The sequence below is a fragment of the Tursiops truncatus genome, chromosome 1, assembly GCF_011762595.2.
Source record: "Tursiops truncatus isolate mTurTru1 chromosome 1, mTurTru1.mat.Y, whole genome shotgun sequence".
Lineage (NCBI taxonomy): Eukaryota > Metazoa > Chordata > Mammalia > Artiodactyla > Delphinidae > Tursiops > Tursiops truncatus.
Window position 1 is genome coordinate 87,492,787 of NC_047034.1, and position 142,463 is coordinate 87,635,249.

General features: G+C 46.0%; 5 protein-coding genes across 17 annotated transcripts in view; 2 read left to right on the forward strand and 3 right to left on the reverse strand.

Moving 5' to 3' along the window:
- The first annotated feature begins 10,409 nt into the window (after window positions 1–10,409).
- Window positions 10,410–20,760, forward strand: ALX3 (ALX homeobox 3). The gene is made up of 4 exons (XM_019919743.3): window positions 10,410–10,725; window positions 15,874–16,190; window positions 19,041–19,169; window positions 19,583–20,760. Exons 1-4 carry the CDS (start codon window positions 10,449–10,451, stop codon window positions 19,889–19,891), a joined length of 1,032 nt encoding a protein of 343 aa, XP_019775302.1. The 5' UTR covers window positions 10,410–10,448; the 3' UTR covers window positions 19,892–20,760.
- A 3,996-nt stretch (window positions 20,761–24,756) lies between these two features.
- Window positions 24,757–42,923, reverse strand: STRIP1 (striatin interacting protein 1). 9 transcript variants are annotated; one of them, XM_073809857.1, is made up of 22 exons: window positions 42,709–42,923; window positions 40,191–40,263; window positions 39,371–39,484; window positions 38,805–38,939; window positions 38,586–38,706; window positions 37,737–37,805; window positions 36,635–36,741; window positions 36,399–36,526; window positions 34,956–35,138; window positions 34,349–34,566; window positions 33,092–33,157; window positions 32,923–32,986; window positions 32,343–32,411; window positions 31,758–31,829; window positions 31,207–31,281; window positions 30,912–31,009; window positions 29,484–29,610; window positions 29,173–29,273; window positions 28,345–28,411; window positions 27,727–27,831; window positions 26,894–27,115; window positions 24,757–25,724 (listed from the first exon to the last, which is right to left on the reverse strand). In XM_073809857.1, the coding sequence occupies exons 1-22, from the start codon at window positions 42,886–42,888 to the stop codon at window positions 25,545–25,547; spliced, it is 2,574 nt and encodes an 857-aa protein (XP_073665958.1). In that variant the 5' UTR covers window positions 42,889–42,923; the 3' UTR covers window positions 24,757–25,544. The 9 variants fall into 9 exon arrangements, with proteins under 9 accessions (XP_073665958.1, XP_073665946.1, XP_073665947.1 ...); XM_073809845.1 differs by having other exon boundaries at window positions 26,911–27,115; window positions 40,191–40,260; window positions 42,709–42,922; XM_073809846.1 differs by having other exon boundaries at window positions 26,911–27,115; window positions 39,371–39,445; window positions 42,709–42,922.
- A 9,449-nt stretch (window positions 42,924–52,372) lies between these two features.
- Window positions 52,373–52,981, forward strand: LOC109547326 (thymosin beta-4-like). The gene has a single exon (XM_033863582.2). It carries the CDS (start codon window positions 52,414–52,416, stop codon window positions 52,546–52,548), a length of 135 nt encoding a protein of 44 aa, XP_033719473.2. The 5' UTR covers window positions 52,373–52,413; the 3' UTR covers window positions 52,549–52,981.
- Window positions 52,873–100,490, reverse strand: AHCYL1 (adenosylhomocysteinase like 1). 2 transcript variants are annotated; one of them, XM_019919839.3, is made up of 17 exons: window positions 100,097–100,490; window positions 74,218–74,329; window positions 71,559–71,702; window positions 70,294–70,394; window positions 69,756–69,858; window positions 68,498–68,592; window positions 67,812–67,918; window positions 66,852–66,968; window positions 66,533–66,596; window positions 65,639–65,727; window positions 65,205–65,275; window positions 64,734–64,828; window positions 64,550–64,648; window positions 64,087–64,155; window positions 63,552–63,630; window positions 62,291–62,411; window positions 52,873–61,769 (listed from the first exon to the last, which is right to left on the reverse strand). In XM_019919839.3, the coding sequence occupies exons 1-17, from the start codon at window positions 100,214–100,216 to the stop codon at window positions 61,763–61,765; spliced, it is 1,593 nt and encodes a 530-aa protein (XP_019775398.1). In that variant the 5' UTR covers window positions 100,217–100,490; the 3' UTR covers window positions 52,873–61,762. The 2 variants fall into 2 exon arrangements, with proteins under 2 accessions (XP_019775398.1, XP_019775399.1); XM_019919840.3 differs by lacking the exon at window positions 52,873–61,769 and having other exon boundaries at window positions 62,287–62,411; window positions 100,097–100,345.
- Window positions 100,491–140,303: 39,813 nt separating this feature from the next.
- CSF1 (colony stimulating factor 1) overlaps window positions 140,304–142,463 on the reverse strand; it is a 20,298-nt gene continuing 18,138 nt past the window's right edge. For all 4 annotated transcript variants that reach the window (XM_033862264.2, XM_033862241.2, XM_033862254.2 and 1 more), the window contains exon 9: window positions 140,304–142,450. The gene's annotated coding sequence lies outside the window, so the exon portion shown is untranslated. The remainder of the gene's footprint in view (window positions 142,451–142,463) is intronic.

Below are 142,463 nucleotides of genomic sequence, written 5' to 3' on the forward strand. Positions count from 1 at the left end.
CTAAGAAAAAACTTATTAAAATCCCCCCGTGTTATTTTCAAGATAAACAGCTGAGACCATGTGGGTGAGGGGGAAGGTGGCTGTGTCCTAATTAGCTCTCTGTTCCTGGCAAAAGTTCCCTCTTTAGGCCTCAGTTCCCTCATTTCTAAGTGAAGATGACAACCTAGATCAGTGATTCTCAAGCTCTAGTCTGCATCTGTATCACCCGGAAAAAAAATGTTAAAACAGAAATTGCTGGCTCCACCCCAAGAGTTTCTGACTTAGTAGGTCTCACGGAGCACCAACAATCTGCCTTTCTCACAAGTTCCTAGATGCCACTGCTGCTGGCCTGATAATCTTTGGGCTAGATGCTGTTTAAACTCGCATCCAGATCTAACACTCTGTTCTATCTCCACGCCCCTGTATCTTCCCCTCATCCCTTGAGGTCTTTGGAGCCACATAAGAGAGGGCTGATGTTTTCACACTCAAGCTTGTATCCCCTGTCATCAGTGCAGGATAAATCTTTCGCTGGCCAACAGGGACTGGTCACCCTGCCCACTGAGGAATCCCTGCCCTCTCAGTACACATATTCCAGTTTGAATTAACCCCAGCTGGCTGACTGCAGGGCCTGAATCTCCAATAGTGGCTCTAATGCTTCTTTCCCTTTGTACCAAGCAGGGCTGGGCCTAATCCTAGCTAAATCTCAAGCAGGCCTTCAGAGGGGTTGGCAAGAGCCCAGGGTACATCTTCAGGCCCCTCGATGTAGCCTAGTATCTGCCAAACACTTGGCCCGACACACACATGCGCACACTCCGTCACACAGAGAACCCCGGTCGTCAGGAGAACTAGTTTTACTTTGATGTACCTCTCGCCGCACATTTGTTTCAGCTCCTCTCCTGGAGCCACGGCCTTATTTATCTTCTTGGCATGGGTTCTTAGAATACTTCCATTCAGGCAGCAGCAAAATCACTCAGCTCCACTGTTTTACGAAGTTTATCAAACAGCAAAATATCCGGTCTCTTTGTCCGATGGATCTGGTGTGAATGTGCCTACAGAGCTGCCTTTCCCCAGATGCCCTGGGGTCTGTGTGTGCTTACAGATACTCTCCCCTCTGAGGACCCCAAGAAATCCAGGGCTTGCCTACTTATGCTGCAAGGGGCCCCCAGAGCAAACGCAGGGCTTCGCGGCATCTTCCCGAATAGGGAGACCCAGCCACCGTACTCCACACGTGCACGCACACTCCACCAGCAGAGCCTCAGGCGCCCACAGCGGACTAACAACCCGGCACCTCACCCCCGTGGCCCCTCTCCAGGCCTGGCAGAGCGCCCCCAGCCCCAAAGGACGGAGCTGCTTCTAAAATCATCACTGTCATCTCAGTCCTGAAGTTTGGGAGCTCGGTGGAGGGAACCACCTCTCCCGCAGCTGAGGGCTCGGGCCCTCTCCACCCACTTAAAGGGACCAAGGTTTCGACTCAGAACAAGGTCTCCTCCGCTGCTCTCCCCCCACCTCAAGCATCCTGCTTGCTTCCCAGGAATCATCCTCAGGGCTGGGCTCCCTGCCTCCGACAGCCCCTGCAGCCTCACAGCCAGGGCTCTTTGAAGAGCAAGAGAGTCAGTAGCCAGGCCCACTCTCACTCAGCACCTGGGATGCCCCGTGCTGTCACCAGGATGGCACTGATCACAGGGTTCCAGAGCCCAGAAAGTCCACTCGGTGCCCTCCTCCCTCTGCCCCTTAAGGAGATCCCCAGTGTCCAGCGGGTAGCCTGGGGCTTTGGAGATGCACTGGCTTTACAGTTGACAACGTGCACTGACTGAGTGAAGGACCCCTTTCAGGATGGAAATCTGGCTCAGAGGTTCAAAATGTCCCCTGAAGCCATGTCTCTGTGCCCTGTCTCTGCAGCCCCCGTTCTCTGGGCTGCGGGTCATCCATACACCCCACCACCCATGTGACAATAAGTCTGGTCGCTCCTTCCCACTAACTACCTCTTCCTTTCAGCCGTCCCTCTTCATTTCCTCGGCCACACCTCAGTCAGGCCTTAGTCACCCCATGCCTGGACGACTTTCCTATATGCTGACTATGTCCCTTTCTCGTCTGTCCCCTGGCAACTCTGGGCAAGTTACTTACGCTCTGTGTGCCCTAGTTTTCTCATCTGGAGAAATGATGGTACCTGCCTCATAAGGAATTACATAAGACAATGTACTTAAAAGACCTGGCTCACAGTAAGTGTTCAATAAATGTCAGGTACCATCATTACTATTATGATTCTGCTCAAGCTACCAAAATCATATTCCCAAAGCACAGCTCTCATTCTCCTGCTGAATAACAACAACAACGATGACAACGGTAATAATACTAACACTTATTATGGGCCAGGCCCTGTTCCAAGTGCCTCTCAATACCCTCCCCACTGCCCAAAAGAAAGTAGGCGCCATATTCTGCATGTGCCACCTTCTGGTGCTGCCCAGCCTATGTGTCATCATGTCTGCTACTCCTTCACAAAACCCCCTGCAGGAGGCAGTCGAGCTCCCTGTGCCCAGACGCGTCCTGCCCACTCGACCCACGCTCAGCAGCTACCCTCCTCTCCATCGGCCCACATTTTCCTGACCCTTCACATTTTCCTGGGCTGCTCAGAGATCTCCCAGGATTCCCTGAGAGGGGGAATGATCCTTTGCCTTGGTCCTCAGGGTGTGCAGCTGGGAGTCCAGGGCTCAGTGCTAATGTGCTCATGACCACCGAGTGGTATCCTTCTGCACCTGGAAGTGACCTGGGAGTGCAGCAGCCCCTCCCTGCTCACATCTGTTCCTCAGCAAGGGCAGCCTGTCTCACCCTTAGCAGTTATCTTAGAGGACTACTGTTCACCTGTCCAAATCTCATCTCCCCAGGAGAAAAAATCTTAGAAGAAGGACCCACTCCGGCTTTGGAGTCGGGGTGCATCCCCCCGGTCCGCAATTCTGCCCAGCACGGTCTCTGCCTCACCGAATGCTCAGATCCACTGAATGGCTGGGGCAGGTGCAGCCCTTGTCTGTCTTTGAAGACTCAGGCAGTGTGCCTGCTGGAGATGGTGCAAGCTGACCGGGCCACCTGCCTGGGGGCCTCCTGGTTCTGTCATTTAGGAAGTATGTGACATCTTGGGCCACTTACTTCATTTCTCTGAGTTCTATATTGTCATCTGTAAAGTAGAAGTAATAATAGCTACCTCCAGAGCAGATGATATGAAATTTTAAAATGTAGAGTGCCGAGTTCAGACCGACCTCACGATGGGCTCTCAACACTATTTCCCCTCCCCATCGCTCAGCTCAAGCTCTAAGGCCAGGGTTCCCTCTGCTAAGCTGACAGCGAGGCAAACAGGGAATCTGAATACCCTTCTCAGATGAAAGGTGAGTCTGCTTCCTTCCTCCACCCATGTGAACAAAGGGCCCCCCGTGGAGCCCTGATATCAGCTCACTGTACTGAGGGAGCCCCCTGGGAGTTTGCCTGCTGTGACAGCTGAACACCCAGAGTGCACAAAACGTGTATGGTCCCATTTGGGGATCTCCCCAGTCTCCCTCAGGACAGGCAACGTGGCTCTCACTGCCCAGTGGGCTTTGCCACTTGCCTGCCAGGCACCCCATCATGCCCCGTGAAGTCCCCTTCTTAACCCATCAATGCAGCCACTCCTCCCGACCCAACATCTGACATTAGAGCCTTGCCTTCGGGGTCAGGCAACTTGGGTTGGGATCCGAGCAGCACTCAGCAATGGTGGGATACACGGTGGCGCCCAAGGAGCCGCAGTGTGGGATCCTCTCCTACGCAAAATCAGGACTGATTTGTGTGGCCAGTAGAATATGGCAGCAGTAACGGTGTGTGAGTTCCGAGGCTGGGCCATAAACGGCATCTCAGCTTCTACCTTGGTCTCTTGGTTCATTCTCTGTGGGGCAAGCCAGATGCCAGGTTATGAGGCAGCCGCGTGGAAAGGCCCACATGGGGCTGAACTGAGGCCTCCCGTCAACAGTCAACACTAACCAGCCATCCATGTGAGCGGGCCACCTTGGAAGCAAATCCTCCGTAGCCTGGCCAATGTCTGACCTGGGGTCACGAGGCACCTCAAGACAGACCACTCGGCCAAGATGCTCCTGAATCCCTGACCCGCAGTCACTGACTATTGCTGTTTTAAGCCACTAAGTTTTGGAGTGATTTGTTATGCAGCATTAGATAACGAATACACAGACCAGTCTCAGCTTCTTCATTCTGTCAAATGGGAATATTACTACCGACTCTGTAACACAGTTAGAGAGGACAGGAGACGGCGTGTGCCTGGCACACTGTAGCTGCTCTGTGAGTGGTGGATACTATTATTGTTACCAATCCTGCTCCCTCTCCTTCCCAGGAGACTCCAGAAGAGGCTGGGCAGAGGCCCTTCCACCCTCTTCACTTGCTTTTCTCCCAGTCCCTTGTAAGGTGCAGGCCCGGCCTTCATATTCTCTTCCTCCAGCGCAGGAGCAGACCCTGGGCTGGAGTGGATGTATGTGTGACATGGTGGTGAGCTCCATCCAGAACCGTGGGGTGGGTTCCGCTCACATTTCTAAGGGTGTTCAGTGGTGTGTGTTTGCATTTCCTTTGAAGGGCCCCAAATGTGATAATTACATACTTGTTAGCCCTGTAAAATAACAAATCTGGAATCTACACTCTGGAACCAATGGATTTCCTGCTGAAATGAGTTCAAGGGGTGCCCTGACCAGCATTCCCGGTAAGAGCCCTGCCCCACGAGGCCTTGCAGACCACCTGTCCGCCCACATCCCTCAGCTCCTCTGCCCCTCCACTCAGCTCTCCACCTCATGGCTCCCGGGAGCAGGTGTGCTTTTCTGTTGCTGTTGTTTTCCTGTTTTCTTAATATGCGCCCTCTGGGTGTGGCTCCTGCATTCCCGCCTTAGCTTAGGGAGGCCTTTAGGGACTGGGGCTTCCTCCTCTACGCCTCCCACTAGCGAGTCCAGCACTTGCAGCTGGGCTTGGCAGATGGTAGGGACTGACACCTGAGGTGCCAGCCTGCCCTCCCCCAAGACCTTCCCTTGATTCCTGTGGACTTCCTCCCACCCCCCCTCCCCAAACTCTCTGCCCGCCCAGGCCCCAGAAATATTCAACAAATCCAAGTTCCCCAAACTTGGCTTCCTCTTTCTCGCCTCTGGGCTGTTCTCTCTGGAATGCCCCCTCTCCCTGCCGTCTCCATACACCTTCCCCTGGTTGACCCTCACTCAACTTTCAGGGTTCAACCTGGAAGTGTTCCATGGCCAGCTGCCCCCAGCCCAAGGCTGGGAAAGTGCCCGTCTCATGGCCCCCATAGCCCCCTGTGCCCTCCTGCCTCAGCACAACATACCCTGCTATATACGTGTCTGTCGCTCTGTGTCTCTCCTTGCTGGTGTGGAAAAGCCCTGAGAAAAAGTGGTCTGTCTCTGAGTCTATCCCGACCGCACAGCCCCACTGTCTGGCACATGGCAGGCGTTCAACAAATGCTTGATGACTAAACGAATACATAAAACCGATTGATCAAAGTGCGAAAATTGCCAAGAAGTCTAAACCTGCCCCCCTCTGTTTCACACCAAGAAAGAGTTTATCAAAAACACCCTCACAAAATGACTTCCCCTGGTCCATGCCGCCACTTGCCTCAGAACCCAGTCACCTCCACTCAAAGGCAGCAAGGCACACATCAGGGCAAACCAGACCCTTGGGACACCGCCACATCCCAGACATAGCTCCACCTCTCCGGCCCCTGCCCCCATTCCAACCCGACCCGAGGGAGGTGGGTGGAGAAAATGAGCAGACAAATACAGGTTCGGGGGGACTCGGGCTCAAGAAACATCTCTATGCATACTGTTTCATTCATTCCAGAAAAGCTGAACTACAGAAGCATCCCTCTCAATTCTCCAGGGGAGAAACTGAGGTACAGACAGGTTAACTGGCTCTCTCAATGAACAAGATCAAATCAACAGAAGAGAAAAAATAGCTCCCTAACTGTCCAGAAATTTTACTCCGAAGCACAGACTTCAGCCTGGATTGTCCGAATGAAAGCCAAGGATTCTGGGTACCCACAGCACAAAGCTACTGCTTTCTTCCCCCCCGCCCCGCCCTTCCTTTCTTTCTTTTAAATATCATGGATGAGGAGGAAGTACCGGATCTGAAGGTTTATTTACCATTCCTTAGCCTGACCTTCCAGGAAGAATGTCACTAATGAGAAACAATCTACTTGGGCTCCCCGACCCAGAATTTTCATAGGGATCAATTTAGGATTTCAAAGTCTAAACAGGACAAGGGTAATACTGACTGTCTTGCCTTCAAAGAAAAAAAAAAAAAAAAGCAACTGAGTTTTTCCTGTCTGGAAGGAAGTTTTGTATATGTCAAACAAATGTCAGATCTGAGGTTCCATCTTTCCCGTTGTTCTGACCGCGTTTGGACATCCACTGGGAGAGAAAGGAGCACATTCGCCTTCGTGTGGTGTAGGCTGAGAGAAGTCGAAAAGGAAAGGAAAGCTGAAGTTGGGACTGATGTTTCCCTAATTCAAGAACTGACCTTACAGTCGAGCCTAGAAGCCAGGAACTCTGCTCTGGAGACCAGATTCCATTCTCATTCACATCCAAATGACGATTTTTTTTTTCACTGTGGAGGAGACATTTCCATTCCAGCAAAGTTTACACTCCACGAAAGCAGGGGTCATGTCTGTCTTGCTCTCTGCTGTATCCCACTGCCAGCAGATGCCTGTCACATAATAGGTCCTCCTATTAAATGAATGAATGAATGAAACAATCAGTCACTGTAAAACAGTTGCCTAGAAACAGCCAATAAGTATCATTTCCTTTTTTTTTTTTTTAATTTATTTTTTGGCTGCGTTGGGTCTTTGTTGCTGTACGTGGGCTTCTCACTGCGGTGACTTCTCTTGTTGTGGAGCACGGGCTTTAGGCATGCGGGCTTCAGTAGTTGTGGCACACAGGCTCAGTAGTTGTGGCTCGTGGGCCCTAGAGCACAGGCTCAGTAGTTGTGCAGGGGCTTAGTCGCTCCGCGGCATGTGGGATCTTCCCGGGCCAGGGCTCAAACCCGTATCCCCTGCATTGGCAGGTGGATTCTTAACCACTGTACCACCAGGATAGTCCTTCATTCCCATTTTAAAAGTAGGTTTTCCTCAGCAGGTGGAGACATTTTTTTTTACATGATAGGACCCAGAATTGTCTGGATCATCCTATCAGCTCATCTCACTGAGTCTTTGGACACTACATCAGTGACAAAATGCTATTGTAATTCAGCTGGTTATTAAATAGCACGAACGGTGAACTCACAGATTCTCTTAAAACTCTGCCCCACGTCTGGCTGTGTTGGTGGGTCGTAAAACCTCTCAGGTGTTAGATGCCCTGTTTCATTTGGTCTCAGCTTAGCAGAAACCACTCTCCACCTACTGTCCTGGCCACCACAGCTGGGTATGGCGAGTCTCAATAAACTGTCACTTGGTGATCAGAAAGGCAGCAGTACGGCTCCATCTTGGACCAACTGTCCCCATCCACTCTGGCCTCAAATTCCCTCTCAGGAAGAAGTTCTGACCTTCCTCTGGGAGAAGGAGGGTGTGCATCGAATGATTCCAGCTTTGTTACGTTAGCTGACGAACGACTGAGAGACAGCTGGTGTCAGGTGGGAAACCATGGATCTGAGCGTAAATTTAGGTTCTGCTACTAAGTGGCTGTATCCACGCTAGACAGATGGCTCCCTTCTGTGGCCTCAGTCTCTCTCTGTAAAATGGGGATAATAACTGTGCCTCCTTCCTGGGGTTGTTGTGAGGGTTAAGTAAATCAGTATAGAGAGAATACATTAGACAGTGCTGGCACACTCTACATACTATGGGTTAGCTGTTGTTTTTATCTGTAAAATGAGGGCCCTATACTTCATGATCCCTCAGCCCTCCTAAGAAGGGAAAACTTAATAACTCTGAGGTTGCATTTTTGTTTTTCCTATGCACCTGCCCAGACCATATACGGATAAAGGTAAGAGTTTGCACTAGTGGTTTAAAAGGAGAGAAGGAAAGGCTCCTCTCAGTGCTCTGTTTTGCAGGGTCCTGGAAGAAAACCCTCCCAGAGGGGCAACCCCATCTACCTAACACAACTTAAATGTAATCTGTAATTTCCTGCTACCTCAGTGCAATTGGCAACACCATCTCAGCATGGAAATTGGTTCTGTTCAAACAGCGGGAGAATGGCAGGAGGAACTTCTGGGCTCGGGAAGGGGTGCAGGTCCCTAGGGCTCTCTGTTCAGCCCCAGATTCTGGCCCCTTCCACCTGGGGTCAGGAGCCTTCCACCAATTCAGTGATGTAACCCAGAAATCTGGGCTGCAGTTTCTGTATCTCTTAATGATAATGATAATCTCTTAAATGAACACAGTTCATCACAGCCATCAAAATAAGTGCTTCTCAAATATCCCTCATCCATGTGTGTGGCCCATTTTTATGATGAGTAAACTGAGCCTCAGAACGGTTATCACCGGAGGCAAAACACTTGGCATTTAAGCTAAGCTGCCTTGTTTAGACTGTTGATGATGTTTTTCCTGTGTCATACTTCCATCTTCCACAGTAAACTGCCTGATTACTTTGTTAAACAGAAGAGGTGTCCTGAATTGATATTAACGTGCTCCTAAAAAAGTCAACAATATCTACAGCCTTACCCCAATATCTGTTATTTTTTAAATTGAGGTATAGTTGACTTACTGACCCAATAACTATTGAAAAACCCTTATTAATGGGCAAAAGTGATCGATACAAGTTGGTTGCCCAGAGCTGGGATCCACTGGATCCTGGAGAATGGATCTCCCTGGGGAGGCCAGAGAGGAAGCTTAATTCCAAGCTAAGCCTCCCTCTTGGCTGGAAATAGCAGCCCCAGGTGCTCCCATCTCACTACCCCAGTCTGCAGTCTGTGATTAGGGGCCCTAATGGCCATAATGCCTCCAATGTGGTGTTTAAACCAATAAGGCTTCAGAGAAGTTACGGTATGTTTAATAATGGCTTAATGACTACTCGTGAGATGCAAGGCTTCTGGTTCCTGTTTGGCCTTGATTTACAGCCCAACTCTGGCTGAGGACAGCCAAGAAACCCCCTCTAAGCCCCCAGCGGAAGAGGGAGGTGTTCACACCAGGGCCCTTGGATTCCTTTAAAAATTGAGAATTCAAATGAAATACAAATGATGTTTGACTCCCCATCCCTCTTGCTAGCCTCTGGAGGCACTGAAAATAAAAATCGGTGTAACCAGACCTAGGGACTCCTCAATCCACTGAAGTAAGCAGGGTCCTAGGGCCCTTGGGTGTTTCTTCCCAGATCTTGGGTAGGGTGGAGGTTGTTTCACTTTTTGGAAATTCTAAGCTACTGCTTTAGTCCTCTGCTTCCTCTTGGCTAGGGAGACCCAGCTCTCAGGAGATGGAGCTCCCACCTTGGCCTCCTTCCAAGGTGGCAGGCCTGGGGCAGCAGAGCCCCGAGGTCTGAGCTGCAGACAGCCTCTCTCCAGTGGTTCCCCAGGCACTTCCAGATCATTTGCCCACTAAAAGGCATTCACTCCCTGCCTGCTGTTCAAACACAAAACCCTCTAGGTATTCCTCCACCTGCTCCTAAGGTAACCTCTGCTGGACTCTGTTCAGTCCTGAGCTGCCTCTGGGAGAGCCCCTGTCTGCTCTGGCCCTGCCTCTGCTTCTGAAACCCACCAGGAATATACAGAAAGACTATGAGGATTGACTCTGTCCAACCTCCACAGTCAGATGAGGACACTAAGTGGCTAGTTCAAGGCTCCACAGCTAAATAATGATCGTGCCCAGCTCCCAGCCCCCATTGCCAGATAAGAGCTGTTTCCACACAACACTCCCAGTGACTCCTCTCCCCTCCTCTCCCCGAAACAAGAGCTCTCTAACGGAGGTGTTTTTGCTGGAGGCAAGTTTTTCCAACTCCCAGTAAAGAGAGTTAGATAAAGTCCCAGCCCAGCTCCTACCTGCTGCCTGGCCATTATCCCAGGCTAATGTCAGGAGACCAGGCCTAAAAGTATTTGTTGTGGGTGGAGGTGGTCTCTACCCCTGAACTGCCTCACCCCTCCAGGGTCAAGAGCCTCCAGGCCAGATATCAGGGCCAAGGGTGCTGCTCTAAACAAGGGACTCACCAAGATGGGCAGACAAAAAGGACCCTGCCCTCGAGAGGGGGTGGTTTCCTCCCCCTCTCCAACTGCTTTGATACCGCGACTGGAGTGAATCAGGGGGCTCCCGGGCTCCGAGGGGTTAACCCGCGCGGGGCCGCACGTGACGTGGATGGTTCCAGCATTAAGTCAGAGTGCGGCCCCCTCCCCTGTCCCCCGCCCCCCGCGGCGCGCGCCGCTCCCGGGGGCTCCGCGCCCCCGCGCCCAGGTCCCTCCCCCTTGGCGGGCGCTCACAGGCCGCGCGGGCAGCGCGAGCCCCGGAGCCCCCGGCGGCCTGTGTGCCCCGAGCCGGCATGGACCCGGAGAGCTGCGCGCCTTTCGGCGTGGGGCCCGGGCCTCGCCCCTACGCGGCCGCCGGGGATGAGCCTCCGGGCCCCCAGGGGACCCCGGCCGCCGCGCCTCACCTGCACCCTGCGCCACCCCGCGGCCCGCGGCTGACCCGCTTTCCGGCCTGCGGGCCCCTGGAGCCCTACCTCCCGGAGCCGGCCAAGCCGCCCGCCAAGTACCTGCAGGACCTCGGCCCCAGCCCGGCGCTCAACGGCGGCCACTTCTACGAGGGCCCCGCGGAAGGTAAAGCGCGGCGCGGGGCGTAGCGCGCAGCCCCTACCAGCTCTCCGTCTTCCATCCCCGGGCCCGCAGGGGCCTCCCCGCTTCCCTCTCCCGCTCACCTACTCTTAACTTTTTACCTCTCTCGCCCTTCGCCGCGGCTCCCTCTGAAGCCGGACCGGTGCTGGTCCCGGCCGGGCGAATGCCAGCGCGGTGCGGGAGGCAGAGCCACGCGTGCCTCTGGTGGCGGGAATGGGAGGCGGGAGGTCGAGAGAGGGTGGAGTGGCGACGGCCCGGGGCCCACTCGGGCCCGAAGGAGGCCGGAACCGGGAAAGAGAGATCGTGCTTGGCCGGAACTGACACCGACCCAGAAGCCCGGACCGGGCCCAGGACCCGGGCGCCACACTTAACTCTTGGCCCGCATACGGGGAGAGAAGCGCGGCTTTTGTGTCTGGCGCCCGCTGAGGGCCCTGAGGCTGGCCCCGACCTACAGTGGCCAAGCCGGGACTCAGCCGAGGGCTACGGCCTGGCCTCCCCGGGAAAGGCTCTGCTGCCTGCGCCTTAGGCGCTCGGCGCAGTGGCCGCGGCTAGTGCCGCAGTGCCGGGGCCGTTCTCAATACGGAATAACTGTGTTCTTATTTCCCAGACTAACCTGGCCTCCCCGTCGTTATGCACGGCGATGGCCGCCCTTCTCGCAGTCTTGGCTTCCTCGCACTGGATCGTCACCGCGGGGCCGTCGGGAGCGGGCCTAACCCCTCGGTGCCTCCGGCTCCTGGGCCAGTGCCCTATTCACTAAGGCCAGTTGGACCGCGCAGTCTCCCAAGAACGCGCCTGAACTCCGGGGCCTGGCGGGCGGGTTCGCAACCCCGCCGCCGCCCGCTGCACCGGCTGACCTGTGGAAATGTCGGTGCCCGCGCCCGCCTCATCTTTGCTGCTGCATCCCGCAGCTTAGGCCCAGAGCTGGATCCTCCGAGATCGGCAGCAACCCGCCTCCGCCCCGCTGGCGCCTCGCGGGCCTCCTCGGAGAGGCCAGGCAGCTCGGGCCTTCGCCCAGTCGGGGCGGTGGGAATGTGTAGGGGAGGGCTGGGAGGTGTGTGGGGGTCAGCGGAGGAAATGAGCGAGTCCGCGGAGCTTCGTGTCTGTGCCCTTTGAAAGAGGCTCTCCTGATAAAAACCACAGTTGGGATTTAATGAGAAGCAGTTGGCCTGGCTCCTCTGATCCCAGACAGACGGCGGCGGCCGCGCAGCGCCGTGAGCACCGCCGGGGACAGGTACCCGGCCTGGCTTGGTGCGCCACGTCCGGCAGGACCCACCCTGCAGGTCCGAGTCCCTGCTGGGCGCGACGGATCCCGCACTGACCGCCAGGATCGCGACCGGCCCCGGCCCCAGCGCCGAGCAAACTACGGAGAGCGCTGGAGCAGAACGAGCGGGCGGGGAGGAATCTAGCGACGGCGAGGGTGTTCACAACGAAATGCGTGGAAAGAAAACCAAAAAGTGTAAACAACCACCAAAAAGAGGGAAAAGGAAATTGGACAAAACAACAGAGGAGAGAGGAAAGAAGGAGAGCTAAAAGGCGGTCGGCGAACTGGGCAGAACGGAAAGGAATGAACGAATGAAAAAAAGAAAGCAAGGGGAGGATCGAACGAAGCGGGTAAATGGAGAAGGAGGGAACGGAGGAAGAGAGAAGCAGCAGACAATACGAAAGAAAAAAAGGACATCCTAAAAGAGTAGAAAATAGCAAAATGGGAACAAGTGGGAGAAGGAAATTAACGATTCCAGCTGAGCAGAGGACAGACCAAACGAAAAGGAGGTGCGGCGGGTGCGAGCCGAGTCTGGGTAGAGACCCCGGCCGCCACTGGATTCCTCAGTGCCCTGGCCTGAACTCGGCAGGCGGGCGGGTGGCCTGCGTCCCTGTGGCAGAGCTGGGCTGCTAGGGAGGGACAGCCTCGGGGACTGGGGCCCGCGGTCTGCTTGGTGGGAAATATTGGTCAAAGGGAGAGCCCGCTTAGTTTCTTGGCTTTTAAAATAACGAGCTCCGAGCGTTTCCAGTTCAGACCAGTGAGCGCGCAGCTGCGCCCATCTGCTGCGCGATCCTTGCGAGGCCGGGCAACTGCGCGCTCGAGAGCCTGGTACGGCGCTCCTCTCCAGCCCTTGGCCGCCCTGTGCGGAGAGCGCCCAGCCCTGGTCTGCACCGCGGTCGCGTCCTGGCGGCGCCAGCCATCTTCGCGCCCTCAGCGCGTGGCTGCTCAGAGGGACGGAGAAGTGCCTGGCTGTTCCTTCCTGCTCTGCCGGGGTCTGTCCCCTAGCTTGGCTTCTTGATCTCGGAACGCGCCCGCCGCCGCTGAGGCCCTGAGCCGGATAACCAGGCTGACCGCGGTCTCCGGGCCGGCCGCGGACTTCGAGAAGAGTCCTCAGCCGTTGGCCCCCGCTGAGGCCTCTAGGGCAAGGCTGGGAACCTCGAGGGAGAGCACCAAGGCCCCACTGGGGGTTTACAAACGGCGTGTAGGTCCACACCAGCTTCGGATATTCAGCCGGAGCAGCGGAAGCGCAGGCTTCAGAGCGCTCTGCGGGTCGCTTGGGGAAGGGCGCGCGCGGAGCAAGGCTGCCGCGAAAGCTGAAAGCCGGATGGCTGGTCCTGCGGCGTCGATGGACGCCATCCATGGGGCCAGTGGGGCTCCCGGTAGGCAGCCCGAGCCGTGCGGCTCCCGAGCTGCCAAGGCTTCGAGGCAGCCGCTAGTAGGGGCTCTGGCAACCCCCCGCGTGGGGGAGTGCCCGGGGTGTGAGAGCCCAGTCAGGGACAGAGCTCTGCTGGTTCTTGTCTTTCAGGCCCAACAGACTGCTGCTGTGGTTCTGCGGTTGTGCAGGCCACGGACACCCCAGTGCTGAGCTCCAAGGCTTCTTGTCTCCAACGGGAGCACTACCCTCTTAATCACCCAGTGTCCCCACCAGGTGCAAGTGACTCCTGTACAGAGCCTGTGCACATCTTAAACATGCACCGGGCTTACAGTGCACCTTTCCCCTGATAAGCTTAGATTCAAGCTGCTGGCTTCTGTTCCTGCTCTGCCTTTCTTTGATCGCTGCCCTTCGCTTAGCCCACCTCCATCTCTTTTCTCTTCCGGGCCTTGCTCCTCGGGAGGCCGCTTGGTGTTCTATGAGGCGTGCCCCTGTCTCCAAAGTGGGGGACTGCTGCCCTTACACTGGAGTCCTCCAGGCGGATGGAGGTTCCAGGACAATGGCAGTGAAAAGGGAAGAAGTTCTGTGGGCGTCTGAGAGGGCTGCAGAATGGGCAGTCCTGGGAGGCCACGTCCCAGGAGGCCAGCAGGCTTGGCTCTGTTTTTGGATAGCTATTCCGAGACGGGACCTGCTGCATTTTCATCCTTTATCCTGGTAGCTAGGTGGCTTAAGGTCAAGAGGGCAAGTCCCAGAGCTCCAGGTCTGATCACTTCCAATCTGGGCAGATCCTATTGAGATAGTCACTGAGGGCCCAAGAGGCAGATGAGCCAGCCCCAGAGCTTTGGGGAGCCCTCTGCAGTGACATCAGTGCTCCTCTGACCCCGTCCCTGAGCCACCCTCGCCCTTTTCTGCCTGGAGTCCAGCTGTCCCTCCCTCTGAATCCAAGATACCGAGAGCCCTCCCTCTCAGGCCTGCTGTGTGTACAGTGCCCCCTCCCAGTCTCCCTGGTCTTCCCGACCATTTAAAATTATTTGGTTTAACTTCCATTGAGTCCTCCTTCCTCAGGTCCTACCAGGTGGAACTACCCCAGAACCAAAATGTGTTGCCCAGGAATAGAAGTCAGGGACTGAAGCATTTTCCCCACCTATGCTCCACCTGAATTACGAAAGAAGCCTGGTGTCTGGGCTGTCACTAGGCACTGGCCTGAGAGCGGGCCCTACCTGACTCTCCCCGGCCTCCAGGACACACTCACGAAGCGTAGCTTATTTCACGGCCTGGGTGGTCCTGGGAGGTCACCCACCACCTTCCAGCTGGGGGGGACCTTGCCCAACTTGTCCTCCACAGGCAGACAGGGACTCGTCAGACCCAGAACCCCAGAGCCCCGTCTCTCCAGTTCTATCCCCACCCCCGCCCCCACCCCCCAAGCTGTAAGTCCTGGGAAAGAAACTGCCTCTTGGTGCCGGGTCACTGGGCCTCCTGGGGGCCAGGCCCCCCCTGGGGATGGGCCTGGGGCCAGGGAAGAGGCTGTGTGAATCAGAGGGGCATCTTTGTGGCGCTGTTTCTGCCATCCCAGAGGACTGTTAAGAAGAGATTTCATGGCGACGCTGCTGGGGGTCCTTGCCAGAGGGAGAGGGCGGGGTGATCAGGGTGACCTATTTTTCACCATGCCCCAGTTGTGGCAGAGCTCCATCAAGTTTCCTGAGTGAGGGCTAGCACGTCAGAGTGGGGCTGCTTGTTAATCGTGGGCAGTGGGGGAGCCATCAGAAACTCCTGGGGAGGGGAGGGGCAGACGATGACAAGAACGATGGGCTATGGAACTGTGCCCTGTTTCCACTGTCCCCTACCTCTCCTTTTCCGAGCATAGCCTGTCTCTATCTCCTGCTCTCTACTGCTGGAGCTTAAGTCCTTGCCCAAACATCAGTATTTTCAGAGGAATTTGACAATCCTCTTGAAGCTTCTTTGCCCCATCTTGCCTTTCATACCCCAGGGCAGGGGGACTTGACATTGTCCTGAGACTCGGGGTTCAGAGAATAAGGCCCAGCCAGACCGGCCAAAGGTGGTCTGAGCATCCCTGTCCCTATCCAGTCCTGGAGCAGAGGCACGGGCATGGGAGCCAAGGCCTGCAGAGTCAGGGTCAAGGAGGCCACCCCCACTTCCCGCCCCTGTGCTAGGCCCTGCCGTGGCATCCATCCTGGTACCTCCACACCCTGTGGGACGCGCCACCACAGAATACTTCCCCGAAATGAACCCCCCTCCGTCCCCAGCAGATCCACCCAGACCACAGAGCACATGGCTCCCCAGGGCCCCCTCCCCAGCTGGAGGCTCAGCAGGCAGGCCTCCGAATGCCAGGCTCCCTTGAAGGGTGGCTGCCAGGAGGACGGGAGGAAAAAGGAAGGGGGAGGCGGGGACTGAAGCGTCAACGTTCTTCCCCCTCCCTCTATTCCACCCACAAAACCCCCCGGTTCGGTTTCCATCCTCCTTTTTGTGTTTTCCATTGCAGCTGAGGAGAAGGCCTCCAAAGCTGCCAGCTTCCCCCAGCTGCCCTTGGACTGCCGAGGGGGCCCCCGAGACGGGCCCTCTAACTTGCCAGGCTCCCCAGGCCCCTGCTTGGCCGGCCTGCGTGTCCCTCTGTCCCCGGGACTCCCTGACTCCATGGAGTTGGCCAAGAACAAGAGCAAGAAGCGCCGTAACCGCACGACCTTCAGCACGTTCCAGCTGGAGGAGCTGGAGAAAGTCTTCCAGAAAACCCACTACCCTGATGTGTATGCCCGGGAGCAGCTGGCTCTGCGCACGGACCTCACCGAGGCCCGGGTACAGGTGAGGGCACCCCGGCCACAGGGCTCTCTGGCTGCCTCAACCATCCAGACCATAAGCCGGGCCCGGAGGGGCTGGGAGAGGTGGACGCTGGTTCCACACAGAGTCGGCCTGCCCCCGTCGGCCCTCCTGGGCTCCCCTCCACGCCCTGCTCTGCTGCAGCCACAGGCTTGCGGCCCAAGTTGAGGCTCCTGCATGGGATGGGGGTGACAGGCTCCTGGAGTCAAAAGACCTGTATGGGAGTCCTAACTCTGCCACTTCTAGCTGACCAGGTGACTTGAGGCATGTCACTGAATCTCTGTCTTGGTTTCCCAATTTAAGAAAAGGGAATGATAGTACTACCTACATAAGGAGTATCTTTGAGGATCACAGATGTGTGCATTTTGGAAGACGTGAAATGCTAAAACACGAATCCGGGCTTCTCCCAAGGTAGCTGCCCAGAGTGGGGAGGGTCCCTGCCGGGGGGGTCTCAGGATCGGTGATGCTTAAAGCCATCCTGAACCAGTGACCTCAGTCCTGCCCACTCCCAGACTGTGGTTGGGAGAGCCTGTCCGGGAGCCCCTGCCCACAACAAACTCTTCCCCAACAGAAATCAGGCCCCGGGGCAGGATGGGGCTGTTGCCAGCTTCACTAGGGTGGAGCCCAGCCTGTGTGGATGGGGTGGGAGGATGGAGGAATGCTGGGAAAGGACAAAGGGAAGGGAATCCATGTCCAAGGCATGCTGGAAGCGAGCAAGAACATGAAGGTGGCAGACAGGAGGTGGGGATGGAAAAGGAGGCTTCAGTAAGCGTCTGGCCCAAGATGAAGATGGTCACTGCTGCCTTGCTCTGAACCTGCTTCATATGCAGCAGGTTCCCTGATGCCAAATAAGAGGCACCGGGAGAAGGCTTGGGTCTGGGCCTCTTGGGAAAGGTGAGGAGGTGACCTCTAAGCAGAGGACAGTCCCTCTCCCGGCAGAGGAGACTCACAATCTGGGTGGGGCCCCTCCAGAGGCTCCGAGGGCACTGGGGCAGGGGCCAGCTCTGGCAGAATATGGGAACCAGCAGTCAGTCTATAAAGAGGCCAGCTGCGGCCTAGCAGAGAAGGCCCTACAGCTGGATTCAACATAGGATCAGAGGGAGTTGGGCTGTTTCCCCTTCTCTGCTGGGTCTTCCTGCTTCCGTGTTCCTACCAGGTGGAACCCAAACCAGACTTCCAGAACTGTTCCTCAGGGCTCCTCAGGGCCTGGGGCCATCAGGGTAAGAGGCCCAGCATTCAAGGTAACCCCAGACCACATAAGCCGTAGAAGTCCAAATGTCACCTATCCAGACACCCCAGCAGGCCTTAGTGAGGGTGGGGAGACTCTGAATAGCTGCCCCGGTGCAGCTGCTTTGGGGAAGCGAAGCACACTTCCCCCACTGCTCTTCTAGGCCTTTGCAACCCTAAAAGCGTGGAGGCGTGGCCACAAGGCCCCCCAGACCTAGTCTAGAAGCTTCAGTGATGATTGAAGCCCAAGAGTAGGGATGCTTGGCAGATGCATGACACCACCCATAGACCTCACCCCGTTGGGAGGAATAAGGGGACCACACACGGGACAGTGCAGGGGGCAGGTTCAGAGCGAGGAGGGGAGAGCGGGGTGGTGACAGGGAAGAATTCCCAGAAAAGTGATCAGCAACTCCAGGCTCTTTCATCTCCTGCAGGGAAGGGAGAGTAGGGAAAGGAGAGCCGGTTGTGGGTCCTTCCTCAGCCTTGCCCCAGACCTGCTCTGGGATCCTGCCTGCATGAGAGGCGGTGTGGGGAGTGAGGGACTCAGGTAGGGTTACTTTTACACACTCGCAGCTTCTTTTGTTGTGGCTCCCAGCTAAATCCCTGGAAAGCAGGAGGATTTGGGGGGTTTGGTTTGGTTTTGATATTGCCAATGTCTAGCCTAGAGCCTGACACATAAAAGTTTATTAAATGATAGAAATACACAATACGTGCACCAACACACATAGGGCACACACCAGATGACAAATCCACCCCAGATATGCGCACAGCACACAGGTATGCCACCCCACCCGCCAAGAGCTCACAGATGAATGGGAAAGGCGGATTCCAAACCAGATAATGGTAGTGGGATGTGGTAAGTATAATGAGAGCAATGCTGGCGTATTTAGGAAGTCCAGTGGAGGATGCCCAGCTCAGATGTATGTGTGTGGTGGGGATGGGTAGCGCAGGCAGGGAAAACGTGGGCAAAGGCAGGAGGAGTGAGAGAGCAGTGTTTTAAAGGCGAGCTGGGGTGAGAGGCAGCTAAGAAGAATTGAGAAGAACTGAGTGTTGTTGCCTGACAGGAGATGAGGCTGTGGGGAGGGGCAGGGTCAGTGCCAAGGGGCCTTGTGAAGGAGCTGGGCTCTCGGCCGAGGTCTCCAGGTAGCCTCTGAGAGTTTAAGCAGAAGCAGGACCCAAACAGAAGTATCTTTAAGATTTCTCAGATGCGGTAAGGTGGGAACACTGGGAAAGAGATGAGGCAGGGGGGCTAGACACCCAGCATATGTGTACTGGTCCAGGGCCTCTGAGGCCACGGACCCCAACGATACCCTTACCAGACACAGCCAGGCTGGAGAACCAGAGAGTGACTCAGCCCGGGAGCGGGGGAGGGCCTATGGGGCCAATAAACCCGCTCTGGGCTTGGGCCTCTCTTAGGCCCCATCCCAGCTCCCTCGCTGGCCCTGAGGATGATGTGAATTTATAAGCTCCTGCAACTCGAGATCCTCCAGCCTGGAGCCAGCTCCCCACCGCCCCACAAGAGGATGCAACCATCAACGGTCTCCCCGGTGGGCTCCACGCCTCAGGGCTGCTTTATCACCCCCTCAACCTCTCCCAACCTGCCCCCAGGTCTGGTTTCAGAACCGCAGAGCCAAGTGGCGGAAGCGTGAGCGTTATGGGAAGATCCAGGAGGGGCGGAACCCCTTCACGTCTGCCTATGACATCTCCATGCTGCCCCGAACCGACAGCCATCCCCAGGTGAGACCCCTCCCCCCCCAGACTCGGGGCCTGGCAATTCCGTGGGGAAGCCAGCAAGAGTGTGAACTGTGGTCCCAGGGAGACCTGGAGCAGCATTAGAGCTCCAAGTGATTGTGGGTAAATCACTTCTTCCCCTGCAAAATGGGCTCTTACCAGTCTCGTGAATGGTGTATGCAGAGCAGCTGGTACAAAGGAATCACCAGAGGAAATCTCATTTTGAGATGTAATGGCAGGGGCCTTCTGAGATGCCACTGCAAGTGTTGGGGGCAGGAGGGAGCAGATTCTAGACCTGGACCAAGTGGAGTTTTCTTGTAAAGTTTCTGGAGCCGTAAGGGCAAAGAGAGAGTCCCTAGGTAAGGAGGGCCCCTCAGGCTCCTGATTCATGGGTTTTCTTTTTCTTTCTCTCTTTTCAGCTGCAGAACTCCCTGTGGCCCAGTCCAGGGTCTGGGAGCCCCAGGGGGCCCTGCCTCATGTCTCCAGAGGGCATCCCCTCCCCATGCATGTCTCCATACTCCCACTCTCATGGGAATGTGGCTGGCTTCATGGGGGTACCAGCCTCTCCTGGAGCCCACCCTGGCATCTACTCCATCCATGGCTTTTCCCCTGCCCTAGGGGGCCCCAGCTTTGAGCCCTCCCCGGATGGCGACTATAAGTCTCCAAGCCTCATCTCACTCAGGGTGAAGTCCAAGGAGCCACCCAGCCTGCTGAACTGGACCACATGATCTGTCACGTGGACATGCAGACTGAGCTGCCCAACCCCGTTTCTGTTTCCAGCTGCTCCCACCCCACCCCGGCCTGGATGCCAGAGAGGACACACCTCTGCCTCCAAGGCCCAGATGGTTCCTGGAGGCCCCGGCAGAGCAGCTGGGACCCTCAGGCTTCCGCAGGGAACAAGCTACAGAATCTTTTCTGTTAGAATAAGGTGAGGCTGCCCAGGAGAAAAGGGGCTTCAAAGCAGGTAGGACTCTTCCTACCACACACTGGGTCCCCTCCCCCAAACCCTGGGCCAGAGGGAAAAAGATACTGCCCTGCTTCCTTCAGACTTTGTCTGAGTTTAACTGTCATCCCTCCAGCTGAAACAACTTAACTGGCGCTTCATTCAGGGAATGCAGGAAAATGGGAGGACGAAACAGGTTGAACTGGGCGGCGCTCTCTGCCTCTTAGGGGAAACAGTCTTGTATGACAACCTAGGGCCGGCCTCACTTCCCCCTCCCACCACAAGGGGGCGTGCACCCAGCATCTGGCGCTGACAAGGGCCTGTAAACTGGAGGTCAGTGTAAAAGGTACCCCTTCTCCCCTGCTCAGCCGTCTCTACTCTTGACCTGCAACATGTGCCCCCTCCTGCAACATGCTATGGAGTCCTCTTACCCCTCCAAGGGGCAGAAACTCCACCAGAAATCACCAAATATTTGGATTCTCTTCCATGAGATCAGGCCAGAGCAATGCCATAGAAACCTTAGGCTCCCTTGGTTTACTCATTGGCTGTTGGTAAGAATAAAACAGATTTCCACAGACTCGACCCCTGAGATTCCAAACCCCACTTTTGTAAAGGTACTTTTGTAAAAAATGTGCTGCCCAGCATAATAATAAAGGTGGCAGTATTTTTTATACCAGGTGATTGTGTATCCTCAGGGTTTGGCACTTGGTTGCTCTAAGGCTGGTCTGTGCCCGGGGTCCAAGCAGGGATCCTAGAGGCTAGGGGAAGATGGGCCTGCGGCCAGCCCTCAATGTGTGCCACGCCTGGCTCTGTCACCTGCTCGGGGTCCCTGTGGCTTCGGCTGGTACAAGGAGGAAGGGGGAGAAGCCCGGCTCTAGGGTTGCTGGGCTCATCTGGAAGGGAAAATGTGGCATGGGAAGGGGAGTGAGAGAGCTGAAATAAGATTGTGGCTGAACGGACACTGGAGGGGAGATGGAACGGAAGTCCGGGGAGCCCACCGAGGGTTCTGAGCTCCCCTAGGCTGGGACCCCAGAGTAGTGGGGGTGTGGCCATTCCCTGCTCCCAGACGCCCAGGAGCATGTCTGAGCTGTAGGGCAGAGACGAAAGCCAGGACTCTTTCTTGTGGTTTGAGAGTATTACCCATTCTATCCTTCATCCCCGCTTTCTGCCTTATCTTCCTGGAAGGCAGGAAAAAAGCAGGCCTGGCCCTCCCACCCTCCCAGTAAACACAACCACATTGCTCAGAGCAGCTCAGCCTCAGCTAGCAGCCCAGCTCCCCCGACCCCGGGCCTCCTCTCCTCCAGGCCCAGAGAAACCCAAGCACACAAAGATTCCAGTGGCCAAGGCCGTGCTTCTTCCCAAGGAGAGTGCAAATCCATCAGATCGGATTTGCCGGCCAAGACAGTTACTGTGACAAGGCCCAAGCAGCACCCAGAGGAAACCAGTGTCCTCCTTCTCTTCCCTTCCCTTCATCTGAGGGCCTGGCTTCTGAGGTCCAGGTGCGAGCCCCATGTGCATCAGGAGGGGAAGAGTCTGGGCAGTAAGGAGAGGCAGCCCCAGCTACTGCTGATGAACAGAACCACCTTCGCCCAGCTGGGCAATAATGAACTGGGGTACAAACCCACCCTTCTAATTCCAGGGCTAAGAGAACTGCACTAGAAGTTTCTTCACCCAAGGAGTGGCCAGCAAAATTTTGGACTTTTTGTCTCACAAAAGTTAAGAGAGATGCAGAGAGAAAGATTAGTTTGTTCTACAAATACTGAGTGCCCACTCGTGCTAGGTATTGTGCTGGGTGCCAGAGACAGAGTGATGGTCAAGAAAAACCATGATTCCCTCTCTCACGGCTTATAAAGAGGGAAGAGGAAAGAATCTGTGAAAGCAAAGGAAGCAGAAGTGGGGAAGAGACAGGCAAGAGAAGAAACTAAAGTTGAGTCAGAGATCAATGCAGCAACGGCAGGAGAGGCAGGCAGAGGCCAGAGCGGGCCCTGTGCGGGAGGGAGGCCCTGGTGGGGGAGGGCACAGGGAGGCCAGAGACCAGCTACTGGCTCCCATCCAGGGGCATCTGCCCACAGCTCATATTTTTCTGTCTAGTGACAGCTAAATGAAGAGAAAGCTAACTTTACAACCGCCCACTTCACACATAATGAATATGAATGGGCATCCCGGAGCCTGTTCCCTAGGATTATCTGTGAGTTGACGGGTTCTCCCACTGACTGGGCCATCCCAGCCAGCCTGTCCCCTGGCTGGGACTCAGGCAGCCCTTCCACCTGCTTCCCATTAGCCGTCCTTCCATCTTCCCCTCCTCCTCCACACCCTAGGCGTCTCACCCCTAAGACAGCCCCCAGGTCTCCAGACGCCCCTGCCCCCATGGCTTCACTCCAGAGGCAACCTCAGCCCTCAGCCTAGGCCCGATGTTTTCCCAAGGCCGGGCTGGGGCTCTGGTCGGCCCCTCTGAAAAAGAAAAGGGAAGTGGCCCCACTTGGAATCTCAACCTAAGAGAGGTGCTAGGCTCGGTCTCCCTTTGCTAAGGTTCCTCTCTGCTCCTGTGAGGCCCACCCAGAGAAGCCCTAAATCTTGGTCCTGGCAGGGGCCCGGACACCAGGCCCGGAGAGGAGGGCCCTAGCCAGATCGCCCTTCAGTCCCAGCTTCTAGCCTCAGTCCAGCATCAGGAAATGCTTCTCATTAGAGGCATTCAGTTTTCATGCCCGGCCTCCCCCAGTCCTTTACACATCAACCTGAATTACAACCCCTAAGTGCAGACCCTCTGCAGTCACAGACAGGAACAGAGTCCAGTATCCCCAGGAACTGGGCATTTCCTGTATCCGGCAGAGGGAGAACATACCTCACCCCTGCTCCAGCCTTGGCCACGGGCTCATCCCAGCATGAGCACAAAGCGTCCGCTCTTGGAGCCCTTGTTCCTGATGCTGGAGCCCCCTTGCCTTGCCCTCAACAACTGCAGCCTCCCCTCGCCTTGTCCCTTCTCCAGTAGGTGGGCACCAGCTGGGAGCAAAGGGTCCTGTGGAGCCCTGAAGATGTCTGTCTCAGTACCTAGCACACTACTGCTCTTACTTGCTTTTATGGCCAGCTCTCCATCAACTGTGAGCTTGTCAAGGAAAGTAAGAGTGTGGTGTCCTATTCACCTGGACACTTAGGGCACCCAGAACGGGGACCGCCAGAACAGGCCTCCAAGGTATGACGGCAGGGCTGATGCTCCAGAGGTACTTCTGTACAAAGACCAGGCTTCAAACAGCCAATCTGCCCAGAGCACACTCTGTGGCGATGGTAAGGCAGCTCCCCTCCTGGGCCAGCCCCTGGGCCCACAGATGCGGGATCCACCTGCCCAACCTTTACAGCCCTTGCAGCTTTGATATTCTGTGTTCTTTCTGCACAGAGTTATATAGAGATATTTACAGACATTTGCAAACCGAGAGAGAAAATGGCACCTCTAGTTAAGGTGAAGCTTCAGAGAAGCTTCAGAGGAGAGATTTGGGGAAATCAAAAAATGGGAAGGAGGTCAAAGCCTCAGCCAGACGGCTTCAGTAAACCAGGCTGCGTGGTCAAGCGAGAATGTGAAAATCCAACTTACTCAAATTGCCACCTCAAGATGCGTACTTCCTATTGACCCTAGTAAGAAACAGCAGAGGATCCACTGTGCACACACAAATTGTGTCAAAGTCCCTTGTCCTGTGCAAGTTACTTTGTGGCAAAGGCCAATCACAGGGACTTCCCATCTCCTAGGCCGTGTGACTTACATACGGACGCACTGCTGGCTCCTACCCGGCTGCTCATAATCACACTGGCGCATAAAGGCCTGTCCTAGAAGCCCAGCTCAGGGCCTGGACTGAGGCTCAGTGGACACGTACTGAACGGAGGAGCCAACAAAGGGGAGATTTCCCCCAGAATACGTTTCTTTTATTAGTCAAGACCCCTTGGAGACTTAAAACCCCCTACAGGTGGCCTACAGGTAAGATAAGGGAACTTGAAGCAATTCCTAAAAGGGAACACTCCTTTTCTCAGCATCAGAATGGTAAGATCCTCAGAAGCAGAGCGTCAAGATCGAGCAAGGCGGAGGCAGACACGTCCAGGGATCTGAAGGCCAGATGCAGGCTCCAGAAGCCTCAGACTGACACCGACCACAAAGGTGTTTGCTTCTCCCTCAGCCACGCGGGCCCCTGGGCCTCCCGACACTCCCTTTCCCGGGACTCCTGACGGTCTGCTTCCCCAGGCTCTGGGCACTTAAGCTTCCTCTCAGTTCCCATCTACCCCAGTGAGGGTCCAGCAGTCGACCCCCTCTCTGACCGGGCCCCTCCCTCCCTAATACTGAAATTGGTTCGGCTGAGTCCAGCTCAGGGGTGTGATGCAGAGAAACCTGGGGCGCCTACTGTAATACCTCTAACCCAGGGGTGCAGACAACTTACAGCTCCAGCAACCCAGAGCCCTGGGGCTGGGCGCCCTGGAGCAAAACCAGACTGATGTGGGGAAAGAACACTTGGGATAAGTGCCAACTCCCCCCCTTCCCCCTCAGATGAGAAAGGTGGGCAGCTTGGCAGGGACAAGGGGGTGACCTATCAATGCTGGCAAGAAAACTCTCTTTCTAGACCTGGAGGAGATATTCAGGGGCCATATTTCCTGCAGACAAGGCAATGGGCATTGTTTTTGCTTCCTTTTAATGTAAACAGAATACACAAACACATGAAAAACCCCAATATGACACAAGAGAACACACACAGATTCATATATATTTACAGACCCTTGCACACCAAGAAAAAAAAAATGGCACCTCTGGTTAAGGGAAGCTTCTCTTCCTGTCCCAACCCCGTCCAAAACCAAACTGCTGAGGCAGCTGCAGGAGCCTCTGCAATTGCTTCTAGATGAAACTTAGCAAGAGGCTGGAATGACATCAGAAAGCCCCCAAAGCAAAACCAAGATTCTGACTTTCTGGCCTGGCTCTAATCGTAAGCCCTCCTCTTTGGCAAGCTGACATGCCAAGGATCTGTGTGTCTCAGCAAGAGTCAGCGTGACCCCTGAAATTCAGATGCAGCGGGTTCCCAGCCCATCCCAGGTTTTCCCAGCCTTGGGCGGAATGACAAATGAGCTGCAACCAACTATGTCCAAGAGAGGAGGGCGCGGAGGAGTGAAGGAAGAGAGGATCCCAAGCAGAGAGATGACCACTCACGAGCAGTACGCTGGGAATCAATGAGAGGTCAGATGCAGACTCCCCAGCCAACCCAGCACTGGCTGGGAAGGGCACAGTGGGGCTGTGCTGCCACCTGGAGGGGGATGGGAGCACTGCAGCAAGGAACCAGGACAGCCCCCGGGGTACCTGGAGATCAACCCCTTCTTTCATTTTCAGTCTCTTGCCCAGGAGCCTCACTGCAGCAGCTCCTCCCAGGAAATGGGCTTGGAGAAGACCTCCCTTTCTAACCAGAGGTCGTAGTTCATCTGGAAGTCCTCAGGGAGGTCCACCCGCTGGCCCAGGACACTTTGCAGGCAGTTGTCCACAGGCAGGAAGTCGGGGTTGCTGTGGACCCGGTCGTACCGCCTGGCGTTGAAGCGCTCGATGTTGGCACGAAGGGCACACTCCTCTGCCTGGAAGTCCCAAGGCCGGGCATCAAGATCTAGGACAAAGCAGGAAGCCATGGTTAGGAGCCAAGCCCTTGTGGCAGCTCCCCTGGGGTTCACTGTAGCTCAGGGCCACGCCAGCCTGGGCTTGGAATGTTGACTGTCAACCAGGAGCGGGAAACCTCCGAGCCCCATCCTCGGGAAAACTGACAGGACTTCTTTCCTAGACACACAGGTAAGTCAGGTCAAAGGCGAAAAGCCAGAGCTACGGAGAGAGGCTACACTGCAGTTTATGTGGATCCAGTGAGGGAAAGCCAGGGGTACAACGTGCTTCTCTCAAAGTCACGCTCTCCCTGGCTCTCTGGGATCAGAGGCAGGAACCTGCAGATCCCCTCCTCTGCTTGTTCTCTCAATTCCCTGACCAGGTGCTGTGGGCCACCTTGGCTCTGCACGAATTCAGGGCGTTGGGAGTGCAGATGCAGCCGTATGGTCCTGGTGCTGTGGCCGGGAATTGTAAGGGTGCGGGTAGCAGGCTCAGGGGACACCGGGAAGACCCACTCTGCCAGGGAGGCCAAGGTGCGGAGGGGAGGAACACATGCAGATACAGAACGATTAGGGGGTACGGGGAGGTGCGCTGCCGGCAGAGAGCACAAACTGGGGGAAAGCATGGCCAATGTGCACTGACTGTGCCCAGAGCCCTATAGGTGTGATGGAAGCTGGGCTGAGCGGAAGCTGGAACAGATTAGATGAGGACACAGAGGGACGAAGTGTGGGCCTTAAATACGTTAAGAGTTTGGCACTAATTCTTAGGGAAATCGGAAGCCAATGAAGGATTTTACTCAGGGAGGTACCACCACTGGATCTGTATTTTAAAAAGATCACTAGAGCAAAGTCTGAGGCACTGATGGAGAGAAAGGAACTGGCAGGGAATCCATCAGGAGCTGTGAGAATTTCAGTGACCAGAACCACGGCAGCTGCAGGGCGGAGAGAGGACGAGAGGACAGAGAAAGTCTTGTGACCATTTCTGGAAAAGGAAAGGGGAGGCACAGAGAGGAATGGGTATGATCACAGATGCCAAGCCTGGCAGCTTCTCCAAGTCCTTCCCAGGGCTCCCATCCTGACGCTACAGAAGCAGGAGCTGGGCTCTTCCAGGTTACTCAGGGAAGCTTAGAGGGAAAGCTGTCACCTCCCCGCGCCCCTCCACCCCCGCCCCGCCTCGCCTCACCTCGTGGGGAGCCTCACCGTTGCCGTAAGCCCAGTCGTCGTTCAGCCGATGCCGCACCTTCTGGTAGATGGCAGACATCGTCTTCATGTTGCTCTTTCGCCACTGCCGCCCCAGATACTTGGTCTGCACCTTGAGCAGCTTCAGCACATAGAGCTGCATCATGGCCTGTTTCACCTTCAGGGCCCGCTTCAAGATGGGGGCTGACTTGAACACCACCAGCATCTGGGAAGGGTTAAAAGGGAGGCCCACGTTGAGGGCAGAAATAAACACCTGCACCACCACCATGCTGCTATCCCTTCTGGGGTTAGGGGCAGGGTGACCAACTGCTGCAGTTTCCCCCAGACTGAAGGGTTTCCTGGGACTTGGGACACTTCCACTGCTAAAACCAGGAAAGTCCCAGGCAAAGCTGGATGGTTGGTCATCCTAATTATGGGTCATTCTGGAATCTGAAGAAAGCTATGAATTCCTTCACCAGAAATATCCCTATGTGCACATATACACAATTTCAAAGGATTCATGGACCTCCCCGCCCCAAAGGGATCCACAGACTCAGGGTTAAGGAGACTCTCAGAACCTTGGTGGAGAACCAGCGGAGATTAAGAGGATACAGAAAATGCCTTCTATATATGTAGATTTGTTTCAGCACATGACTGAGCCTCTTCCAGCTTCCAGTTCAACTCATCAAGGCACCAGAGATCAGCCCTTAAAACGCAAGGATGTGGCTATAGGAAAGTTAGGTGGGGACCCCTGCCCTCTAACGTGAAGGGACCAGACAGCAGGTGGCACGCTGCTTTGAGCTCCAAGATTCATGCCTGCTGACTGCGCTGACTCACCATCGTCCTCGAATGCTTCCATTTTGTCAGCTTGTTCAAGATCCGAAGCAGATTAATACAGGAAAAGAGGTTCCTCCAGCAAAACTGGTTATTGTCACCTGCTTCCTACAGGGAAAACCCAGGAACAATCATCTCTTGCACAGCTGCAGGTGCTCCGCAGTTTCCAAAGCCCTCCCACCTGTGACGTCAGCACTGCTCAGTCTCTCCACACGTGTACCAGGAACCCTCTCCTCCCCTCAGCCCAGGGGGACCTCCATCCCAGAAGCTGGCAGAGGTAAGGCGTGCTCCCTAGAATTTTCCTGCAGGAAACATGGAGCATGATATTGGGGGCTGTGGCCCCAGAGAGCTCCAGTGTGGGGAGAGGGAAACAACTCAACCAGGTGAGCTCTGGGTCGGCAGCACCTGAAGACCACACTTCTGAAATAAGCCCTAAATCCAAATCTTCCCACTCTGCAGGGTCCGCCCCTCAGCCCTTCTATGCAATTACAGTGCTGCAAAAGCCCGGCACTTAACAGTGACCGCACCTGTGAAGAACCTCTACCCCTGTGAGGGGGAGGCAGGCTCTCCACCACAACCCTCACACCAAAGGGACCGCCGGGGAAGAGGCTAGTTACTCACCAGACTCTCGGCAGTCAGCTCCGGCAGCTCGTGCACCACGCACTGAGGGTAGTCTAGGACAGAGATGCTGCACAGGGCAAGAGAGCCCAGGCACCCGCCCTGAGCGAGGGCTGGAGTCTGGAGGAGCAGCTGCTGGCTCCTGGCCTCCCTCCCTCACTTGTGGGGGCAGAAGCAGTAATCGGCCTTGTCCGCACCACCCCACTTTCCCCAGCTCTAAGACGGGGAAATACCTGCTACGAGTGAACTTGTAAGATCCCTCTGTAGCCAGAGACAAGCTCGTAATCTTGTAAGGGGTGGAGAGAGCACATTATCCCTCACAGCAATAAATCTGGAGCGGGGGGCGGACTTCTCAAGGCAATTAATTTATGCCAAGCCGCCACTGGAGACTGTGTCTGGCTAACAGCTCAGCTTGTGGTGTTATCATGCTGATGAGCCGTCAATGTCAAGTACAGCTGGCGCCAGGTGATGGCGTAGGGACAAGACATTATAGCGCACGGGGCCAAACTCCTTTGAGAGCAAGCGCCCAGCCAGTCCCCTCAAAAAAAAAGGGCACAGAAGGGCAGTGAGGGCAGTTTGGAGCCCAGGATGAGAACCCTGCCATCCAGGCACAGACAGACTGAGTCACCTGACACTAGACTAGCTAGACTCAGGTTTGACAAACTGGCGCCATGTCTCACAAACTGAGGCACCATGTCTCATTCATCTTTGGGTCCTGACGCCTGGCAGAGCACTGGCTTGTGGGTACTGAACGGACTCAGTGGGAGAGGCCAGCTGGGAGCCCTGCCATCTGGCCATACCCACCCCTTCCTGACCCCTGGTCCTTATCACCTGTTCTTGGCAGTGATGTAAGACATAATGTTTTGATTGAAGAATTTCAGGATCAAAGGGATGCAGTTGGCAAACACCAGGTGCTGTGCCATATACTCAAACTGCAAGCAACAGGAAGAAATATAAGCATGCCCGTGGGACCTCACCCTCCTTCCTCCAGGGATAAAAGGCCTTGGCTGGAGGACTGTGTCTTAGAACATTCATGCAGAGCTCAAGGAGGTTTGAAGGCCAAGGCCTCTGTTCTTTGGGGCTAGAGGAGCAGCACTGCCTGAGGCCCTGGCCCAGTGGACAGAGGAAGGGGCTGCAGGTACCTGGTAGACGTGGTTCAACTTAAAGTGCTTGAGCAGCAGCAGCAGGACCGCAGAAATGGCCTTAACAATGACCTCTTTGTGGCGGTTCACATCCACTCCCAGCTTCATGCTCTGCAACACTGTGGTGCTAGAAGCACAATCACCCGGGTGGGCCCCCAGCAGGTGCAGCACCCTCCTCTCTGGTGGTCCCAGGAGAGATGGGATTCCTGAGCCTTCTCTGGGCGAAGCTCCCACCTCACCCCCACCCTACGGACATCTCAGAGGTTACGCCCAGCTCCACCCACCCACCTAACAAGCAATCTAGCTCAGCATAATTGATTTCTTCCTTGTGATGCCCCAAACACATTCTTAGCCTATTTCTTTGCTTTTCCTCCAAAACTGAACTTCTCATCTCAAGATCTCCCCTAAGCTTCTGCCACCATATGAACCTGTGCTCCTCAGAGTGTGTTCTGTGGAATACCAGTATATTGAGATGTTTCATATTATGGGGAAAAGGGGTTTTGGAGTCAGATAAACTTAGGAAGCATTTACTTAAATCAGTTTCTTGCAAATTTAGGAGCTCTCACTATAAATCTTTATAAGAGGAGGTCGATATTTGACTGTGGAGGCTTTTTCCCAAGGACCATCACGATGGCCTGGTGCTCCATGACATTCCCTTTGGTGTTAGCCAACGCTGCCTCCTCCCTCACTTGGCTGTCACCACCAGACGCAAGGGGTCCACCCACCAGGGAACTGGCCTCAGAGCTGGGTGGTACTGGTAGGCAGGCAGGGGATCAAGTGCCCAGGTCCTTCTCAAAGCACAAAGTGATCTTAGTTCGTACTCTCACATCAAAAAGATGAGGTCAGCGCCCCAGGGAGGAAGAACCCCTAAGGATTTTACTACCACCCTGAGACATTCAAAAATATTCTGCATGCCAGTTCACTGGCAAATAGGAAAGAATCTACACCCAGCTCAGGTCCAGCTGTTGGCTGATTTTTGTCCAGAAGCTAAAACTGTACGTCCTGGATGTCCCAATCACATAGCTTTCAAAGGAGCCTTTGGGGAAATGTCAAACACAGTCCGATTCATTTTACAGGGGAGGAAGTGACTTTCACCAATTCCCTCAGATATGCACTCAGCGGCAGAGTCTACACTAGAATCCAGGCCAACCAGATTAACCACCTCCCCAAGCAGTAAAACTGAGTATTTCACCCAGTACGTTTTCTTTCTTCTGAGCCAGGAATACCCTAAACTTAATCTGCAGAGAAGTTGAGCCAAAACAACAGCAGCGGCAGCAACAACAAAAACAAAGAATGACAACAGCAAACAACCTAGCAAACAGTGGGACCAAAAGGCAAACACTTCCTCTTTCGCCTCTACCCTTCTGCCCCTGACCTGCTCCATTCATAGGAGCCATACACACTCAGTACTCAAGACTTGATACTCACGGCATCTCCTCAGGCAGGACATCTGCTAGGATGTTGATTGAGTCCGTTTTGGCCTTCGAGGTGGGAGCTGCGGCCAGCAGGATCTTCAGCAGCGCAATCTGGGGAGGAGCAGACTGTTCAGACGGTGTGGATGAGAGGGGCCAGGGGCAGCACTAGGCCCTGAGAGGTGGTCCTTCTGGAGGTGCTCAGGCAGCAGGAGGAGGGGTTAAAGGACACTGGCGGGCATGCTCTCAAGGCCAGTGTTGTCGGGAGGGGACCCCATGGCAGGTAGAACACTCAGGAGAAGTGCACTCACCATGTACTGCGGCAGGCTGGGGAGCAAGCCTTGGTAGAGGGTTTCTGCAGGGACTTGCTCGACTTCCTCTTCTCCCTTTCAACAAAATGGGTAATAGGTACAAATACAAAGCCCGGTCCTGACGATGCTCTCCTGAGCCAGCTTGCTGGCTGGCTGGAGGAGAATCTGTAAGTATGGATGTAAATGATGATAATGATAGCAAACCTTGAATGATACAACATGCCAGACACTTTACTTGTAAAAACACATTTAATCCTTACTACAACTCTATGGAGAAGGTACTATTGTCATTCCCATTTAACAGGCTAGGAAACGAAAGCGGAAGGAGAGCCAGTACCTTGCCTAGGTCGCTACCCACTAAATGGATTCAGAGGAAGGTGGCCGGCCCAGAGTCTGTGCTCTTAAGCCCTGGACCTGCCACTCGCCAGCCCTGCAGCGGGAGCCAGACTGGGAGCTTTTTGAGGGCAGGCCTGGGGCATTTTGCGGTCTAGGCCCAGCACCGTGCTGGGAACAGCTGGGATCCTACGGACTGAGGAAGGCCTCCAACTCACCCCTGAGAGAGGAGAGCGAAGGTACTCCTCCTCCATCTGCGCCTGGACCTCTGCAATCGACGTGTACTTGTGCTGGAGAGAGAGGGAACGAGGCGCCGGGGAAAACACCCCTCATTCTCTGGCCAAATGCCCACACCTGGCAAAGACCCCACACAATTTTCCTCAAACACCATCTTCTCAAAGAGCGCTAAGTCACCATACAGATCCCGAACTAAAATCCCAAACCTGAAATATTTTTCTAAGTGGGCACCTACCTCTTAAAACCAGTGTAAAAAAGCACACAACAGATCAGGAAAAAAGCAAATTAAAGAAGAAAAGGGGTTTTGCAGATAGTGACAATGACAGGAGGAAAACAAAAGCAGAATCAAGCACCCAGGTACTCAGAATCAAGGGCTCAAATGCTCAGAAAGCCCCTGCACGAAGCCCACTTGGTACCACAAATTTCAAAAACATATAAACATTTACATTCCAGACATGCTATTAGGGGCCACACCTCTTCCCCACTCGTGCTGCTTCCTCCCAGGTGGAGGGACACGAGTGCACAGAGCACTCCTGGCCCCTCCCCGCCCCTCCCCCCACACTCACTCCTCCCCTCCCGGGCTGGCCAGTACGGGAGGAGGAACAGGACAGTCTCAGCCCCTCTTTCTCTTCTCTCTTCAGAAAAAAGAAAAGCCTGTAAACTCTTCTGCTCCTTGACCAGGCTCAGCAGGGTTCTAGCACTGCCTGGTCTGGGTAGGCGAGTCTGCCTAACTCTGGAAGTGAGGTATCCGGACACCTATTGTTGTTGTGTTCTCATGCCTCATTCTCCAATCACTCCATGGGCAATAAAGCTGGCATTTCAATCTCCCTCTGCCTACTCCCCTAACTCAACTGCCTTAGAACTTGGGCAAGGAAAAGGCAGGCTACTTACTAAGCCCCTTAAAACCCAACTGTCAGGTAATATAATCTTTCACGAACCCCCAGTAAGTGCCCCAAACAAAAGCTCAGTTAAAATAAGTAAAACGCATGAAAAACTGTTTTAAAGGATGCCACCACTGTCCACCTGTTCCTCCACCCCCAGTTCCCTCAGGCAGACAGAAGTCTAAAAAGGCTTCTCCCAAAGGGCTGGTCTCACTTTACTCACTTGGGACCAACCTAGGCCAAAAGCTCACCCAAAGCCACCTACCTGCTTCAGAGTCTTGATGCTTTCGTGGATTGGCCTGGGCAGCCCCACCACTGTGTTTGTGTCACTGGAGAATAACAGAGGCCCTGTGTTAGGCCTGGGTCCCCACACACCAAAGGCTGGGAGGGTGACCCCACTACCTTTCTTTAAAAGGAACTCGGATCACACTCACCTGCCCAGAGTGTAACCGATGAACTTGCTGCGGCTGGACTCGAGGAACACCTCGATGTCTTTCTCTCTGCCAAAGGAAAAGACTGCAGCTTTCTTAAATGTTATCTCAAGTCATCATGGTTAACAAAACACAGAATGTCCAGAAACTGTGAAGCCAAAGAAAAAGTCTCCCACAATTGTTTTTCTTTTTGGAAAAAAGAAAATAAAAAAACAAAGAACTGAAATCTTCAGACTATTTTAAGGTCCTTCATAATGCTGTTGGATCAATAATCTAAAAATGTGTAACTAGTTTATTCATTAAGATTAAGGTGATACATCAAACTTAAAAGCATACTTTATTCAGATATTAATAACAAGTTTGTCACAACAGAATTTCTCAGATATTCACAATTTTTACAATTAGAGCTGTAAGCTACTGATTTTTTCATATGAGTCATACTGTCCTGTCTCAGACAATCAGGCTAGCTTGCATTTTCTGATGACTTGTTTTGTATTCCCATCACAGATCACTGAAAACTGGGGCTTTAGCCTGGATCAAGAAAATGACCCCTATATCTTTTCACATGTCCATCTATTTCTTAAGTTGGTGCCCTTTCAAACAGATACCATTTATATACATCCAGGAACCTTGACATCCACCGACTCACGCACATATATCTCAAACATCTTAATTATGGTTCTAAAGAAATTCTTCCTTAATCTATAATATTCTGTCAAAAATCATATACAGGGCTTCCCTGGTGGCGCAGTGGTTGAGAGTCCGTCTGCCGATGCAGGGGACACGGGTTCGTGCCCTGGTCCGGGAAGATCCCACATGCCGCGGAGCGGCTGGGCTCGTGAGCCATGGCCGCTGAGCCTGCGCGTCCGGAGCCTGTGCTCCGCAACGGGAGAGGCCACAACAGTGAGAGGCCCGCGTACCGCAAAAAAAATCATATACAACCCCAGGGTGGGTGGAGATGGGTTCACTTAAATGTCCTTGTTTTAATTTTTTCCCGCTCCCTTTCACTAGTATCATGTCCAACCAAGAGCTAACCCACGTTACTGACTCAAGAGCCATATAAGGGCCTCTCTGTGCAAGGCCAGCACCCTGACACCCCCAGGGCCAGCACTGGGCACTTTAAGAGAGGCTCATCGCAGGGCCAAGGCCAGCATGGCCCTGCACAGGACCTCACGTGACAACTCAGGCCCGGTGCCAGGCGTGGGGATGTGACAACACTGGTTTCAGGAGCACAGAGTGTTGCGGAGGTCTGAGACTCACCTGACCTTGGGAGCCCACGGGAGCCCCTTTGGGCAGGTAAGCCTGTCAGTCTGGGGGTGCTGCAGTGGGGGAGGCATCACCTCATCCCGCTCAAGGGGGAATGTCTCCCCCTCCAGACTGCTGTCGTCATCATTCTCCTCTTCCTCCTCTCGAGAGTCATCAGCCTTGTAGGGATCCCGCTCGTTGAAGGCATCCAAATTGTCCTGCTTTATCAGAGCCTGAGAGCAGAGGGACAGGAGAGCAGACAAGTGCCAACTGACGAACTGGATAAAAAGGGGCATGGAAGCTAAAGAAGTGATCACACAGAAAGGTGGTAGGAAGAGAGCCAGGAGCAGTGGAAAAACCCGAGAGGAAGTCAAGGTTGGGCCCAAGTGACAAATCAGTCCTTGCCCAAGTCCCTCACAAGTGCCACATTCTGAGTGCCCACTATAAACTGGGCCCTGGGCTGGGGACACAGTGTCCCTGCCCTAAAGGCATTCATTCTGACTTGCTGATCAGGGGAGACTTAAACAACCGTCCAACAACCTGGGGCTCATCCAGTGACTATGCCACTGCACCCGTGCACCTTGAGAACTCTCAGGAGTCGTAGGGACCTTGTCGCCCTCACCTTGTGCTCCCGACGGCCCCGTTTCTGCTGCTGCTCGATCAGGTCAGAGGCAGACGCTGGGGGAGAGGCGGCCCTCATGTTGCGGATGACTTTGATGCTGTCCTCAGGCAGCGGGGGGAGGCCCAGGATGGCACGCTTCTCGGCCTTCATGCTCTGCAGCTCCTCAAAGCCGCCCAGTGTGCACTGTGTCACAGACAGGTGCAGAGCCAGGACGACATGTCCGTAAGCGGGTCCCTGTCTGTGTCAAGCTCAAAAGCATCTGGGACACCGTGACCCATATCTTTAGAGACCCACACAACCTCCCAACAAGGGACTGAATGCACCCCGAGGAGAAACGAGCGACATCAACATGGGAGAGGAGCACAGGGGCAAGGAGTGGAGATGCGCAGGCTGACTGAGCCTAGTGCAGAAGGCACGCCTAGCTCTGTGTGTACAACAGACTCCTCGAGTGACACAAAGGCCACCTGAAGAGCTTAACCCTTCAAGTTCCTAGAAAAGTAGGTGAGACTCAAATGCTTCAAAAGCTGTACATGCCAGTCTTTCAAAGTCAAATGGGGAATACACTGTTGGATGTTCAAGTTAAAAAACAAACAAACAAACAAAAAACCCACCTTCATCTAAACATCCCCCTAGAAGCAAACCTCAGCAGTGTTCAGCAACTTTAGGCTGCTCAGTTTCACTGTTTCTGAGCAATTCGGCTTTCCTCTCTGGCTTCAGTGAGGCTTCGTGGGGGTCAACAAGCTTATCTGGCCAACGTCACATGTGTAGAGCACTCTAAGGAGGCCTAACCTCGCTGAGCCCTGGCTCCGCAGAGCTGGCCCACTCTGAAAGAGGGGAAGGTGAGTCCCAGCAAGAGCAAGAGTCCAGACCCCAGCTCCACTGTCTCCCCAGGTCGCTCCTCCTGGAGGGAAGGGCTCCTGGTTTGGCCTGGGCCTGGCTGCTGACAGCGGCTCCCAAGCCAAGGGTGCTAGCCAGCCCACTCTGCTGGACCCACCCCTTCACTAGCTAGAGAAAGAGTCAGCTTTCACACCATACCCTGAGGAAAATGTAGGCACAGGACTCACTCTTTCTTCTTTCAAGTGACATCTGACTGAGGGGGCCCCAATTACACCAGCTCTAATTTTGCCTCAAATCACTTTGCAAACTCCAGGTTCAAGAGCAGCTTGCCTGGAGAGACGTGTCCTGTGACTGAAGAAAACCGCTTCCAGGAACCAGGGAGCCAACAGTCTATTCTGATTCAAAGGCCAAGTCCTCTTTGGCTGCAGTGAGGCCAAAGTGACACTTTTTTTGCCATCACCTTTCAGGAATCTTCTTTCAGAACTTTTTTTTTAACCAAAGCAGTAATATATTCATATAATTCAATACTCAAAAGGATATACAGTGAAAACTCTCCCTCCTGCCCTGTCCCCTAGCACGGGAATTCCCCTTCAAGGACGCACTCACCAACACTGTCTTCCAGAGCAGCAAGAGAACCTTCTTCATGGGGAAGTGAGGGGCATGGCCGCTGCAAAATTTGGTCACCATCCCAAACAGCATGATGGCAAATGGCTCGCTGTTGTACAGAGGGGAACCTGGGGTACACAAAGGTATCAGGGCCACAGGCAGGAACAGGACCCTCCCAAAGCCCTCCAGCCTCAATTCCCAGGCAGGGCCTTGAGCCAGGATCCCCAGAGTCCTACCCAGCTCAGCCCTGAAGGTCTGTCGCATTGTCCTCCATTCGGCCTTATCACCCTCACATTCCTGGTGAACGGTCTCCACAATCAGGTACATGATGTTTAGCAAGACCCTGGCGACAAAAGCCAGCTATAATGAAGCAGGATGGGGGGTCAAGGGAGCACCCCCTGGCTTCCTCACATCCCACACGACACGAGAAAGGCCTGCGCACCAAGGCTGGCTGGGGGGGAGGGCTGTAATGTAGAAAAAACTACAAGAGTCCCACAGAGCACCTTGCGGTGGGTGCTTCCTTCTCTGTCTCTGGTGCTAAGGTTGGGACCAGATCGTCTTCCGTTTCTAGCAAAGTGCTTGCTCAAAGCAGGTGCTTAATAAGTGGCTGCTGAATGGATGGATATGAACAAGAACGGCCAAAAGCATTTACTACCCTGAGCTTCCCGGAATGAGAAAAACACAGAGGCAGGCGTGAGCTATGGAAGCCCGTGTTGGATCAGACAAAGCAGTGGATGATCAAGGTGAGAGCAAGGAGGTGTTCACCATGATGGAGGGGAAATCAGGAGCAAGCAGGGCGATGGCCAGGGACCGTAACTACAGTGGGGAACACCACCAGTATCTATCTGAAAACTTCCAAATTCACAAAGAGTCAGATTCTAATCCTTACAAAAATGGGAAGGTGTTCTTGTTCTTTAGCAGTTGCTATTACTTCCGGCACAGCCAGGAAACGTCATGAAGTTGTCAGGACTAACCCCACACAGACAGGCATCAAGCTGTGCACGGAAAGGCAGAAGCAGAAGGAGCCACCTCATGTGCTTTGTCCAAATACAAAATGCCACTCCACCGAGTTTCCCAGCAGCAGTGTGGGCAGGAGGCCACATTTCACTGTGGCTCTGTTAAGCATCTTCACCCTGGATTTCCGTTGGGAGTCTCAACCCAGGGCCCCACCTAGGGAGAGCCCTCAGTAGGGCCTACCGATCACACTGAGTCCATCACGCCTGCAAATTAGAGGGTGAGCACACACAGCGAGGAAACCCAAAGGTGCCCGCCCATGCCCTGCCCTGCCCTCGTTCTCCAGCTAGAGCTCAGGGAGTCCAGGCTTGCTGCTCGCCTCACCTCAGGTCCGTGCTATCAGCCAGGGAGATGGCCGGCTTCCTCACCGCACTGCTGCAGGCAGCACTGTTGCTGGAGGAGAGATGCGAGAGTCAGTGCCTTCCCCCAGGAAGGAAGAGAAATGGCTCCCCCGACAAGTGTCGCCCAACAGGGGGATAAAACCCTATGCTATGCGCTTAGATTGCAAAAGAACCCACAGGACCCAGTGGATAAGGACTCAAGCCCAAGACCAGACTGCAAAGGTTTGAATCTTGGCTCTAACACTTACTAGTTATGTGCCCCTGGGCACTCAACTTCTCGGTGCCATAGTTTCCTCATCTGCAAAATGGGGACGGTAATAGCAGCTAACTCATTAACATGAATTAGTACAGGTAGTGTCCTTAGAACAATGCCTGGGACATATAAGCACGCAATGAGTGCTTTTATTATTGATGGTGTTTTCCTCAGACGAGCAGCAGCTGACCTGTCCACCAAGCAAAGGACTAGTGGAGACACAGGCTACAGCAGGCTTTGTTTGAGCCCATGTGTCAGACTTGTGCCTGGCTTCCTGCTGCAGGGAAACCTGTGGTGCAAACACAATGGAGTCTGAAGGTTCAAAATGAGAAGGCTTTTTATTTTTCTGAGGGGCACTGTGGGCCTGGGAAGGAGCTGCAGTGTCTGGCGAGCTCTCTGGTGTTCGCGGACTGTGAGGCCCCTCACTGGTCTTCAACGTTTGGGTAAGCATCTCCCGTTATTCAAACTGGCTGGTTAGAACAGAACCCCATGTGGCGCATATAACCCTCTCAAAACCAGTTCTGCAAGCTCTGTCCCTCCGCTGCCCTTTCCCTACTTTAGCCCCTCAGAAGAACTCACTCTATTTCCATGTTCAGAAGCTCCACCAAAGCGTTGAACGTGCCCACCTCCAGGAGCAGAAAGATGTTGTAGCGCATCCAGGACTGCACCTCTGCCTCCGAGCTACACTCCCCGAAGGTGCCTGCAAACACAGGGCACAGCTCACTGAGCCCCTGTCCATATCTGACTGGGCAGCATCACTGAAGTGGGTGCCAGGGGTCCCTGGGTGTCCACTCAGACCTTGGGCAACGTAGAGGATCGCTCGAGCCACCTTCAGCCTCTTCTCCCTGGCAGTGACCTCCAAGCCGTCCAGGAGCCTCATAGCATGGGTGTGGTGCTGGTTGGTGTCCAGCTCAGTCCACTTCTTATCTGTCACTGCCGGGCAAGAGACCACTTACACTGGAGCCCACAAAAATCCTCACAGTGGGACGGACACCATGTCAACCCATCAAATTCAGGACTGCCACAGAACCAGAACACTCAGAAAGATAAATTACTCTCTATATAAGGGATGCGGTCACACTGCTGCCCTATGAACCTGAATTTCCAGCCTGAAACACTGCTTTTTTGCGTGCAATTTTAATCACATAAAGGTTTTTTCCCCCAATACTCACACTCTGAAAAGGCCCCACCAGAGTACCTGCAAGCCCACCCTAAATGTCCCATCTGGCCTTGAATAATCATGGTTCAGCAGGTTTCTCAGGCCACTCCAGGATGACTTAAGTCATTCAGATGACTAAGAGAAGCCCTGCAGAGCTCTCATGATGCAAGTTGAAAGAGCCAAGAAGTTGGGGGAATCATCTCACCGTGCATCCGGAAGTCCTCCTCAAAGCATTTTCGATTCATCAGGAATTCTGGCCCTTCTGTATAGCTGTAAAGCTCTGTCAAGAACAAAGTGTCATCGTCTCCATGTCCACGTCCTACAGCAGGTGTCACATGTAGCAGAGAAGGTATGCTTCTAGACCCAGCTCTGTCCCTGAGTCACAGTGACTCCTGGACTGTGCTGTCTAATGACTAATGGGGTCTTAATGCTCTGATGTGCACAAAGGAGAGAATGCTGACTTCCCTTGCAGCCGATAACCAGATGCCAGTTAGGCATAAAGCCAGGCATTTCCAGTCCGACGTGCATCAACCCCACCATGCCATGCCACAGGATGACCGCCACCGTGAAAGTGTGTCTCGCAACTGGCTTGAGAATAGGGCCTGTGCTATGGAGGCATGAGAATCAACTCAGGCTGACTTCATATTACACGTGAGCAGCAGTGGCAGCGACAGATGGGCACAGATGCAGGCACACTTGCTGGCACTCCTCAGGACCCCTGTTCTAGGAGAGATCACTGTCAGGGGGATTGCATATGGCCAAGGAACATCAATGTCCACACTGGGACTGGGCCACAGCCAAGTAAGGTGATCATGCAGAGATGCTTCATAAAAGTAAAGGACAAGCCGAAGTTATGAGATACAAAGGGCTTGAACCCAATAATTGACATGTTTTACATATACACATCACTACTAGGACTATCTAGGGGGAAAAAATGAACTCCAAGATGACACTCACTCCTAATTTTATTAAAGACCAATAAGGAAAAACAGCACCCCCAAATAATACGAAGGCCTGTGCTTTACCTGAGAGCTCTGCAGCCCACTTGTCCGTGTCAGCATACTCAAACTCCAGGTCTGGAGACTCGGAATAGCCCTGCTGAGAAAAGGAGAGTTATGCAAAAGATCACTGTGTTTTCCAAAGGAACAAACACATATGCTTCCAGAGACACTGTTGTGTTACAGGACGTCCTTGCCTCTACTTTTCTGATGTTGTATCACAGTATATTGTCTCCTGGGAAGTTCAGGTCTCCCTAATAAGCCCTCTCAGAGCACCTTGCACTGCTCCTTCACAGCACTTGTCATAATTCATAATCATATATGCGCATGTGTATCTGTTTAGTGTCTGCCTCTCCATGAGACTGCCAAGTTTCCCGAGAGTGGGAGTTTTGTCCATTTTGCTCACCAATGATTCCACAATGCCCAGCACACTACTTGGCATGAATGACTGACTGACTGAATGAATGAATAGCTTATAGTCAAATAAGTACTTGTTGGATGAATGAACACTGAAGCTTCCATGTTCTCTGTGCAGTGAAATGACCATTCCACATGGTGCTAAGATTTTGGAAGCCTCATTTCTTTCTGGCTAGTGGGCTACCAATAGCTCAGAAAAAAAATGAGTATTGACACCCTCAGCCTTCCTGCCCTTCTCTCAAATTTCAGTGAGAACTGACAGAGAAGGCAGCGGCTGAACAGAAATGGGTTCCCTCCCACACACAGGAGAGACTATGACAAAGAGAATCTTTTTACTGCTGGGGATAGGTGAGTACTGAGAACACACCATCTTGGAAGCCCTGTTCTGGGAAAAGAGGTGAAGAGAAAGGTAGTCCTCGAACTTAATTACAATCTACTTGGGAAGACAAAGACCACCCACAAAGTGATATACCCACAAACAGTGAATAACGTGAAGAACTCTACGCCTTATTCGACGCAACAGAGTGCACACTCTCATAAGTTCCTGAGCTTCAGTTTCTTCATTTATGGAATGAGGATGACACAAATCTATCTTGAAGGTTTTTAAGGACTAATCAAAACTGTGTGGCACACGGTGGACTCTCATCAAATATCTGCCTCCCTGGCCTGCAGGCATTCCTCATGCTCCCAGCCTACTGATTTCAGCTATGACTCAGAAAAGAGCCACATCAGTATCTGTAAGAAAACAGATTTACGCAGGTCTCTCAGCTTAAATGTGTTCTCTGCCTGACCTTCCACGTGTTGCGTCTATATAGAAATTAAAGGGCAGAAAGAGCAAGTGCATTTAATGGCCACTATTTTAAAACTAGGACTCCTCTCATGATGAAAGTGGATTCACGCCTACCACTTTCATAATCCTCCATACTTGAAAAATTATTAAGAAGTCGCCACTGATGTGCAATAAGCCCACCATGCAAGGGCTACTAAAACGTCAGTTTCATTGCTTTTTCAAGTCATTCACTTCAAGCTCAAAGTGTATCTGATTGTAACTTGCTAAATTTTGATGTTTTATCAGAGGTTTGCTCTTGCCAACAGAAACCAAAAGCTTGAGAGGAACTGATTTCACATGTCTAAAGATAGCGTCATCACTCTTTGGTATGACCTGGTACATTATGTCGGGACAATGAGGAATTCCCTCTCACCAATAAGCACCTGACTGCTAATCAGCCTCGGTGTCCTCTCAGGTGAAGAAAACCTCACAGTAAGTGCTCTGGGAACAAGGTGATTAAGAAGCCCTAAAGCGCTGCGACGTGCGTGTCTTCATTCATGAATTCTACAACGGAGGCAGTGGGAGTAATTCTTTAACTCGGGGTGAGGTGACTAGTCAGCTCCAGACTACTGTGTCTACGGAATGGGAGGAACAGCCCACTAGCAAGAGAAGAGGGATGCTGAGACCTAACGCATGTTTAAATATATATTTCTAATCTTTAACAGTTCAGCATCGGGCGCACTGGGCACACCAACCACCGGGCACTGTCAAACCGTGGCCTGAACCTGCAGTGGCTAAGGTCAGAGTGAACAGGACTGCTCACCCTCCTACTCTCGCAACCTCGAGGCGCACAGTGCATACTACTAGTGCTAATTAGCTCCGTCAGTCTTCCAGGTGCCTTCCCAACCCTCGCCAGTCCCTTCCCTGCCCACACACGCCGTCCGCCGCGGAACCCACACGACCAGAAGCCGGAGATGACTAGGGGGTCTGGGGGTGCAGACGCCCCGCCCTCTGGAGCGCACGCAGACCACTGACTCTTCACCCCGAACTGAGGCAGGGGGTGGATTCCCCAGGGGCTGGGACCCGGAGGTCGCGCTCACAGCCCCGGCCGCAGAGGAGCAAACGAGCCGACAGCGGCTCGGGGAGGTTCTCCCGGTCTGCCAAGCTCCGGGCGGGGACCCCGCCTTCACGCCTCCGGCCTCGGGGAATGCCAGCCTTGCTTCCTGCACCTTTCGCTGTAAATGACAACTTCCCTGCCGAACCCTCCAGGAAACCCAGCCTGGACCCGAAAGTGGCCCCGGGCCCGGACCCCCTGCCGCCGCCTGCCTGGTGTTAGCCTCGCCCCCCGAAGCTCCTGACCTCCGAGTCTTTGCGCTGGTTGCGGTTGAACTCTCGGGCTTTGCCCCCGGGCACGAGGCTCCCGGCGGTCCGCGGTGCCCCAGTTGGAGGCTGCGCCGTTGCGGGCGGCGGAGGTGGCGGTGGCTGGGGCTGCTTGTTGTTCATAATCAGCAGGCCGGGACTGCCGACCGCCGGCTCCATCTTGGCTGCTCCACACCCCCGGCTCAATTCACAGACTGTAGCGGTGATGCAACTCTCGCGTGATTTCCTCCTGCAACGCTCCCTGGTCGCCATATTAAGTGTGGCGGCAAGTGGTAGAGCCATCTTGGCTGTCCAACATCTCGCGAGATTTCTTCTGTTTGAAATCTAGTCCTTCTACGTCTTTTTAGTTTCTACCCTGTTTCTTTTCCAGTTTAGAGGTCGTTTTATCTGTGAAGTTTCCCTTAGCCCCTTCAGTCAGTTTAGTGCCCCTCCCCTTCCTTTAACATCGCTTTGCACTTGTCACTTTTACAGCCCTGTCCAAAGGTTGGGGGTATTGTAGTGAACAAAATGGACACGATCCCAGTCTTCACGAAGATTACATTCACGTGGGGGCGATGTGGGAAACAAATGAGTAAATCAATGAAACAATTACAGTTTTAACATTAATTAATCATTCATTCAACAAACATTTAATGAATGCCTCCTAGGCTCCAGGCAGTGCGATAGAATGGGGGACAAAATCAAGTTCCTGCACTAATGGTACATAACATAGAGCCTAGTGGAAGAGACAGACAATGCGGTCACAATTAGACAAATAAGTGCTGAGAAGAAATGAAAAGAAGTGTAAGGGATTGGAAGGTGACAGTGATGGGGGTGGGGGAGGTGCAGCAGGGCTATATTAGATAGGTTGCTCAGGGAAGGCAGGCCTGAGAGTGCGAGTTTGAATGAGTTCTCAAAGCAGTCAGGGAGGGCCACACCAAGATCCATGGAAGCAACACAGGCAGAAGGACCAGCTTAACTGCAGGAGCTCTGAGGTGCCGTGGCAGGAACTGAGTGAGCCAGGGGAAGAATAGTAGGAGATGAGGGCCATGTAAATGCAGGGGCCAGTTAAATACAGAGGCTTGAAAGGCATGGATCGGAGTTTGGATTTTATTCTAAGTGAAATGGAAAACCAGCAGAAGTTGTTAACCAGGCAGATGTAATGGTCTGATGTTTAAAAGACCAATCTGGCTGCTTTTGGAGAAGGGATTGGGAGAGTAGGTGCAAGAATAGGTGAGGGTAGACAGGTTAAGAGACTGTATAGGTGGAAATGATGGTGGTTTACACCGGGGCAGATCACTGGGTTGATATGGTATTTCTATATTATGTAGGTAGTTTCAACAGGATTTGCTGAAAGACTGGAATCCTATCAGCAGGATAGAAAGGAATAAAGGATGAGTCCTAGATTTTTGGCTTGAGCACTGGGTGGGTGGTTGTATTGCTTATTAAAACAGAGACGTCTGGGAGAAAGAAAAATGGGTTTAGGGGGAAGATCAAGATGTCTGTTTTGGACATGTCATGTTTGAGATGCCCATTTGACATCTTAGAGGTGATGTGTAATAATTACCTGTCACTATGTTGTGAAATCCTTAAAGGCACTTTATTCATCTTTGTCTCTCCAGAACTACATTTTGGCTGCTCCACACCCCCTGCTCAATTCTTGTAAAGTCATTGTGATGCAACTTTTGCATTATTTCTGCCAAGGTTCCACCTAGTAGGTGCTTTAAAGTCTTTGCGGCAAAATAATGAATAAGCCCAAAGCTGTTTTGCCGGCACTTCCTCCTACCTATCTTCCTATCTTTTGCCCCTGTTCCTTCTCAAATCCAATAATACACTTTATAAATAAGCATTTCATCCAAGCTGGGCTGGGTCAAGCTGATAGGAAAAACTAAGGAATTTGCAGGAAAAGGACCAATGCTGAGAGGCTTTTTAGATAATACCAGCAAATCCCACGCAGCCCAACACCTGACATCTAGTTTCAGTGACCACAGTTTGGTCAAGTTCTAAGGCTGACCAAAAGCTTAGAAGCTTTGGTCAAGTTCTAAGACTGACTACCACAAGTTCTATCACCCAACATAGCCAAAAATAAAATAAATAAATTTATTTAAAAAATAGTACAGAAATAGTATTCCATTGTTTATCCAGTTACCTGTTGATAGACACGTGGGTTGTTTCCAGTTGTTCTCACTTGTTCAAACTTATCAAGAAGTAAATGCCAGAGCTTCCCTGGTGGCACAGTGGTTGAGAGTCTGCCTGTCGATGCAAGGGACACGGGTTCGTGCCCCGGTCCGGGAAGATCCCACATGCCGCGGAGCGGCTGGGCCCGTGGGCCATGGCCACTGAGACTGCGCGTCCAAATCCCGTGCTCCGCAACGGGAGAGGACGCAACGGTGAGAGGCTCGTGTACCGCCAAAGGAGCACAGCCCTGCCGACACCTTGATTTTGAACTTCTAGTCTCCAGAACTGAGAAGAAATAAATATCTGTTGTTTTAAGCCACCCAGCTGGTGGTACTTTGTTACAGCAGCCCTAGGAGACTAATACAAATGGCTTCAAATGTTTTAAATGTATTCGTTCGCTACTGCGATCAGCAGATGTTAAAGGAGCACTCTTTATGTGCCAGGCACTTGGCTAGGTATATCAAAGATAAATAAGACATGCTTCCTGCCTCCATTCCTAGAATGTGTCCATCAGGAAGGACAGCTATGTAAATACATGATTGCAGTACTTGGTTAGGATTGTGTATGAAGTTCAGTGGTGGCACAGTGGAGCTGGGAGAACCATGGACGGTTTTACAAGAGACCTTTATGCTTGGTTTGAAAGAAAGAGCTGAAATCAACCTCTGTGGGAATTCTGCTTGATTCTGCCACCACTAGTGCTATCACCCCTAACTAGTTCAAGGTATGTAGCAACCTGTTACTAGAATTCTCTCACCACAGACCAGTCAAAGTAATTTTTATGTTTATTTTCTTATTTTGGCTGTGCCGCACAGCTTGCGGGATCTCAGTTCTCTGCCCAGGGATTGAACCTGGGCCTCTGCAGTGAAAGCACTGAATCCTAACCACTAGACGATCAGGGACCTCCCCGAAGTAATTTTTAAAACGCAACCAGATCATGCTACTCTGCTGAAAATATCGATGGGTTCTTATCACAATGAAAATAAAATCCAAACTCCTTTTCATCATACAGCCCCATAAAATCTGATCCCTCCTAACTTCAGTCTCATCTCCTTGTACAGTGGTCTCCTTGCTGTCTGTGAACACTGTCAGGTTTGTTCCCATCTTTGACTTTGCACTTGCTCTGCCCTCAGACCCAAGACCTTCCGTGGCTCCTCTTCCTTCAAGTCTCAGCTCACCTTTTGCAGGGAGCCTTCCCTGACCACCCTATTTAAAAAGCACCCCTCCCCCATCTATCTTATTACCTTTTTTTATTTATGGCACATACTACTAATTGGATTTGTCTATTTCTTTCTTTCTTTTTTTTTTTTTTTTTGTGGTACATGGGCCTCTCACTGTTGTGGCCTCCCCTGTTGCGGACACGCAGGCTCAGTGACCATGGCTCACGGGCCTAGCCGCTCCGCGGCATGTGGGATCTTTGTGGACTGGGGCACGAACCCGTGTCCCCCACATCGGCAGGCGGACTCTCAACCACTGCGCCACCAGGGAAGCCCGGATTTTTCTATTTCTGCCTGGCTTCCACCCCCACCTTACCCTCCATCCCTGACACCATAGAATGTGTAGTCAGGAATCAGAGATCTTGTTTATACTGTTTGCTGCTTATACTGTTCACTGCTGTGTCCCTAGTGTACAGGACATAGGAAGTGTTCAGTACAGAAGAATGAAGAAAAACTTACTCTTTTAGTCTCATGCTTATCATGTCAGATCATATGTCCCTATGACTCTCTTTGGGATGATTCCCAAACTGTATTCTTATAATTTCATTTTATAGTCCCAGCCTGTTCCCTCCCTGCAAAATTACACCTTCAGCTTTATACCCTTTCTGAGCTGCCCTCTGTAGTATTGGAGCTATCTTAATCTCTAAAATTGTGTAGTCTTATTTAAGAATGCACTTAGATTTAGAAAAGTTGCCCAAAGTAACACAGCCATAAATGGTGTTTCTAGGATTTGAACTTAGATCTCTCTCTGACTAGAGGGCCTTTCTGGCTGTGCTCCTATGGGGGCTTTTTGGTGAGTGGGAGGTAAAAATCCAGAATTAAAATAGGAGCCCTGTCCATTTGGACTAGAACTAGCAAACACTTATTATTTGTTTCTATAAAAAGAGCTGAGTGATATTTGTTTAAAGGAATTCTAAAAAGTAACTTTAGTTTTTTTTGGACTAAAGTTAATTTGCTTGTTATAAAGAAGAAAGTAAACATCTACCACCCAGAGACATATTTATGTTAACATAAAGAACATTTTTATCCGGTATTTTTCTGTGCAGAAAGAAAATAATGTCATGTCATTTTCCTACACAAATCTTTCTCTGAATTTTGAAATAACTTCCTAATGTAATTATTAGATCAAAGCATATTGCCAAATTTTTTTCCAGAAAGGTGACCCCAGTTTACATTTCCATGAGCAGCACGTGAGTGCCTTTTCATACCATGCCAATATTTTTGGTTTCCACTTCTTGGATTTTTCTTGATATTAAACTTGGAATATACGTTTATTAGTCACCTACTATCTTCTATGACTTGTCTATATCCATTGCCTATTTTTCTATTGGCAACTTAGTATATTTTAAATCAGTTTTTGAATTTTTATATTGATAATGAAAATTTTGTCATATTTGTGGCAAACTTCCCCTTTTTTGACTTATTTTTATTTTAAAATTTATTTATTTTATTTATTTATTTTTGGCTGCGTTGGGTCTTCCTTGCTGTGCGCAGGCTTTTTCTAGTTGTGGTGAGCAGGGGCTACTCTTCGTTGTAGTGCGCGGGCTTCTCACTGCGTTGGCTTCTCTTGTTGCGGAGCACGGGTTCTACGCGCGTGGGCTTCACTAGTTGTGGCACGTAGGCTCAGTAGTTGTGGCTCACGGACTCGAGAGCACAGGCTCAGTAGTTGTGGTGCACGGGCTTAGCTGCTTCGCGGCTGTGGGATTTTCCTGGACCAGGGCTCGAACCTGTGTCCCCTGCATTGGCAAGCGGATTCCTAACCACTGTGCCACCAGGGAGGTCTGTTGACTTATTTTTAATAAAATGATGTTCTACCTGTACTGCTAAGCCGTTATCCTAGTAAGTCTTATCTCTTTAATGATGTAGTCATCAGAGTGAATTTTTGTTAATAAAAGTTTTCAGCATTTTTAATTCTTCCACACAAACTTTTTGTCTTCAGCATACTAATTTGATAAAAAATCTTTCTTATTTTAGTAAGTTGTATGGACTAATTGTCAATGACAAATTATAGCTAATTATCTCTGTGTATTTTAAATATATTGTAAGAGGAAGGTGACGTAAGTACTTTTCCAGAATAGAACCAAAAATGTGAAATTGGAGGAAAAATTTTATGCTTGGAAAATATATTGAAAATGAATGACTTGAGAACTTCTGAGTGTACTTTCTAAGCACTCTCACCATTAAAGCATTTGGCATGCAACCTATCCCCCTCCTGCAAACATCTTTAATTTTGTGATAATAACTCAAATTTTGTAGTAAGAAAAATGGAAAATAGGAGCCATTTTACATGGCTTTTCTAAAATCTCTAAAATTTTAGAGAGGATTTACGTCTTACAAACATTTAAGAGGATTTTTAATGGCTTATAATATTAACATAAAAGAGGACAATTTGAAGATAAAAGCAAAAACATAGGTTACCTGAAATGTGTAGAACCAACATTTTCATTTTTCTTTCATCACAGTGAAAATACTCGAAATTCATTTTCAGAGAAAAACTTTCCAGAAGTGACTTCAAGAATTATTTGTGGTTGGCCTCAGTTCATTTCCATTTGAGGTGTAGTTTTAATAACTTTTTCAAGGCTTTCCACTTTTATTTCCCCATCAGTGGTGTTTTGTAATTTCCTTTTCGTCATTTTTTTGCTTGTTTTGTTAGGCTCCCTTAGAGCAGGATTCAAGTGGGCTGTGCAAGAAGAGCCATTGAAGATGTAAAAATAAAATTTTAGAATGTTTATTTTTAATCTTATTGTTTCAGATCCTAATTTTATTTATGTTATATGGAGTACATAAAATTATATGTATCTAATTCATAAATAAATGCATTACAAGTTTGGAGGAAAAAACAAAACAAAAACATGGTAGTTTTTCCAGCTGGGCTCTGTAGAAGGAAACTGGCATATACTGTGTGTCTATAGGGGGTCAGGTACTGGGCAAGATGCTTCACATCCATCCACTCCTAAATGCATGATGGGAGGCAAAGTGAGCCTATTTCTGGCCATCTCCATCTTAGCTCTGGCCAAGATATTGCTAGTCACTGAAGTGCTCAATGTTAAAGTCATGACTCCTGGAGCATCTATGGGCCAGGTCTTAACCTCCAGTTGCAGTGCCACGTGGAGTTCTCTTCATTAATGGCTATGAGAAGAGGACAAGATTAATAATATTTTAGTTAGTTAGTAAATTAATAAATAAGGCAAATAATATTAATCCTGTCTTCCAAAGGAATCAGTTAGCCTAACTCTGTCTCAGGTCAGATTAATTTATAATCTCCTAGCCTCTTACATACAGTATGGTTTGGTCAGAAGAGGATCCAAACATACATCAAAGGGCTGATTTGACATCTCACTTGGATGTCCATTAGCATTTCAAACTTAACATGTTACAAACAGAACTCTGGATTCTCCCTTTCTTGCCCCAAGCCTGCTGTTCTCCTGCTTTTCCTTATCTAAATCAATGGTATTACCAACCACCCATTTTTTCCTCAAGCCAAAACCAAGGAGACATCTTTTATTTTTAATTAATTAATTAATTTTTGGCTACGTTGGGCCTTCGTTGGGCCTTCGTTGTTGCACGCAGGCTTTCTCTAGCTGTGGCCAGCAGGGGCTACTCTTCGTCGCAGTGTGTGGGCTTCTCACAACGTTGTGGTTGTGGGCGGTGACTTCTTTTATTGCCGAACATGGGCTCTAGGCAAGTGGGCTTCAGTAGTTGTGGCACACAGGCTCAGTAGTTGTGGCACACGGGCTCAGTAGTTGTGGCACATGGGCTTAGTTGCTCTGCTGCATGTGGCATCTTCCCGAACCAGGGATCGAACCTGTGTTCCCTGCTTTGGCAGGCAGATTCTTATCCACTGCACCACCAGGGAAGTCCCCAAGGAGACATCCTTAATTCCTCTCTTCTTCACCTCTCACATCTAGTCCACTCATGACTCTCCTACCAAAACATATCCTGGAGCTCCCTATTCATGATCATTGTCACGCTAGCCTTCCTCACTTACCCTCCTGCTGCCCTATAGCTGATTATCCCTGAAGCCAGAGCTTTTAGAGCCACGGACCAACTCGTGTCACTCACTTGCTCTCAATCTGCCATGGTTTCCCACCTCACTTAGATTTGAATCCTAACTCTTTATCCTAACATGCAAGGCCCACATGGGGCCAACAGGGATCTGCCTTCTTCTCTGACCTCATCTCCTACCACTCTTCTCCTTTAGCCTCATGCCCTCCATCCTATCTCCCTAACATGCCAAGCTTGCTACTACCTCACAACCTTTGCACCTGCTGGTTTTCTGAGGGTGACAGCAGGGGCAAGGGAAGGAGAAGCCTGGAATATCTTTGTACAGATAGTAATAATGATAGCATGCACACATATTTATGTGTGCTTACTGTATGGCAGGAACCATGCCAAGGACTTAAACTCATTGAATCCTTACAACAACCCTCTGGATGGACACTGGTATTTCTCCCATTTGGAGATGAAGAAACCAAGGCACATAGAGTTAAAATATTTGCTCCAGGTCACATAGTGTCTTGGGTCAAGGTCCCCAGAAAGCAGGCTCTCAGTCAGAGATATGCAGTTCGGAGATGTTTTGGAGACCGTCCCTGTGCTCCTGGTAATAACACCTACCAGGAGGTGAAAGAAACAGGATTGGGCGGAGGGAGAAGTTGAACTGTGACACAGCTGCAACAGAGGTCTCAGTGTGTCCTTCAGGGCACTCTAGAACTGAGATGATCCCTCAGAGTTGTCCCGCACTGGAGGCTAAGGGGCCAGGCCTTTATATACCTGCACGGACAGACCCATGGATGGTAGACTGTCCCTAGGGAAGGGGCATGCATATCTTTATACATGGTAGCTTTCTTTACCAAGGGCAATAACTGGAGAAGGACTTAGCTGTGAGCTACCAGCATCCAGCTTTCCTGGCAGTAGAAGAATGAGAGCCCCAGCCCTGGATGGGGAATTTGAGCAGTGCATCATAGTATCCAGGATACATCATGCATTTTTTTCTAGTTTGTGGAGCAAATTACCCTAATACTTAGAGGATTAAAAAAACAAACATTTATTAGGACTTCCCTGGTGGCGCAGTGGTTAAGAACCTGCCTGCCGATGCAGGGGACACGGGTTTGGGCCCTGGTCCCGGAGGATCCCACATGTCGTGGAGCAACAAAGCCCACGCGCCACAACTACAGAGACTGAGCTCTGAGAAGCCCACGCACCACAATGAAGAATAGCCCCTGCTCTCTACAACTAGAGAAAGCCCACACGCAGCAATGAAGACCCAACGCAGCCAATAAATAAATCAATAAATAATAAAAAGATAAAAACACTTGGAACTTTTTTTTAAAAATAAAACCCAAACATTTATTATCTCATAGTTTCTATGGGTCAAGAATCTGGGGATGGCTTAGCTGGGTGCCTCTAGCTCAAGGCTGTTAAAGAAAAAATTATTCTGACACTTGTTAAAATGGTAAGGAAGACTTTATCCAGGACAATTATGATAGGTGTCAATGCTATTGCAATAGGTGAGAGAGATTGGACTCAACTCCAAATACGACAAAGACAGCTGGAAATTTGTAGCCAACAAGCGGAATGATGGGGTCAGTGGATGAAAAATTTCTTAAGAGGAAACATCAAGGGTAGGGGGATTCTTGCTAAGCTGACTTAATAGGATTCTTGCTGAAGGCAGGCCAGGATGATCAGATATCATGGGTAGGGGATGAGGAATATGTTGAGATATCAAGGGTAAGGGGATTCTTGCTAAAGTGACTTAGCAGGATTCTTGCTACAACTGGGCTATGCAGGCCCAGCAAGGATGGGGGCCAAGGCCAAGGCCTAGACAAGAAGAAGGGTCAGAGAGCCTGACTAGAGTTTGGTTAAGCAGAGAGTATTTGTCAAGGCCTCTCCTGAAGTTACAGTCAAGCTATTGGTCAAGGCTGTGGTCTTCTCTAGAGGCTTGAGCTGGGAAGTGGGGAGATGGTGGAACATATTCAAATGATATTTAAGTGGTAAAATGGTAGGAATTGTGGGAGAGGATTTTGGGAAGATACAGTGGAGTAGGAAGCCCCAGGAGTCTGGCTCCCCACCTAGACAACATTTACACTGGCAGAATAGTCTGATGTAATTCTTTTGGAACTCTGGAGTCTGTTGAACGCTTACAACTTGCAGGGGAAACTTGGAAGGTAAATTGTGGTGTATGCATGAGCGAAATATGGTACATACATACAATGGGATAGTATTCAGTCTTAAAAAGGAAGGAGGGCACTCGGCGGCGACCACTGCGCAGGTCGGACCTCGTTCGCTCGTAACTCGCTCCGCTTGCTCTGCAGCCATGTCTGACAAACCCGATATGGCTGAGATTGAGAAAGTCGATAAGTCGAAACTGAAGAAAACAGAAACGAAAGAGAAAAATCCACTGCCTTCACAAGAAACGATTGAACAGGAGAAGCAAGCAGGCGAGTCGTAATGAGGCGTGCGCCGTCAATATGCACTGTACATTCCACGAGCATTGCCTTCTTATTTTACTTCTTTTAGCTGTTTAACTTTGTAAGATGCAAAGAGGTTGGATCAAGTTTAAATGACTGTGCTGCCCTTTTTCACATCAAAGAATGGAGAACTACTGACAACGAAGGCCGCGCCTGCTTCCCATCCGCCTGTCTGGCTGGCAGGGAAGGAAAAGAACTTGCATGTTGGTGAAGGAGGCTGGGTGGGACGACAGTGAAATCTAGAGTAAAGAGCAAGCTGGTCCAGGGTGTCCTGCGGGCTGTAAAATGCAGTTTAATCAGTGCCATTTTTTTTTGTTGTTGTTGTTCAAATGATTTTAATTATTGGAATGCACAATTTTTTTAATATGCAAATAAAAAGTTTTAAAACCTGAAAAAAAAAAAAAAGGAAGGAAATTCTGGGCTTCTCTGGTGGCGCAGTGGTTACGAATCCGCCTGCCAATGCAGGGGACACGGGTTTGAGCCCTGGTCCGGGAAGATCCCACATGCTGTGGAGCAACTAAGCCCGTGTGCCACAACTACTGAGCTTGTGCTCTAGAGTCCGTGAGCCACAACTACTGAGCCTGTGTGCCACAACTACGGAAGCCCGCGCGCCAGAGCCTGTGTTCTGCAACAAGAGAAGCCACCGCAATGAGAAGCCTGCGCACCGCAACGAAGAGTAGTCCCCGCTAGCCGCAACTAGAGAAAGCCCGCGCGCAACAGTGAAGACCCAATACAGCCAAAAATAAATAAGACAAATAAATTTTTTTTAAAAAGGAAGGAAATTCTGATACATGTTACTACATGGATGAACCTTGAAGACATTATAAGTGAAATAAGCCAATCACAAAAAGGCAAATATGTATTATTACACTTATATGAGGTACTTAGAGAAGTCGAATTCTTAGAGACAGAAGTATAATGGTGGTTTCCAGGGGCTGGGGAGAGGCGGGAATGGGGAGTTATTGTCTAATAGGTACAGAGTTTCAGTTTCACAAGATGAAGAGTTATGGGTATGAATGGTGGTGATGGTTCCACAACAATGTGAATATATATACCACTGAACTGTGCACTTAAAAATGGTTAAGATGGTAAACTTTGTTATATGTATTTTTCCACAATGAAAAAGGAAGACTTCAATTAAAAAATCAGTTGAATATAAATATTATAAATATTTCTGGGAAGAAATGGTAGGGGTTGCAGCATCTTCATTTTCATATTATTTAGTGATATTTTCATCTGATTTTTAAAGGTGCTTTTATTATTTTTAATTTTTAAAATTTATTTATTTATTTGGCTGTGCCAGGTCTTAGTTGCAGCATGTGGGATCTTTTAGTTGTGGCATGTGGAATCTTTAGTTGCAGCACGTGAACTCTTACTTGCGGCATGTGGGATCTAGTTCCCTGACCAGGGATCAAACCCAGACGTCCTGCATTGGGAGCGTGGAGTCTTAGCTACTGGACCAGCAGGGAAGTCCCTGTTTCATCTGATTTTGAGAGGAAAATTAGAAAAGAGCAAAGAGCTTGTTTGCTGGACATTAGGAAACCCATAGCACAGATAGGAAAAAGCTGCAAGTGCTGGTTTGCTCCCCATTGTATGTGTGAGAGTTTCTCCTTCTCATATCTTACCATTAGACTTGAGATAAATTAGTCTTTCCTTGAAAACAAGTTTACACAAACCAATCACCTCTGTTGACAAATTTGCGTAAAAGCAAGCAGTGAGAGCTAGTGCACCTCAGAGAAGGCTTCGCTCAGTTGACCTTCAGCTCCGAATTACACTTCCACTGACTAAAAAACACTTCTAAATGGCCCTTGGGAAGTAATTTGCCCAGACAGAAATACAAAGGCAAGAGAATCATTGAAGAGAAGGGCATTTTGTTTGGCGTTTAAGCGCTGAAATAGAGGAATCAGTAATGAAATGTGTGGTGACTTTCGTGATTTAAAAACAACCAGAGCACAAGGGCCCAACTGCTCATCAGTGAATCTTTGGGGCCCCAAGAGTAGGTAACTCTGCCCCAATTTGGCTCAAGCTTCGAGAAGCAGAGGCTGGTGCACTAGGATGCAGCAGGTTCCTTAGGTGTTCGGGGCTTGCATTCAGGAAGTATTAGGGAAGTCATGGCACCTGCAGTTTGGGTCTTCATGCCCATGTTAAGTTTCTTCTGCTGAGATATGATTACCAGGGGATTACTGCCTGAAAGTACCCTTGGGGAGTCCCACGGTGACTCCAGAGAAGGGCCACAGGAAGCCAGAAAGACCAGGGTCAAATCCTAGCTCTACCTATCAATTGCTCTGTGACTCTGGAGAGATATTTGACTTCCTTATAGCCCTGAGAGTTTGTTTCAGTAGGTCTGAGACAGGATCTAGGAATCTCTATTTTTAACCAGCCCAGCATATGACTCTGATACTAGAATCCTGGTTTGGGGCTGTTTCCTAGAATTGGTAGTACCTAGAGTCAAGCATGAACCCTGGAGCCAGACTGCCTGCGTTAATTTCAGCTCCACCAATTTAGGAGTTGTATACTCTTGGGCAAGTTACTTCACTTCACTGTCTCAATTTCCCTATCCATAAAATGGTGATAAAGGTCGTACCTATCTGGGGTTATTGTGAAGTGATCTCAAGTATGCTAATTGCATAAAGCATTTAAAATGAAGCCACTTACACAGCAAACACTGTGTTATTCTAGAGCTACAAACCTTTATCTACAACTCCAAAATTAAAAGAATACTAAAAATCAAAAAGTCTTCCCCTGACGTTTGGCACAAATTAACTTGGCAGCAAAACCTGATCTAACTGACAGGAGGCTACTGTTAGTCTGTATTTATCCCTTATTCTGTGTTAATAAACTTAAGAAATATCAACATGTTTGATTATGGAATGCTGCTCCACAGCCCCAGAATAGGTGTAACATCATAAATTGTATATTTGTGTATTTCCTAAAAATCTGAAATATTCTCAATTTCAAAACACAGGAGTTTTAGAGAAGGGAGTGTGAACCTATATTTTATTATCCTTTGTTGGCCAGAGACCCTGTGTGACAACCATTGTGAGAAAACTCGCCATCTGGTGGTTGCAGTGGAGAACAAACAAAAACAGAATAAAACAAATAAAATAAACAAAATGCCATTATTAAAAGTTCCAATAGTGTAGAGCTTCCAATACAGTATATATACAAAAAATTGATTGTAACTTAAAATTGATTACTAAGTCTAAATTGATTAGACTCTAAATTGGAATCATAAATTTTAAAATATTTTAAAATTGCTTTATCAGTTTGCTGAGGTTTCCTAATCCCAGAGTGACTCCTACTCCTGGCCAGGATGCAGGTGGATTTAGCATGTGCTACTTAGACTAGAATACTCTTTGATATTTTTTACTTTCCAACGCTTTCAATTCTCACTTTCTTCTCTGAGACTTTCTTTTCTTACCTAATAGAATGCAAATCAAATGCCTTTGGACACCTTTCCCTTTATACCTAACACAACCTTTATGCCTGGGGTCAGCAAACTTTTTCTGTTAAGGGCCAGTTTGGACTTTGTGGGCCATTTGGTTGCACCTACTCAACTCTGCCATTGTGGAATGCAAGCAGTCATAGACATTACATAAATGAATCAGGGTGGCTTGTGTATAAAACTTCATTTATGGACACTGAAATTTAAATTTCATGTGATTTTCACAAGCCACAAATATTAGTCATGATTTTTAAAAACCATTTTAAAATGTAAAAACTATTCTTAGCTTGTGAGATGTGCAAACACAGGCAGTGGGCCAGATTTGGCTCATGGTGTAACAGGGAAGAGCCAATTCTGACTCCATGTTGGATCTGTTTCTTTTACTTTAAGCTTTGCTTTCTGTTGCTTTTGATATTGTAATCAAATTACAGTCTATAGCTGTAAGCATACATAATGGCCTGCCACAGGGTACCCTGCCCCTCTGGCTGTTAAACTAAAAGGCTTTTGTTCAGCTCACAGAGAGACATTGACCCTGCCCACCTGTGAATGGCTGCAGAAAAGAAATTAACACATCCCCTCCTATTTTTTTTTTTTAAAAAGATTTATTTATTTATTTATTGTTGGCTGTGTCAGGTCTTAGTTGCGGCATGCAGACTCTTTGTTGCAGCACGTGGGCTTCTCTCTAGTTGTGGCACACAGGCTCCAGAGTGTGTGGGCTCTATAGTTTGTGGCACACAGGCTCTCTAGTTGAGGCACATGAGCTCAGTAGTTGTGGCACACAGGCTTAGTTGCCCTGCAGCATGTGGGATCTTAGTTCCCTGAGCAGGGATCGAACCTGAGTCCCTTGCATTGTAAGGCAGATTCCTTACCACTGGATCACCAGGAGGTCCCCATCCCCTCCTATTTTGCAAGATAAATGGTCTTTTTACTTTACTTCCTCACCTCCTCCCCCTCTGTTCTACAAAAGAAACTGGCATTGAGACCCCAATAAGATGGTTTTTTGGGGACCCTAGTCCGCCATCTTCTCGGTCTGCTGGCTTTCCAGATAAAGTCTCTATTCCTTGCCTTAACACCTTGTCTCTCGATTTACTGGCCTGTCATGTGGCGAGTAGAGCTTGGACTTGGTAACAATGGGAGGGCTATAGTGTGCTGATGCCTGCCCTAACTCAGGGTTTCACAACCAGTTAAGCAGTGATGTCAATTCTTATTGTACATTCTTTTAAAATTCAGACTTCTCTGGAATTTCCCACATTCAGAAATTATTTGGCAGGTAAGATTCTGTTCAGGGAGCACTTTGGAGTCAGGCCACACCCCTTATCCCCACCTTCCTGTTGAACCATCCAGGTCTACGTATTACTTTCACTGAGCTTGTCAAATGAAATACTTTGTTTTGTGCAGGCGTGTAAAATATTGTTTTTCTGTTGCTTTCTTTTCCTTTGCTAACCCAGAAGGCTTAAGACCTTTACTATTACTATCTGGTCTAAGACGTTCCTAAATGGAGCAGATTTTTAAAATTTTCTAAATCGATAAAGCCAAAGTCTGATTTTTTTGTTTGTTTTGGAACTATCATTAAAAAAATTTTTTTTTAAATCTTTGCAATAATCAAACTTACAAAAACGTTAGTACATTACAGATAATCTTCTCCTGACCCATCTGAGAGTCGTTGACCTGATGACCCATCGCCCCCTAATACTTCATCAGGAAATTAACACTGATGTTACTACCACATAGTCCTCAGACTCGTTTCAGCAACTGTTCTAATAACGTTCTTGATAGCGAAATGATCCACTTCAGTTCGTTCAGTTAATGTATGTGTCTTCAGTTCTTTGGTTATTCTTTGACCTTGGTAGCCTTGGCACTTTTGAAGATCATAGGCCTGTTATTTTGTAAAATAACAATTTTCAATTTGGATTTACCTTATACTTCCTCATGATTACATTCAGGTTTTGCATCTTTGGCAGAAATATCACAGAAGGGATGCTGTGTTCTTCTCAATGCATCCTATCAAGTGGTGGAAGACTTAGATTTCTCCCATTCTGTTCACTTAAGGTGAACTCTGCCAGGCTTCTCCATTTTAAAACTCCTCTTTTTCCCATTGTACTTAAAAAATATTTTATGGAGAGGTACTTTGAAATTACTTACATATCCCATGCTTCATTAAACTATTCATTCATTCATATCAGTATAGACTCATAGTTTTCTCTTTTATTCCGTGATTTATAAGCCATTATTTGGATGCTCAGATTGTTCCAGATTTGCCCGGTAAGTCCCTTAAGGCTGGGTCTGTGTCCTTTTGACATGTGATTATTTTTTTGAGTACTTCCTTGCTTTCTTGCTCATCTTGTACTTTTCCTGCCCGGCATGGAATCCGCCATTTCTCCAAAGACTCCTGGCTCCTTTAAGTGGAGAATGTAGTGCCTGAATCTGGATGCTAGGTGTATATGCACTGCACTGGAGGAAGAGGGGAACTGCTGCTCCACGGCTCACTTAGTGGACAGTACTCCCCTATATTTCTTTATGTTGAAATTCATGAGTTCACACCAAAACCCAATACTCCCTATATTCAAACCCAATACCAGAGTTTATTCTAGTCTTTTCCCTTTCTGATGTGTAACATCTCCTCTAAAAATGAGAAAGCTGGCTTCCGTTATCCTTAATATTTCTGCTTATTTAATCAAGTTCCCTGTTCCTACCCAATCCACCATTGCCATCCCTCCCCTGCGTGGATGCCCTCCCCATCCCAAGTGTAGGATGACTTCCAGCACTAGGCCACACCCCCAGCTCCTACCCACACACACCAGGCTGGGAACCCATGTGGATGCCTGCCCCCATCTAATGGTGGAATTGTGGGTAAAGGAAAAAGGGGAAGGGGAAGGCTGAGTCTTGTTGAGGTTTTATGTAAATTCCACAAAGGAAGAGATCTTGGTTTTCGCTGATGTATCCCAAATACCTAAAACAGATCCTAGCACGTGGTAGGCAATAAAAACACCTTGAAAAATTTATAAAACTATAGGGTAAACAGTTCATTTAAATTCTTTATATTCAAATATTTAACTTCAAGATATTTCCCCATCATAATAGATTAACTTTTTATAACTATAAAGTTATCAGATTAAGGAAACAGTTAAAAAAAAGGTTAAATCTCTGATTAGGCAATGTGAAGTTTGTCTTAAATTTGGATTTATGTGCATGGATAAAACCTCACAGAATTGCACTGAAAACATCAACATTGTTTGGGACCAATTTAACAAAATAGAAAAGGTATTACTTCTGAACAATATTAACAGATACATTGTTAAATCAGAACACACGGAGACAACTTCAGAGATGGATACAGGTATGGGGGGGGTTGAAGCTTACATAACTTTGGAGGCATTTTTTAAGGAAAAGAATTAGGTACAGGGTCTTATAAGGGGACTGTGTAAGTGAGGAGCCCTGAATTTTAGGTAGCAAGTCTGCTCCTGGAAGGAAGTCAGAGTGAAAGTGTCCAGGCCCAATGCTCAGCACAGAGCAGGCATACAAAATTTTAAGATATTACTGAAGAACTCTGCATCCAGCCTGTTCTTCTACATATTAGGTCCTAAACAAATCTCTCTTAGATACTGCTAACTGACCCCTGACTTGTCCCTTCTTAGAAAACAGGTTTTAACGAAAGTTTTGCTGTTCAACCAGGAATGACACAGGATTCCAATAAGGTCTTATCATTTTAATTGACTTTAATGATTATTGCTCATCTGCAAGGATTAATATTGCATTCATTAAAAATCATACAAAATAAACTTGTTCCTCCCAAGTTGCTCTCTACACGCTCCCTCTGATGCCAGACATTTTCCCACAGTGTCCTTTGTTACATGGCTTGACAGAGACGGAGCCCTTATCTAGTATTCCTATGGACACAGTAATAGATATGGGAGCAGGGGGCAGGCCAGAGGTCAGCAGGACCTGGGCCCCTTCCCTCCAGCAGAACTCACACGATGGATACCACTGTTGGCCAGGTTACCTCCCCTAAAGGATGTGCTGTTCTGATTGGCTGGTTAAACGCCTTGGGAAAAAGGGCTTGAACCATTAGCATCTACAGAGAAGAAAGCATGGTCACACTGGCAAGGAGTGGGAATGGGCTGGTTACGGAGAAACAGGAGAGGGAAAAATGTTTTGGCAAGATCACTGACCCCTGCTAGGAAGTCACAGAGTGAAAGCTTTCCTTCTTAAATTTCTATTTTTAATATCTGTCTTCTCTGATCAATGGCAATAGGGAAATGAAAATTTCTAGTACCTAGCACTACTGCCTGACCCAACTTTGAAGGATCACCAGCTAGAACAAGTTGAGAATTTAGAATCCTGGATAATTATACACTTAAAGCTCATGAGCACAAAGCTCACCTGACCATGCAGAAATGCTGGTAAGCAGGGTGCATGGCATGGGAGTACATCTCTCTTATCTCTGAGGATTCTTTCAGAGTGTGAGCCAGGACACACCGATTATTTTCTCTATGCGCAAACTGCCCTTTAAGGTCTCAGTTCATAAACTTTCTGTGACATGCGTCAATCAAAAGTGGTACTGCTTCTGTAAAACTAAAGCCCCAGACAAGTTATATAAAGCTAATTTCCCTCAGCCTGACCCAATTTATCATTCCTCCTCCCATCCACATCTACCTCCCTTTAAGTATTTTAAATTGCAGAAGCACAGCTGATTAGAAACTTGCTCTTAAAGGATAAATCCTAAAGACAGAGCTCAGTGCTGTATACTGAGTAATGGCTCAAGAAATTTGCTTTCAGCACAAGCTGATGGGGCAGAGCTGATAAAATTTACTGTTATGGCCCCAGTTCACTGATGCTATAAACTATGGGCTAGAAACAGAGGGATTATCAGAGTTTGAGATCTGCATTTCTCTAGACTCAACTCTGCACTTTTAGCTCCAAAGGTTCAAAAGATAAACTGATAACAACCACTCAAGCAGCTCCTCAGTATTAAGACTAAACATTTTTCTTACTTAAAAAAACAAAATAAAAAAACAAAAACCAAAAAAACAAACAAAACAAAAACAAACAGAAAAACCCAGAAATAAATGCTAGGGGACAAAATTCAACTTAATAGAGTACAGTCTGGATAAAAACCTGGAAAATGAGAGGGTCTGGTGGGAGTGGAGGAAGGGCTGTACTAAATCCAAGTGGGCCTACCAGATCTTAACAAGCGACACTCACTAGTACACATCTCTGAACCAAACATACCACCTTTACACAGGAAACAGGGCTTGGAACATCTAGGGGAAATTAACATGCACCACCTATATATAACCTACCTGCCTGGTAGGTACCATCCCTGCTCCTCTGAAGAAGTGAAAGAGCACTGATTTCAGCAGCTAAGAAATGGGCTCTTTTAAGGCAATTTAGACATTGCAGATTGTTCCACATAGAAGGTACCTTAGCATTTCCTGTTAATAAGGTACCCAATTAAGACTATAAAGTCCCCAGAAATGGTAAAGAAAGAATCACCTTTCTGGGCTGGGAGAGTAAAATCCTTCTTTAGTGACTAGGGTGAGAAACCTTGAATCTCAGTTTCATCTAAAGAGCCATGAAGCAAGTTCCTGTGTGGTCTGCAGAACTTGGATAATGAGATGAAAAAACAAGAAAGAAATTATAGGAAAACAAATCAAGAGGAAAGGATTAAGAAGAAAATAAAAGTTTTCTTAAAAAATATTTCTTTTAGAGTTGTGTGGTTCATGTGGACTGGTCCTTGGTAATACGGTCCATTAGTATCTGTAAAGAAAGAGATTGACTGTTTAGCATTTGTGTCTTCCACATGAGCGTTCCAAGAAAAGAATCCAAAACAGAGAACACTCTCCAGGGTCCTTCCCCTGCCCAGGCCAGGGATGCCTGCAGTAATTCCCCAGGGATTCTTCCTCCCTGCGCTTCCAAAGGATTTCCAGCAATGCCACCTCTAGCTGTATCTCCTGCTCTCTAACACTATACATCAGTGGTCTTCAACCCTGACAATACATTAGAATAATCTGAAGAAGTTTTACAAAATAAGCCGGGGCCCCATTCTAGACTAACTCTATTAGAATCTCTGGGGGTGAGGCTCAAGCTCCAAAATCTTAGGACATGCTGACTTCTTTACATCTACTACTAGATACACAATTTCTCTGTTTACCTTGTTAGTGTGGGGCAGAGTTCTTGTACTCTTCAAAATTAGCTATAACACTATTTAAAAAAGCTGGCTAGCCTGCATGGCTTAATATTGGGGAGAAGAGCTTTTCATTTACTTTCTCCCAAGTTACCTGTAATAATTGGGTTTGAATGGCCCGTTTTTGTTGAGTCCCAGATATTTTGCTTGGTCATCTGTCAGCTCTGTCAGGTGGGCATCAAATGATGGCAGGTGCAAGCTGGCAACGTACTCATCTAGGAAGAACAAAGCGGCAGGGGGGCAGACTCCATTTCAAATATGCCTCTCAGGGCATAGCTTCCCCCTATTTTCATCTGAAGCTTCTTTGAGAGAGAGGACAAGGCTTGGAATAACTTCGAAAGAATCTAACTCGGAATATTTGCTTAATTTTAAAAAACCCCTCAAAGTTGCCTTTAAGGTATTTCTCTCAGTACATCCAGAGTGCACTTAGAAAGCCATTTGCCAGTGGGACAAAATGGGCCGACTTGTTCCTCCCCATTCTTCTCTGGCAAAGCTTTTGGGTTCACCTCAATGGCCAACATACCATGTACTATTCTCACTTCCCTGCAGCAACTTCCTTAGCTGGATCATAGTCAAATTATGAATCAAAGTGGACACCAGTAAGGTCAAAAGAGTTAAGTCATCAACATTTACTTACGATAAGATCCAAAAAGGCCTCAAATCTTAGGATCATGGATTTCTAAGGCAGCCGGCACAAATGTATTAGTTTTCCATAGATAAGCTTCCTGGGCTTTTGCCTTTATGAATATGAATTAAAAACCAAAAGCCAACACCCAAAGGTAAGCTGAGGTAAGCTGTTGAAGGGGACAACAGCAAGAAGTTTTTTAGCTTTCAGACGACGGGGGTTTGGGCTGACCAATGAGAGGGGAGGTTGGCACCATATTCAGAAAGGTGAAGAACTAAAGAGGATGCATTATGTCACGTGAACACAACACAGTTGACCCCTGGAATGACAGATTTTTTGTATATCTCATAGAAGATGGACAATAAAAACTATATTTCTTTGTTTCTCTCATTTTGGTCCCAGGCTGTAATCAGTGGTAGTAAGTTTACTAAACTTCATAAAGCTACTCAGGATAAGAGCATCTACCCTAAACCATTGTGCTAAAGCACCTTTACTCATTAGCTGTAATTCTTACTAAAATTTTGCAATATATTTAGTATTATTCTCACTTTACTGATAAAGAAACTGAGGCTCATGGAGATTAGAACTTGTCCCGAGGTCCAAAAACCACTAAGTGCTAGAATAGGGATTAGAATCCTGACTCTAAATCTAATGCTTTTCATGATATTCATTTTACCAAACCATGCAACAGTCTGGGGAATCAATATAGGTTTCTACTGTTTTCACTCACCCATTTTCTTAGGAAGCAAGTATACATCTTGTTTGTATCGCCCCTCAGGTGCATTATAGAGTTCTATCAGTGCCAAAGCCTAAGAAGGGAAAAGAGGGTCAAAAAACACAAAAACGCTTCTTAGGGACATTAAAAAACAAAAACAAAAGAACTAGATTTAACAGGGTCTTGGGGTAAATATTTAAGTGATCTACCACAGTGACAGCACACAGGACTTGGACTGTAATAAACACGAGCACACAACATGGGAGGATTTACTGGTGCTTTTGTTTAGTTCCTAATAAAAGAAGACACTAAATACAATTGAGCTGAAACACTATATTCTAAATTAAAACAGCCAACCAAAGGGACACAAACACTGACTCTGCCTGCTAATGATTATTTTCTACACTTGAGAAAGCCGAAATCTTGACAACTTGTAACCTGAAGAAAACAGGTTGATAAGAACACAGGAGGGCACACTCTCACTGGAACTCTGATCTACGCCCAGTTCCACTCATCTTAGTGCAGGCTAAGCCGGCCTTTTGTCACATACCTGTGTTGTAGCTGTGATGGACAGAACAAAGGTGGGAACTGTGGAGCAGCTCAGATTGAGCAGACGACCCTAAAAAGTTGAAACAGTTGTGTTATCCCTCTGTCATGTCATGCAAGTCACACAAATGCTGGAAAGGACTTTATACTCCTTCTAGACTCAGTTAGTAGAGGAAGAATTACAGCTCCAAATCAGGACTCTAGGTTTTATCTTATTTTCTGCAAGTCCATCTGAGTCTGACAAACTGAAGAATCAGCTGTGGTCAGGAAGTAGTATGTTACTTAGTAAAAAGTAGGTATTTTTTGAGTGATTCTATTCGGAGACCAGACTATTTGAGAAATATACCTCTACCCAAAGACAGAATTCAGGGAAACATAGGCCGAATATGTTTACCCTGCCACCCCTCCCCGGATGGCTCTAACCATATCGTTTGTGCTGTACTGCCCGAACCCTTCTGTGTGTGCACCTCTGCCAGAAGGACGACGCGTTTGCCATCTGGCCAGATGACATGATCCACCTGAGAACGTACTCGCTCCCATGTCAGCTCCGGAGTGCGGAGGCTGGTCTGAAAGGAAGAGAGCGCAGTTGACTGGCTATAATGGGAGGAAGCAAAAAAAGGCCTAGCAACAAATCAATGAGAGAAGGCTTACCACATCAATTTCCGTGTTTGAGTGGCCCATATTGCATACGATACAACTGTTTTTCATGCGATCCAGATGCTCCCGTGTCACTACGTTCTTATTTCCTAAAAGTAAAGGAGAGTGGCTGAGGAAACAGATCCTGGCGGGGAAAGGTACTGACTAGCTTTCAGTTAGAACGTGGGACAGAGGTTTGCTGGCACTGAAGAGCATGTATACATTGTGAGGAAAGAAGTGTGTGTTGCCTAACAGCTCTTTAGGCTCAGTTATTTGGTTTTAAGATCAAGCAGGATAAAAAGCCACCAAGGAAAAAGGCTCTTTGTTCAGGAAAATATGTTAAGGTTCTGATAGCTTACTCTAGTTCTCAGACTTCTAAACACAACACAGGTCTTACCTACTTTATATAAAAGTTAATTAGATCATTTTCAAGATTTAACCTCAGAGTTAATACTCCTCCATGTACACCAAAGCACTGACACTTACCTGTGCAAGTTATTACGACATCAACTTGCCGGATGACTTCATTCAGCTTTACCACCCTGAACCCATCCATGCTGGAAGAAAAGGAAGGAACACTATGAGCAAAAGCAAGGAGGCAGTGGGACAGAAGCTGGTCACAAAATGAGACAATTAAATGTCTTTCTAAAGTTAAATCCAGGGCTACCTCGCTGGAATGGTAGTAATAAGCTGTGCTAAACTATACACACTGGGCTCTTCAGACTCCCCAAGATTCCATCCAGGAAGGGAAAACACCAAGAAGCTCTATGAGTGCCCTATGATTACAATGCAGGGAATAAAGCAATCTTAGCCTTCTCCTTCTTTGAGAAATTTCTCCAAGGAACGGTTAATACAATAATCAAACTCTTAGAAACATAAAGTCCCTGGAGTGAACCTAATGGTATTACCACTGTTCTTACCAGGCCTGCAGAGCACAGATGGGGTCAATTTCTGTGATATAGACAATTGCTCCGAGGGCCTTGAGAGCAGCACAGCAGCCCTTTCCCACCTGCAGAGCATAAGGAAGAAGTCAGGTCCATTCAGGCACAGATATTTAGGCAGGTAGGCTCTCTGGGAGATGGGAATTAGCCTCCCTGAAACCACCAATCATCTAGCAAGTCCTTGCAAAGATGCTCCAATCCAAGCAGAGGAGAAACAGATCCTGATTATGTTGTGACCCTTAGAGGAGTGATTTAGCAGACATTTCAAGGGCTTTAGCAAGGGCTGAAGCTTGGGATAGTAAAAGAGATAAAGGAAATAAAAGTATCACCATCAAGGAAACAAGACCAAGGAAGATCAACTGTAACCTCTAGTTTCTTGTTCCAGGAAAGCCTGATAACTATCACTTGAGAAGCATCTCACTCAAGGACAGCCTAGCAGCTCAGAAACTTCTGTGGGTCACTGTTTATGACAATAAATAAAGTCTCCTGTCATCTATTCTAGTTTAGAGATAATCAACTATATGCCACTTCAGGTTTTACCCTTCACTCCACTAAGTCACCTGTGGGACCAAAATGCTACATATTTCCTTGAATTAAGTCTCATAATGAAAAGGTTACTGTTATAACTGGGGGGAAATGATGGCAACATTCCATACCATAAGACAAAGTGGTGAAATCTGAAAACTCAATTCGTTCTATATGTCTCTATTCATAAATCTGAATAAAGGACTTTTGCTACTATTTTGAGACACTTTATCTAAAAGCATATTTTAAACCCTGCATCAGTAACTCTACACTGACAGCACAAGTCTCCTTCACTCAAAATTTCTAACAAGTCTGTGAAAAGGCAGACACTGAGGCCCAGCTACTTACCTCACCATAGCCACACACCACCACTTGTTTCCCACCAAACATTACATCTGTGGTCCTCTTCAGGCTGTGGAAACAGACAAGCCTCAACTCAAACATTATTAGATCAAATACAGTCCCTCTGAAAATTTAAGTGTGGGCAATGCCCCATTAGAACTTCAACTGGAAGTTGGCTGGGCTCAGTATGAGATAGAATGCCTCTAACAAACTTTTAAAGCCATAGGAAGACCAGGGGGCAAAACTGGAGGGATATCAGACTAACATTATAACCCAACCCAAATTTACCCCCTATAAATTTGAATAATTATACGTTTCAACCTACCCATCTAAAATGGATTCTCGGCAGCAGTATAAGTTATCAAATTTCTGTTTGGTAACAGAATCGTTGACGTTCATGGCTGGAACACAGAGTTTCCCAGCTTTGGAGAGCTGATACAGCCTAAAGGGAGAAGAAAGCCACAAAAACGAAAACAAAGTTAGCTGGTAAAACACAGTAGCTGGCAAAGTCTGCCTAATTCTCTTCAAGCTCTGTGCTGCCCTCCCCAGTCTTATTTATTGCCCAAGAATATTAGTAAACAAGGTAATTCCTTGTTATCCCTCCTAACTTCTTTTCATTTTCTCTTTCCCAACTCCCCCCCGCCTTTTTTTGGAAGGAAAAAAACCTTTCAATTGAAGAAATTTACTTCTCTTTCATAAAAGGGGATACATTTCCTTAGACCAGAATTTTCTTAATCTTTAAAAAAAATCCATGCCTACTTCTGATAAAGATTATCAATGATTCTGATATGGTTCCGTGTGTGTGTGTGTGTGTGTGTGTGTGTGTGTGTGTGTGTGTAAGCATGTGCAAGGTGCCCCCAAAGGAGAAACACTCTCTCAGATATTTTATAGGTACTCCAACAAGCAAATAATATTTTGCCCAGTTTTATTTTTTGTAATGTGTATAACATATAGTTTTACAATAGATTTTTTTCGTATTTCAGATATAAAATTATAATCCAAAATTGAATACAGTTTTTCAAGATATATTCATTCCCTACCTCCCAGCAATGACTGAGAATCACAGTGGAATAAATGGGAGAGAAAATCTCTGAACTAGAATCTGAAATAACTTCCTTTTAGGGTCTCCTTGATTTTTTCCAAAGGTATATATACTCAAAAGTTTTATCTAATGAAGATACTCCCATTTAGTTACAAGGCTGAAACATAGCCCTAAAGCCTAAAAGAGACCAGAAGAATCTGCTGAGGCAAGGACACAAGGGGCAGCTACTCCAGAATCTGTTACCTGTGAACACCAGTCACGCTCTCTTCCACAATGCCTCGGATCTTCTTAAACACGTTTGGATACTTCTTATAAACCCAGTGGGTTAAGTCTCCCCCATCATCCAGGATCTATAGAACAGCCAGAAGACTTCTATGGGCATTCAGGCTGCTAGAGCTGGGGGGAACTTTGAACCCACTTTCTGCACTAGTAAGAGAGCCCTGTATGTTTTGGAGAGCACTCCTCAGAGCTCCTTAGAGCAGGTTTAGACAGTGGAAACACAGTCAAATTTGTTGGTGTAAAATGGTTAAAAGGATTCCTAAGTTTGTTCTAGGCTATGGTGAAGAGTAGTAGGCTAATCACAGACTCATTTTTTAGTCTAGAGCCCTGATATAAAGCCCCTTGGAACGTAAAAGGAGAGCTGGGGCAGGAAGGAAAGAAACCAGAATTTTACTCCAAAGAGGTACCATATCATTTTCTTCTATTGCATTCTGCTGTGTATGAGCCACATGTGTTCAGTTGGTCTTACCCTTCCCCCGCCTTTCCATTCAGTACTCAGACCCATCCTGAATAGGTATCAAGCTAACCATTTTGGCAACAAAGTAAGTGCATAAGACCAAACATCCGAAACATATTTAGGGAACCATGCTTTGAGGGAAAAAAGGAAAGAAATCCATTGTCAAAAGTGTAGGATGAATATGCGTTATTACCATGTTGGCTTGCCACCCATCCATGTTCACACAGCGGTCAATACACCACCAGAAGTCATCTTCTGACTCGCCCTTCCAAGCAAACACTGCAACTCCTGTAGAGATGGAAACAAATCAGCTCATTCCTCTTTGGGGGAGTGTCCTATACCAACATCACTCTCTGATATCCAGGTGAAGAGAAAAAGGCTAAAGAAATTACGCTGGAAAGGAAACAACTTACGGAGGGCAAGAAGTCAAAAGAGCATCTTTAGTTCAGAAATTAGTTAAGAATTTAAGGGACTTTTGTTTTTGAAAGTATTTTAGAACCTTAAAATGTTATTCTCTTCAGTCAATTTTATACGTGGAACTTTATTCTAAGGAGATAAAATGAAGTGGGAATCAAAACAAAGCTGTTCACTACAGCATTATTTATATTAACAAATATCTTGAAACAAACTAAATGTTCAACATTAGGAAAACAGTGAAGTAAAACCCCATGGCCATATGACTATTATAAATGATGCTGTCGAAGTTTTCAGTGACATGGAAACTACTTCTGAAAATGTTATATTTACGTTATAAAATTGTATATATACCGAGACTTATTTCTGTAAAAAGTGAACAGAAAAATGGAAAAATATGTCAAATATTATCTCTGTGTAGCAGGATTTTAGTTTTTTTGGGGAACCTCTTAAATTTTCTGCAATAAACATCAGAAAAGAGTAAACAAGAAAAACAAAAGTACTATACAGTTGTTTTCTGAGGATCATAGGAAGATGGGAGAACCTTAAAGAAACTTCAGAGTGATTTTCCTTTGAACATTTTAACAATAAAAATTACTTATGTTTAACTGAACTCGTAAGTAGTTCATATATTTTCAATGAAATATTGAACACCAAATTATCTAATGAACTATCAAATAGATGGTACCTCTTACTTGTGTTCTCTCAAAAGTGAGGAGACTTTTGTGAAAGGAGACCAGCTGAGCTCATACTCACACAGCTCACATAGTTTAAAGTTCTTTCTCGTTCATTTAACATTAGAATTGGGCATTTCCCCATATATTATATTCTTTACAAAGATCATTTTAAATGACTATACAATATTCCATTATGCATATGGACCTTTATTATCCATTTCCTTCCTGTTGACACTTTTATTACCCTCCACATTTTACAGCACCTAGACATACATGACATTGTAAAGATAATTCTGATATGTAAAAATTATGTTTAGATAATTATTTTGCAGCGAAGTCGGTGAAAAAAGCCGAACTTACCAGCCTCAGCCAGTGCTGCAGCCACTTCATTTTGAGTGGAGTAGATGTTGCAGGCAGACCAGCGGCACTGAGCCCCCAGGGCACAGAGTGTTTCAATCAACACCTATACAGATGTATAGGAAGACAGTGAGAAGGAGGAGGGCCATACTTGAGTGGTAACTAAGAGAACAATGCCCAGCAACTCAGCAGCAACAGGTGCTACACTGGGAAGTTACAAAAGGGTGTGTAATCCACTAGTCAGTAAACTGGAATCTAACTTTACCCCCCCAAAATGGTCCCAAACATCTTAATAACATATTTATAACAATCACATTTTTTCAAATCGAGATCTCCCTAAGTCAGGTTGGTTAAAAGTAGGTTATATCTACACAATCAAAGTAGAAAACCCCATTATTGTGTAACTGGGAGGTTCCACTTAATAGTTAGCACTTGGAAGTTAGATAGGGAAGGAAAAGCAAGTTAAAAAAAAAAAGAAAAAGTGTCCCTCCCCACCCCCACTCCCATCAGAAGACCATCACTTTTCTCCCAACAAACTCACCGCTGTCTGGGCTGTGATATGTGTACAGCCCACTATTTTAGCACCAGCCAAGGGCTTCTCTCCCTGAGCACGTTTCCTGAGTGAAATCAGAGCAGACATGTCTGTGAAAGAACAGAGTATTTGAGCTAGGTCTGCACTAGCAATATCATTAATTCCTGCCCCAGCGACATCTAGGGCTGGTCTGGATCTGTTGAGATATCGTGAGGTAAGGAAGAAAAAACTCTAAGCACATTTTTATTTTTATTTTATTTTTGGCCGTGCCACGCGGCTTGTGGGATTTTAGTTCCCCGACCAGGGATTGAACCCGGGCCCTTGGCAGGGAGAGCATGGAGTCCTAACCACTGGACGGCCAGGGAATTCCCTCTAAGCATATTTATTTGATGTCTGGCAGCTTCAACTGCAGAACAACAGCAGTGAGTTGTCATCTAATCACTTGGAATTTCTCTCTTCCTCTACAGTTTCAGCCTTATATACAGAGGGCTTATATGTAGTCAAATTCTCAAAAGTGATAGAAATGGAAGGTGAGTGTCACCATTCATCTGGGAGAAGAGGGAGGTAGTTATGGCATTGGCTAATGGATTCCTATATACTACAATCATCAGACCAGGAAGAAAGACTTTACATCAGCAGAAGCCACTTGCTTCTGTTTTTCTACGCTGTCTAATCCTATTCTATCAGTTTGTTTGAGTTCTGTACTCCTGCCCAGTATAGAACATGCCTCCAATGTGAAAACAACAAGAGTAAAGAGACATTATTGCGAGTGGGGCTGGGTAGAGAAACCAAGATTTAACTGATTGTCAGTCATTTTTACTCTTGCTCCAGCAGAGGGTGCTCAGGATCAAAGACCAAAAGAGACCCTAGGCCACCACATCCTTAGCTGAAAACCCTCCCACATTTGCTGCTTCTGGGAAATCTGGGTCTCTGAGATTGGCAGCTATGGTAGGATCCCGCAGAACTAACCACCATGTACTGATCCAGGACTTGCTGACTCTGCAAGCAGATCTTTGAATATGGTATCATGCGGGAGGAAAAGGGCAAGTACTCTGTGTAATTACCACACGCTGAGAACAGGAAGCAGCAGGGAGAACAAGAACAAGAATCCTGAGGCTCAAGCTCCATACAGATAGACTTGTTTATACAAAAGCCCAGGATACTGGAGTTTCCCAGGAGACTTTCAAGTTAGCTTTCCAGCCTTAAGTTGTTTGTGCATTCTGATGGCTAGCAAGTGGGCTGCTTCTGGTCCCCTACCCACTCCCTTTCTTTACCTTGCTCTGCAATCTCAATCTCCCGGCGTCCAAATTCTGCCTGCTTGATGTTCTTCACACAGAAATTGCTGCTGCCCTTGGAGTTGGTTTGCTGCTTTTCTCGGGGGGAAACCTCATCATCAGAGCTATCTGTATAGGACGCAGCTAGAACCAGGAAAGAAAGAAATGAGGAAAGAAAAACCTCAATGGCCCCAACTCCACAGAGTGCAGTCACCAAGGGACTCTCATTTAAGTTAAGCGAACACTCTTAATTGGAGCCACCTTTTACGTCTCTCTCCGTTCTACTCCTCCAGAGTCTAAGAAATGGTAATGAATGAAACTGTTGTAGATCTTTCGGTATTGTGGCCCTTTCCCCGCCCCGCCCCACCATGACTTTGCCATTAGTGCCTGTGATAAGGAGCTATTGATCCCAAACCTGCACCAGCTCAAGAGAATCCCTCAAAACAGGGGCACTTGGTCCCAACCGGGACTGGAACCAGACATGGCAAAAATGGAAGAATAATTTAGGCCATATAAGGAATGTTATTTCTATAGATCACTATTCTCAAACTTAAGTATCTAAAGCATCTGTCAGAATCACATGGAAGGCTTGTTGAAACACAGATGGCTAGGGCCCCACTGCCGGAAACTCCCATTCAGTAGGTCTCAGATGGGACCCAAGAATTAGCATTTCTAACAAATCCCCAAGTGCTGCTGATATTGCTGTTTAGAGGATCATACTTTGAGAACCATTACTGTAAAAGAATAAAAACAGTAAGATAACCTTATCTTATAAAATCTTATAAAGAGATTTTACACTAGGTTGCACTAAGGAACACAGAAATGCCACAAAAGATGAGCAGCACTGATTCTGTTGCCAGCCCTGAGATCACTCAAGATGTTCAACTTTAAAAAGCAGCTTCACAAAAAGCCAAAAATGTCCTTGCAGATAGATACGCAGGAGAATATAAAGCAAGGAGAATATAAAACAATCACTCCTTACCTCTCAAATCACTTTTTTTCTCTCACTGAATATTTTCCTGATCACCGTCTCTGCCAGTGTACCAGGTCTCTCGCTGACTTCTACATACACATCCTCCTCTGTCCAGCTAACACAAATACTACTAAAGGTTATCTATCCACTAGGACAATTTAACTCTACCACTAAGCTTTTAAAAATGCTCTACTAGGTCCCCATAAAACATGGCCATCAAGATCTTTAAAGACTTCTTAAAGCTTCCATCACTCATCCCAACTTTTTCTCTCATAACACAATCTTTCAAATTTTTTTCTCTTAGCTATAATTAGCCTGCTTGCCACCTATCACTTTTTGTATCTGTCTCACTCCAAGACACCTTTTCACTTATGACAGCCATTATATTTTGGAACCTTTTCTTGCACACATGCTCACAGTGAGACTGCATATTCATTTATTTCCGTACTTAACCCTGTATACCACCATTTGTACTTGTCTGCCTATCTTGTCCATAATGGGTTAACAGTGTCACAGGGCAGAGAATAAGTTTTTAAAAATTGTCTATCCGTTTCTTTTTTTTTAAACAGTCCTTATACCTCAAGCCCAGTCCTAATGTTAGTAATGCAATGCAAACAAGATTATGGCAAAAGAAAATAAATGGCTTTTGGTACAAATTCCTTTGCTGACATTCATAGCAATCTATGACCTTGAGCAAGCCTTTTAATCTTTTAACAATGTTTCCTCAGTTGAACAATGAGGGGGTTGGATTAGATGCCCCGTTTCTTCCAGTACTCAAACTAAGATTCTATATCCTTTTCCATGTTAATTTTCTAATACCCGCCTCTAAAGTTGAGAAGGGCACAGTTCAAAGCAGAAAAAAAGACTGCTTATATAGGGATAAGATAGGAGAGGAGAACTAAAAAGAAACAGCTGGAGCCACATTAGTTGGACTCTTTCCCACTCCAGAGGTTAACAGGGGAAGATATTTCAACATAAAGGGTAACCTAGTAAATAAAAAGAGCTAAATACTAATTTTTTTTTGCGGTACGCGGGCCTCTCACCGCCGTGGCCTCTCCCATTGCGGAGCACAGGCTCCGGACGCGCAGGCTCAGCAGCCGTGTCTCACGGGCCCAGCGGCTCTGCGGCATGTGGAATCCTCCCGGACCGGGGCATGAACCCGTGTCCCCTGCATCAGCAGGCGGACTCTCAACCACTGCGCCACCAGGGAAGCCCACTAATTTTTATTGTTGACAATTCAAGCAGTCTTAAAGGCAAGAAAGAAAAATAGGTGGCAGGGTATATCTTTAACAAAGAAATCAGAAATTATGCTTCCAAAGTACACCTCTTCTTCAAGGCCAGTTCTGGCAGCCAAAATACCATTGATTTTCTCCCTTCTCAATGTGGGTGAATAAACGTGGGAATGGGAACCGGCCCAGTACTACCAACCAGGAACTGGCCACAGACCACACACAGAGACCATCGGGGAGGGAAGTCTCACGATGACAAAAGCTTCTCCAGCTACAACCCTGGCTGGGAACATTCCCACTGCCCAACCACTAGTTATCAGCTTTCAGCACAAAGACAGGCAGTCCTGACATGAGGTATTTTCAGATCCTAGATAAGTGAAAAGAACTGGGTAGAGTACTAGCTCAAGACTCTGGAATAGGGAGGAGAGATCAGAAAGAACAGGAAGTTCACACCTACCGGAACTGTAGCTGTCAGTGGAGGACTGAGAAATAGAGCGAGACAAAGATCGTCGACCAGTCTTGGTGGGGAATTTGGTGAACTCCTGCATGTCATCAGCAAACTGGATTTGCTATAAGAGGAAGACAAAAAGTTGAAACTTACAACAAGGATTCTATGAAATGTTTCATTTTTAAAGGCTATACATTGCCTCCCCTAAAAGCTAGTATTATCAGGTGGCTCCTACTAAGCCAGTAATTCTTCCACCAGAAATGAGGGTGGAGGAGGCTATTCTTTGACTCCTCCCAAAATGCCAATTACTATCTCTTCCCGATGGCTTCAGCAGAATTTTGTGGGTACAGGGGGAGGAGAGAGAGCTTAAGACCCAACTTCGTTTAGCATTTGTCTAATTTCACAGGTCTTCCTTCCCACGTTCCATAAAGTTTTCTTTTCTCTTCTCTTATAACCCTGAGACATTAAACTCTTTACCCTTGCTCTCAACTCTATCAAAAAGCAGGCATAATCTCTTAGGGCTTCTGCTTGATTTTTATTTCAGAATATTCTCTTGTAGCATATTCTTATCCTGAAGTTAGCAATGGTCTTGTTTTTTTGAAAGAATTACGAAGAGATGCCTTAAATGGTGATGGGCATTGGGGTGCTAATAGTCAGAGTCCAATCATGTACCTATCCTTCACAAAGCCAATGGAATATTTCCAGAACCTTCTATACACAGTAAAATACCAGAATATTCTAATAAAAATTTAAAAACACACATACCATAGTAAATTCCAACTAATTAGGACCTATATATATATATATATATATTTTTTTTTTTTTGCGGTACGCGGGCCTCTCACTGCTGTGGCCTCTCCCGTTGCGGAGCACAGGTGCCGGACGCACAGGCCCAGTGGCCATGGCTCACGGGCCCAGCCGCTCCGCGGCATGTGGGATCTTCCCGGACTGGGGCACAAACCCGTGTCCCCTGCATCGGCAGGTGGACCCTCAACCACTGTGTCACCAGGGAAGCCCAAATTAGGACTAATTTGAAGGAAGGAGAGAATAATGACTTGGTAAACTCTGTATTAAAAACTTACTTAACCATAATTCAAAAAGAGTCATGTACCACGATGTTCACTGCGGCACTATTTACAATAGCCAGGACATGGAAGCAACCTAAGCGTCCATTGACAGATGAATGGATAAAGAAATATGGCACATATATACAGTGGAATATTACTCAGCCCTAAAAAGAAACGAAATTGAGTTATTTGTAGTGAGGTGAATGGACCTAGAGTCTGTCATACAGAGTGAAGAAAGTCAGAAAGAGAAAAACAAATACCATATGCTAATACATATATACGGAATCTAAAAAAAAATGGTTCTGATGAACCTAGGGGCAGTACAGGAATAAAGACACAGACGTAGAGAATGGACTTGAGGACACGGGGAAGGGGAAGGGTAAGCTGGGATGAAGTAAGAGTAGCACTGACATATATACACTACCAAATGTAAAATAGCTAGTGGGAAGCAGCTGCATGGCACAGGGAGATCAGCTCGGTGCTTTGCGACCACCTAGAGGGGTGGGATAAGGAGGGTGGGAGGGAGATGCAAGAGGGAGGGGATATGGAGGTATATGTATGCATATAGCTGATTCACTTTGTTATACAGCAGAAACTAACACAACACTGTAAAGCAATTATACTCCAATAAAAATGTTAAAAAAAAACTTTCTTAAATGAAATAAGGCAGAAACAGATAACTTTTGAAGGATACTTGGAAGACCGGCTTTAATAAATAGCAAATAGCTTACAATTAACATTATTTATAGTTAAATTATTTAGTGTTTCTAAAGTGTAGGAAAACACTTCTATTAACTGGTTTAAACCTTCCTCCTAAATGCCTGTTTAAACTCTGACAAACCCTTTCTTTGAAATATAAAATAAACCTCGACCTCCTCTGAAAAACAGAATGGTTTGAGAATCTGAATCAAGCTTCTCCTCACAAGCTGATTAAATCTGAAAAGGTTCCCATGGAGAATTCATTAAGCTAAGTTTTCAGCAAATAATATCTGGAAATGTAACCTATTACAGATTAAAATCTTCTCTCCATAATGCTAGCAACCTGGTTATAGGCATTTTGAAGCCAGGAATAGTAAAACGCCCATTAGTTACAGCTGCTAAACATTCCCCTCCTCTGTCATATGTACCCTCCAGCTAGGGTAGCATCTGGTGGCAGTGTAAGAATCAGGCATAACTGTGCAGCCTAGGCACAGGCAGCTAATATGAGCAAGGCGATTACTGAATTAGTAGGATTCTACAGGTAATGAAGCAGTAATCAAGGGAACACAGACTTGTGTTTTTACACCAAGAATCAAAGCGGAGAATACTGATGTCACAGATAATACTACTGGGCAGCAGGCCTGAAAGAAAAACTTCAGTGTACTTTCATTTTAAACCTACCTTGGCTTACCATCCAACTGGGCAGTTTTTCTTTAGGTTACTTTGTGAAATAGAGAGGAGGCAGAGTCCACAGACTGTATTTTTAAGTTTAAGGACAGATCCTAAAGGCATGGAAGGGAAAGAGAGCTACATATTCTGGCATCTAGACCAGGATCTTGCACATAGGAAGCGTTCAATAATTATTTGTAGAATGAGTGACTCTTTCAAATTTCTTTCTTCTATAAGATCAAGTCAATTGAATTTCAAAAATAAATAAGTAAATAATAAAGATTCAAGCTAAACCACAAACACTACACCTGAACTTGATTAACAAGTATCTTCGTACACCTGAAGAAGCAGCTTTTTTAGTTTAGGTGCTAAAACTTTAATTAGCTTAAATGTCAAAAACACAACTGCCTTTCAAACCCAAACCAAACCAAACCAAAACCATTTATTGAAGTGACCACAAGTCAGCATCTGCCCTTCTAGATAGGATTTCCCACTGTATGTTCACATGACTTCTGCAGTCAGCAAAGCTAGATTTACTGAAGGGATTAATCCAGGGCCAAGGTAATGACTTTCAACCCAATATGCAGTTATTTTGGTGGCAGAAAAAACAGTCAAGAGACCATCAACACCGTTTAACACTCTCCAGAGGCAGCTCTTCCTCCATCAGCTTCCTTGCTCCTGGCCTAGGCAGCCTATTTGGAAGTTGCTCTCCTCTAATGACTGTTACGACTCCCTCCCTGTTCATCTTTTTTTTCCCCCAAAGGTTCTGGGTATATTCCCAGACACCACCTACCTGGGGGTAGGAAGGGTGAGGGAGGGAAATGCAATAACATTTGCAGTTTTTTTAAATAAAAAATATAGACAGCCTGCTGTGTCAAGACAGATATGTATTTCTTTAGTAACCTAAGAACTAATAGTCATAATCCCACCTTGTAGAATGGGATTAGGCTTTAGTAGCCTAAAGCTTAGCAAAATCTTTCCCATCTAAAAATATGAGACTGTTGCAAGCAGCTTACTAATCACTGCAGCGCCTCATCTCTCAGATAATGAATATGGTCCATATTTGAAGTGGGCAGAGAGTTAACTCAGGCCATGACATAAATGGGTCACTGTCTATTCTTGCAGCATATTGATAATCTCAATGCTTATAAATAAAATGATTCAGCTACACAAAGATACATGATAACCTTGTCTTCTCTCCCACCCCAAACTACGTGCAGAAGAGAACCTATATCAATAACTGCTGCTGTGAAATGCAGCTTCTCTGCTAGTTTCCATCAGGCCTGCTAGCTCCACTGGCTGTCTTCATAGCTAGTAGCTCTGTCTCCTCCTTGGTGAAATACCTCCTGGAGTGTTGTTCACCTTCACATTGTAAATAGACAGTGCTGCCAAAAGCAATTTACAGATATCACAAGTTTTCTCTCTAGTGAAGCCAGATCTCAATAATAGCCTTCTAATTGGGTTGGACTCACTGCATTTAAGCAAAACATGGTTATTCAGTTGAAAACAAAATACAAAAAATGACTACAAAGTCGTCTGTTTACATTACTTCCTATTTATCATGATTTCTTCCAATCATTATTAAGTCTTAATTGGTATGCTTTCATGTTTCTTCAATCTAGACCTGTAAGGAATGCCAGGTCTAATATGATGTAGGATGGGGATGAGGAGGAGGGAAAAGAAGATAGTTGAAGTCCAAAAAGGTCTGAAAATCAAAAAGTCCTATGTTAAAGAACTATTCTGTTTCAATACTCACTACCCCATATAAACAGCCTTACCCACAACAAACACACCAGTGTTCTATTTTTTTGGCCGGGCCACGTGGTTTGCAGGATCTTACTTCCTCGACCAGGGATTGAACCCAGGCCCACGGCAGTGAAAGCACGGAGTCCTAACCACTGGACCGCCAGGGAATTCCCACCAGTGTTCTATTCCTGAACTAATATCAATCATATATGAGAAAGGTTAGAATATCAGATTGACCCATTCTGCAAATAGCACATCCAAATACAGAAGTGTACTTGCTGTGCCTTAGCGACTCAATTAAATGTCAGGCCAATTTTATGTGCTATTTTAGAGCACCTTTTAAAATAGCTTGGTGGGTACAATGGTTGACTCTTCTATGTGATACTGAGAATGGTAAGAAAAGTTCTACTGAAGAAACAATTTGGCGTATGGTACATCTACCACCTAGTGGTAAGTCTAGTGACAGTCTGAGCTAAAAGAATTGCTCTACAGAACCTAGCAAGAAGAAGGAATCATAGGCAATCGATAACAGCTATAAGACTCCAGAGAAGAAAAACAGTCGTATACTACTTGTTTAGTTGATCTTAATTGATATTTTTTACCATCAGAAGCTGAGAAGTTTACTTCCACAAACACATGGTCTATCTACTCAGATTAAGTAGCTTAATTACACTTCCTTCCCAGGTCCCATCCAATTTTGCCTTCTAGGTCCTAAATCAGAGAATTAATAGCCACCAGAATTCCGCTATGACACTATGGCCAGTGGAGGGTGATCAGGATAATATTCAGGGTATTACATTCCTTTAGTCAATACATCTAGTAGGCACCAACTAAGTACTCAGTGCTATTTCAGGAAAGATCTATGGAAGATCTATGGACTCCTTCCAGGACTCCTACCACATCTTTTCTAATCCCCTTTTCACACATCTTCTGGCTAATTTATTCTTTCTTCCACAGATTCTACTCTCACCTGCTTTTTTTTCAGAGGAAATGAAGAGAGTATGGCTGTCAGCATAAAAAAAGTCCAAGACCTTTTCTTGATACTTACCACTGATCAGTCTGATTCCCATTTCAGATGAATCCAAAGAAACAGTTATCAATAAACACCAACTTCTTGGTACAAGAACTATTTCAGACTTTCAATCAGGCAAAAGAAATTTCCCAAATGAAAGGCATCCCTTTCTCAACTTGTGGCCCGCAGGTACACCAACAGAAAACAGCTTATCTCAAGGGAATCAATCTCAGGCCACAGAGTCGAACCCAGAGCCACCTCCAGTCACTTCTTCCATTCCCTGGTGCAGAAACCAGTCTTCTGAGACTCGGCAGGTTTTGGCTGCTCACTGTCCTCCTTCCCTGTCTCAAGTTTCTTAAGTTCTCAGTTTCCCCAGATGGGGCCTGAGTTTCTAGAGGGAGGGGGTAGGCCAGCTAATCACAGCACACATCTCCCTCCCCCACTCCACTGGGCTGTGTCTCAATAGTAACAGGATATAACACACACACACACTGCTAGAAACCAATTCCACTGTCACAAGAAACACTCCTTTCAAAATGGGACTCAACTTGATCTTTCTTCAATGTTGGTGGGAGCAAGGGGTGTGGCAAAACCAGGGCCCACACTGCTGAGTCACTTAAATGGTGAGGAAGGAACATAAAGCTTGAAAAACTCTGCCAAAGAGTGGTTTTACCCTTATCAGCTACTCCCCCTCTCTTTGTATTAGAGAGCACACTTCATTGGCTTTCTATTATCTCCTAAAGTGCTCTAGTGAAAGTGAGTGATCTAGGCCTCCAACTGCCAACTAGAGGTAAAATTAAGAGGTTTAAAAAATGGCAACAAGTGGGCTTCCCTGGTGACGCAGTGGTTGAGAGTCCGCCTGCCGACACAGGAGACATGGGTTCGTGCACCGGTCCGGGAAGATCCCACATGCCGCGGAGCGGCTGGGCCCGTGAGCCATGGCTGCTGAGCCTGCGCGTCCGGAGCCTGTGCTCCGCAACAGGAGAGGCCACAGCAGTGAGAGGCCCACGTACCGCAAAAAAAAAAAAAAAAAGCAACAAGTAAGAGGAAAGGCTTCCTAATCTTTTGAAAACCACAAATTACAACAGAACATAACATGCAACCGGACTATGTTTCAATTGCCTATTTAGCTATCTACCTGTCCAATTGCCTGGCCAGTTCCAACTTTCCTCATCCTCAATCCGTCTACCAATATTATATGAAAACATTCCGGTCATTCTTTTTCTCCTGACACTGAATTATCATTAACTCTAGGGTTGTTTTTTTTTCGTTGCTGTTTTTTGTACAGGTGACTGAAGAAATCTAGGTTCTTGGAACATACCCATGGCTTTACTGATACGCCAAAGTTCCCCCCACCGCATCCCCCAGCACCAGTTGGCACGTTCTATTTATTTTTCCAACTTTATTACGATCATTTTCAACATAAAAAAATTAACACAATATAATGAACATTTGTATACCCTCCATCTAGATTGAAGCTTTCCATTTTCCATATTAGGTTTCTTTCTCTATCTCTATACATATACACACATGCATACTTTCAAACAGTCCTGCAAAAAAATTTTTCCAAATATAAAAATTCATAATAAATTCTTCAGAATGCATCTTCTAACAAAGATATTCTTCTACAGAGCCCCTATAACATTATAATACTTAAGAACATTAACAACAATTCTATATCATCAAATATCCAGTCTGTATTCAAATTTACTTAATTTTTCTCAAGTATATCCTTCATAGTTGTAAACCCGGCTCTTCCAACCCAGGATGGAATCAAGGTTCACTAAATGCATTTGGTTGTTAGGTTCTTTTAGTTTCTGCTAATTTAGAAGAGTTCTCCTGCTTCCCACCTGCCCGCCCCCCCACCGTGCTCTGTGATACTGACTTTTCCTCCCGGAGTCCAAGCCAGTTGCCTTATAGAATCTCCTTTTTTTTTTTTTTTTTTTTTTTTTTTGCGGTACGCGGGCCTCTCACTGCTGGCCTCTCCCGCTGCGGAGCACAGGCTCCTGACACGCAGGCTCAGCGGCCACGGCTCACGGGCCCAGCCGCTCCACGGCATGTGGGATCCTCCTGGAGCGGGGCATGAACCCGTGTCCCCTGCATCGGCAGGTGGACTCTCAACCACTGCGCCACCAGGGAAGCCCTCTCCCATATTTTGAATTTTTCAGACTGTTTCCTTCCTGTGAACTGGATGTTCAGTTTTGGGGTTTGATTAGAAAGAGGTTAAAATTTGGCAAGAATATTTCATAGTTGGTGTTGTATACTTTACTTCGCAGCGTATCAGGAGGCACATAAAGTCAGGTTGTTCCACTACTGGGGACACTAACCTGAAACCCCTGGTTAAAGTGACGAACATCAGTCTTTGAAAGGAATATTTTCTCCTTTGCAAGTAAAGGTTAATTTGTGGGGTGATCCTTGTCAGCCTGTGAATGTCCTGTTCCCTAGTGACTTTACCATCTGTTCATAATCCTTGCCTGAGCCAATTATACTGGGGGGGGAGGGGGGTTTATAGAATCATGATTCCTATCATTCTTTCCACATATATTAGGCTGGCATGTAAAGAAAAGCTTTTCTTCTTTCTCTTTCACTTTTTTTTTTTACGTGTCATTCATATTTTATTTATCCAATATGTTACACTCAATTATATGAGTGCACTGAATGCTCCAATTGTCCCAAACTGGGCCAGTGGGAGCCTCCTTTAAGCTGACTCTTCTGTTCTTTTGACATGATCCCATTTAAATGATTCCTTTCTTTCCGACATAAGAAGATATACCAGGCTCATCTTGTTCTTTCTCTGCTTCAGACCTAGAATCAGTCATTTCTCCAGGGAGCCCTGATTTCTTTCAGCGGGGAAAGGTATTTAGAAACTAAAATCTGGATATAATGTCTGCCTATTGCTATGAGAGGTGTCAGTGCTTCTAAGTTCTTTCAGTAGAGAGAGAAATTAATCTTTTTTGTTTTACTCATGAGTACATATTGATACTTTTTTTCAAATTTAACATTACCATTTTAAAAATTTTTAATTTTCCTATTTGTATCTTTTTTTTTATGGTGACAATCTTGGTCTCTAACAGCAATACAATATTTACTTATTTGCTTTAGTCTATACTACACATAAAATAATTTCAAAATTACAAGGCTAATATTATTAACAATAATCTATGCAGTGAAGTGTCAATATTTCATTGAAGTTCTTTTTTTCCTTAGAATATATTTCACAAAGAGTATGCATAGTCAAAGTACTTTTTTCTGGGTGATTGTGTAATCTTCCTGATATGTAGTTAGGTTCATTTGTTTCTGTTTATATGCAATTTTAAGATTTCCTTTTTCTTCTCTTAATTTTATTTTTTGACATATAAAACACATCTCAAAAATTTTAAAGGTATACTCAGAGAAGTCTCATTTCCATTCCTATCCCCCCAACTCTGTTCCACTCTCCCTAATTTTCATTAATTTCTGGTTTAGCCTTCTTATGTTCATTTTTTGAGGTAGGAAAAGCAAATATGTATTTATATTCTTATTTTCCCTCTCTTTCTTATTCAAAAGGTAGCAGCTAAAATATTCTGCACCTTGTTTTTTTTTTCACTTGTAAATCACTTTGTATTGGTTCAGAGAGTATAAGAATCAACAATTCTTGAATGTCAGGAAAGACCAAGCCTGGTTACACATATATACAAACCTTACATGTTTGTAATAAAAAGTCATTAGCCTTAATTCGCAGTCCTCTTTAAAGCCAATACTGATTTTAAGTGAAGCTCACAAGATGTGAAACTTGCAAACCTTACTGCAAAGTACACTGGGATATTCTTTAAGATGAAAACACAACTGCTTACAAATTAGGCAAATCTGTATTTTTCAAACAAATTGCTATGAGAAGAAAAGTTATCACTGAAAGCAAGTAATCAGTGGATATCTCTAGAAGGAAGATGGAGTCTGGCATTTTGGAAGGTGGCCACATAGACTGAGTAAATGCCATCTGTGTAATTTCTTAGCCTATCAAATTGGAACAAGATTGGAGATGTTATAAGAACAATTCTTCCTTCCTTGATCTGGAAGTCTAGCTTAAATAAACTTGAAAGCCAATTACATCTTAGAAATTTAAACCCTCTTTACATATTCACTTGAGTGAGTGAATCCCACCTGTGATATGGCAGAAGAAATACAAGTAGCTCCCAATAAGTAGCAGCTGAGTCCACGAGGGTCAGCATTCAGAACCCTAGACTAATACTCAACAAAGGTTAATGAGACCTTTTTTTTAGTCACCATCCACTGCTTCCCATCAAGTACAGGCTCAAGGGAGGAAAAAATCACCAAAACTCAATATTAAATAACATTATCTGACTTTAAAGACCTAATGTTAAATACTATGTAGTAACAGGTATTGCTTCCAGAGATGAGTGGGTCAATAGGACTCTTCAGAATCCATTCTGTAGTTAGACTGGATATTTTCAGGTTCAAAGAACAAGGTGAAACCACTTTAAAGATCAGCTGCAGCAAGCTTTAGTTTCCACAGCTCTTAAAAACAAAACACAAAATATTAAGCTTCTAATACATGGACAAGAATCTATCAAAGATCATCAGTCACATCAAAAACATGATTGTAGGGCTTCCCTGGTGGTGCAGTGGTTGAGAGTCCGCCTGCCAATGCAGGGGACACGGGTTCGTGCCCTGGTATGGGAAGATCCCACATGCCATGGAGCGGATGGACCCATGAGCCATGGCTGCTGAGCCTGCGCGTCCGGAGCCTGTGCTCTGCAACGGGAGAGGCCACAACAGTGAGAGGCCCACGTACCGTAAAAAACAACAACAACGACAACAACATGATTGTAGGGACTTCCCTGGTGGTGCAGTGGTTAAGAATCCGCTTGCCAGTGCAGGGGACATGGGTTCGAGCCCTGCTCTGGGAAGATCCCACATGCCATGGAGCAACTAAGCCTGTGCGCCACAACTACTAAAGCCCGTGTACCTAGAGCCCGTGCTCAGCAACAAGAGAAGCCACCACAATGAGAAGCACGCGCACCACAACAAAGAGTAGCTCCCATTTGCCACAACTAGAGAAAGCCCGCGTGCAGCAACGAAGACCCAACACAGCCAAAAATAAATAAATAAATAAATAAAACATAATTGTATTTTTCATTGTAGAGAGGCAGTATTTGCCATCCTTGATGTTCTAACTTGAGGTGTTTATGTTCAATTTTAGATAAGTCTCAGTATAAAATAATGACCTTAGATAGCCTACAAGAAACAAGCTGGTTGAAAGAAATTGTAGGCCGAAACATCTTTGGAGCTATTGAAAAATAAGAGCTACCTGTTGTTCCAGAATGAATACAGTACAATCCCCCTATTCTCGCTGCCTCCCAGACCTGAAGACAAAGTTTGGGTTTTCCTGACCTATGACTTTCTGATTAGCCATATTCTAATGAGTAAAGTGGACAGATAAGCAAGGATAAAGGTCTCTTGCTTTTGGCTGTATGGTAAACCAAAAGCCAAAACCAACTCTTGTATAGGAAAAGTTATTCAGCTAATTTTACCAGTAACACTGCTAGAATATCACTGATCTAAATGTTTTTCAAACCATTTTTGTTTAAATCTTGGCATACAAAGAACAAGCAAATCCACTCGAGGGCACTCAATTAGGACTTTTTACTTAAAGCTGATTAGCAGTTTGAAATCCACACTTGCTAGCATGGTGAAAACCAAGGTCCTGAATGCCTAGATTTCTATGACTTTCTAGTTTAAGCAGCTGCTTCAACATTAGTGGCTGTGGCTAAGATTTTCTTATAGAGGATTTGTATTTTCAAAACATTCTGGAATCCTTTGACTGCTGGATCTACCCTTCACAGATGACAAAACAGAACAGGGGTGAGAGTTAAGTGACTTGCTCGAGGCAATTTGCTACCAACATTAACAACAACAACAACAAACCCAGTTAAGTAAAAAAACAAAACAAACCCCCCCCCCCCACAAAAACAGTACTATTATCCTTCGTTTGTAACAGGCTGGGGGAAACAGCAGCGTTCCCCTTTATTTTCAAGGAGTTAGTTTACAGAACAGTCTACTATTGCACTAAAGCTTTCTGAACTTACAATATCAGTTGAACATGGTGAGCTTTGGGGGAGGGAAAAGAACTCTCAGTTCCAAAATCCACACTGGTTTTGGGAGAAGTGAAATGATGCAAAGAAAAGTCATATTAAGTTGCCAATGAATTGCCATTGAGAGAGACTGCTCCTTAGACGTGGAAAGGGTGAAGAGAGAACAGGAGAGCCCAAACATTGTGGAAGCAAAAAGCTCCACTCTGGCATATGCTTCAACTGTCTTTTGGGGATGGATTGGGGAGGAGGAGAAAGTACAAGCAGTCTAATCCTGACACTTTCTGATGAAAGAAATGACCCATGAGCTTCCCATTGGAATCAAAAGCAATTTAAAAACTCCACCTGATATATAAACCAATTCAAATGATTGTGCTAATTTATTTCTTCTAGTTGAACTACCTATAAAGTAGAATTACATATTTATAACTATATAAGCCTAAAATTTTAGACATGAAATTTATTATTATTCTTTTAGCTGTATCAAAGCAAGAAAATATCTTAAAACGTAGATTTCTCCCAATAGTGAGTATTTACTTCCTTTTAGGAAAATGCCCCTTCTGTTGATATTTTATATTTGGGTTTTAATGTAATTTGGATTGGATACAGAGTTTATCCTTTACCCCTCTACCCTTTTTTTTTTTTTGGCTGCACCTCACGGCATACGGGATCTTAGTTCCCCAACCAGGGATCGAACCTGCACCCCCTGCAGTGGAACCTCAGAGTCTTAAATGCTGGACCACCAGAGAAATCCCTACTGCTCGTATTTTAAATAATTTCTGCTTTCTTTTAAATGAGAAATATCTGATCTTTTAAAAAATATATAAGTAGAACATTTAAATGTAATTTATTTAGTACCTTTCATGTAAGGAGGAGAAGTTCGTGTGAAAGATTTAATATTTAAATTTTAGATACTCTTAAACCTTCCAATCCTTAGTGTCTCTAGTCTTTCAGAGCCTCTTAAAAAAATATAGTAAGTCCCCTACATACAAACCTTCAAGTCGCCAACTTTCAAAGATGTGAACGTGTCTGCTTGTCCAATCACGCAAGTTAGTTCACGTGTCTGGCATACGTTGTGCATCCCCTACCAGTGGTTGTGTTTTTGTGTACTTTACTGTATAGTACTGTATAAAGTACAGTAGTACAGTATCTTTATTTCAAGCCCTGGATGTCCAGAAGCAAGTGTAAAAGCAGCAGTGATGTAGCTCGTACTGCTAAGAAGAGCCAAGCAATAACGATGGAAACAAAAGTGAAAATAATTGAGAGAGTGGAGCGACAAGAGGAAGAAGTAACTGAAGAACCAAAGAGATTCACAACCCAGGAAATGGCAAGGGAACTTTCTTTATTTGACGAGGCACTGTTAGTTTTTGAGGCACAGGACCCGAACATAGAATGGTACACAAAGGTTGCAGCAGCCTTCAGAATGTTCAGAATGCAATCCAGTGCTACCGTGTTAACTATGATGAGAAAAAAAAGAGCTACTACCCAGACATCACTGGATTGTTTTTTAAGAGGGTAGATAGAATTGAATCCAGCAAGGAACCAGAACCTGTGCCATCAACGTCAGGCATTTGAGTGAAATTGCAGTTTGCCCTCTGTCTCCTGTTGCTGAAAATCCTTCAGCTTTCCCACCTCCTAGCTCCTCCAGTCAGTAACTCTTCTTGCCTGTTCACTCGATACCAGCCCCTGTATGCCAGCTGCTGTACTGTACTACTGTACTTTTCAAGGTACTGTACTGTAAGATTAAAAATGTTTTCTTAAAAAAAAAAACTCCACCTGTATTTACTTATACACAGAGGTTTTCAATTTGGTATGGTTAAAACTGACCAATGATTGTTTTTTCTGGTTATCTTGGAAACCCGCTGGCTATCTTCATAAGATATGACGATGCTTTAAAACATGCAGCAAAGAATATATTTTAAATGTGCTTTTTATCAGCGTTTATTTATCCTGTGCAGAACAGTGATGGGGGAACTTTTCTTTCACACACTAACACTTAGTATAATTAGAGAACATGCCCTTAAATTGAGAACATTCTACTAGGTTCCTTTCTCAACTGGGGTGTACCACTCAAACACTACCTACTTCAGGTCACTTGCACTTTATAACATGTCTGAAAGATCTAGTGAGGTTGGATTTTCCCAATTCAAAATGAGCTATAAGTAAATTTGGGAACCTCCCAGTAAAATTTTTAGATAAAGACACATTTTGTCACTGATGCTTTCCCACTTTCTGGTACCACTTCTCTAACTGACTCTGCTACAACTAAAAAAAAAAAGTTCTTGTAAGGTTATTAATTTTATTGAAGTATTCTGGACTTAACTGACATAATATATGATTACTGAATCTTGGTTTCATATCCACGGTAGACATTATATTATATAAAGTACTCATTTAATGAACAAGAAAAAAATCCTGGCTATATGGTTTTTAAGAACAGTACAATTTTCCCAAAAACTCAATAGTAGGTTTTAACTATATAGCTTCATAAGCTGAACAGAACCTCAAAATAAATCTAAACAGACCCAGGAAGTGAGGTCTGAAATTCCTTTGATCATTTTAAAGGGCTTCTTTAAAAATAGAAAATAAAGATAGTTGGTGGTATGATTATATTCTACTAGATTAGGTAGCTTTGACTTTAATGCATCATTGAGCAAACAATGAGATGTCTTTTATATTAAATAGCAGGTTGTAAGGTTTCACAGCAAAATATTTTTTCCATATGCTGGAGAGCAGTTACAACTGGAACCATCTAGAGCCTCCCGGCTCCTCTGGGGAGGAGGACTGTGAGTACTGTTCTCTAACGGGCTCTGAATTTATAGAAGTTTGGCCTGGAAGGCCTTGAATACAGCACTTATTCAGCAACCCCTCAATGTGGGTCTGGAAAGTTCTCCTTAGACTTAGGCAGAGAAACAAGAATATCCCTGTAAAGACCACCTTAAGAGGTCTTGGCCTGTGGTTATACTAAAGGCCAGATTTCAGGGAGGTAAAGGTAGAACTGGCATAGAACTCTGCAAGCTCGTTGTGCTCCAATCTCTAAATCTGGCTGTGTCTTTTCTACATAATTCTTTCTCCCGTTGCCTCAAATGAAATTTCATTCATATTTCTGTAGTACATGTTACACACTGGACTAACTCTGAGGAATGGTTCTGCCATTCATTCAAGTCAAACACCAACTTTTCTAGGGATAGAGACATACTAATATTGGTATAAATAAAGCAAAGCCTTATCTACCCTCCCCTTTTTACCCTAACGTAAACAGACCCCTTCAGGACTAAAAAGGAATCTTTTGTCTGGGTCTCAAATCTATTCACTTCGGCTTAAGGAGGAAACTGCTCTCCTGGCTACCTGGCTTACCAGCTTAGTTAATTGTCTTTCTGAGCTCTGCCCGTTTTTTCCTATCATCTTTCTCTGATCTTTTACTCTTTGGCTATTTCCTCAGTCCCTCAATCAACTCCTTCTGTGATTTTCTATGTTTTGAAGCCAGAATTTCACTAAAAAGTCCTCTCACGATCTTTATAATTTTACTATCTTAATCCAGGAATTCACAATATAAATTATCATGTTAAGGAAATTCTCATATTCTGACCTGATTTTTAATCTATTGAATCCAAGAAGCTCAGCCAACCAGAAACTAGAGATGAGGACAGAGAGTCAAAGTCATTCCTGACATTTCAAACAGAACACAGACTAAATAAATGCTATTGGTTTAGTGGAGGTCTAGCCATTCCTTATACTTTTTCTAGAGACACCCTTGAGTTCTTGGCAAACTACCTTGGCTATACAGATGAAGAAACCACAGTCCTGTCCTGCTAGGAGGTAAAATGCCCATACACCCAAACTCATGACCTTGCTTTATCCCAATCACGACATTAATCAATTCTAGGCAAGCAAGCTGTCTAGGTTTTTAGCCTGGGATCCATGGATGGGTTTCAGGCTGCCAACTCCCCCTTATATGCAAATTGTTACATGTATGTAATTTTTCTGGAAGATAAGCACAGCTCTGATAGGGCTCTAAACTCCAAACAGTTGGGACCACTACACCAGACTCACATGACCCAAATAGTAACCTCATAAGAATGTAAATGCCACAGGATAGATATGGACCTTTGCCTTGTTCACCGATGTATCCTAAGCAGCCAGCACAGGTCCAGGGACACAGTAGATGCTCAACCTTGAGTTGACAGGGATGCATGATTTCTGGTTATGGCTTACTCTGCATACCTTGGGAAAGAAGAGTAAGTATAGGCTATTTTCCAGGACCTCTTTTATGGGGCACAAGATTTCCCTCATGGCCAAAGTCATCCGAGATAGGTGGTGGCTGCATTACCATCCAAATAGCAGATTTCACAACAATTTTGGCTAGCCTTGCTAGATAATCTGAAAGAGTGGTTCTAAATCTGGGATCTCTCAAGTTTAGCTGAGAAAGCTGTTCCAAAATGCACATCCCATCCCATTTTCCACCTGCCCCTTACTCTCAACCCCTCCCCATTCGGATTAAGTAGGTCTAGGTTAGGGCCCCGGTTACCAATATTTTGAAAAAGCTCCCTAGGTGACTCCCTAGCTAGCTCCCTAGCTTTTACTCCTTCCCACTCCATGAGGAGGACTGATCTGAGACAATCTAAGCAGGATCTGAAAAAGCAAACACAAGCACATGGAGTTTACCAGGCTCTTGATAAAGTGACTCAAGGAACACAGGGAACAAATGAGTTAGTCTTGTACAGAAATAAAACAAATAAGGCCAAGAAGTAGAAAATCTGCTTTTAATACCAACTCCATCTGTCAGCTACAGACAATCATTCAGATGGATCCACAAGGGTTTAGGAGAACATGACAAAGCCTGTCTGAGGAAGAGAGACTGTATTTTTACAATGCGTTGGTCCAAATTCAGTAAAAACTGGCAAGGTGCTCTCATTCCAAACATGCCCAGTGCTCAGCTAATCCCCTCCCTGTGAAGTCAGAAAAGAATGCGCAGAATTCTGAACCCTCTACTCCCCAAATAGGAGAGGTTCCTTCTCCTGAATGCAAGGGTTGAAACTAATCCCATCAACTCTCCACTCCTAATTACAAACTAGAGAAATGAGGTGCCTTCTCAACATAGGTGCTCTTTTTAAATTTATTTTTATTTTTGAATTTTATTTTTTATACAGCAGGGTTCTTATTATCTATTTTATACATATTAGTGTATATATGTCAATCCTAATCTCCCAATTCCTCCCCCCTACCCCCCCCCCCCCCGCCCCATGCTCTCCTTCTTAACCTTTCTGATTTGTAAACATTCTTTACTCCACCAAATTAAAAACCAAGCCTTTTCCAACCTCAATTAATTCTCAACTGGCAAATAAGAACAGAAACCACCACCAGAGTAATGTTTCCCTCTGGGAAGTCCCGGGGAAGGGGTGCCACAGGGTCAGTCTATCCAGTATGCATTTTCCTTGGACTTACACTTAGAACACAATGTTCCCAACCAGCTTGGTCTCTTCTCTGTTACAAACCTGAAGTAAACAGATTCTACAGCAGCTACAAGCCTGTTACCAAGGCCACTGTATTGATCAGTATAATTAACATTCACAATTCATCTAGTCCAGCATGACAAGCCAGCTGGGCTATTCTCTATAAGAGCTGAACACTGGGAATCTTCATGTCTTGCTTGCAAAGAAGTCTGGTGCTCTGGACACTAAAAACTCAAGTACTGAATTAGAGGCTGGATGCCACCTGGCCACCCACAGGAAACTGAATTAGTTACTAGAACAACTGAACACACTTGCCATTTCTACAAAGTACAGACTTCTACTTCCAAAACAGCAAAATTCTGGAGGTCCCCCATTCCCCTGAATCCTGCCTAGGTTACATACTGTGGGGAAACAACCTACACAGAATTCTCAGTGCCAACCAGAGCCCAAGCTCCTGATTAGGGCAAGCACTGGGCCAGTTCCCTGAAGACTGTGACTCTGAAGGTGTGTTTCAAAGACAAGGGCACATATAGCTTTTGAGCGCTGAGCTCAGCCTTTGGTGCAGAAGAGGCAGCCAGGGTTGCAGAACGAGAAGAATCAGAAGTTTGCTCAGCACTGCCAGGCAGAGCTGCTGTTTATTACTTTTATGATTCCAACACAGATTCCAAAATGAAACTGTTCAACTCATCAGTGGCCCCCAAATCTCAAACACCCTAAGAGTAAGCTTAAATCAAGAGTAAACCAGAATACCACTTTCAACTGTGGGCAGTGTCCCTAATGCTAAGGGTTTCAAACTTGGTGGGAAATTCAAATTACCTTTCCCATTATGTCATAAGGACACCTCTAAGCTTCTGGCCTACCGCCTTGTGGTTCTCATGCTACTGGACTAAGATTCTCAAATCTTAGCCCGAAGAGTCTCTTACCTATTTCTGGCATTATAAAGGGATCTACTAAGCTGTTAGAAATTCTCATCAATTTCTCACCTGCAGTTCTTGGTACTCCGTTATCACTCACGTGGGAGGGGGTCTAAGTTAGAAAAACAACACTGGCCAGCTGAAGGGGAAAGTGAGGCAAAGCCACCATGTGAGTCCAACTCACTTCCTCCTAGGGACAAGCATCTCAAAATACTTTACTCAGTAAACAATTATTGTCAGTATTATGTACCAGGCCCTACATACTATACATATGTATGGGATATGGTCCTTGTCCTTAATACTGTTGGTCTAGAGAAATCAAATGAAAAGTAAGATTCAGATATCACCGTCAGTCTTGAAAACAGTCTGAGAAGTACTACATTGAAATCAAACCTATTTTTGAGAGACACAGAGGAGCAAATTATTTTGTTTAGTTTTGATACGCAGTCTAGTGAGTCCCCTATTCTAAACACTGCTATGGAATCAACTCTGGAGATTTAGGGGTACCAACAGTTCCTATGAGAGCAATGGGGCTGAGATAGTACAAAAACTCCCAAAAGTTGCTGAAACGCTGGTTTCAGAGTGCATAAGTTCCTCAGTTGAACCCTCAAGGCATTGATAATGAGTCTCTTGGGAAGCTGAGGAGCATCCCAAAGAGGGGGGTGAAAAGAACACCAACAACCTCAGCTTTGTTCCAAGGACAAGCTGCAAGCTGGAAAGTTAATCTCAGCTGTTTCTTGATCTGTAAGGGAGAGAGATACTATGGCTTAGAGGCCTGGCCTTCTAAATCAGGGCTTTAAAGCCAGGATCCAGAGATGAGTTTCAGGGAGTCCCATAAATCCTCTGAAAGTATAAGTTTCTGTGCTCCTGAATTTTGCCGAGGAAAGAACAGTGATTTTTATAAGACTTTTAAAAAGGGATCTGTGACTCAAAAGATTAGGAACCACTGTTCTGGAGTCTCTAATCCAGTGAATATCTCAGGAGCATTCCCTCAAACTGGCAAAAGAGAAACCTATTTATCTACCTTTCACACATATTTGTCTACTTATTGACCTCCCTTCTGAAGTTAACAACAGGGGGTGGGGGGTGGGGGGTGCAGTTTGAGAATTTAAAGCGAGTAGCTCTTTTCTACATCTCCAAAATAAAGCTAACTGTCATGAGAACCCCAAAAGGTTTTCCTTAAAGCCTTTGAGTAAGGATACAATGTGGGGGTGGTCAAAGAGGGCAGAGCAGAATCTATCCTATTGACTTTCGTGACAGGTCTCCTTTTTGATTTCAGGATCCTAAAACCATAACTGGAATAGGTCATAGCCCAGAAACTGACTTGCAGTCAAGCCAGTCCTGGGGTAAAGGGAAAAAGTAATTCCCATTATAATACCCATGGAAATCTGTCCTTCAAAGGTTCACCTTAATACAGTTAATAAGTACTAGAAGAGTAGGAGCCATTTATTAAAAACAGAACTTCCAAACTCCTGACACTGCTCAAAACACAGTGGTATGAACAACTTCATTCAGGAGGCCAAAATGAATGGAACATGATTATACTCATCTGCTCCAGGCCTTCAGCCCCTTCATTCTGCTACTCACCAGTTCACCATCCAGCTCAGAGAGCTGCGCACACTGCAGATCAGCACATTAGCATTTTCCTTGGCACCTTGAGCACATAGGCGCAGTGGGATTCCACTGATGCCATTGTACACACACAGGCTCAGGAAAGGAGAGAAAAATACATAAACAACAGGGCTTGCTCTAGCTGAGCAGTTCTTCAGATTGTAAAGAACTAAACCTGAGGCAGGTCCAAGATGAACAGCATGGAACAGTGAGCAGTCCCAAACCCCTCCCGTTAAATCCTCACTGCTAGCACACAACTAAGTACAGGGTGTCCATTTTAAAAGAACTGAACTGGTTTGGGCTGGTAAAGGAAAACACTTTAAGCCCATTAAGCCCTAGAAGTTAAGTACAGAGGCACATTAGCTGAGGCATTGGAGCTTTCAAGACAAGAAAGCAGGAACATGCTTTGCCGTCCTAGACTGGCGGTTCTGTCAAAGTACTCTCCCAATCTCTCCCCAGCATTCCAAATAATACCTTTCATCAGTAGTTCATTACACTGTTTTATTCTGTGTCCTGTTTGGGTAGTAAATGATTAAGCCCCACTGTATATTGCTAAGCAGTACCAATCATTATATACATTCTGAGATTAAGGCACCTGACTGAATCCTTTAGAAAAACTGAACAGAGATAGGAACAAAAATGAAACCAGTATGAGTGTTAACAAAGGCAAAGGGTGCTCCACCCTAGATCTGTAACTGCTATGGAGCAAAGGCCACACATTTCTGCAAGAGAAAATCAGTTACACGTAATTAAGAGCAGGCTGTTTAGAGCAGAGAGAAACAGTACCTGAGTGGGTGTGAGGGAGTTGGAGTACACAGGCCCGGGATCTGAAGGTGACCATATACAAACATAAGGTCACAGCTCAGATGAGCCTTTGGAATTGTTTCATGTGATTCAAAGATTCTAGTTTGGAAAGACTCCCAAACTATTACAGGTTGAGGAAATAAACTCCTGGACTCAGGCCAATGTCTGACAAACGCCCTCATTCTATGGGTACACTGTCATTATGGGGAATGAGGTGGGGGAGTGGTCAGGTAGAACATATCTCATTTCCATCACAAGCTCTAAACTCTCCCACTGTCTATATACTTCCTGGAAATCAACAAATAGTCTAGTGTTCAACCGGAGTAAGCGCTACATAAAATAACATTTTTGTCAGGGAAATTTCCTGTTGAAAAGATATTCCAATAGAAACATCTTTGTTTTGGCTCTTTGAGAATATTTTGAAATTCCATCTAAAGCAGGGTACTTTTCAGAGTGTAAGAAGGCACTCACTGACTAGCATGCTGGGATAACAGGCATAAACCTGAATTGTACCAGGTAAACCAGGACATATGGTCACTCTAGTTATAAAGGAATAAGTACACTAATTAGTATTTACTAAATGCTAGTTTCTTCAACAATCTTGTAGGACTATCATTATTCCTCATTCCACAGGTAAAAAAATGGAGGCTCAAACAGGTTCAGTCACCCAGCTTGTCCAAAGGTCACACAACTTTGAGATGGTAGAGGCTGAAGGTAAACCTCACTCCAAAAATCAAGTGCTTAACTTACATCATACTCCTCCTCCTCCTCACAGTTTTAAGAATAAAAAGGCGGAAGTTAAAGAGGTCTCAGGTAACAGCCAAACAACAGTGGGATAGCAAGAGAACTACCTGAATGAGTCAAAGGGAAATGCGGAATCAGAATGGAATTCACAATTCAATGTGAATTTTTAACTACTTACCATATGCAAGGCACTGATAGTGCTGACAAGAGTTGGAAGGAAAATTTGTGGTAAGAATCTGTCTTTAACCTTGGATTCTCGGACTTCAGGAAAAAACTCTGGTCTATGCAAATGTACTGTTCTTCATACATGAGGGGGGTGCCTCTGCGCCACCTCAATGTGATGTATTCTGAATTATTATACCCAGTATAAGGTTGGCCCTTCTTTATAAAATTTAATATTCAAATTTCCAAACTTGGGAAACAGATAGGTATAAATGATTCTCCTTTATTGGCCAGTTCCTTTAAATAACAGCCCCAAGAGAGCATCAAGGTGCTTATTTACAGACTGCAACTACTTGAGGTGACAGAGTAAACTTTTAGGAGTCACAGGCAACTAAAGAGCTACATGATTCTACGTATCAAAATATCTTTTATAAACAACTTTACAAGAATATTATATTGGGTAACACACACTGGATCCAAATATACCTTCCTGATGAAACAAAAAGTACACATTTATAATCTTGCCAGCAAAGTATCTAGACAATGAACAGATTTCTGTTACAAGTTAAAAATCTAAAGGAATTTACAACAAAGTAATATGGAAACTGTGCCTAACAAACTAAACAGAATCAAATAAGAAAAAGAGAGGTAATCAATATCTGGGGGAGAAATCTAAAAGAGATAGGATCTTCTTACACCTCTGATAGGATCTTCTTACACCTCTGACTCCTGTTCAAAGACTGGCACTAAAACAGTAGTCATTCTAAAGAGAAGTAAGAGATACTAATGATGTGGAGAAGATAGGAAATGTCAACCTATCAAATCACTTCTCAGTGAATCTAAGAAGTACAGGTGTAAATTCTATAAAACTGCACCAAGGGCTTCCCTGGTGGCGCAGTGGTTGAGAGTCCGCCTGCTGATGCGGGGGACACGGGTTCGTGTCCCGGTCTGGGAAGATCCCACATGCCGCGGAGCGGCTGGGCCCGTGAGCCATGGCCACTGAACTTGCACGTCTGGAGCCTGTGCTCCGCAACGGGAGAGGCCACAGCAGTGAGAGGGAGAGGCCACAACAGTGAGAGGCCCACGTACCGCAAAAAAAAAACAACAAAAAACAACAAAACTGCACCAAGAATTAGCCATAACATAATCCTGATAAGAAGTGGATCATCCTCAACATCTAAGCATTCCACTGGGTCTCTACCTGGTATGCTTCCTAAGTCTCAGCTGACCCTTCTGATGAATTAGTGCTATATATGCTTTATTCAAATATATCCTACAAAGAATATCCTACAAGCAAAATTGTTCTGTTGTGTTCTTTTTCTCCTTTCCCCTATTGTGCTGGTGGTAAAGGTCTGACTGGATAGATCCTAGGTCAAATGCCTAAGGTATCACTCTAGAAAGTCACCCCAAATGTTCGTACAGATGCTCTGATAGACCTTCCAGAGAAACATGTCTATCTTACAAGGTTTTCATCAACAAGCTTGGGTTTATTCTATGGAAAAAAAAAAAAAACCCTTGACACAATGTCAATTTCCAAAGGCCCAAGGACAAATATCACAGCTGTAACACGAAGTAGCAGAAAAAGAGGGATAAATACCCAGTTATGATGGGGAACTAGCTGACTTGTTTGGTTTGACTGATAACTGCCAACATTAAACAAGGATTCTCTCCAGCTATGGTACAATGTACACCGCCCTTACAACTCAAGGACTCCTTTTCTCTCCCAAATTTTCCTGGCAATTCCATCTGAAAGCACCAGTGACAGTCATGAACAAGCCTTAACACGGGAATCAATACTATAGCTATTAATACTGTCCTGTGAAAATTTCCTTTAGAACTTACTACCAGCAGAAGTTGTCTCCCTGAGGAAGTGGTGTGTATCATTTCCCATGTCTGCTAATGAGACTATAATTCTGATTCCTTTTATCCTCTCGCTCCTACGAAGCTTAGAGTTGCATGTGATGATCAGCCTCGTCCACTGTCTTAGCCCTCAGGGTTAACAATGTTTTTTTCGTTTTTTCTATAGTTTGGACTTCCCATCTGTATTGTGTGTGTCCTGTGTTATAAGCCACCTCAAATGCTCATTAAAGACAGGGAGTGTAAGTATGCTAATGGACTTCTTTTTAAAAACCACTTTTGCTATCTTAGCTCCCAACACACACCTATCTGCACTTGTTCCAAACAAAAAGCACTTATTTGGCAGATGAGGAAACTGAGGCACAGAAGCTCACTTGCTCAAGGTGGTACCCATTTAGTTGGCTTTTTGACACTCAGATCAAGCTCTGAATCAAACCAAAACAAGTCCCATTATCTACACACTACTGTGGTAGATCCCGGGGCATACAAAAATGAGTAAGTTGTGATTATAGCTGAAGAATCCTGCTATCTATGCTTTTAGTTAAACGACATCTAGTCTATCCTAAAGTGAATAAAACTTCACTAGTTACAATGGAATCTGTTCTGACTGGAGACCATCAAGGTCACCCTGCAGTAACCTATAGCCTCCGACTGGCACCAGAAATGTCCTCATTTCCTGAGGGGCCTCAGGGCTTGGAATGATCCAAGGATTACTTGGTCTAGAGCCACGCTGGAATCCTCACAGGCAAAGGACAGCACTATTTGAAGAGGCCTTTTCTCACACCATTCAATACATGCCAAGATAAAATTTTTTCCTCTTACTTTGCTCATGCTTTCTCACATTATCAACACATGGCAGAGGTACAAAAGTGACTTAAGTCATTATGTCTGATTCAGCTGAAGTTATGAAAAAACAGATTACTTAGGACTTGCAATGTGACCTTGACTAGTCCTCGATCAACTCATTAACTAGATAAATGCCTTTCATCATCACTAGGGGAAGGGTAATTAGTCATCATAAAGCACTTTAATACAAAGTGCTGTGTAAACACTAAACAACAAAGCTCAGAAACAGCAAGATTAATAAGAAACACAGGGGTACATTTACCAGCAAATGGAACTTACAACAGGGTCTTCCCACATTCCTGGCAGAGACCCCTCCTTTCAGCTAATGGAATATGAGTCTCTAAAATCATTAGCACTTGGCCTGACAATAGTTCACATTAGCAACATTTCTCCTTGAAAGAAAAGAAGAAAATTTATTCCTGGTAGGCAGCCATAAAGACATCTCAATTACTAGTTAGCCAGATGGACAATTACTATTTGAGTACCTACTATATGCTAGGTACAGAGCTAGGCACGACAGATACAATGGTGAACACAAGTCTCTGCCTTTATGGAGTCTACAATCTACAATACAAACTTTGTCTTATTAATAGTGGCACCTGCAGAAACAAAGCCTTACTAAAATAAAGGCAAGTAAAAAAAAGATGCCTAATCCCTGAAGAACTAGACAAACAATAGGCTAATGGGGAGAGGAAGAGTTCCGGGAATTAGGTTACCAGGGATTTCCCATTCTTTCCCCTAACTCATCACAGGTACTATCCATATTCCATTAGCTTATAAAGACTGTGACTTTGTCTCCACACAGTGCAGATTACAAAGGTTTACTGCTCCAACAAAGCAGTCAGCTGAACTGAGAGCACTAAAAATAAGGTCAGTCAGACTTCTTAGAATCAAGGGATCTTCTACAAAGTGTTTTTAGGCATTCTATTGGTAAGATCTAAATTTTGTGGGAAGACAGAGCTAAAGCACACAATGGTGACCTGTCTTTTCAACCCTGCATTTGATTTCTGGACTGGTAGGTTAATTTCCTTAAAAGAAAAAAAAAATCATCTCTCCCACTTATGACAGCTTACCTAGTTCAGCCTGAACGACTGTAACTATTCCTGCAAACCTTGCTTTGTGCAGCTTATACAAGCAGTGCATCCCATCGAACACTGCAGGAAGAGATAGCCTTGAAACTCTCTGTCTTTATATAGGAGGGAAATATTTATCCAGGTTCTTAACTGGTTTCAGAAAGGTCACCTCTCTGCAAAGGTTCTCTGGTCTACTGTTAACTGGGTACCAGTTATGTGGAAAATCAAGATGTGTTTGGCAGAAAATGCTCAGAAAGCACTAGGGATCCCAATTCCACCACTCAGAGAGCTGGTTAGATTAAAACCTCCAAAGGCTGTCATTTAATCTTCCACAATAAGAGAATTAGAAGGATGTCCTTTGAGTTCAACCCACAGCACAACAGACTAAACTTGTTCTGCCTCACTAAGTGCAGTAAAGAATGAGCAATCGTTCCTTCCCACCCACCCCTCCAACCCACCCAAGCTCCTTTCTCAAGGGATGCCTAAGTGATCTATTCACATGACTCTACGATCAACCTGTATCCATGACAGTATCTGCTGTCACCAACCTCCAAAGGTTAATTTCTTAAATATGTCTAAACTAGACGACCACAGAAGGTGAAAATCAGTTTTCTTTTCAATTTCATGCTGCCCTCATCGTTTTCACCTGCATAAAAGAGCTAGCTCCGCGCATTTTTTTCATCTTGCCTCCAAGATCGCACGCAGCTGTTGGATAAGCCGGCCACTGCTCCCAAAGAAGCACTATCAGATTTTCACTCACCTGAGAGAAGACTTCCCGTACACCCTCATCCCGAGACTGGTCACTGGGGTCACTTCGTCACCCCCTCCCACTCCCGTCTTCCAGGCCCTTCATCCAGGAAAAGTCAGTCGCAAATTTAAGGCCCGGCCCTGTCGGGTTTCGAAAAGATCCCGGAGGACTTGGGCCGAGGGACAAAGGAAAGTGAGGTCAGGGTCTGCCTTTCCAGCTCGGGATAGGCCTGGGGCCGCTCACCCTCCACCCCTCACACCACCTCCGTCGTCCCGGGTCCCTCAAACCTTGCCCCTTAAGTCCCGAACTAGCTGGACCCGGGCCCGGAGCTCGCTCGCGCCCCTTCCGCGAGGCCCCAGCCCGGACCCCTGCCGCCACCCAGAGCCCCCCGCACCTTCTTGGGCGCCTTGGTGACGGTGGCCATGAAGGAGTACTTCTCGGCGTCCTCAATCTCCTTGGCCTGCTTCAGCTCCTCCCCGACACCGGGCAGCGGCATCGCGTCAGGCATCGACATCCCCCGGCCGGCCCGGGCCGCGGCTGACCCGCCGCCCCCGCCTCTTTCCCTTACGGGCGCCCGCCCGCCTACCCGCGCGGCACCCTCCGACACGCGCTCGCCCACCCTCCAGGCGGGGCCCCGCGCCGAGCCGCGTCCGGTGCTGAGGTGCTGGGGCCGGCGCCTCGTCCGCTCGGCCGTCCAAGACAGCCGGACAGCAACGGCAGCGACAGGAGCACCAGAAGCAAGCAACACGGAGCTCCGACCGGCCCGCGCCACCACCTCCGCCGCACGCAAACACGCACGCAAAGTAAGGGTAGAGGGCGGTGACGCCACGTCGAGTACTGGCAGCTCCCGGCGGGCAGGGGAGAGGCGGGGAGAAACGGCGCTCTGTCATGACGTCACCACCCTGGACTGGGCCGCCGAAGCCACCCCTTTTCCTAGCTCGCTCGGGAAGAAGCTCCAGGGGTGAGCCGGGCCCCTTGTACCGCCAGGTGGCGCCATTAGCCTTGTGAGCGGCGCGTGGTTCCTGCAAGGTTGCCGCGAAACTGGAGGGCCTTTGGACTATGGGGTTCCAGGAATGGTCTCAGAAGGGCGTAGGGATGCTTGTGAGCAGACCAGAGCCCCACACGACACAGCCTTCACCCAGTCGTAGGAAGCTTCCGGGGCCCAAGATAGCCCACTCACTCACTGCCCCCTCCCCAGACCCTTTGAAACAGAAGCCCCTTCCTAAGAGGCAGCGTTTGCCTCTTTGACACCATAAGGGTGGGTAGAACAGACCCAGAGCAGTGTGGTTTCTGCACAACTCTTTGTGACCTCCTCCACCACCGTCTCCGCTGGGCCTTGCTTGTTTACAGGACCTTCGTGCCGCAGAGCTGGTGGGATGGGGCTAATGATGGGTCAGAGGATGGAGAAGGAGGGGTGGGGGAGGGGAAGAGAAGTCGTTGTGTTCCCCCCCACCCGCTCCGGATCAAGCATTATACTCTGACAGCTTCCAGGGCCGCACCAGGGCATTCATGGACTATTCACGTGCTATTACTGGGCTCTACTATGTGCTACCCCTGTGCTAAGGCCCTGGATAGTACAGATGTGTGTAATACATTTTATGTTTCGTTAAACCTTAGTCCAGCTGGCAAGGCAATGTCAGCTAAGGTTGCTTGTCCTTTGACATTCAAATGACACTGGCTGAAATTCCCACGTCCTGTGGAAAGTCCAATGCTCCCCCTCTCCCCTGATTTCTGTGAATTACTGGGGAGACTTAGATCTTTCAAGGTTACCTCTGGCTCTAGTTTTCTGCCTCATCTGAAGTTTTAGTCACTCTCCTGGTCTTGTGGCTGTTTCTTTAGTTCCTGCTGTCAATTCAAACATGGAAAACAGTCCCTTCTCCTTTCAACCCGCACCCCTATTCCAAAACAACCACAAAAATAATGCCATAACATGTAGCAGAACTTCTAATGAAGGTTTTTGGGCCACAGGGGAGAGGTTACATCACACCACAAACAACTTGAAGTCACATTTCTGAAATGTTCTGAAAAGTTATTTTGGCTATCTCGTCACCCGGGACTTCTCATTAGCCACACCGCCCCACAAAGCTCCCTGGCCCATGGTCGTTTCATCTCCCTTCCTCCTATTCCTCCCTTCCCATCCCTCCACCTCACCTTCCCCTCCTTGATTGACTTTGGGAAGCCTCTCTACTCTGCTGAGTGTTCCAGTCTTCCCAGGGCCCTTTTCTTAAATTCCTCCCATCCCACCTTCTTATATCCAGAAACCCAGCAGGTCTCTGGCAGGGTCAGCTCTTTCAAGAAAGAAGTTGTGATCTGAAGAAACGTTTTCCCCACTGATTTACATTCAAGGTTAGGAAGAGTGTGAAATACTTGCTTCTGGGGTCCCAGAACTCTTAGAGAATCCCATGTTCCAACCACCCAGCCCCATGAGGCTGTCCGTTTGAAGTAGGCTGTGGAAGTGCCTGGAAGGATGCACTTCTGCAGATCTTCATCTTTCACTGTTAAGATTCTCTCTTCTGCCCATTCTTTCAAGCCCCTTGACTTCCCTCTCAGAAGTATTCCTGTAGCAGAAGGGACAAAGAGATGGGGGAGCAGAATACGAGATTGATCCATAAGGGTGCCAGACTGGCACTTTTCTTCTTATTCCCCAGCTGGGGCCAGGAGCTATGCCTGCTCGCCCAGGACTCTTTGGATATATGGCCAGAAATAGCTTTCATCCTGTGGGTTTGCCCAAAATGTTGTCAGAGTCCAGGGATCAGAGCTGCCTGCTTAGAGAACAGAGGCAGGGCCAGCTGGAACAGAGGTGAAAACTCCACATCCCTTGAATAGGAAAACATGTGACTTAGGTTAGCTTATTTGAAAAAAAAAAAATAGGTGTTTTTGTCTTTTGGGTTTGATTTTTAAAACTCCCCTTGTCTGAGAGCTTTGTGTGTCAGTCCCCCAGCTCTGCCGTGCATGTTAGCATTCAGACTGCAAGACGGCTGGGGACTGGAGTTCAGCCTCTCTTTTATGCCCCCTGAACAAAAGTAACAGGTTTTCCCTTACACTAGGCTCACAGAATTGCCTGCTGCTGCTGCTGATGGTGACAACAGGGCCAGGTCTACCGGAAGCAGTACCTTTGCAGTCTGAGGCAAAAGGAGATCAGCAGGTGTGACTCCACTTACATGAGTGCCTGGCCCAAGTAGAGGATGGGGAGGCTGACCTAGAGGAGTCAAGGTGCTTACATTGAAAGCGGGAGGGCCAGCACTCCCTGTCCTGGTGGAAAGGCAAAAGGCCTAGGTGGTTCATGTCAGGCTAGAGCCAAGGGCATTCCTGGAAACAAGCACGCTGTGGAGGACACGGATGGTTGCCATCCCCACTGCTATGTGTGGGCTGGAGATCAAAGAGCTCACCCAGTCGGAGGGTGTGACGACATAACATCGGTGAGAACCACCGCATGCTCCCCGCCCCCCACCAGATGACCCCACATGGCCCAGCTACGGGCATGACTGCTCATGGATGGAAGAAGTGACTTTCCCACCCAACCTGGCCCCAAGTCTAGCTACCAGTCTACTCACCCACCTGTCTGAGCTGAGCCTCCGCGCTAGGTCCGGTGGGTGAGTCAGGGCTCACTCCCCTGAACGGCACCATCCCGACGACAGATGTGGCTACCAGGAGCCAAGGTTTGAGAAGAGCAGGGACCCAAGGACAGGTACACCTGTTGTGTGTGATGGGGGGAAGTCTCCAAAGGGTCTAGAGCCCAGAGGGACCCTGCTCTAGAAGGGAGTAGCCTGAGGAGAGAGGTGAACTGGGAGATGCTGTTACCAGAAATATGGTAGCAGGAGGTACAGTATGTGGGCGGGGGCTGGTTAATCAAATTCACTCTTCTGTCTACCCCCAACATTACCCTCCACGTGCATTCATTTCTATTTAATTCATAAGATATACCCTGAATGCTGAAGATGTGCTGCGAGCAGCACTAGATGTTGGGACGACAGAGACAAGTGAAGTGCCGAGCCCTACCTGGGAGTGCTGGTGGAGTGGGGGATGGGAGGGTGAGCAGGAAAAGCTTTGCAGAGAAGATGCTGCCCCAGCTGATTCTTGACATATAAGCAGCTGGACAAGGCAGGAGAGGGATTCCAGGCTGAGGGAATAGCCTGAGAAAAGGCAGGGCAGTGACACAGCCTGGCATGTTACAGGAACTATAAAGATTTCAGTGTGGGTGGGGCATAGGGTGCAAAGCAGGGTGGAGCGAGAGCTGCAGCCGGAGCCAGATCCCACGGAGCCTGGTGAGCTGTGGGTGGCTGGTGGTGACGTCCCCCGGGGTTGGTGAACACAAGGAGGAAGAGAAGCAGGTCAGATGGAGGGGCTGCTAAGATCAGGAGTGAGCTTGAGACAGGATGAGTTTGATATGCGTGTGCAGTGCACTGTCCCAGAGGCCCAGGGGAGCCTATGGTGGCTGCTCCCTGCTGGCCTGGCACCCTTCTAGAGCAAGGCCGTGCTGTCCCTAGAGCCCATTCACCTCCTGGGGTCTGAGCCCCACTCTAGTCATTTTCTTTCTGTCCGGGAGCCCCCTTGTTGCACAACCCTGGGAGGCACCGTAGACACAGTAATTGATGTGAAGGGTGCCCCGAGATGTGACTCCAGATTGCTAATCTGCCCTGCTGGCCCTGAGGGGATGCCCAGGGGCAAGATTCCCAGCTGCACCTCTGTGGCTCCGGGCGCTGGCTCCCCAGGCGTGCCAGGCTCCTACTTCCCACAGCTCCCGGTTCCCTACTTCCAGCCTCCTTCCCTCCCCTCTCTGCAATCCCAGCCCTGTTGGGAAGAGGCTCCCGAGGGCCAAGGGCTGAGAAAGACTCCTCCTTCTCTGTCTCCTCCTCTGCTTGTTATGATCATATGTATTATTTATTTTACTATTTATTATTACTTTGAACATAATCTTTAGAGGAAAGAAAAACCTGTGAAGATAAAAATCTCTTTAGGTCTCCTTAAGTTCACTTCTGGTTCTTCTCAGTTTGCAGAAGCTCACTTTTGCGTACCTGTGATCTGTAGGTACATGTCATTTTGCGTTCTGCTTTGGTCAAATTACAGTATTTCAAAAACATGTTACCACATACAGGGATTGTTTACATACTTATCATTGTCAGTGCTTCCCAAGGGTGCTATCAGATTGCCAGAGGAGCTTTGCCTAATTGTTTTCCTATTGTTGTTTGAGTCGTTTCCAACTCAGTGAAATATAAGCAGAGTGTGCGTCGGGGTAGGAGTCAGAGTGGGAATGGCTTTCAAGCAAAACGGACAAGCTAGGGTTGCAGCATCAGATCCTTCCAGAGAGAAGGAACAAAAATGTTCAGCACTGGGGTCAATTGTCCCAGCTGTAAACAGGGCCTGGGGGAAGGCACATTTTTGCCATAAGGGCGTGTGAGGTCCATTGCCTGGACCTCACGATGGCTGACTCATGGGGAGGCTGCATGGTATGGAGGGAAGCTGGGCAGATGGAAGTGTGTGGCCTCAAGTCTTGACTCTACTACTAACTTGGCCGCTGGAATCCTGAGGTTTTCTGGGCCTCTGTTTCCTCCTGCAAAACAGGGTGATAGCTCTCCGTCTGAGGCTTGTGATGACCCAGTCCAACAAAATAATAAATATAAAAGAGCTTTGAACAGCTCGCAAGTATTGTGCACATGTAAGTTATTAACATGTGGATCCAAGCTAAAAATCTGGAGGGGAAAGGAGTTATTGTCGAGAATTTGAAACTCTCCCTGTGCCTTGCTTCCCAGAATGACAAGAATAAGCAGAAACCTGACTGCTGCAGAAAAGGATTGTCATTGCCGGTCCTGAGTACTTGTTTACACTGGGATTGTACTTCCTTGAAAAGGAAGGCTGGACCTGCCCCAACCATGAGCAGATGTTACTGCACTGGCCCAACCTGGCCCCTGGGTATGGCTACTGTGTGTCTAGCAGCCCCTCAAGACTTCCTCAGATGCTTTCTTTGGGGGGTTGGACCAGAGAGTCTGATGTATCTTTCTTTAGTTTCCAAAGCTGCAGCCCATAAAAGTCAAGGCTGAGAAGGCATCCAGTAATTGTAAACAATGTTCAAGGAATCTGTTCTGATGATTCTTTGTGCTACTTTGTGTACTTTTGACAGTGTGTGTGTGTGTGTGTGTGTGTGTGTGTGTGCGCATGTGTATGTGTTTGTGGTGAGGAGCTTACCAAAAAAGGACTCCAGAAATTGTGAAACTGGCCTTGGCTTTCAGCCTCTGCCCATGTCTCTGCCAGTCAGTTATTTACTGAACACCGGCTCTGCTAGGTGCCAGGGAGCCCAAAGTCAACAAGACAGGCACAGTTCCTGTCTTCATTGGGCTTAGAGTCAATAGCAGGCCTTTGTCACAAAATCTGGGTCCCCCAATACCTTCTCAGAGAGGAGCCCTCCTCCTTACTCTCTCCATGTGCCCTACCCGGCAGAGTCCTTCCTAGAAGTAAAAGTCATCCTCTCCCTGCCTCTGAGACGGTGCCAGGCCCCAGGGTGGGGAGAAGGACAGCAGTCCATCCCCAGAGTTCAGATAGACTTACCAACCCTTGGAGTCGCCCTGAGTCTTTAAGAAGCTTCTGAAATACTGTCTCCCTGGCAGATATCCTTTCCCAAGACAATGGAGAGTGGGCTGGCAAGGTGGAGCTGCCGGTTTGCCGAGATCAGGCGCTGCAGTGCCTATCTGTGCCTCTCACAGGTACCGCCTCTCCACCCCCTGCCTGCCACCTGCTCCTTGCCAGGCGATTAGATACCCTGTTGGGGGCTAGTAGAGGCGTTTGCCTTGATTGGAAAGGCACTGGGACTGGATGGAGTGGGACAGGCGGAAGCAGCAACTTCCCAAATCCCAGGTGGCCAGGGTCTTGCCCCCTTCCCCCCCAAGGCCCTGCCCTGTGGCTGGTTTGCTGGAGCTGGAGGAGAGAGAGTGGTCAGCCGTTGGCTGTGTGGAGGCCTGCTGCTGGGTGGGAACCCGCCTTCCTCACCCTTTCTGGTGTGCAGGGCGGGCCCTATTGCGTCACCCTTGGAGCCTCTGCTCCGGCTTTGCAGCCAGCTGGGCCCCTGGAGGAGGGACTCTCCCTGTTTTTCAAAAAACCGTTAACCATTTCATCCTCCTAGGCCTTCCTATAGCAGATCTGGATTCCCCAGGCTGCCCCTCATGCCTCTGTCCGGGCCTTAAAAACCCCTGTTCTGCTTCACGATGCACAGATGTTCTGCCTGGGCAGCCTTTTGAGGGTTGAAGTTTCCACCTTACCCAGTGCACGCCTGGCCTCTTCCCCAGGAAAGGAGTTAACCTCCCTCAGCCCCACCCTAAGCAGTTGTCCCATTCTGCAGCAGTGAGGAATGATTCGTCAGCCTCTGTCATGAGCTCATGCCACTTCCACACTCCAAACAGCGTCGGACAAAGGGTCAACACAATGTTTTAGACCAAGAGGAAGAGTGGCGCCCAAGACAGCATCTAGGAGCTTGGACATTGGCCTTGCTCCACAGCAACTCTAGCCATTTCCTACAGACCTGCTCGGGCCTTTGCCCTCTTTACAGGGACCAGGGAATGTGTGGGTGGAGCGACGGTCCTAAGGGGCCCAAGGGTCTGATGGAGGAGAGTCCCAAGTACACAGTGTTTCCCTGCTCCTGTAGGGGCTGGGAGAGGAGGCATGGGGGGCAGCGTGGGGACGGGAGGAGTGCAGAGAGGCCCTTCCAGTCAGGAAGGCCCAGACTACATTCCTGCTCAGGACTTTCATCTCCCAGCCTCAGCACTCCCCTCACTACCCCACCCGTTCCAGGGCCTGAAATAGCCTGAAACTTCATCCAAGCCTAGGCCTAGGTCCCAATTTTAGTTCCACAAACATTTGGCTGCGCCATAACTTGCAGAATCCTGGGCTGGGTCCTGTAGGGGATGTAGAGATGAATGAGGCCCAGCCTCTGCCTTCAGGGAGCTTGTAAAACATACCCTGTGACTGTAGTCAAAGGCATAAGACGTCTGTGGGAGAACAAAGAAAGATGGCTTTCTGTGGAAGGAATGGGAGCAGACTTGTGGAGGAGAGTTGTTCTTGTGGAATCTCAAAGAATGAGTACGATTTCAACAGGCAGAAATGAGGGACACTGATTCTGGATGGAAGGAACAGCAAGAGCAAACCTATGGAGGTGTGAAACTTACAGTATGTTCTGGAACATGGCCCGAAGTCTGGTTTGACTGGAGCACAAGGGGAACTATTGAGCGGTTTACAGTTTCCATGCATGTGTCATTTAATTTACCAGTGAGTTTGTCTAGCCTTCTTGCAGGCCGAAGGCTCCCAAGGGGCAAAGACCTATGGGTTCCTAGAACTGTGCAGGCCAGAAAATGGGGGCACAGAGAGGTTGATGAAACTTGCTTGGAGCTATACAGCACATCAGTGATAGAGCGAGGACCAGGTTCCCCTACCCTTCTCTGTCTTGGCTCAGTTCAGGTCCCCTAGTCCAAGGAGCTTAATCCATGAGCTGACCGACCCCTTAGGAGGTCAGGAAGACGTTTGAAATGAACAGCCATCAACATCGCATCAACGATGAACACAAAGATTTAGCCACATGTGTGTTCCTCATGGTATTGCATATAAGCGTGGAATGAATAGCCCCACGACACTTGATGGGAAAGAAAGGCCAATATTCTTTGTTTTTCCTAGTTTATTTAATCTGGTCCCAAGCCCCATCACAGTTGGTGAGAATTTTAGGATCACTATTAGGGCTTCATCCCTCGGCTCATCGGGTTTTACAAAAAACAAAAAACAAAATTCCCCAGACAAGCAAACAAAGAGCCTGGTCTTGTAGAGTTGGGGCAGCTGGTCCTTGTTCAGTGGAGATGGCCACAGTGTCATTGCTCCTTGTGCCCTGTGTTGAATGCCGGTCCTTTCTGTCTGCGGACACTGCTTCTCCAGGCAGGCTGCTAAGCCACCCACTCACAGCGGCCTCTCCCAACAGCTGGCCACTTAGTGGTCTTTCTTCCTGCCTCCTCTTTACGGCCATCTTCATACCAGTTTTTGCCATCCTGAGAGGTGGGAGACTGTGTGTGTTCCAGGTGGCTCTCAACTTCTCCCACTTGTGGACGTTCATGATCCCCCACCCTCTGCTCAGGTACTGGAAATCACTGGCCCACAGGTAAGCCTACTCCCATTCCTCAGTTGGAAAACCAGCCCCAATCTTCTGTGACCTCCAGGACTGGAAGTCCCAGCTGCCCTCCTCGGAGGATGTGGGAAAAATACTTCACATTCTTTTTGGAAGAGTCCGCAGCCAAGAAAATCAGATACGACTGATTTCTCAATCAGGTTACGCCGCCACATTAAATGTTCAATTAATCACCCTGTCCCACCACTAATAGCAAAGAAGAGTTCAGCAGTAGGTGACCAAAAATATGGTAAAGGTCATACTGTACAACATGGAGACTGTTTAATAACATGGAAAGGTATTCACAATAGAACTGACAGCTGAAAAAAGCAGCTTTTAAGATAGCATTACAGTTTGAACTAATTTTTTGATAAACATAAAATTATGTGTTTATACAAAGGAAAAAGAACTGAAAAGGTAAACACCAAAATGCTTATTTCCTCTGTGTTGTGAGATTACAGGTCATTTTTATTTTCTCATTTTAGCTTGTTTTTATTTTCTAAAAATTCTACAGTGAGTGTGCATTGCCTTTTTTGGGTGAGTAATTTGAAGAAAACATTAATTTTAAATGATAAAAGTAATGCATACTCCTAAAAAAATCTAAAGAAACAGATGTATGTGCAACACAAGTGCAAGTCCTCTTCCCTGTTCACTTGCACACTCCAGGCTTAGAGTGAGGAACCTCACTCCATGTGCTATTTTTTGTATTTTCATACATACATTAAGAAAATTGCACAAACAGGACTATCCATATTACTCTACAACAGTTTCCTAGTAAAACTGAGATAACAATGTTACCTATCTTACTGGGGGTTTTATCACCATTGAGTTAGTATATGTAAAGCGCTTAGAGCAGAACCTGGCATATAAAAAGCACTACATGAATTTTAAGAATTTTAGTGTATTTATTATGTAACTTCCCATTCTACTTCATAGACGTCACTTTATATTAGGACTATATCAATTTAATACTTAGGAAAAATTAAAAATTATTTTTTTGAAAATTGAAACAAATAAATAGCTGACTTCTCATCTGTTCCTCCCATCATTTGGAGATGGGCTGCCTGGTGGAAAGTTCCCCCTTTGTTGCTTTCACATTGATGACCTGGGCTGGCATTTACCTGAATGACCATGGGCCTCAGATGGGCAATCTATTCAGCCAAATGCCATGTTTACCTAGAGGCCTAGGCTTATCTGAACTATTTACAACCTTCTGGAGGAGAAGGAAGCTGAAATTCCCTAAGCCCCCTGGAAATCTACATAGTTGTGAACTGCACAGCGACCTTGGCTCACCTGGTTGTAGATTTTGTCCAGGTGTGGCTGCAAAACAGAGGAAGAAAAACAGAGATCAGGTTGACAGTGCAGCTGTAGGAAAATGTAAACATTTGTTGCACATTAAACATTTGTAAACATTTGTTTTCATCAATCACTGAAAACACGTCAGCAGGGAAGACCAGTTTTAATAATTGGCAATAAGATAGTGAGATTACAAAAGTCAGTTATCACTGCAGCCAGCATGACTACCATCTGTATTTTGGATTCAGGAGCAAAACATAGGAGAAATTATATCCAATTCACAGGCCAGCAAATACGACTGTCTCAGAACCCAGGAAGTATCTTTTATGGGATGTTTACCAAATCTTTGTCATTTCTTAGGTTCTATCCTTTTTAAAATAAAGAAATGGCTCATTAATAGGATGTCATTATACTCAAGCCAGAAAAAGACATCACAAGGAAAAAAATTACAAATATCTCTCATGAACATAGACACAAAAATCCTGCACAGAATATTAGAAACTAAAATCCAACAATATAATAAAAAAGAATAATATACCAGCCCATGTGAGGTTTATCCAGAGAATGAAGGGCTTGTTTAATATCTGAAAATCAATCAGTGTAATTTCCATATTTACCATTTAAAGAAAAAATCAATATGATTGTAGCAATTGATGCATACAAAGCATTTGACAGAATTCAACATCCGTTTATGATTTTAGAAAAGATATAAAAGGAATGTGGATTACAAAGGAAGAACTATTACTGTCCCTATTCACAGAGAAGACCAAAGAATTCTCATACACATACAAAAAAATCACCTAGAACTAATAAGTGAGTTTAGCAAGATTGTAGAATGTAAGATTGATACATAAAAATCAGTCATATTTCTATACACTAGCAATAAAAATTGGAAATAAAAAATGTTAAAAGTAACACCATTTACAATAGTTAAAAAATGAAATATTTAAATATAAATCTCCTAAAACATATACAGGATCTATGTGCTGAAAACAATAAAACGCTGATGAAAGAAATCAAAGAAGACCTAAATAGTGGAGAGACATACCATATTCAGGGATTAGAAAACTCAATATAAAGTATAGATTTAATTCTCTCCAAACTGATATGTAGATTTAACTCAATTCTAATCAAAACTTCGGTGGATTTTTGGTAGATAGACACACAAACTGATTCTAAAATTTATACAGAAAGATAAAGGAACCAGAATAGCTAAAACAATTTTGAAAAAACAACAAATTTGGAGGAATCATACTGCCTGATTTTAAGACTTACTTCACAGCTACAGTAATCAGAAGAGTGTGATATTGGCAACAGGAGAGACACATAGATCAGTGAAACAGCACAGAGACTCTAGGAAGTAAACACAGAAATATGGTCAATTGATATTTTACAAAGGTGTGGAGGCAATTCATTGCAGAAAGGATAGTTTTTTTTCAACAAATTGTGTTGTAGCAGTTGGACATCCATATGAGGAAAAGCAAACCTCATACCTTATATAAAAATTAGCTCAGAATGGATCATGAATTTAAATGTAAACATAAAACTACAAAACTTTTAGAAAAAAAAAATAGGAGAAAATCTTCATGACCTGAGGTTAGGCAAAGAGCTCTAAAAATGTCCTTCAGTGAGTAAATGGATTTTAAAAACTGTGGTTCGTCCATACAATGGACTAAAAAGGAAGAAACTATTGATATATGAAACAATCTTGATGAATCTCTGAGGCATTATGCTAAGTGAAAGAAGTCCCTCCTGCTCTCTTTTGATTATCGTTAGCATGATATATCTTTCCCCATCCCTTTAGTTTTAATCATATTTATATAGAATCTATATTATGTTTAAAGTGGGTTTCTTGTAGACAACATGTAACATGTAGATCATTGACATTTAAAGTGATTATTGATATAGTTGGACTAATATCTACCATATTTGTTACTATTTTCTATTCATTATCTTTGATTTTTGTTCCTATTTTTGTCTTTTACTCTTTTTCTGGCTTTCATAGTTTTGAGTATTTTTTATAATTCCATTTTTCTCTCTTAGCATACCAATTATACTTCTTTTTAAACTTTTTTTTTAGTGTGCCCTAGGGTTTGCAATATACATTTACAGCTAATCAAAGTCCATTTTCAAATAACACTATACCACTACAGGAATAGTGCTGTATCTTCAAATAACAAAGTATTCCTAATTTCTCCCTCTGAACACTGTTATCTATTAGATCAATTAAGAATAGTAAAAATAAAAGTTTTAATTTTACCTCCATTTATTTCTTCTTTCTTTATGTATATCTGAGTTTCTGACCTATGTAATTTTACTTCTCTCTGAAGAACTTAACATTTCTTGCAAGTCAGATCTACCAGCAGCAAATTTCCTCAATTTTTGTTTGTCTGAGAAAGCCTTTATTTTTCCTTCATTTTTGAAGGATAATTTCACAAGGTACAGAATTCTAGGTTGACGGTTTTTTCCACTCAACACTTTAAATATTTCACTCTGCTGTCTTCTTGCTTGCATGGTTTCTGAAAAGTCAAATTAATTTTTATCTTTGTTCCTCTATATGTACGGTGGTTTTTTCCTCTGGCTTCTTTCAAGATTTTTTCCTTAATTTTTGATTTTATGCAGTTTGAATATATTTAGATGTAGTTTTTATTGGTATTTATCCTGTTCTGTATTCTTTGAGCATCCTGGATCTGTGGTTTGGTGTCATTAATTTGGGGGAAGTTCTCAGCCATGATTGCTTCAAATATTTCATCTGTTCTTTTCTCTTTTTCTTCTTCTAGTATTCCCATTGTACAAATGTTACTCCTTTTGTACTTGTCTCACAGTTCTTAGAAATTCTGTTCCATTTTTTTTTTCAGTATTTTTTCTCTTTGTTTTTCAGTTTGGGAGTTGCTATTGGCATATCCTCAGACTCGGAGACTGTTTTCCTCAGCCGTATCCAGTCTACTAACAAATCCATCAAAGCCATTCTTTATTTCTGTTACTGTATTTTTTAACTCTAACATTTCTTTTTGATTCTTTCTTAGACTTTCCATCCCTCTGCTTGCATTATCCATCTGTTATTGCATGCTGTCTACTTTTCCCATTAGAGCACTTTTCCCATTGAGCATATCAATCATAGTTGTTTTAAATTTCCAGTCTGATAATTCCAGCTTTCCTGCCATATCTGAATCTAGTTTTGATGCTTGCTCTGTCTCTTCATACTGTGTGTTTTTTGCCTTTCAGTATGCCTTGCAACTTTTAAAAATTTTGGTTGAAAGCCTGACCTGACGTACTGGATAAAAGAAACTGGTAAATAGGCTTTTAGTATTGTGGTGTGAGGTGCAGGGGGAGGGTAAGCATTCTGTAGTCCTATGGTTAGGCCTTGGTCTTTTCGTGAGTCTGTGCCCCACACAGACTCACTATGGATTTCATATGCGAGTCTCAGTTTTCGCTCCCTTTAGGTAGAATAGAATGTCTAGAGTGGGCTGGAGTTGGGTATTTCCCTTCCCCCAGGTTGATTAAGCTCTGATAAAACCCCAATAAGTTAGGCTCTGGTCAAATAGTTTCTCTTGAGAGCAGGCCTTGTTAAGAAGAACAGAAAGAATTTGCTGGCATATTTCAAAATGGTCCCTTTTCCTCTTCCCCTGACGGAATCATGAGGGGATTTTTCTCTGACATTCTCTGTGAGAACCTGGTAGAGCTTCTATAGCTAAAACTCACAAAAGGGTGGGGATCACCCCTGATTGGTCCCCCTGGAGTCTTAAACTCTCAGGCTTGTCTATACTGAGCCTCTAGCAATTCGTTAGTTATAGTGTAGGTTGTCCTACCCCAATACTGGTTTTCACGGAAGTTCCTGCTCAGGTAGGTAGCGATGCTCTGTATCTACCTGTCTGTCTCTCCCATTTGGGAAGCAGCAATTTGCCCTGTGACCTTGCTTCTCTGAAGGATCTAAGAAGAGTTGTTGATTTTCCAGTTTGTCCATCTTTTTACTTGGTGTCAGGATGGAGCGATGACTTCCAAGCTCCTTACACACTGGACCAGAAACCATAAGTCAACTTTGTTAATTTTAAAAAGAAAGGACTCTTAAAATGGTTAAAATGTAACTTTTATGTTATGTATATTTTAAATGATAAAATTTTTTAAAAAGAAAAGAATAAGAAATTATAAATGAGGAACAGTGTAAGGAATAAGGTGATTTTTCCAAATCCTTGAAGGATATCTGTACTTGATAATGCCATCAATATATCAATTCAACATATTTTAAATCCTTGTAACTTACTTTGCCTCCTATGTTTTTGATTTTCATTATAGTGCCACCTTTCTGTTGGTTACCCACGCTCCAAACCTTGGGCCATCTTTGACCACTCTTTCTCTCCAATAGTCTATCAGTTGCCATGTCATGTCTATTATGTATTCAGAATTCAGTTGTACATCCATTTTCTCTTTTCCTTACCTCCTGCCCCTCCTCCAGTTCATCACCACTTGTTAGGACTTTTGGAATTGTTTCCTAACATCTCCCTCCTTTAAGAATCAGCTTTGGGGGACTTCCCTGGCGGTCCAGTGGTTAAGACTCCACGCTTCCACTGCAGGGGGCATGGGTTTGATCCTTGGTCAGGAAACTAAGATCCCCTCATGCCGTGCAGCTCAGTCAAAAAAAAAAAAGAGTCAGCTTTGAATTCAGACTGACCTGAGTTTAAATTCTAGCTTTGCCACTATCTCTGTTTTTGATCTTGAATGTAATATTCTTAACATCCTTGCTTTGAGGTCAAGCATCATCTGTAAAATTGAGGTAGTAATATTCAACTCCCAGGGTGATTATGAGGATTGGAAAACACCATGTGCCAGGCACTGAATCTTAAATGCACTGTCTATTACATTTATTGAATGAGACAATGTTTACAAAGGGCTTGGCATGGTACTGGGTGTATAGTAAGTACTCTATCATTGCTGGCTGCTTTATATATCCATCTTAGCCACTACTGTCAAATTGATTTTCCTAAAGAGCAGCTTTGATTCTGTCCATCTCTTGCTCAGAATCTTTCTTTGACTCCTTCTTGCCTGTTAAAATAAGCCCAAACTCCTTTGCCAAGCATTCAAAGCCCTCCTTGATTGGTTCCCTCCTGCCTTTCAGATTTTATGGTCTGAATTTCTCTACTCACTGGACCCCATACATACTCCTGGTTTTCCCTCCTCTTTAGTTTTGTTCAAACTGTTCCCTCTCCCTGGAATGCCCTTCCTCCTCCCATTTTGCTCAGCAAATATTTGCTGAGTAAATAGATGCTATCCTTTGGAAAAGCCCCTCCCGAGAAGCCAATTCTTATCCATGCCTTATGACCCTCCTGTGCTGGAGACACACAAGGGAGCTTATGTTTATTTTCAGCAGGACTCTCTGTAGGGGAGACATATATACAAATAGAGAGGTTTTAAAGAAGTCACCCCTGCTCCACAGCCCTCTCCACCCCTCCTGAATATTAATGCCACATAAAACTGATGCCAAGAGGAGATATTGCTCATGTCCTCTTGTTCAGTGAACCTCTCAGTTCAGAGCATATTTTTGGAATACCTACCAAGTGCTCTGCAACATATTGGGAACTGTGGGGGTCAGAGCACATTTAAGACCATCTGGTTGGTGGAGAGAAGGCTTATGCAACAATGGCAGACAGTGCATGGGAGCTGAGAATCGGGATCTAAATTCTGTGATGCCGAAGAGAAGTATCTGACCAGGATGAGCCTTTACAGTAGAGAAGGGTTCAAAGAGGCTGCAGCCAGATGATGCTTTGCGATAGCCATGCCTGGGGTGAGTTTCCACATCCTGCATGCTTTGAGAATGTATGGTATGCTAAAGCAAACATCTGAAGTGTGCTGGGGAAATGCAAACCAATGAACTTCTCTCTTCATGTGATAAGCCAGGCTCAGGGCAGTTCCTTAAAAGGCAGCTTTCCTAAAACCACTGATAACTTTCTGCTGCTAAAGGCATGGATACAGGTGGAGATTTTTTCCGAGGACCAGCTTCCCACACCAAATGCAGTCCATTTGGTTCAGCACAAGCTCACTTATTTAAAATGCTAAGGTATCTTTAATCACACTAGGAGTGATAAGCTTCAGGTTAATGAAAAAATGAGCATGTGTAGCCTTGTAATTTTACTCAAGACCTTAGCCCAGCTTAACTCAATATCTAGGTTCTCGAGGTCTCTAGTCTAGGTTTTATTCCCAGAACATTCTCAGCTCCTGGATTATTCAGAATAGGATAAGAGTTAAGTTCAATCACTTACTAGCTCTGTGACTTTGAAACTCAGAGAAATGCTCTATGATTCAGTTTCCTCATTTTGCCCATTGGGATGATACCACTGATGTTAAGGTTTGTTGTAAGGATTTAATGGAATGACATGTGTGGAGTGCCTGAAAGAGTAGGTGCTCAATCTGTGATGGTTACTGGAGGCCCCTCTACCATACTCCATTCTATGCCCAAACTCTCTCCTCCAAAGCTACCTGAACTCTAAATTTAACAGCTTCCTCTGTATTTCCTTTACACCTCTTAGTAACAGTAATAGTAGATATTAATAACAATAGCAACAGCCCAGCTATAATAGTGGGCCTACTGCATGCCATGCCCTGTGGTGGGACTTTCTAAATTTCATCTTCAATCCTAATTATTTCCAGTTTCCAGTGCAGGAAACTGAAGCTCAGGGCAAAGAAGTGCCTTGTCCAAAGTGGCAGAGTTGGAATCAGAACTCAAGTCTTCTTTCTCTGAAGCATATGCTCTTTCTAATCAACCATATTTTCTCTACTGGGACGACATCCCTTTTCTGGACATGAGGATCAGAGACACTAGCTACACCTTAATAACTTTCAGATCTTTTCTAATAATTTACCTCTGTAACTGCAGTTCATTCATTCATTCATTTTACAAATGTTTAGGGAGTGTTCACTAGGTGCTAGGGATATAAAATTGAATAAGACAGTCCATGTCTTTAAAGAGTTCACACTCTCCAGAAACATGGATGGACCTAGAGATTATCATGCTAAGTTAAGTAAGTCAGACAAAGACAAATATTATATGATATCACTTATACGTGGAATATAAAAAAATGATACTAATGAACTTACTTACAAAACAGAAACAGACTCAAGACAGAAAACACGGTTACCAAAGGGGAAGAGGGAGGAGGGATAAACTCGGAGTTTGGGTTTAACAGGTACATACTACTATATATAAACTAGATAAATGACAAGGACTGACTGTATAGCATAGGGAACTATATTCAATATCTTGTAATAACCTATAAATGAATCTAAAGAAGTATATATATATACATATAACTGAATCACTTTGCTGTACACCTGAAACTAACACAATATTGTAAATAAATCAACTATACTTCAATTAAAAAAAAATAAAGACTTCACCCTCTCATGGAGAAGACAGACAAATGGATGGGAAATCAATGATTAAATAAAAGGGCACAGTGGGACCCCAGAATCCAGGTAAGGTTGAAGGGAGCAGTGATGGGGTCAGATAAAGCTTTCAAAGGAGGTGATTTGAGTTGATTCATTATCCTGCTCTTTATTTAATTCATTCCTGAAACATATTTTAAGCAACTACTGTGTTTCAGGCTTTAGGCTAAGCCCTGGGATTAAACACAGGCAGTCTCCATCCAGTATATGCCCCAAAGAAACTTACAGTCTAGCCAGGAAAGATGGATTGTAAATAACTCAACATCATTAAAATTGTGTTGGGATGCACAAGGAATGGTTGATGCTGTAGGCCAAGGGTTGTTTCAGAGGTCCAGTTTCTTTTAAACGTGTTTTTTTCTCTTTCCTATTTATCCCAGTCTTCTGGCACTTTAAACACCTTTGAGGATATTCCACAGACCATGCCAAGTAAAAATAGCCATCCCAAACTACATTTATATTTTACGATACTCTCTAGGGGAAGAAGCTACAATTCAGACCACAATATGTCAAGATGGGACAATGTCTCCATAACCAGCAACATCTTGGTAAAATGAAGGAGATGAAACTTTGACCACTGTATTCCAAAATGCAGCTTTAACTATGTTTTAACTGCCTGTTATTTGTCTACTGTTGTCATTTCTAGAGCGCATTACAGTGCAGGACAAAGTCTAGCTGTCTAATTGCATGATTCTCCTTTCATGAATCATTTTTTAGACCTACTGAACCTCAGACCCTGTAGGTAAAAGATTTAATAATAAGTATTCAAAAATAAGGAAATTTAATATATGATAAAGGTATCCTTTGTATCAAGGACAACCGTTGGCCATTTGGAAAAATTTAATTTGATATACTTTAATTTTTCCATACTCTATGCCTTTACACCAGAATAAAATCAAGATGAATCAAAGATATTTAATCTTTGAAAAATGAAATTTTAGAAGCACCAGAAGAAAACCTGAGTGAGTTTTTGTTTTCCTTTTCATAATCCTTGAGTACGAAAGGGCTAAAGCTATAATAGAAAGTGTTGATAAATTCAGTCACATGAAAATCAAACATTTCTGCATGGCAAAAAAAAGAAAAAAAATCACCATAAATAGTCAAAGTGAAATAACAAAGTGGGGTGGGGGGGAATATCTGAAACTTAATAACCACAAAAAAGGACAATATATAATATCCTTTTAATATAGTAACATATAATTATGTTATTAATATATAATGCAGGTATGATTATATATGAATTATTATTTTTGGATACTGCAGATAGATCTAAGCAATTCTGGAGGGAATTACATGTATATACAAAATTATTATACATATATATATATATTTTTTTTTTTCCTCAAGTTCCCTCCAGAATTGTTCAGATCTACCTGCCCCTCCAGGACCTCAGTTGTTTGCTCAGTGAAGTGTTTGGCCACTGCCCTTGTTGCCTTGTCCCCAACACACTGCCTAGCTTGTCCTCCACCAGGCTGAAGCCTGGGCTAGAACCACAGTTGCATTGATGCCCAGATCTGGAAGATATAATTCTCCCCTCATTTGAACTCAGATTAAACATCATGCCATAGGACATGGGACCTGGCTTCCCCACCAGCTGCGCTGGGTGATGTAACCCAGAAGTGCAGGGCAGTTGATGCCCTGTGGGGCAAATGTTGACCTATGAGAGACTACAGATGGGGGGGGTGGGGAACTGACGATAAAATTCTCCCCATTTCCACCATCCCTCCTCCTCGACATTTATGTAACTGAACAATTGTGTTTCCTCATGAAGCTGTGGCCAGCTCCATACTGTACCACCTTGTATTTGCTGCCCCTCCTTTTTGGCCTCACTTCCATTTCCCCCTTCACTCTTGCTATCCTGGGATTGCACTCCCCCAGTAAGCATGAGCATGTGAACTTCCTCTCAGCCTGTTTCCTAGGGAATCTGAGTCAAGACCATGTATAAAGAACTGCTAGAAGACAGTATGAAAAAGACCAACAGCCCTACAGAAAAGTAAGCAGATATGAAAAAATAGTTCACAAAAAAGTTACTCTAAAAGCAACTATAAATAACTTTAAAAAATATGAAAAGATGATTAATCTCACTCATAAGAGAAAGACAAAGTAAAGTTATAATGATATGTATTTTTCAGCTGTCAAATTGAACAGTCTGATAACATACTGTGTGAGCAAGGTATAGAGAAAATAGGCACTCTCATTGCTGGTGGAAGTATATATCTATGTAACCTCTAAGGAGGATAATTTAGAATATCTTTAAAATAAAAAATTTGCATACTCTTTAGCCCAGCAATTTAAGCTCATTGTTGTTTTCTTTGTAAAAGGATTGGAAATAATTAGAAACTGGTTCAGTAAATTATGGTACAACCGTAAAGGGACAACTATGCAGCTATTAAAAAAAAAGAAGAGGTTTTAAAAAAAATGTACTGATATGTAAAGATCTTCAGTTTATACTAAGTAAAAATATCTCTAGAAACATACACAGGAAACTGGTAACAGTGCCTCTGGGGTGGGCAGTCTTACTTTGCACCTTTTGTACCTTCTGAATTTTATACCACATGTATCTATTTTTTCCTTATCAGGTTTATTGAGGAATAATTTATGTACAGTTAAACTATATCCATTTAAAAAGCACAATGCAATGAGTTTTGAAAATTGTATACACTTGTGAAACCACCACCACCATCAAGATACAGAACATTTATATCATCCCCAAAGACTCCCCATGCCCCTTTGCTGTTCATCTCTCTCTCTTCCCTGGTCCCTCACAACCACTGAACTGCCCTCTGTCATTAGAAGTTAGTCTGCATTCCATATAAATGGAATCGTATAGTATGCACTCTTGCATCTGGCTTTTGCACACTGCATAATGATTTCAAGATTCATTGATATTGTTATGGGTATCGATAGCTCATTACTGAATAGTTTTCTATCATATGGTTATACCACATTTTGTTTATCCAGCCAACTGTTGGTGAACATTTGGGCTGTTTACAGATTTGGGCTATGCGAATAATGCTGCTGTGAAACTTTGTGTACAAGTCTTTGAATGGAACTATGTTTTCATTTCTTTTGAGTAAATACCTAGAAGTGGAAAGCCTGGATTGTATGGTATATGTACGTTAACTTCTGAAGAAATGCCAGTTTTGCAAAATGATTGGACCATTTTCCATTCCCCCCTGCAGTGTGTGAGAATTCCAGTTGCTCTACATCCTGCTAATACTTGGTGTTGGTCTTTTAAATTTTATAATGAGTATATAATGGTGTATTACCTAATTTAAAAGATACACTTAAGAGTAAAAATAAATAAGTTGGTATTTACTTATAGCATTTCCCCCCCAAGTCTGTAAATAATATGATAATAAGAAAGTTAGTTGTTGAAAATTTTAGGAAGGGTGTTAGTTTTCTATTGCTATGCAGCAAAACACAATCTGCATTTATTATCTCGTAGTTTCTGTGGGTCAGGAGTCTGGGTGTGGCTTTGTTGGGTCTTTTGCTCAGGGTCTCACATGGCTGCAATCAAGATTTGAGCCCAGGCTTCCTTCTTTGGTGGAGCTTGGAGTTCTCTTTCAGCTCACATAGCTGTTGGCAGAATTCAGCTCCTGTGATTGTAGCACTGAGGTCCCTGTTTTCTTGCTGGCTGTCATCTGAGGCCCGTTCTTTAGCATCTAGAGGTCACCCACATTTCCTCTCTCAGCATTGCAGCTTACCTCTTCAAGTAGGAGAATCTCTTTCCTCTGAGATAGTTTTATATAACATAATAGAATCACAGGAGTATCTATCCCATCACCTATGCCATTTTCTATTGGTTAGGTGTAGGTCACGTACTCTGCCTGTACTTAAGGGAGAAGGTTATACAAGGACATGAGTCACTGGGGGACATGGTACGTTTGTTCATCACAGGAAACATACTGTGCCAAACTTGTCACAGCTCTCAGATTTGCGTGTGCACAAGAATGACCTGGGAGGGGGGGCTATTGAGATTAAGTTAGGATTCCTGGGACCCATCCTCAGAGTTTCTGACTCAGTAAGACTGGAATGGAGCCTAGGAATTTGTTTTGCTGGTTGGCAGTTAATTTTTCAGATGTGTCTAAGGCAGGGTCCCCAGGCCATATCTACAGAAACACTGTCATGGAGGTTACTTTATGACTTTGGAGAGGGACACACTTGGATCTGAGCCTCCCCTTTGCCAAGAAGCAAGTGAGACTGATTGATTCCAACTTCTCTTCTTGAAGACCAAAGGAGAGTCTGGATACTTATCAGCAGAGCCCCACAGAGGCAAAGACCACAGCCAGGGACAAAAAATTCTACAAAGCAGAAAAACTCTTAGGACAAAGCAATCCACTAGGACATTGCTGAAAGGCAAGGCCAATGAATCAAAGTAAAACCAACTGGTAATATAATGTTTAATACAATTTAAATTATGGTTCTACAACTTCTAGATGTAAAACATTGTCACTTAACCTCCCTGAGCCTCAAAGCCTGCAAAATGAGGATAATATCTACTTCCCAGATTTGTTACCACATGTCAATGGGACACTGTCGGCCAAAACAAAACAAAACAAATGCCCACATTCAAACATCTGCCAAGTCCTACCTAAAAAACTAGAATTTCAAAAAGGATTCAAGACTGTCAAAATATTACCACAGAGGTTGGTGCTTCTGTTTCTCCACAGAGACAAGTTAAAGAAAACAGGAAAGGGACTTCCCTGGTGGCACAGTGGTTAAGAATCCGCCTGCCAATGCAGGGGACACGGGTTTGATCCCTGGTCCGGGAAGAGCCCACATGCCGCGGAGCAACTAAGCCCATGCACCACAACTACTGAGCCTGTGCTCTAGAGCCCGCGAGCCACAACTACTTAAGCCCGCGAGCCACAACTACTGAGCCCGTGTGCCACAACTATTGAAGCCCGCGTATCTAGAGCCTGTGCTCCGCAGCAAGAGAAGACACCCCGATGAGAAGCCCATGCATCACAACGAAGAGTAGCCCCTGCTTGCTGCAACTGGAGAAAGTTTGCCCGCAGCAACGAAGACCCAACACAGCCCATAAATAAATGAATAACTTTATATAAAAAAAGAAAACAGGAAAGTAAAAAATGGTGCAATAAAAATAAATATAAGTGACAATAAAAGATCATACAAGTATATCATTTATATTACATGTCAATGAGATAGACTTCCCTATGAGGAGAAAATAAGTTCGAAGACTGGGTTATAAAATAAATATAACTATTCATTACCTATAAGAAAAATAATTCAAGCCAAAAGACTATTTATTTATTTATTTATATTTTTGGCTGCATTAGGTCTTTGTTGCTGCGCATGGGCTTTCTCTAGTTGTGGTGAGTGGGGGCTGCTCTTCGTTGCGGTGCACGGGCTTCTCATTGTGGTGGCTTCTCTTGTTGCGGAGCATGAGCTCTAGGTGTGCAGGCTTCAGTAGTTGCAGCACGTGGGCTGAGTGGTTGCAGCTCGCAGGCCCTAGGGCGCACAGGCTTCTGTAGCTGTGGAGCATGGGCTTAGTTGCTCCACGGCATGTGGGATCTTCCTGGACCAGGGATCTAACCCATGTCCCCTGCATTGGCAGGTGGATTCTTAACCACTGCACCATCAGGGAAGTCCAAGAATTATTTAAAAAGGACTAAAATGATGGGAGTATTCTAAGTTCTCTTATGAATGTGTAAAAAACATGATGTCAAATAAATTAGATTTTAATCACAAATATTAAGGGTGATAACCCAAACTGAGCAAGGAGTGCCTAACAATTCTCACGGTTTTGGTCTTAAATAATGTAATAATAAAGACATGTAAAAAGCTGGTAAAAATTAAAGAGACAAATAAAAAACGATTGCATTTGGATTCCGTGGCACTTCATTAACTAGTTAATTTTCACTTTAAAAGAGAGAAAATTAAATCATGTATGAAAAAGAAAAGCAATTTTTAAGCATATAATCATATTTTTAATAGTTGTTGAAAAGACTGTCAATAAAATTTAATATTTATTCCTTTTTAAAGCTTTGAAATAAGGTGTGGAGATTTTTATTCTTTTTTTTTTTTTTTTTTTTTTTTGCGGTACGCGGGCCTCTCACTGTTGTGGCCTCTCCCGTTGCGGAGCAATGGCTCCGGACGCGCAGGCTCAGTGGCCATGGCCCACGGGCGCAGCCGCTCCGCGGCATGTGGGATCTTCCCGGACCGGGGCACGAACCCGTGTCCCCTGCATCGGCAGGCGGACTCTCAACCACTGCGCCACCAGGGAAGCCCGATTTTTATTCTTTGATGAGAAAAATCATGTACTTAATTTGAAAAGCCAGTGTCACACTTAACTGGAGATATGAGTTCCTCTCCTTGAAAGCAGGAACAGAAGGTTCACCCAGTGCCATTCTTTTCAACACGGTATTGGAAATGCTGATAATAGCTATTTGGGAAGGATATAAAAATTTAGGGATAAAAAAATACTGCTTTTTATATTTGACATGATTATATACCTGAAAGTTCCAAGAAAAGCAAACCCTAAATTACTAGAAATAATAAATGAATGCAGCAAAGATATAGCCAAAAGAAATCCACATAGAACAATTGCATTTCCATCTGTCAGTGAAATACAGCTGCATATTAATTAAAACATAAAATAGAAAAGGGAGAAAGATTCCATTTATAACCACAAACCAAAAATGAATTTGAGGATTTTCTTCGAGCCACCAGATTTATTCCAAGAAAATACTTGAACCATAACAGGAAAAGGAAAGGAGGATGTGAACAAATGGAGAGACACACCAGATTGTTAACGAAAAAACAAAATCTAGTAAATGTGACAGTGTTAATAGATTTAATGCAATAGTAGTTAAAGGCCTTATAAAATACTTATAGTAGCTGAGTAATTGATATGAACCTTAGAGAATAATGGGAAAAAAAATAAGGACTCTCTCACAAGATTTAAAATGCGTTATAAAAAATATTTATCAAAACTATAGGTCCCCAAAGAGAAAAAATAAATCAGTGGAACATCTCTACTTGGTATAGCATCTTAAGCTTAAAACAGGACCAACTCCAAAGTCCAAAATATTCCTCCAAATCCCAAACTGAGTCTGCTTCATCTCAGTAAATGGCAAAACCGCCCTTCCAATGTTCTGGCCGAAATATGTGAAATCATCCTTGACCTTCTTTTTTACCACCCACCACATCTAAGAGGTCAAAAACAGGTCCAGAATTGACCACTATTCACTGCCTCACCTCCATCAACCTAACTGAAGTCATCATGGCCTCTTTCCTGTACCACGGTCAGGGACCTCCTAACACATCTGCCATCTCCGCTGCTCTCCTACAGTCTGTCTCAGCACTGCCGCCAGAGCATACCAGGCATATTTCTCCTCAAGGAACTTGACGTTATTTTACAACTCTGTTCTCTTGACTGGAACCTTCTTTCTCCCAGCTATTTGCATGCCTATTCCCTCCCTTTCTTCAGGTCTTTGCTCAGATGTCATCTTCCCAGTGATGTCTTTAAGTTCCCCGTTGAAAAATTCAACTTTTCACCGCCCCCCCCGTGCCAGCCTCCCTATTATTCTTTCCTACCTAACTTGTTATTTATCCATCTATCAACTCTTTTAAAAGTTTGTCTCTTTCCCTCCATTCCTCCACCAGAATGTTAGCTCCATGAGGGCTGGGATGTTTGTTTTGTTCATACCTGTATCCTTAGCACCTAGAACAGTGCCTGGAACATAGTAGGTGCTCAATAAATATTTGCTAAGTGAATGAAACAAAACAGAAATTCTTGTAGCACAGATGTCCTACTTTAGAAACTTAATTTACAACAAAGGAGAAACAATACAACAATGCAGAAAGACTTCATTGCTTCATTGCTTACTAATTGTTTGGGTAGTGGAATAATGAGGAAGTTATTTACTTTAGAGTAATACATCACATCATAAATAATAAATTTCAGATGCATTAGAGTAAAACATACACTAGTATTTTTAAGAATGGGAAAAAATTACATGGCTATCTCATGTTTGAAGAAGTGATAAATGTCTGACTGTTGAAGAAATGAAAAATGTTATTAAGCACAAGATAGAGAAATATGAATATGTAAAGATTATTCTAAATTTTATGGTAGATACATATAAAACAAGGCTATAGAAAGAAAAGATATGTGAAAAATATAGTTACTAGCAGCTTATTCCAAAAAAGGAAAGAACTGATACAAATATATAGTTCATGTCTAGATTCCACTCTGTAAGTAGCCAAAGAAGATGAAGAGTTTATTCCCAAGTAAAAAGGAAGAACAAATATCACATAGAAAAATATACAGCCTTGAAAGTGGTAAAAAAATATATATATCTAAACAGCTTAAAGATATCATTCTAGAACTATTAAACTACTTTTTTTCTTTCTTTTTCTTTTCTTTTTTAAAAAATTAATTAATTAATTAATTTTATTTTTGGCTGCGTTGGGTCTTTGTTACTGCACGTGGACTTTCTCTAGTTGCGGTGAGCATGGGCTTCTCACTGCGGTGGCTTCTCTTCTTGCGGAGCAGGGGCTCTAGGTGCGCGGACTTCAGTAGTTGTGGCACGCAGGCTCAGTAGTTGTGGCTTGTGGGCTCTAGAGCACAGTCTCAGTAGTTGTGGCGCACGGGCTTAGTTGCTCTGCGGCATGTGGAATCTTCCCAGACCAGGGCTCGGACACGTGTCCCCTGCATTGGCAGGCAGATTCTTAACCACTGAGCCACCAGGGAAGCCCCTATTAAACTATTAAAGCAAATAAAAATGATAAACTGCTTGTTAACAGAACTGTGGGGAAATAGGTACTGATTTGTTGCTGGTGACAATATGAGTTTGTGTAATTCCTTAAACAAACAATCAAATGATATGTATCAAAAGCTATAAAAATATTCATATCTTCCAGACTATTCTATTTGAGGAAATTTAGCTACAAGGAAGTAAATAAACCACAAATTAAGCAAACAAAAAAAAAAGTAATCTGTTTTTGTACTGTGTAGAAAAGCGGAAAATTGGAAATGGCCCAAGTGCCACAGAGTAAAGGAATTTCTAAGCAAACTTTCTTATAATAACACGTTGGACCATTACAACTGACAATGTGGGGACTTTTTTTTTTTTTTTTTGCGGTACGCGGGCCTCTCACTGTTGTGGCCTCTCCTGTTGCGGAGCACAGGCTCCGGACGCGCAGTCTCAGCGGCCATGGCTCACGGGCCTAGCCGCTCCATGGCATGTGGGATCTTCCCAGACCAGGGCACGAACCCGTGTCCCCTGCATCGGCAGGCGGACTCTCAACCACTGCGCCATCAGGGAAGCCCTGTGGGGACTTTTTTTAACACTTGGGAATGTGACTGTCAACACAGCATAATTACCATCCTAAATGTTGAACTTAAGGTGTGATCTTTCTGTAATCAAATAGAGGTCACCTTTGGGATCAGAATTCTAATCTTTGGGGCAATGCATCCAAGAACGATGAAGGACTACCTTACACAGCATTATGCTAACTCTTCAGAATGAAAAGTCTAAGGAACTCCTTGGTGAGGCTTGAGGCAGGAAGTCAGGATTTAACTTAGCCTCTTGGGTGCTATTAACTTGGTTTCAGGGACACACTTGCCCTGCAGTAAGTGGAAGGGAGGAGGAATGGCCAAATAGGCAGGACTGTACAGTTCAGAGGCTGAGCACCCACTGAGGAGGAAGCAGTAAACCATCTCAGAGGCTCCTGGAAACTAGAGGACCTCACGGGGAGCCCTGGGCCTGGGAGCTGCCCTCAGAAGCTCCAGGGGTGGCAGGTCTGAGGATGGGAAAATGCCAGAGGAAGGGTCCAACATTATGGAATTCCGTGTGGACCCGGAGCCCTCTGTATATGAGGCAGGATCCCTGAAAGCCCTAGACAGAAGACGTGGCAAGGTGGAGAAGAGCTGCAGTTTATTTGTCCAACTCACAATCCAGGTGATCAGGAAGATGACGTGTTTGCCTAATGGTGCCAGACTGGCTGGATTTGAATTCTGACTCCACCACTTATTGAGTGACCCTGAGCAAGTCACTTAAGTTCTCTGTGGCTCGGTTTCCCTCTGGGGAAAATGTGGGATAACAATAATACCTACCTCATAGAGTCGCCATGAGGATTAGATGCAACAAAACAGGTAAAGCTCCTATGCTGGAACTCTTGTCATTTTTATGCACTGGGATGACTTGCCTAAACAACAAAGTGCCTGTGAGCACAGCTTGGAGAATCAGAAAGGGCTGGATCATGTCAGAGCACAAGGAATTTATAGCTGAGAGTTACTGAACCACGTGAGATTTTACCCAGACTCATTTTTTTTTGTTGATGACATTAGTTTGGGAGGAGGAAGAAGGAAGACCTTCAAGGTGCTCACATTGGAGATGCTGTGCTGGCTTGGGGAGGTGGGACGTCTCCGAGGGTTTGGGCCAGATGGGCTGTCAGGCAGGTTTCTCCTCCTTGGAGTCAGCCTCGGGGCCCTGGCTGGAGGGCAGTTCCCCTAGAATTTCTTCTTGTGACAGAGGGCTGGTCCTAAATATGTCCAAATGGGACTACTGGGGACTCAGACCTCACTGTGTGGCAGACAGATCTAGGAACACGCCCAGGAATTTAGGAAGTGGATAGTGCTTTTTTTTTCCCCCCTTGATAGCCTAGCCATTGGTTGAGAGCAGTACTGTCAAAATTAAATCCTGATGCTCATGTGTTTTCCCTGGGAACAATTACAAGTTTGGCTGCCTGGGGCAGTGGATGGGCAGGCAAGTGGAGAGACTGAGTGAAGGGGCCTGGAGGAGAGGGAGAAATGTCTCCAGGGCATTTTTAGGAAGCTTTGCTGTGTAATGTCCTCCTCTTCTATGTCTCCAAGAGAATTTTGCTAAAGACTGATTTATCTTTTAAGGCTTCTTTGAAGTTAGGTTTAGATTTCATTGAAATGTTGTTCTGTGATGGTCCTTAAGGTGGAAGCGATCCATAGATATGGGGTTATTAATTTGTATAATTATTTATTAAGCACCTACTGTGTGTGAAGCACCATATTAGGAACAGAGGTAAATAAGGTAGAATACTTGCTCTCAAGTTGCTCACAGTCTACTAGAGAGACAGGCAAATATACAATGAAAAGGTAAATTGTAAGTGTAATGATAGTCAGTAGGCTGAATAATGCCTCCTAAAGATATGCGAATCCTAATCCCTTTGAGTATTGCTTATCCAGGTGGACCCTAAATGTAATCAGAGGTGTCCTTAGAAGAGAGAGGCAGAGGGAGATTTGACCCCAGAGGAAAAGGTGCTGATGTAATGATGGAAGCAGAACCTGGAGTGATGTAATCTGAAGATGAAGGAAGGGGCCACAAACCAAGGAATGCAGGTGGCTTCTAGAAGCTAGGAAAGGCAAGGAAAAGGCTCCCTTCAGAGCCTCCAGAAGGAACCAGTCCTGATGATATCTTAATTTTAGCCAGGGGAAGCTGATTTCTGATTTACAAAGCTGTAAGAGAATAAATTTATATTGCTTTAAGCCACTAAATTTGTTGTAATTTGGAACAGCAGCAATAGGAAGTGAATACACTAGTGTTGAGTGAAATAAGTGGCACATAATGCAATGGATGCTCTGACTATTGTCCCATTGACATGCAGTACGCACAGATATGAGGAGAATTCAGAGAGGTGTTGCCATTGATTCTTCCAAGTGGGGAAGGACTGTTAAGGCCATCTGCATAGCACTCTTAGGTGTGGAGAGGTGAAGGGATTGTCCGAGGTTATACACATTCTTTCACTAAGCAAACATTTATTGAGTATCTGCTCTGAGCTGGATCCTGTGTTGACACTGATGGGGATCTGAAAATGAATATGGCAAAGTTCTTGTCCTTAAGGAATTTACACTTCAGCAGGGAATAACTTGGCATAAAAGCCCTGGGTTTGTCATTACACTGGACCAGTGACTTAACCTCCTTGGGTTCAGTTCCTTCTGTGTAAATCATAAAAAGAGCTACTTCACCAGATGTTGTGAGGACCAAATGATAAAATACATGCAAAAGTGTTTTGTAACCTGTAAATCATTTTGTAGGGCTGAATCCTGGTCTTTCCATAAACCCTTCGTAATCTGCAGATTTCCCTGGGCTTCCTTACTTCCACCACCTTCACCTTAGAGAGGGTCCCGGCTCCTCGTTAAGGTGTCCAGTATTAAACCCAGGTGGTGTGACTCCAGTCAGGGCTCATCCCACCAGCAGTGCCATCCCAACAACAGGCACAGAGTCCAGGGCTGGCCTCCATCAGCCTTTTCTTTAAAAAATACTGATCAAGTTAAAAAAAAATTTTTTTTTTTTTAATGAGAAGGCTGCTCACTGTCAATTCACGTGAAGGATGAAGAGAATAGTTTCTGGGAGAGATGATCTGTTATTGTGAGCCAAAAATCAAATGCTGTTTAAAGTATGTTCTATTTGGACCTCTACTGATATTTCCGTATCAGATTACGTTGTGCTGAAAAATTGATGGAGAGAATGTTTGCACTAGAGCAAAAGTCCCAGCTCAGCGTTTGGTTCCTGGGTAAAAATAAAGAGGGAAATAATTGATTTAGAAGTTGTATTTGTCTTCTTTTTCTGTTTTGTCCCTTCCAGCTCTGCAGAGCTGAACTGAGTGCCTTCTCTGCCCAGCCGTGCGCTGCGCGGTAGGCAAGCTCTGTGAATGAGTTCAAGTCTGGTGAGGCTGTGTGTCAGGTGTGGTTCCTCTACCTCGGTATTTGAACTTTTAAATCAAAGGATTATGACTTTTAAGGAAGATTCTGAAGCCCATTTCAAATCTTTCCTCCTCTGTGTATTCTTCACTAAACGTTAGCTAGAATGTCTCTCTCTCTCTCTTTCTTTTTCTCTGTTTCTGTCTCTTTTTATGTTTCTCTGTCTCTCTATCTCTCTCCCTTCCCCACCCCCTTCCTCCAAGGGTAGTCTTTACTCTGTACCCCCCAGGACAGTTCAGATTTCAAATATTTTGCCCCACAAGCCCTACGTTAGAATGTGCTACAAATACAAACGTTTTCACAACCAAGCAACAGCTTCTGAAATACTTCTGTGTCCCAAAATAATAAAAACAGAAACACTTGCATAGTGCTATTTTCCAGGACAGTTTTGAGACAGGTACTATTATCATCCCCAATTTACAGGTGAGGAAACTGAAGCACAGAGAAATTAAATGACTTGTCCAAGGTCACCTTGGTCAGATCCTGTGGACCAGTTTTTAGCTCAGAAGATAATGGTCCTCACAATCACCCACCCTCACAGTGGTCTCTTTCACTCCTCCCTAGCCCTGTCTGAAAGCTTTGCACATCTATGTCCTTCATCCCCTCATGGACAGACATTGCTGTAGTCACATGCCTTTGAATGCTCCACCGTACCTGCCTTGTACAAAGTGGAAGCTCAGTTAATAACTATGGATTCGGGGCTTCCCTGATGGCGCAGTGGTTGAGAGTCCGCCTGCCGATGCAGGGGACACGGGTTCGTGCCCCGGTCCGGGAAGATCCCACATGCCGCGGAGCAGCTGGGCCCGTGAGCCATGGCCGCTGAGCCTGCGCGTCCGGAGCCTGTGCTCCGCAACGGGAGAGGCCACAACAGAGAGAGGCCCGCGTACCGCAAAAAAAAAAAAAAAAAAAAAAAAACCAAAAAACTATGGATTCGTTAATCAGCTCAGAAAAACATAGAAGATAAAACAATAAATAATATTTATAAAAATTGTAATGATATGAGAAATGGTTCATGATTATGATATTAAGTATAAAATTGATGTAAAACTGTATATACATTAGATATTAACTATATAAAAATCTAAGTAGACTATTAAAAGACTGGAAGGAAATACAACAGAACGTTGGCAGTGGCTATTGATAAATGGTGTGGGTAAGAGTGATTTTATTTTTTTATTTATACTTTTTTGTATTTTCCCACTTTTCTGTAATCACCTTGTGATAACTTTATAAACAGAAAAATGTAAGTTTTAAAATATATCATCCACTTAAAGGAAAGCAAGAACAACATGGAAGAGACTGGTCGATTGGAGGGTCTCCCCAGGGATTGAGCTGTGTGAGTAGAATTGGGGTTGTGGTGTGGCTCTCACAGCCTGTGTGTGTGTGTGTGTGTGTGTGTGTGTGTGTGTGAGAGAGAGAGAGAGAGAGAGGGAGAAAGAGAGAGACAGAGACAGAGACATCTGTGCCACAATCCGATGGTATACATATGAGGACATAGTTTAAATGATTACTTATGAACTAGGAAACAAAAAATCTCTCTCTTTGGTATAGTTCAAATGGCCCATGAACTTTGGAGGAAACTGATCCCAGAAAAGATTAGCATGTCAGAGTGGGAAAAGGGCCACCAAGATCTAAAATCGAATCTTCTTTTCTTATAGATCAATATCTGATGCCTATGGCTTGAGCTAGACCAGGAAGGAAAAGGTAGAAATCAGAAATAGAATTCTCACTTCTTCCTCCTCTGTCTGGGTCAGACCTGCAGTCTGGTCCTGTTGCCCGGGGGGAGGGCCACGTAGGCATGCCTCCGACGGTGGGCTGCTGCCCTGGTCTAGCCCTGCTCAACGTACCTGTAGTTGTCCCTGGTTGTCTTCACCGTCGGGGGGATCATGTCTCTGTGGTTGTGTGTGTGTGATGTCTTGTGGTGAGTGATTTGGAGGAGAGCACAGGGCAGTGGGACTGGGCTTTCTGAAGACCCAAGTCCACCAGCCAGGCCAGCTAAGCTATAGAGTCTGCCCTGCTGGCCCTCCTGATGAGCTGTTCTCCACTCCTGCTGTGCCCCTGTGACCAGCAAACTGGTCTTTGTGACCAAAATGACCATTCAGAGACATCAAACAACCAGTGACCAACCAGTAACTTACCAGTAATTTGTTCAGTTGGTCACACTGCTTTGTTTGTTTAGGTCTTGCTACAGAAGGTAACATTTTGTGGTCCTGTGGATGACTTCAGGAAAATCACAACTTTATGCACAGAAGGTTTTACAAAATATTAAAAAAAATTTTCTGATTATAAAAGAAATGTGAACATATTATTAGGAATTAGAAAATATAGAAAGAATAAAGAAAGAAAATAAATCCCCCGTAATTCTAATCCTTAGTTATAGCCTCTATTAACATAATTGTTTTTCCTTGCAATTAGTGGTTCCCTCCAACCTTTTTTCTCTCTATAGATATATGGCATAAAGTATATATTTTTTATTCCTGCTTTTTCGCCTAATGCTATATGATAAGCATTCCCCATATCCCTCAAAATTCTTTGAAAAGTATGATTACTGATAAATGCATAAAATTCCATGGTAACAATTAACCATCATTATGCGATTATTCTCCTAGTATAGGAGAATACATTTCTAAATTTTAAAGATAAAAATATATAATATCATTTATATTCAATTTATGGAAATGTGGGTGTCAGAGGAACACACTAGTGACACTATAGCACTGCAAATCAGCAAAATCCAGATTCCAGGAAACTCTACAGGACAAATGAACCAGTTTTTTCCAGCAAATAAACTACTGGGGGGAAGAGATCAGGGGAAGGGATCCCATAGAGTCCTGTGGATGAAAAGAGGCTTAAAAGGCATATCAACTAATTGCAATGTATAAATGATATTTGGGTCCATACTCAAACAAATGCTAAAAAAATTTAAGAGAGAGAAATGGAAACACTAACAGATATTTAATGATATTAAGGAATTATTATTTTTTTCAGAAGTGATAAGAGCATTGTGGTTATGTTTCTAAAATCAAATCCTTGCTTTTTAAAGACTTTTAAAAGGCAAGGATTTGATTTTAGAAACATAACCACAATGCTCCTTTTAAAAATTGCTCATTTCAAAAGATATATTTGGGATTTGCTTCAAAATAATGGGAGGGAAGACAGGGGATAGTGTGTGGAGATACACATGGGTCAAGACCGGCCGCAATTGTTGAAGCTGAGTGATGGGTACAAGGAGGTTCATTTTACTATCTCTTTGCTTTGGCATCTGTTTGATATTTTCTATCATTAAAACGTGGGAAAAGGAACAAAGGAAAAGGAAGCTGGCATCTCTGATGCCAAGTGCTGAGTTTCGCTATGGAGGAAAGAGCCCTGTACTTGAATAAGACAGACTTAATTTTAGTCCCACCTTTCATACTTACTGGCTATGCATCCTTGGGCTGCTTTCCTAATGTCTTTGAGCCTCAGAGCCCTCACTCATAAAACTCATACTATAAAGCCTGCCTCACAGTGTTTCTGTGAGGAAGAAACATGATCTTATCTGGGAAGTGCTTGGAAGACTAAGGAACACTGGGTATTTTATCTTAAGGGATGAGTAGAGCATGAGGTCAAGGGGCAAGGACAATGTGTACCTCTTTCCTCCTCAGGAAGTTAAGTCTCCCCAGTTTTTCACTGACAGCTGGAGGGTGAGTGAGGCTTTTATAGAAAAGTACTCAGGTATGCCATTTTAATTCCCTTGTCATTTCTTTTATTATGTATTTTTGGTTGTTTTCTTAGTGGTTGCCCTGGGGAGTACCATTAGCATCTTAACTTACAACAATCAGTTTAGATTAACAACCAACTTAATTTTGATGGTACACAAAAACTTTCCTCCTATATAGCTCCATTTCCCCCCTCCTTTATGCTGTAATTGTCACACATTACATCTTTTTAAATACATTTTTTATCCACCAACATAGATTTATAATTATCGCTTTGTTCAGTTTTCTTTTAAATCAATTAGGAAAAAAATACACTCATACTGTCTTTTGTCTACAGTGTATACTGTAAATATACACGGGTATATTTACCAGTGTAGTTACCTTTACTGGTGCTCCTTATTTCTTCATGTGGATTCAAGTTACTATCTATTATATTTTTACTTCAGCCTGAAGAAATCTCTTGGTATTTCTTGTAGGTCAGATCTGCTTCATGACAAAAGCTCTCAGTTTTTATTAATCTGGGGATGTTTTAATTTTGCCTTCAGATTTGAAGGATAGTTTTGCTGCATATAGAATTCTTGGTTGAGTTTTTCTTTCAGCACTTTGAATATGTCATCTCACTGTCTTCCAGACTTCATGATTTCTTTATTTTTCTTTTTCTAACTCCTTTAGGTGGTAGGTTAGGTTGTTTATTTGAGATTTTTCTTGTTTCTTGAGATAGGCCTCTATTCCTATAAACTTCCTTCTTTGAACTGCTTTTGCTGTATCCCATAGATTTTGGAAAGTTGTGTTTCCATTTTCATTTGTCTCAAGGTATTTTCTGATTTCCAGTTTGACTTACTCACTGACTCATTGGTTTTTTAGTAGCATGTTTAGTCTCCACATGTTTGTGCTTTTCCCATTTTTCTTCCTGTAATTGATTTCTAGTTTTATATCATTGTGGTCAGAAAAAATGCTTGATATAATTTCTATCCTCTTAAGTTTAATGAGACTTCTTTTGTGGACTAACGTGTGGACGTCATGATTTCTGATGAAAAATCAGCTGTTAATCTTATTGCAGATTCCCGGTACCATATGTCACTTCTCTCTTAATGCTTTCAAGAGTCTCTGCCTTTTGAAACTTTGCTGAGCTTCTTGGATGTGCAGATGAATGTTTTTCATCAAATTTGGAAAGTTCCAAACATTATTTCTTCAAATATTCTTTATACTCTTTTGTTTCTCTCTCTTTTCCTTTTTGGACTCTTACTATGCATATGTTGGTATGTTTGTTGATGTCCCATTGGTCTCTGTTCATTTTTCTTCATTCTTTCTGTTATTCAGTATGAATAATCTCAATGAATTTATCTTCAAATTCATTGATTTTTTCTTCTGGATGTTTAAATCTACCACTGAGCCCTTGTGGGGAAATTCTCATTTAGTTATTCTAATTTTCAAATCCAAAATTTCTATTTGATTCCTTTTTTATAATTTCTACATCTTTGTTGATATTCTGTGTTTGGTGAGACATTGTTCTCATATTTTCCTTTAGTTCTTTAGACACGGTTTCCTTTAGTCTCTGAACACATTTTAAATACCTGATTTAAAGTCTTTGCCTAATAAGTCCAATGTCTGGGCTTCCTCAGGGATAGTTTCTATTGATTGCTTCTTTCCCCTACATAGGGCCCATACTTTCTTGTATTTTTACATGCCTTGTAATTTTGTTGTTGTTGTTAAAACTAGACATTTAAAATGATATAATGCAGCAACTCTGGAAATCAGATTTCTACCCCTTCCCCAGGACGTTTTTGCTGTTGCTGCTGTAGAAAAATACCCTGAACATAACACAGGCCTTGGGCCAAATTCCCTTCAAGCCTGAAGCTCTTCTTCGGGTAAGTAGACTGTCAGAGTGGGCTTCTTGCCTATGGGCATGGAGCTCATTTTAGGAAAACCAGCACAGATTGAGCACCCTCAGTGCACTCTGATCATGATGCCTCTTTGAGGCTCTCCCAAACATCACACTCAGGGGGAGGCTTCTGCTCCTTCCACTCCTCAGCCTTTGGCTTGTCTCTCCAGAATCACTAGAGTGTGTTGAACCTGTAGATGTCACATTTAGTGGTCCTGATCCAGCCTTGCCCACACAATCCTAGCCAGGCCTGGATGACCTCCCCTGGGTGTCTGACTGGGTGTGAGGAGAACAAATTTCCAGCCTCTTCATCTGAGAAGGTCCCATCAGGCAAAATAAAAATGATGCTAAAGACTGTTACCAGCTGGAGTGATCAGTGCCCAGATGTCTCCTGGGCCAATAATTAACCAGGGGCCTGGGAGATGCCCAAAAGGCAGGCATGGAGAAAACATATGGGTTACAAAGGGTCCAGGACAAAGGAAGCCAATGGCAGGACTGGTAGTCGAGAAGGGCTGTTCCCAGAGGCTCAGATGGTGGGCACATTGCCCAGGAGGGGCCTTCCTCCTTTCATGGTGGATTCAGGGTTAGGAACAGGGTCAAGAGAGTAGAAATCTGTCATAGGCACACTCGCTATCCAGTGCCAGACTAAACAGTGAGGGGAATAAGGCAGAGGATGCTAAGGCCCTGGGGACCTTCAACCCCAGGCTGGCACAAGCTGTCTGTTTGCACAACAAGTATCTGTCACTAGGGTGTGATGTGACAAGAGTGTGGGCTTTGAAAACACACAGACCTGGGTTCAAATCCAGACTCTGCCACTTACCAGCTGCTGTGACCTTGACCAAATTTTATGCTTCTCTAAGGAAAAAAAAGAGGATGTTAGCACCTAGCTCATGGAGTTGTTGTAGGGTTGAATGAAATTGCATTTTTATAGAGTACCTCACACATAATGGGTAGTTGATCAATGAAAACTGTTCATCCTTGTTGGCGGCACTGAATAAGGGAGAGGAATAGACCATGCCACACTGCTTGAAACCATCCTATGGCTTCTTCTGCCTTAATCATTCTGAAGGCCTGCAAGGCCCTGCATCCTGGGTCAGGCCCCCTATTAGAAGCTCTCACAGCACTTGTATCTTCCTACATCTATTTACATTTTATGATTAGATACTTATTTGTGTGGTTGTTTGGATAATACCTGTCTCCCCCACTGGCTCTTCTGCTCACCATTCTGTGCTCAGTGTCTAGCAATCAATGGGGAAATGAATGAGTGGATGAGGATGAGGCTCCAGCCCTCACAGACCTCACTAGGGGCACACATGCAAAGAGAGGCTGGGGCAGGAGTCCAGGACCTCGGGGTAGTGATGGGGCCTGTGGGCCAGAGAGGCTGGAGTCCAACATGGCATTCTCACCCAGCCATCCTCCAGAAATTCACCCGACAACTCCCTTGACCCAGCCTCCCGCACTCCCCAATCCATAACCTCTTCTGCCCCACGGCCACCCAGTCCCGGAGCTGCATCCATGTGGACTCTACACAGGGCCATGGGGGTCAACCTGTGGGCTTCCCTGTGGTCCCAGACCAGGGGTGGGACCACAGCTGCCACGGCCCCGGCAGGGCTTTGGGAGCGAGCGTCTCTGTGGTTCCTTACTTTGCCAGGGGGCCTTACAGGCTGGCACAGTCCACTTTGTTCCCTCAGCAGTCCCAGCATCCAGGGCGGCAGAGCCTGGTCACCCCCCTTCCCAGAAACTGGCCCAGGAAACCAGGGGACAAAAGTGCTGCTCTGGTAGACGGTGCCTTCACTGGGGGCTGGGGGCCCTTGTCGGGAAACATGGTCTCTTTCCCCAGGGCTGCCCTGCAGCTGACCTGGGCCTCAGGCTGCCTAGTCACTGCCCACCCCCTAATGACTTTAGCTCCTCATTCAGGGGGTCATCAGATACCCACCCAGCCCCTGCCCAGACCCTAGGCCACCCCAACCCCTTCCTTGCCATGGCCTGCAGTCTGCATGAGGTTAACCTCAGGCTTCTTCCTGGTTGTCTCTGATTCAGTTTCCTGGCTCTGGCCGGATAATGGTTTGGGGTTTGGCTGGGCCCTTCTGCTTGCATACTCAAAGCCAGAGTTCCTGACCCTGCCTGTTAACAGGCACCCGCTATGTCCCAGGGCCACTTCCTGCTCAGTCTTCCTTCAGCCCCAAATCCTTGAGCTACAAGGTATCTGAATCCTCATCCCAGCAGGAAGCACCTGGCTCTGCCACCTTCTCCTGAGTACAGCCAGGCTCTGGCAGCATCCTGGGTCCCCAGTGCCTGCCCAGAGAGGAGCTGTGTTTGGCCTGGGCACCACGGGACCAGCTGGCAGGGGCAGCATCAGAACACACTTTATCTGCGGGCAGCCTTTAGAGTCCACAAGGTGCTTTGGGGTTTGTCCCTGCATTTGAACCTCAGGCCAGGTATACCTGGCTTGTATTCTTAAGCCAGTTCTAAAGATGAGGAGAAACCTGAGGTTCAAAGGGATTAAATACTTCCCCAAGTTCACACAGCAGGAAGAGATCCAAGCCAATGGCTTAAGTTCTTTGGCTCTGAATCCAAAGTTGATGTCGTTCCACAGATACGACACTTCTGAAGCAGCACCTGCAGCACATGAAGTCCAGGAAAGGCTACTGAGATTCTCTGGCATTTCTTTCTGGATACCTCCTGGGGCCTCTGGAAAGGCAAGTGAGGGGCAGGGGCATTTGTTCGTTTGCCAATCCTTGCTTAAAGTCCTTGAAATTACATTCCATCCACTGCCCAGTGATCAGTTAGGGCTCTAACCTAGCCCCATCTCCAACAGAAGCCAGGGAGACCTGCTGAAAATACCTCCTCTACTAATGAATTGTAGTTATTGGATATCTATTCCACTGGTTAATATCAAGTAAGCCCCTAGAAAAGGCCACCATTAAATCTGGTCAGAATTTGCCTTACTATACCTTTGTCATGCATTCAGTATTAACCTTTTGATGCACATTTATTGGGTACCTACTCTGTGCCAGATACTCTCAGGTACTGGGATGCAAGGAGGGATACAGAACAGTTCCTGCCATAGTCAGTGGCCTGGCGGGACAGACAAATAAACAGGCTCTCAGTCTGTGGGAGAACAGGGGAGGAAGGAATTGAGCTAGGGTGGGCCTCCGGGACCTGGGTCAGGCTGGGAAGGCTTCTCAGAGGAGGCAACTTTTAAGTTGTGACTTGAAGGAAAAAAATATGAATAAGTTTCTTCAAAAATCTTTTCTGAGGAGCTTTTGATACAAAGGGAAGAGCTAGCTTAAGGGAAATGATGAGAGACAGGGTGGTAGTGGGGGCTCAGGGCACAGAGAGGGGTAACTGAGATACCTGGGTACTTAGTTCCAGGCATGTTTGCTTGGTGCCCATTCTGACCCTATAACCTTGTTCTCCTAAGTCTGGGGACACAAACTTTTGTGCAGCGCTGTCCAATATGATTTCAGAGATGATGCAAATTTTCTGTTTCTGTGTTATCCAACATGGTAGCCACACGTGGCTATTGAACTTTGAAGTGTGGCTAGTAGTACTGAAAAACTGAATGTTTACTTTTATTCCATTTTAATTAATTTAAACCCAAATAACTTCCATATCAGACAGTGTAGCTCTACATGCTTCTCATCCAGGATCACATTTGAATTACTTGAAATGTCTTGAAAAATTTCTGATGCCTGGTGTCTGAGCCTCACGCCTGAGATTCTCATTTTGTTGATCTAGGGTGGGGCTTGGGTGCCAGTATTTTTGGAAACAACCTAAGTTAGTTTCAGGTGAGCCAGGGTTGAGACCCACTGATGCAAAACTTTGTCCACCACATTCTTAGTGGTGGGGAGGCCCCTTTTATCCCAGCCTTGCCCAGGGTGTGTGTTTGGGCTATGCTGGGCCTTCAATCACTCTGAACCTTCCCAACACCCCTCTGCCCCTGGAAGTCTGCATCCTTGGTCTCCTCTCCACTCCCAGAAGGAAGATCAGGGCTTAAGGCCACTCACAGAGCTTGCTGGCTCTCCCTCTGCCAGCCTCCCCTAGTTCCCAGTCCAGAGACAGTGCTCATTCACCTCAGAGCCTGCGAGGACCCGGACAGCAGGGGTCAGTGGTCAAGGAGCCTCATCCTTACAGGCCCCTTGGGCCCTTGGACAGAGCCCAACCAGCCATGCTGGGCTAGGCTGGGCTGGGGCAGGGGCTGGTGGGCAGGCCTGACGTTTGGCTGGTTTCTGTCCATTTTCCTATTAAACAGATATGCAGATGAATGTGTTTGGGACAGCGATAATGCAGGAGGTTTTGGTAACAAGACTGGAAGTTGGAGAGAACCCTCCTTCCCCCCGTACCTTGAAAAATGCTTTCTGAGCTGGGTCTCACCCAGCAGCTACTGCTCACCCCTCCGACTCCATTTTTGCCATTCACACACCAAAGGCAACTTTTCCCATGACTCACACGTGGCAGCTTGCGCACTTCTTTTATTATTAAATATATAAGCAGCTTCCTATTTTTTAAATAGATATTTAAATGACTTCATATAAAATTCACCACTTCCAAGTATAAAAACAATATCTCACAGTGCGTGAGCCAATGTTCCCTCTCGGCTTTCTCAGAGAAAAGAAGGGTGCCTGTTCAGGTAGCTGGGGAGCCGCCCAGAGGGGGCTCTGAGGCCCCTCCCACTCCTGTGTCACCAAGAGCCCACAAAGAGTTTCTGTGATGGATTGGACTTGCTTTCACGACCTTTAAAACACCATACGTTTAAGGGGTGGGGCGTGAGGGAGGAATGCTTTTTCTGTGGGGTTTTTTTCCTTCCACTTTTAAATATATATTTTTTCGTATCAAATATAGAGTCTGTGACTAGGAAAAGGGACCCAAAGGGGAAAGTTCTCCACTGCCCTTCCCTCAGCTGACAGCAACAGGGCAGGGGAGGCAGGGACCAGCGGACCCTCACTTTTAAGGGCAGGAAGGGAAGCTCCTAGGCCCCAGTCCAGTGGCCAAGTAGGGCAGGGTCTCTCAGTGGAGGGCCCAGGGCAGCAGGAGAGGAGGGACACAGTAGCACAAAGGGACCGAGGGTAATCAACAGCCCTGTCACCTGCTGCCCAACTCTCAGAGCCACAGCCATGGGCTGACCCAGGAAGCTGAGGCCCTCAGGCAGACTTGGAAGCAGATGCCTGGATTCTCCAAGTCCCTCTCCCACCCTGGCTTGCCTGGTCAGAGAGATGGTGCTAGCGAGGGGTGGGATGAGAGCTGGAGGGTGTCACTGCCTCCCGGGCTCCTACCAGGGACAACCACTCACCCCAGGTGCCAGCCAGCAGCAGCCTTGGGGTTGTGGTTGGGGCAGGGGCCTGGTACAGGGCAAGAGCACAGGCTGGGGGGTCAGGGGTGCAGACCCCTTCCCCCACCTCAGGGCCATGCCCTTAACTTCAAAGACCTATTTTCCATCAGAGCTCACCCTGCAGCCTCTCTCTGTGTCTGTCCCTGCCCTCCTTTTCTCCCTCCCACTAGTCACTTCCCTCTCGGGAATGTCAAAGTGCAAGATGCAGAAACCTGGGCGAACAATGCAGCCTGAAGACCAGCTCTGGCTGGTGGCCCGGGCAGTTCTCCCACCCTAATCCACCCCAGGGATTCAGAGCCGGGTCAGCAGAAGGTCGGGGCTCAGGGGCTCCCTCAGTCGACGGGCGAGGCCGGCTCGGGCACTCAGTGCAGGAAGCTGGGGAGAGAGGCTGGAGGGGTGGGAGGACGGATAGGTGTTTGCTCTCGGGGATGGATGGGGCAGGCTGTTCAGCAGGCGGGTTCAGTATTCACAGTGCAATGGCTTCCTTCATGAGGAGAGCCTCTGCGCAGCCTCCTGGAGAAGCTCTGGCAGGGCTGGGGGGACGCTGGGGCGGAGGCCAGAGCTTGGTCTTGCCGTTGGCATCACGAGCCAAGCCAGGCAGGTCCTGAGGGTAGGGCTGGCATCCCCTCTCCGCCTGGCCACCAGCAGAGGGCAGTTAGGCAAGTGGAGGGTGCAGACCCACTCTGGGCTGTCCGTGCAGACCAGCAGGCCCAGAAGCCTTCTCTTCCCGTCTTTTGGGCTACACACCTTTACGGGAAATCCAGTGACACTGTCCTGCCCTGCGAATCTCATGCTTCTCTCTCTGGAGACGAGTCCCTGCTTGTCGGTGTTGGGATCTTGGCACCAGGCGGGTCCTCGGGCACAAGGGCTCTTCCATTCCTCAGCGCCCACCCTGCTCTCCCATGTCCCACGGGCCTCTGGGTCCCTGGCCCAGGTGTTGGCTTGGAGGGGGATGGGAGGAGGACACAGCCCCTGAGGGGCAGAGGGTCCTCAGCCGGGCTTCCCAGCCTTCCTCAAGCGGATGGGAGCCTCCAGGGCCCCCGATAAATAGCAGCGTGGGGGGCACCTCCAGCCCTCTCTTAGTCAGTCCAGAGTCTGAGGGTCGAGGGCTGAGGGCCCCAGCCTCGCTGCTCTGGTCCAGTCTTGCTCTCCTGAGTCCAGGGGCTCTCATGGTAGGCAGGCCACATTCCCAGGAGAATGGCTGGGGAGGGGTGGTGGTGGATGTCCCCATAACGTCTCCTCGCATGGAGAGACTATCCTGCGTGCCCAGCTGTAGGGGAGAG

What these genes read in the sequence shown, in the direction of transcription:
- STRIP1 (XM_073809842.1), bottom strand. Translation starts at nt 42,888, where the DNA reads ATGGAGCCGGCGGTCGGCAGTCCCGGCCTGCTGATTATGAACAACAAG. An exon ending in GCTGATAGCACGGACCTGAG is followed by an intron (nt 36,742 to 37,736) that starts GTGAGGCGAGCA and finishes TTTTGTCGCCAG; the next exon opens with GGTCTTGCTAAACATCATGT. An exon ending in TTCGCTCTCCTCTCTCAGGG is followed by an intron (nt 31,282 to 31,757) that starts GTGAGTTGGAGG and finishes TTTTGTTGAAAG; the next exon opens with GGAGAAGAGGAAGTCGAGCA.
- LOC109547326 (XM_033863582.2), top strand. Translation starts at nt 52,414, where the DNA reads ATGTCTGACAAACCCGATATGGCTGAGATTGAGAAAGTCGATAAGTCG.
- AHCYL1 (XM_019919839.3), bottom strand. Translation starts at nt 100,216, where the DNA reads ATGTCGATGCCTGACGCGATGCCGCTGCCCGGTGTCGGGGAGGAGCTG. An exon ending in ATATCACAGCCCAGACAGCG is followed by an intron (nt 69,859 to 70,293) that starts GTGAGTTTGTTG and finishes ACATCTGTATAG; the next exon opens with GTGTTGATTGAAACACTCTG. An exon ending in AGCGTGACTGGTGTTCACAG is followed by an intron (nt 66,969 to 67,811) that starts GTAACAGATTCT and finishes TTCTCCCTTTAG; the next exon opens with GCTGTATCAGCTCTCCAAAG.
- ALX3 (XM_019919743.3), top strand. Translation starts at nt 10,449, where the DNA reads ATGGACCCGGAGAGCTGCGCGCCTTTCGGCGTGGGGCCCGGGCCTCGC. An exon ending in CTACGAGGGCCCCGCGGAAG is followed by an intron (nt 10,726 to 15,873) that starts GTAAAGCGCGGC and finishes TTTCCATTGCAG; the next exon opens with CTGAGGAGAAGGCCTCCAAA. An exon ending in GAACCGACAGCCATCCCCAG is followed by an intron (nt 19,170 to 19,582) that starts GTGAGACCCCTC and finishes CTCTCTTTTCAG; the next exon opens with CTGCAGAACTCCCTGTGGCC.